A 142,248-nucleotide genomic window follows, 5' to 3' on the forward strand; every position below is an offset into this window, starting at 1 on the left:
GGCCGCATAAATAGTTTTGCGGCTTTGACTGATATGCGGGCCAATAAAACTAATGAGCCAAATAGTTGGCGATGCTTTGTTGTTGTTGGCCGGTTGAATTTGCGGTGGCTTCTTTGCCGATGTCTGTGGCACAGCCATTTGGCAAATTGACTGCGCAAACAAACACACACAAAACAAGAAACAACAACAAAAACAAAAGCAAGCATCTCCGAGCGCAACTCAAATGAATATACGCAAGTCCAATTAAATGGTCATAAGTAATAATAATTCCGCTTTGATTTGTGACTTGCGCTATTCACGGCGATTTTCTATGGCTCCGTTTGCAGCAGGGTGTTCAAATGTCAACCAACCCACCACCCAATCCCTCCCCCATTTGTTGGCCAAATTAGTTAATGAGTACATTGCCAAAAGTGTGTTGCATGAACAGAACAAACAGACAGGGTATAGTATAGTTATTCATAAGACATATTACTTCAATTAGCTGCTGACTTCCATGACATATTTGAACTCTGCACTTAAATTAACTTAAGAATATATTCGATTAATTCAAAGATCTAAAGTTTTTATTTAGGAAGGCAGATAAAACATCAGAAGACTACTGGAGGTAACTGCACATGACGCTGATTCAATTTGAACCACGAACAGGAATTGTTTCTACACAGATTCAATGCTGTCTTGATGAATAGATACATGAGGCATACTCTAGTATAGGGTCTTTTTCGAGCACGGATCGACGAACTCCTTTGGCCATTGCTTGATGAAACCCAAGATAATTCTGGCCTTATTGACCACGTTCGTAACCTGAGAGTCGAAATTTAGTTTGTGATCAAGAATGACACCTAAACCTACCTAAGTTATCAAGGTAAAAAGAAACCAATTTGGGAGGGCCTCTATCGAAAGTCCTTATCTTACATTTAGAACAGTTTTAATTGAATAGGTTGTCCCGATATCTTAAGGGAAACTCCTTGAGTTCCAGATTTTTCCCATTTGTCCCATTTGGTATCTCAATTTCTGCGAGCAAAGCGTATTTTCAATTGTTTTTAGATTATGTGAATTCCTTGGCTCTGGTAAATTCTTGCTGCTCTAGAGTCATTCGCATGGCATATCTCTGCGGCACAGTTGGGTCAGCTGCTGCTCCAACCCCCGAGAGAAAAGGTTCACAGCAGCAGCAGCAGCAGCAGCAAAAAGGCGTGAGCTTATTAAACCTTGGCCGGAACTAGCTGGCTGTGCCATCAAATGATAATAATTCTTGTTGTAGGTGGTCTCAACCCGGGCTAGATTTACGCAGCGTCCACTGTGAGCAGGAGGAGGAGAGATCCTTTTGCTGTTCTAGTTAAGATATTTTATAAGTGTATGACAACGTGGGCTTAAGTCAAAGGCGCCAGCTGACACACACACACATGCCCAAACCCTTGTTGTCTGCTTCTGCATCGGGCGATTATTATTTATTTTCTTAATTACGTCTTAACATCGAGCATAAAGTGGGGCCCAGGGCCGCTGGGCACCTGGCCTGGACGCCGCTTTCCATGTCTGGCTCATGTGCCAGACGATACATGGAAGAGACTTTGCGTGGAAAATTGTGCGTCTACTCATGAGCAGAGGGTTGGGAAGCGGGGCGTACAAGTCGAAAACCCGCACATGCTACCAGCTACCAGCTCTAAGCCTTCCCTTCATGCCAGCACGGCGCACAGCATCTTATCCCGCACACACGCCCCGCACAACTGCGACGTCTGCCCCCGCTGTCAGCTGTCGTTTGTCTTGGGTCGTAATAAAAAGACTTAACAACGCGAGTTGTTTAATTATTATTTATGACACTTGGCGCAGCAGATTATTGCCCAAAAAAAGGAGGAGGAATAGAGGCGCATAGATTGGAAGATGTTTTGATTTAGTATACCTCCTCAGCCAGCTCCAGCTCCAGCTCCAGCTCCTGCTGCTGCTGCTGCGACTATTTAAATCAATTGTAAATTCACATTTCATTTTTGGCTCAATCTCAATTCATTTTCATAAAATCCAAAAACTTTTTACCCCCCTCGCCCGACGTTTTCCATTGCCACGCATAATTTACGATGATAATTATGGCAACTGCGAATTACCCCCAGGGGAGCGCCACGCCCAGCCGGGGCGACTTTTGGCTTAGCTAACGGTTCAAGGTGTGCGTCTTCGCGTCGTTCCCAATGTACCCAATGTCCATTTGCCTGGCCATGTCCTGCCGTGCGGCCAATGTAAAAATGATAATCCCATTGTCAGGCGATAATTCAAAAGTTCCATTAAATATTCACAAGTCGGCTGCTGGTATAAATCTGACTGGGCGCCAGTTAAAATAACCAAGAAATATTGTAATTCTGGCCAAAAAAGATTTATGCAAATTCACGGCCAACATCCAAGAACTGAGTGCGAAAAGAAATTCCAACAGCCAGAAAAATAGACTCAGCCTTGAGGTATGCAATGAATATGCATGCGTATTTAGGCCTGTGTGTATGTGTGCTTGTGTGTGTGTGTGTGTGTGTTGGCCACGAGGACAGGCTGAAGCACATGAATTATGCCAAGTCCTACGCCTGAGTCGCTTAATTGGCAACGCTTTGCCAAAGCTTTTTCTGCTGATGCCGCCGAAGACGCTACCAAAAAAGATTTGCTCATTAAACCGCCAACATTATAATTTAGGATGTGGTTTATGCAGTGCGAGAAATCATGATATTGAAGTCATGAAAAGCTTGCAGATTGTTTACAATTCAGAATATAAGCCAAATCGGTTTGAACCAGTCTTAATTTTTGTATTCACCATGAACCGAACCTTAAACCGGAAAAAATGGATTTATTAATTCACAATAAACTGAATAAGTCATGAAAGCCAAGCTCTCAGTTTAAGGAAACCAGGCTCAAGAACCAAACCTAAGGGAATGGCGACCCGCTGAACTCAATTTAAATCTATGTAAATACTTGCTGGGGCTATAATATATATCACTAAATACTAAAAAACTCATTTCAAACATTCTTGGTTCAACATAGGTGGAGTCCGTTGATTCCAACACTTGCTTCTATATTCGTTGCACTTTAAACATATTTTTAAATAGAAGTGGAGATCAAGATGGATAGATGTAATATCTAAAATTTGTAGCACAAAAGATTCCACGGGCAAAGCCGGGCAATACCCGCTAGTATTGTATTAAGAAAAGAGTGTATACGCTTTTTAAGGGCTCAGCTTCAAATAAAACCTTATCATAAATTGTTACGCATAAACCTAGTAACTGTCGGTTGTAGATGTGTGTAGGTGTGCGTGCAGGTGTGTGTTAGTGTGTGTGTATGGCATTGTACGCCGCAGGTACACATTTCATAAAACTAATACGAATTGATTTATGGCGCTGCGCCTCGGCGAAAGGCTTGCGGCGCAAGCTAAAGACGCCAATGGAGCCGGGAAGCGTGGGAGTTGGGGCTGGGCATGGGAACGGGAAGGGGAAGTCGCGACTTAAAAATGTTAAAATGCCACTCGGCATGCTCGTGCTTAAGACGCTGTGCCCCCGTTTGCATTGCAAAAGGGGTTGTAGGCGGGGGTCGCGGGTGCGCGGGTGCGGGGGGCAGCTAGTACTTTGCTATCAGTGCGAATAACAGTAAATGGCTGGCGTCTTTGTCTAAATCTTTGCCAGGCGGCTGTCAGTTTGTGGCACATTGAGGCGGAGGGGGCGGAAACTTTTCGCGTGGCACGTTAAACGCTGAGAATGCTTAAGGTGCAGCCCTTTTGCCAAGGGGCTGCAGGGTATCAGGCCGGTGAGCGGGTGGGGCGCGGTGCCTGCCTCTTAAGCTTATAATTCATAAAATGTACAAAAATCGAAATTTATTGCTATTTAAGATATTTGTGCTAAGCCGCTTTGATTTCGCCCGAGCTGCGAGCTGCGAGCTGCTCGAGAGAAAGGTTTTCTGTTCACAATTAAAGCACAGTCAGAGCCAAAAATTGTTGTTGGCCTTAAAGTCGCTGGCAGTATGCAAAGCGGGCTGCTTTATCTACTTTTATGTTTATGTGTGTGCCACTTGTGACGTATCGTCTTGCAGATAGAAGTAAATTGTTTTTTTTTGCCAGCCCGCCCTCTGCCCACCTCCGCCCTCTGGCTGCTAACAATAAAAAGCTAATTTGTGGTTGGCATAAAAAATAAAAACGATGTCGTTGGGCGTCCAACTCTGATGACGATTGGCATTGCGGGCCGATTAGAATGTATCATAATGTGGCCTCTAACTTATCTTTATGGCATCGGGTGTGCGTGTGTGTGTGAGTGTCAAATACTTAGCTACATTTCTGTGCTAAGCTATCTGAGGAGCTCTGGACAGGCAGTCAGATAGTCAGAGCAGGAATTGCCAGCTGACTTCCGCTCACCTGAAGCTGGACAGCAACAGGAGACAGAGACGGAGAGGGGCGAGGGCAGTTCACAATTTGCTTTATCGCGAGTTCTGTCACAGCCGCTGGCAGCGATGGGGCGGCTACGGGGCATGACGGGGCGGGGCGGCGCTTATCTCTGGCCACCGCAGCTGTCATTCAAAGACAGACAAAACTTTCTGGCTGCACTTTGGCGGCGAGAGTGCATGGATGGAGGAGGAGCGAGTGGAGGGATTTCGCGCTAAGTGCGGCAATAAAAAAAAACCCAAAAATAAATAAAAAGCACTTCTTTTCTTATTAAAAAGCAGCAAGAAATTGCCCATAAAAAAAGCGAAGCAAGGGCCAAGCGGCAGGAATCAAGAGTCACCCAGATTAGATGAGAGGGAAATTTGAAAATCAATCCATTAACAAAAGCACACAGCAGCAGCAGCAGCAGCGGCAGCAGCAGCGGCAGCAGTCAAGGACCAAGGTTGGCCCATGCGGCATTAACTTGTGATTCCAACTGTGCGAATTCCCAACGTTCTGGCCAAGGACAACGCGCGGCTTTGCATGGCCCGAGCCGCTAATTATCCCGTCGCCAGGCGCCTCATCCCCCACCCAATCAATGCGCTTCATTAAAACGTCAGGACTCTTTCTCTACCTCTCCCTCTCTCTCTCTGCGACCGCTCCTCCCACTCCTGGCCCATTATCTGTGCAGTTATCCGCGAGCGCGTGGCTGCTGCGGCTTCTGCTGCCCGGGCAACCGAATTTGTCGCTTGACGAGCCTGACAGACCGCATTCAATAGTTCAAACTTAACGTGGGCAGGGTTTGAGGGGAGGTGGGCGGGCGTTGAGCTGCCTGGCTACATCCTGTCGGGGCGCGCGCTTATCAGCCCGGCGTTGCGCTGACTTCTGCATTCTACTTCGACGATTTCGTGCTGCTTCTTCTTTGCGCTGATTGCCTTAAAAGCAAAGCGTCAACTTATTTATTGTATTTGGAAACGTTGCTAACGCTTTTCAAAATCATTTTCTCTTCCTTATACACTGACTAAGGGTAGCTCGAATATATTGATTAGTAAATGACGTTAAAGAATTATTAATATTAGATATTAAATTACTGATTCATTTTAGAAAATTCAACCTCAACAGATATTAGTATTAAATATTTCGTTATTGATTCCTTTACAAAATCCAACCTCTAAGTTAAGGTAGATAATATATAAAAATATATGAAAGACATTGGCAATTTCCTACAATATTTATATATATTTTATATAAGTATAGGATATATAATAGTCAACGCGCAATTATGGTATATTCTTTTCACTTGGTCAACAATTTTTCTTCAGTATGTGTATATTTTCATAGGGCATACAATAGTCGAGGCAAGGTTTTACTACAGCGTTTGTCACCTTAGTTTTTTGTGTGTGACATTGCGTCCTTTCCTCCCTTTCCTTTGGCTCTACAACACAAAATATGTTGCTGTCAACACGTCAGTTTGGGTTGTTGCTGTCTCTGTTGTTGTTGTTGTTGTTGTTGTTATTGTTGTGGTAAATGTTGTCGGTTGTCCGGATTTTTATTTGCCAGTGCATCTTTTATCGCTCTGTCTGAGCGAAAGCGTCGTTTCTGTTTTGCGCACGCTTCATTACAATAAATCCGGTTAGAAGGTGTCTGGCAACATTCTGCAGCCACTGTCGCGAGGAGAGAGGAGGAGCAGTTGGCGTGCATCCACAGCTGCCGAGTAAGGGTAATTTTAATGCCCTATCAGTCGGTTGTATATAGAAGTCGTAGCTCCTGCCTCCCATAGTCGCACATTTCGAGTAATTTGCAGTTGCACTTCATCACATGCCAGCCGAAGTCAGTGTTAAGCGAGGACATCGCGACATTTTGCTAAAGCTTACTTATTTTTATTTTACTTATTTATTTTCATTTTTCAAGATTTTGGCGACAAGTGAATGGAGCTTTCTTTTTGAGCATTGAAAAGATTTATGCTTGAATTGTTATTTAGCTGAGTTCGACTGAATTCAATGGTTGTAAAAAAGCTGATGGATGAAATATATATATATAATATATACTAAAGACTGAGAATCGTAACCTCAAGTAAACTCTTTTGCTATATGTGAATGGTTATTAAGGGAATTAATTAGTTAGAAGTGCGAGAATAACTTCTTAATCATTCAAATTGATGAAAACCTCTTTTGGCCTGAAAGTAATTTGATTGAATAACAGTTAGAATTGGGAAATCAACATTTACTCTATTCAATTTCTAATTCAAATTGACGTTAACCTTTTCAGGTCTGAAAGTAATTTTATTGAGATTGAATGTTATGGAAACCAAATAGATATTCTTAATATTTCATATTACACAGCAAATAGTTAATTAATTGTTAGTAAATTTCATGTGATAAGCATTCCAATAAAGGCTCATCAATCAACTATTAAACTTGACCGACATATTTTTGTTAATTTTGGCCAAGCGGTATTTTTTGAGTTGCTTTACAACACACTTGGCAAACGAGAGAGAGAGAGGGAGAGAGAGCTGCAGCCATTGCCCAACACTGTGCGCACACTATCGTTATCAGGGTCTTTATCTTATCACATATGAAACGGTCGCCGTAGCGGCAGGTGAGTAATTTGTTTCATTCAGTCAGTATTAGGCGACATTGGGAAGACATTGCACATAAGAAAGAAAGGAAAAAACGCCCTCAAGCAAGTGTTTGGCAGCCCTATAAAATGTAGACTTTTATTCAGGCCCGCAACTTACTCAAATCACGCGTTTCAGTGTTTCGAAATAGTCGAGAAAAAAATCGCCAATAAAATTCAATAGTATTTTTTTGTATGTGCTGCTCGAGTGCTCCGTGTTTTGGGGTGTTCCAATTTCATATACACGCTTTACCCTACCCCATCCCGAGCATCGATAAGATAAGCTCTGAGCGTTGTGGGATTAGAAAAAGCCATTACAAATTGTTCAAGCAGGTGAATAAATTCGAAGCGTGACGTCATTAATAAGCCAAAACTGCGAATTCGGGCTAAAGCGACGCAATTACCAAATGCCTATAAGCTAAAATCAAATATATGTAAAAAACGCTCGATTGTGCCCGCTTTTTTTGTGATACCCTGTACGCAAAGTGAATAGCCAAAAAGGGGGTATCGTTATTTTGAGTAACGGTTGGAATGAGTTAGAAAACGAACGGACGGTCTATAAGAGCTAAAGCAATTTGATCTGCATACATATATTTTTTTTGCTATATACTCAAACTTGAATAGATCCTCCCAACTCGGTATTTTGTTCAAGGCAGCATATATGTATACTGTATATATGTTGCTAATCAGACGACGAACGGACTGTCTATAAGAGCTAAACAGATTTTTTTGACATTCCCACACTTGAATAGATTCCTTCAAGTCCGAACAATTTCATAGCGATCGCACAATAAATACACAACTTATGGAAGAAGACAATTTTTGTAGCTCAAGATAATGTACATACCATATAATATTTGTGCAGGGCATTTGGCAGTCGAACCCTCTCGCCGATTGGCTACTCGCTCTGATAACGATAAGACCCAAATAAAATGCATGCGCAATAAACAGACTATCAATTGTGGAAGGGGGTGCTCTACAGGCCCACAGCTGATTGCACTACATTTATTTACTTGTTGCTCCTCTCTGGCTTTGCAGGCATGGCGCCCCTTCAAATGCAGCTGCTGTTCCTGCTCCTGCTGATGTTTATGGCGGTTGCTGCCGCCGTGGACTGCCCGTCTGCGTGCAAATGCAACTGGGTGATCGACAGTCTCTATGCGAACTGCTCGCGACGCGGTCTGCGCAACTATCCCGACTTTGATAGTCTGCCCGTCGAGCATTTGGATCTGTCGGGCAACAATTTTGAGGAATTTCCACGACAATATGCCGATATAGATTCGCTGTTGTATCTGGATCTATCGGATAACCATATAGCCAGCCTGGCGGCAGATGCGCTGATCGGTTTCGTATCGCTGCGCACTCTGCTGCTGGCCAACAACTCGATCGTGGCCTGGCAGCAAATCCATCCCCATGAGGCCTTCAAGTATGCGCCGAGTCTGAAGCAGCTCAGCCTGCGGGGCAATCGGCTTGGCAGCTTTGGCGGCGACGATGCCAGCCAACAGCTCAACAGTCAGTCCCTCAACGAACTGGATCTGTCCATGGCGCAAATTAGCTCTGTTGGTGGCGATCTCTTGGTCAATCAGCTGCCCAATCTGCAGCGTCTCTCCCTTGCCAACAATCAGCTTGGTCAGCTGCTGCGTTTGCCGTCGCGCAGCCTGCGGGAGCTGGACATGAGCAACTGCAGCCTGCAGCGCCTGAGCTCGGCCTTTATTGAGGCTCTACCCAGCCTGGAGGTGCTCGATTTGTCGCACAATACCGCCCTGCAGTTTGGCAGCGCGGAGGAAGACCTGATTGTGTCCTTTGAGCTGCGCCGCCTTGATGTCTCCTTCTGTAATCTGGACCAGATCGATCTGAGTGGATTGCCGGCGCTCGTCGAGGTTAGCCTGAGCGGCAATCTGCTGCGAACGGTAGATCAGCAAAGTTTTGCTAACAATACCATGCTGGAACTGGTGGATCTGTCCAAGAATGTGCTGCGCTTGATAGGAAATGAGGCATTTAGTCAGCTAAAGCGGCTAAAGCACCTGAACTTGGCCTACAACGAGATCGCCTACCTCGATCGCAATCTCATCATCGGCAACGATGTGCTCCTCGAGCTGAACCTAAGCCGCAACATCATACAGAAGCTGACGAAGATTGTGTCCAATTCGGTGCGTCTGATCAACATGAGCTGGTGTGAAATAAGCTACATCGAAGGCAACGCGCTCTCCGGCCTGTCGGCCATACAGAAGCTGGACTTATCCCATAATCTGATCAGCGATATACCTAATCTGATGCGCTCGGAAACGCTGCAACAGCTGAATCTAGCCAACTGCAGGTGAGGTTTTCAACAGTGCAAAATGATGTTCTATATTCCGAGTTCTTCTTCCAGGCTATCTACCATACGGAACAGCAGTTTCCGTGGTTTCCCAGAGCTGGCGGACTTGCATTTGAATGGCAATCGACTGACCAATCCCATCCCACCAGTATATTTCCGCTCGAACAAGTTTCTGGATCAGATCTGGCTGGGCGATAATCCCTGGATATGCGAGTGCCAGAATCCTTTGTTTGTCGAGTTCTACGACTTTCTGACAGCCAAACCCGCCAAGGTGAGTGGAACTGAAGTCTAAACCGGCACGCACATCACATCCGTTTCTCTCTGCAGCTCAGGGATCGTCACCAGTTGCGTTGTGCCTCGCCTGCTATGTACTACGGCAACCTGTGGGATTATGCCTGCATGTCCGACTGGACGGTGAGCGCGCGCAGCAGCAGCGGGGAGAAGGTCTGGTCGACCATAATGCTCAGCATTCTGGGCCTGGGCCTGTTGGCACTTTTGTACGGGTGCTTCCAGAAGTTGATGCGTAAGCACAAGCAGCGCCAGAATCGCAGGGAGTACGATGAAAACCACGAAGAGCTGCGACGTATGTAAGTTCTATGCCCAAGGCAAAGTCGAAGATCAACATTTTTATGCACTCAACCCACAGACGTGACATCAACGAGCGCATGCTGCGTGAGGAATCGACGACCACGTTACAGCAGGCGCAGGAGATTAGCTTGTTACCCTCGTATGAGGATGCGCTCCGCATGCCCAAGCTGGAGCGACCGGTCAAGTCCATGTTGGATCTGAGCGTCACGGAGCGCAATCGCAAGCAACTGCGCCGCTCCCAAACCCAGCCAGACGGTGAAATGTCCGCCGGCGACGACGAGGAACTGCAGCTGGATACACGTCAACGATTCCGCAGCGTGGAGATGCTAGCCAATCGCGACAAGGAGCGTCGGGCGCAATACGGACCGCATCGGCGCACCGGCTACATGGAGTACAGCACGCAGTCAGGCAGTCGACGCTTCAGCATTGAAGACTCACGTTTTCCGGCCGCGCATTTAAAGACACAGAATCTGCAGAGCGCCGAGCAAATCGGCAACTTTCAGAGCTACGAGAACAGCCCGTATACGAAGCGGAAGCCCAAAATAGCCGAGATACCGCCCTTTAAGCGTATAAATATGATGGCCGACAGTGTGGAGTTTCTCACCGATCCCGAGTACGAGGATCTGGGCGCCAGCAAGCCGGGCAGCCCCTTTGCCAAACGGAAGCCCAAGCTGCCAGCCAGCGTGCAGGTCAGCACCCAGGTCTACACGCTGGAGCCTAGTCAGGCGACTCAACTGGATCCGGCTGTAGAGGATTACTTTAGCAGTACACAGAAGAGGGCGCCATCCACGTCCACCATTGCCAGCGATTTTCAAGAGCTGGTCGAAGCGGATATCGCTTCCATTGCCGATGACGAGAACCGATCAAATCTGTCCACCTCATGTGCAGAGCTCGACCTGGAGCGCGGCAAGCGCAAGAAGCGCAAGAACTCGGCGAGTCGTCGGGTCAGCGGCAACTTCAGCGCTGCCGCTGCCGCCGGCGACAACTCGTCCAGCTCCGCCAGCGACGGCGAACGCAATGTCCAGGTCCACAAGCCCATGAGAGAGACCCTATTTTAAGCACTGAAAACGACAAAGCATATGCACAAATACTTATTTCTTTCATTTACTAAGCCCAAATCATATGTTTGTATATAACTGTCAAGACTTATTTAAACTTCATATAACAAACGCATCTTAAGTAAATAAATCAATCAATCGATCTACTTAATACGGATTGATGTTTACGCTGTTCACATTTTTCTAGAGCTTGTATCAATTTTTTGAGACGCAGTGTAAGGGAGTACTCTTTAACATATATACATATATAAGCATATTCATAATTATTAATTTCCTATTTTGTGGAAGCAACAACGACAGAAATTCGAAGCAGACACTTTATTTCAGCCAGCACTGTTACAGGCAATGTCTACCAAGTGGCAAGATTGTTTAAACTTCACATAACATAACACGCATCTTAAGTAAAATCAATTTGATCTTTGATTTCTATAGTGTGTATCAATATTTTGGGACGCAGTGTAAGAAAGCACTCTACAATATATATATATATGTATATATATATACGAGCGTATTCATAATTATTAATTTTCAGTATTATGGAAGGAATGTCACACAAGTTTGTGTACAACAGAAATTCGAAGCAGACACATTATTTCAGCCGGCACTGTTACAACCAATGGTTGCGAACTGTGGCAAGGTTGTTGTCTCAGCTGTGTTGCTACAATATTGGCTGAAATAGTGTGTCAGCTGTGAATTTGAATGGAGGCTGCTTTTAATGTGAACACAGGTTTTAAACTTGAATAAACCAATATGAAGAGAGCTTTTTATTGAATGTTTAAACAAATTGTTGAGCTTTTTAAATGTTGTAGTTTTTCTTTTTATTGATAGGCTTATTTTGAATTGAAAAGTCATTCACACGAACAGAGAGTAACACAATATAATTTTACAAGAGAATGCAGCTTAAATATTATAAAAATATATATAAAGAACATATATAAATCGATATATATATATATATATATGTGTATATATATATATATATGCATATGCATGCATAGGTTTGTATAGTAAGTAATCGTGTGTTTGTGTGTGTGTGTGTGTGTCTCATGCAGATGCCAGTAGTAGAAAAATAGTGTTGCAAAGCGTCATCAGCCCAATTCTGATTATCATCTTTTTGTTTATATTTCGCAGCTGCTGGGAAATTTACATTTAAGATATTTTTAAACTTTGGTATTAAACTAGATTTATGCTTAAGTATTAATTAATTTACTTAATGCTAAAACTACAAAACGGTTACCATATATTTAAGAGGGGATGCGGGAGCTTAAAACGAATAGTTGTTGTTTGCTCTTCATTGCAAAGCACCGTTATCGCCTATCGTATATCGATTATCGATTATCGATTGCCACACACTCTGAGCTCAGTTAAAGGCTTTTGTTGTTGTTGTTGTTTTTGTTGTTGTTATCGCTTGGCACTTGTCTCTCACGCCTGACACTTGGAGGTCAGCTAAAGGGGGGAGGGGTCTTTCCAAGGGATCAGCTCAGTGGCCGGCAATGCCGTTGACCTGATGTGTGGGCTCCAAATAGGGCGTGGTTATAATATCGCCAGCATTCGACTTGCTGCGCGTCACCAGCATGGGCGTCTTCGGTTTGGGCGTCTCCGTTAGCTTGATCTTGACGCGTCCGGTCTCTGGCGAATAGACGGGCGAATAGCGGCCGGATTTGGGTGAGGAGGGCAAGTAGGCACCATCCGGTTCATTGTTATTGTTGTTATTGTTGTTGTTGCTGTTGTTGTTGTTCTGCTCGCCGGAGGCCTGGCCCTGTGGATGCTGTGCGTACTTGGAGGCGCGCGGCGACTGCGGTGTGGGATAACGCGGTGTGATGGGATAGTATTCATGTGGTGCCGCCGGGTCAGCGCCGGCAGCGACGGGTTCATTGATGGTGGGCACCTCCTTGGCATCGCCGTTGGCCGTGCCGTTACCATTCAGCAGCGGCTGCTGGCCAGCCCCATCCTTGCTATCGTACGGCTTCTTCCCGTTGCCGTTCACAATCTGTGCCTCGTCCAGCTTGGTCTTCTCGCCTATCAAGGGTGAGTGCTCGTGGCCGTTGCGTGCCAATGGCTTTCCCAGATTGGTCTTGTCCATGTCCAGTAGTTCCGTTTGGCGCTGCGCCTCGGCGTCACGTGCCGCCGCATTGTTGTTGTACTTGCAGCGTTTGATGGCCACAAAGAGTATCAGACCCAGGACAATGAGCGCAATGACGCCCAGCAGGAAGTAGATGGCATTGCTGTCATCCTTTTTGCCTATTTTGGCCGACAGTATGTCCTCAGAGGTCTTGTCCAGATCCAGCGGTCCGTCAGTGACCACATCCGTGGGCGCGTCCACATCCAGCTTGGTCTGCACCACCGGCACAATTACCTCCTCGCTGACTGGATTGCCGCTGGCATCCTCGAAGATGCCGATGTTCTTGAAGATGTCCGCCGAAGGCGTGGCCGGCTGCTCCAGCGGCTTGTTGTCGTAGCTGTCGTCGTCGTCGTTTTCGTTGCTTACCTGTTCGGATCCGGGCGATTCTGGAGGCTCAAAATCATCTGTGTTAATGGGATCGGAATGGATGGCGGGTATTATGAGGGCGCCGCCGCCGCTGCCCGAGCCCTCCTCGTCGGTGTCTTCCTCGTCATGGGCGACTAATTGCTCTGTCTTGGGCTCCTCTGCAATAACGGGCACCGGCTCCGATGCTTGGTGGGCAACCAGTTCCATATTCATTTCGTTCAGATCACCCGATCCCTCTACTTCGCTCTGCACCGGCAGCGGTGGCGGTTCTGGTGCCTTCACGGACTTCTTGCCATCAATAACTAGATAGTCTTTGCCCAGTTCCTGTTCCTCGTCCTCCTGCTCGATAGAATCGGGCACAGGCTGATCGCCCATCATCAGCTCGTTCTCGTCTATGTCCGAGGCATACCAGCCGCGCTGCTCCTTCTCGCAGACCTCGGACTGCTTCAGCTGCAGCCAGGGCTTGCCATGCGCCTCCGTGGGCTGGCTGCAGATGACGGGCTTCTCCATGTAAACGTGACGCTCCTGCAGCCAGTTGCGCACCTCCAAGGTGCTGCACGAGCAATTGATGGCATTGTGGCCCAGCTCCAGCTGCTGCAAGTGCTGCAGATGGGTCAGCTCCATGGGCAGGGACGTGATATCGTTGTGCTGCAAATTGAGAACCTGCAAATGTTGCGGCAGCTTCACCAGCTTGGCGGACGTCAAGCGATTGTGCTTGAGGTTCAGCTTCTTAATGCGCTTGCTCAAATGGCCCAACTCGTGCAGTTCGTTGTGCGACAAGTCCACGGAGGTCAGATTGGGCAGCATGTCCAGCACATGGCCCACACGTGTCAGTCCCAAATACGACAAGTCTATGGAATGTATGGGCACGCCAGCTCGCAGCGGCTGCTCCGACAGCTTCAGTCCTTTGGTGCTGTTGCACTTGGCATGCAGCAGCGGTTTGTGCGTGTGCTGCGACAGCGAACAGCTGCAGTCCTCGGGGCAGTAATACGCGGGCGTTTCAGCTACGGCTGCTGCTGCTGCTGCTGTACAAATGCACAGCAACAGGGCCAGCAAAGCGGGCAACAAGTTTATGCGGCGCTCCATGGCTGACTGGGTTGGTAAGATCTAATTGCTTGGTTCGCGCTTAGCTGCAAAGGAACCAAGAAAAAACAAACTCGAATTAGTAAAACGGAGTCAGGCTGTTGGCGTAGTTCCGAGTACCTTTGGGCAACGACAATGCAATGGAAACTAAATGTGTCTAGTCGATTCCACGAGCTTTGATCGCGAGCTAACAAGAAATCGCAGGTTGCGTCATATTTGCTAACTCTATCTCTCTCCTCTCCCCCACCACCTCTCTCTCTCTCTCTCTCTCTCTCTATCACTCTCTGTCTCTCTTATATGTTCCTCTTTCTATCAATAGTCGCTATCGTGCTTAGATTTCGTTATCGCTTGTCCGTTGGTTAAGCTTGGGCGTTATCTCCGCTTGGGTAATTAATATTGGTTTTTTTTTTGTTTTTTGTCATTTTATTGATAAGTTCTTAAGTTCGACACGATAATTTTGGCGTGGACTGTGACATCAGCAACAACTCAAGCACCTGACACACGCGAGCGCACTGCGGCAAATTATTTCGTGAGTCAGTGTTGAGAACTTGGAAGAGATACGTCAGAATGAGCACGACAAAAGGCAAAAATTCAATTCAAGTGAAATAGTTTAAAAATAGTGTAAAATAACTTTCATTAGAGTGTAGGAGTTCTCGGGGAATGCTCAAAAGAGGGTCTCATTTCGGGTTCTCTTAATAATTATAATATAAAAGTATTCATTGAGTAAAATATTGTTGATGGCCTGTAAAAAACGTACTTATCAGTAAACTATACTCAAGAGAAATTCACTTTCATAAGTTCTGACTAATTTAAAGGTATTCATTCATAATGTACAAATCCGAGAGATTGAATAAATATAATAATGTTTCATTATTTGGAATTGGCTTTTCATTTATATAAAGCAGACCAGATGTTCGGGGTCTCAGAAGGGTCCAATTATATTACTTTAATCTTCCATGAAGCCATGCAAGGAATTTGGCAATAAAAAGTGATGTGCTAAGGGTCGCACGAGCGAACAAACAACTCTCTCTAAAAAAAGTAAAAAACTAGTAAAGCACTTATCAAATCAAATGTTTGTAGGGTATATAAGTTTGCTATGAGTTTTTCTTAGAACGAAAGGTACTGAGCGTAACATGAAGTTCGCACTTATCATTCAACTATTCATGAGTTTCTCAATTATCAGTGAGCTATGACGCAAGCGAATTGTCTATTAATATATAGTTAAACGATTATATTTGGTTTTAACTATTGTTATTAATTTGAGCACTTGAATTTGACAGGCTTTAAGCATCTATCACATGACTTTCACTCTGTTGCCTGGCCCAAACTCTTAATTAAGTAAATCACCTGTCAGCATTTGTCTCTTAAAAAGCTCAACTACCCACACACATACACACACACACACACACGCACACAAACATACTGTTACACACTTACAACAGATTGAGATTAAAAGCGAGCCGCTTGCTAGTTTGACCACGTCGGAGGCAGCTGCCTCACCCGACCTCAACCCCTTAACTCAGCCAGGCGCACACTAAATGGGCTTGATCTTTATCTCCATGTGTGTGTGCGAATATGTGTATCTGTGTGTGTGTGGGCATTTATTAGTTGAGCTACGCAAACTGATTGACGTCTGTCTCGTGGCTGCAATTTAAGTGCAACTCGCGCTCTTCCTCAGCAGCAGCCGCAGTCGCAGCCGCAGCTGCAGCCGCAGTCGTCTGATAAGCCCAATCCGCAGCGTCTTTGACCGCAAAACTCTCGCATAACAATGAACAATAATGCATATAGAGATGCATATACAGATACAGATATAGGTAAACTGATTGTCGCGCTCAGACTAATCGACAAGACAAGTGCAACTGCACAAGCGCATCTTGCATCTGCATGTGGAAGTATCTTGTGGATGCAAAAGTATCTCTAGCTAAAATGGCAACCGCCGACGCCGTCAGCAATTTGCAATTTACAGCGAGGTGCACTTGAATAATTCAAGAATTGACTAATTTCCATGGCCCCTAAAATTGGTCGCCTGCAGCTGACAATTTAGCCGGGCTTGCGATTCAAATTAAAGTGTGGCATCTATATGATTGTGCTTTATGCTCAATTTACCTCAGCTGCAGCTAGAGTTACTTTTCATATATATATATATATATATATATATATATTTATATATATCATGGCCCTAATGTAATTAACAGTAATTATCGGTTGACACTCGCCTGCTTTGCTTGTGCAGCGTCATGCTGATTCATATATCCAGATACGATTTAGCTTTAACCACATTCGCAATTTTAATTGCGAGCAAACAGCAACTAACCAAGATTAAATACATTTGCAGACTCTGGTTAATATGTTTGGAAATCTTTTCTAAAACTAAGTAAGGAGTCGGTAATGCCCGACTGGAAGATATTCAGAAGCCAGCGCAAAGCTTTTCAAATGCATAAAATGTCATTTTTATTTTTGGGATTTTTTGCTTTAGTGAAATTTGTATTTAATTTAAAAAGAATAGAATGAAAATGAATCGTAAATAGCTAAATCCAATGCTAAAAACAGCTAAAAATAGCTGCATCAGCTTGCTGAGCACAAATAGGCAATCAAATATATGCAGGTCTTAAATAAGTGTAAATGAAGGTAACGAGTTCAAATCCATACACTAGCAGAATAGCCAACTGCCGCTTCAAATAAATAGTTGAAATATCTGAATATAGGTGAAGTGATATAGTTTATATTGCATAAAGATAGGTTAACAGTTAGTTGGACAGAGGAACTCAGCTGGCCTTGCTGATCAGGGGTGTGCAATACTTCCTGGCAGAGCAGGGCAAAGCTCTGCCAGCAACCCAAGGCCGCACAGCGGCGCGCCAATATGCGACCAATTTGTTTCTTCCAAAATAAATGCGGCCGCATATGCAGCAGCAGCTGCTGGTGAGAAGGGCCGCAATCGGTGGCACAGACATAATTAAGGCACAATGTGTTGCGGGGCTGAGGCCAGGCAGGCAGAAAATGCCAACTGGAAATGAGGCGGCACACACACAAATGCAAATTGTAAGACTGAGATACAAATGTATCTGAGCGAGTGTCAGGCTCAAGGTCAGGCTGTTAGCCGTAAGCTGCAGCTGCCGTTGCAGATGCTGCTGCTGCTTGACATGTGGAAAAGTGGTCTTAACAAATTGTGTCATTGCGTTTGGTTAAACATGGCCAACAACAGCAACAACAAATCACAAATGTCTTCTTTAAATGGCCTGCTGTTGACAAATTGCTGTTGTGTCTTGGCCAAAAGACTTTCACCCTCTGCAAGCTGCAAGCTTGGTTTGCCGCGGCGGTGGCATATTTATCAAAATCTGTCAATTTGCTGAATTTCAATGGTTTTCGCCATTTTCGTATGCCCACCTGTTTGGCCAGGTTCGCGCAGTTGGCGCTAAATTGCAATTAAATGCGCTTAATTGCATTTAACGAAAGAAGAGAAAAAAAAAAACAAAAAAGGTTTCTTATCATAATTTGATCGTGATTTCACTTAATTGACTGCGTTCTCACACGTGCGCTTGACAAAAAAAAAAAAAAAGCTACAGACAGGAAGCTGAAATTAGCCAGCGGCAGGGCAAGAGGTCGGATTTGAATGCGGGCTGAGAGAAAAACACTTGACTGCCAAGTGGCATTTAATGGCGTTTACAACTTAGAACAAATATTTTTTCGCAAATTGAAAGAAATGAGCGACAGCCACAACAACAACAACAGCAAGAAGAAGAATATTAGCATTAGCATTAAACTTAAACGATGACAAATGCGACTAACCTTGACTCAGTGCGTCCAAAAACCCAAAGAAGAAGCAACCACATTAGCAAAAGAAATACGTAGAATCTTATTTGAAATTATAGACATTTTTATACCCTGTAAGTCAGGTTCTACAGGCTGGGCAGCTGTGCTGCCGATTTAGCTATTTTCCAGCTCAATTTGGTCATTTTCAAAGGTCGTCAGGCAAAAACAGCTAAAACCCAAAACCGCCAATTTGTGCTTAGCAAGCTAATTAAGCTATTTTTAGCTATTTTTAGCATTGGATTTGGCTGCTAGTGTATGGATTCGAACTCATAACCTCAAACTTAATTATTAAAATTAACTAAATTATTCAAATGCAAATTATTGAAGACCTGAATGTATTTTGACTCAAAATTGTGCATAAATATTCAACAATATTATAAAATAGCATAATAAATTTAAGCAGAAATGTGCTTAGTAAATGACTTTCTAAAATTAGCCGCAGCCAAGTTAATCTTTATTATTTTATTTTTTGAATTTATGTGGGCACCAAATTTTTTTTTAACTTAATACAAATTTCATTACGGCAAAAAATCCCAAAATAAAAATGACATTTTATGCAGTTGAACACGAGGGGAACAAAAGAAACTGGTTGTGTGACGACAGGCAACGGATTTATGGAGTAAATATTCTGTACAATTTAATTAGGAAATTTGGATAGAGCTAAAAACAAGCCAATAAATAAAACAATTTGTTTAGTTGAAGAGAAGAGATACAGAGAAATGCGAGTTCTTGTTTTTTCAATATTAGATAAAAGAGAGAGAGAGAGAGAGAGAGAGTGAGAGAGAGAGAGAGAGAGAGAGTGAGAGAGAGAGAGAGAGTGAGAGAGAGAGAGAGGGAGAGAGAGAGAGAGTGTGTGTTCAAAAAGTAATCTAGGTAGGGTCAATCTCTAGGGTATAGTGTTACAGGGTATCAAAGAGGCGCGTTCGGTATTTCCTTTGTTCAACGCAAACGTTTGTCGGTCAATTTTTGATGCTCGCAAAAAAAAAAAAGTTGGACAAAAATGATGATATATAACACAGATTCGTCATTTCTTTTGTTCGGGTCTGTATAGAACATACTCGCACGCACACACACATTGATAGAAGGGTAGGCAAATATATATATATATATATATATATATATTGGGTACTATATGCATATGTATATCATATGGTAAGTGGAATTAAGTGTTGAAAAAACACGAAAAAGAATCGTAAAAAATCAAATCATATAAAGAACGCTTTGCGAAAATTTGCCCCAGTATGCGTGCGTGTGTGTGTGTGTAGCTGTGTTTGTGTATGTGTGTGTGTATTTAAATTTGTGCAAATCTGTTTTTTATAGTCCGATTTAAATCGTGCTCACCGCGCGCCGTTATTATAATATATATAATATAATAAAAAACAATTTTTTTTTGTTTTTTGCAAATTTTATTTATCTAGCGGTTTATAAATAAAACGTTAGCTAGAATTACTCAACCTTAGCTTTATTTGGCGGCTACGCGTATTGCCAATTGCGTATGCAAAAAAAGAAGCTACAGTGAGCGACAAAAGTGCACGTGCCATATATATAGTTAATATTATTCATAAATGGGGCTTAATGTTTATGTGTCTGAACTGTAAATTCAGCGCGTTACTTTTACCGTTAACATTTCGGTTCGGTTTATTGAACTATGGCGTATTCTTCCATTTCGCTGTCATTTACTTTCAAGATACTCATTGAAAACTGGTAAAGAGGGTATGATGGAACTTCTGAAACAATGCCTTCAACATGACTCTTCTTATGCCCCACACTGATCGAATTTATTTCAAGAAACTGCCTAGTTTGCGGATTTACTTATTTGTTTATTCTAATTTTTCGACCTAGGATATCGCCTAGTCGTTCAATCCGGCCTAGAGCACTCTTACTTATTTTCTCTTCACCCTTTTTCTCTCTTTCTCTTGCTATTTGTATTTTTTGTTGTTGTTGTTGTTTCTTCACTTTTGCTTTGCTTTTGACCGCGTTTACGCAGGCGAAATGATGACGCGCAGCAATTAAAACATCAGGTGATTTCGTTGTCTTACCTGCGCGTATATAAAAACACACACAGGCACACACATGTATATGGATTGTAAGACAAACTCGTCGCTTTGTTGCTAAGATGACGTCTAAGCCATGCAGCGAGCGGCGCGTCTCATGACTCAGTCAGCTGGCCAAATGAAGCTAGGCCAAGTCGAGAGCTGTCATTCACAATGCATGAGTTAAAAATAAAAATTGAAAATAAAAAAAATATATATATAAACATATAAGTAAAATCGAAATAAAAGTCGACTAGCACAAAGCGCGGCGGTTCATTCAAGGCGAGGCTGTGAATTTTACACAGTCATGTCGTCATAGAAAACCAGCTGCGAGCAATTCGCGATAGCTTGTGGGCAGGTAGACACACACACACACACACACACACACACACACAAACACACCATACACTCGCGGCACGCTAAAGACAATTAGCATATTCCAATTTTGTTTTGTTCTCGATCTCTAGCCTAGCACTGAGCTCATTACCTCAGGAAAAAACAAAAAAAAAACAAAAAGAAAAAAGTGCTCAACTGCAATCGTCTGGGGGTCTAATGACCCAATTCGTTACGGCAACCTCCCCCCCCCCCTTTCCATTATGAAAATATTATCAATATGCCAATTTGGCAAAGTCGGCTTCAATTTGCCAATTAAGCATATTCGCAGCGAGTCTGCGTAAAGTCTGGCAACGCCAATCGAGTGCAAATGAGCCTTACTTAAAGTAACAAGTTTTTATTAATAAAAAGTAAAGAAAATACAAAGTCACAGCGCAAGTGTTTTATTGATTTCCACGAAAGGTAAGCAGCACATAAATAAATAATAATGAAAAGCAGCAGAAATGTATCTTTAAGATACATTCGTAACTTAAATGTGAGTCGAGCAATGGGGGCAGCTCCACAGCAAAAAGCAAACGGCAAAAAGCAACAAAAAAGCGCAAAGCATAAGCGAAAAAATAATGTGAATTATGCAAAACGTGTTGCTGCCCGCCCAAAAAGCCAAGAAATCTCCACACCAAAAAATATAAAGCGAACCAAAATGAAGAAAACGTGGGCCCCACACCTGAAGTCAATGCACCAACACAAAAAAAAAAAATAATAGCACCAACTGCCCAAAGAGACAGCTGCAGCTCTCACATTACGCATGCGCCCTGTTGCCCGCCCATTTGCTGGACACACGATTTCCATTGAACTTGAACCTCAAAAAGAAATCGAGAGATCGTTGCCGTAATGAAACATAAACTCAACACATTTGAATATCCAAAGTGTGCTCTTTTCAATATTTCATTTCCGATTTGATCGCATAAACTCACATTACGCATACGCCCTGTTGCCGCCAGCCCATTTGTTGGGCAAACATTTCCATTGAACTTGAACCCCACGCGAAATCGCAAGATCGCTGCCAAAATTTATACAAAAATTGAGAAACATTTTCCCTACCATTCGCCTCGCTCTTGCCATTTTGGCCAGCTGCCAGCAGCCGTTCGGCGGGCAAGAAAAGTATATTGACAATTCCCCATAAAACTGAATCATGCCGGATTTTGGCATTTGTAAAATTTCAATCCATAAAAAACCTGTTAACATGGAAATAACGCGATAAGTACAATATATGATTCATATAAAAAAGCACAAATATTTAATTACCAAATGCAGGATTTAAAGACTTATCGAAATGTAAGCGAGAAATAAGAAAAAAACCCAAAACATAATTTCTTATTAGTCGGGAATTAAAAGCAGAGAAAGTCTCGGCCGGCAATTAGAAAGGTAAATGTAAGCGCAAAATGTTTACCCCTCACATTTCACAATTTACATACGCAGCAGAAAAAGAAGAAAAGCTGAATATATTATATATTACTCTGAATAAAAGCTTCTTATTCAAATAAATAAATGAATAAAAGCTAATAAATATGAATAAAAGCTTATTAAATAAATAAATATTGAATCGATTCTTTTATATAAACATCTACGGCTTGACGATTCATCTGGAATATAGTTAACATTTGATCTAGATTGTATATTATTCGCAGGATCTTTTAGGCGATTATTGTAAATAAGCCTTATTATGTAAAATCTTTAATGGGGTTAAGATATTGCTTCAATCAAGTAATATTCCTTAATTTGCCATTTAGAGTTAAATAAACTTCAGAAAAAAACAATTTTGAAAAACAGTCGTGTGCACACTTTTAACAGCCACTGTTAAATGTACTTTGGCCTTGGGCATGAAATCTAGCTGAAAAATATCTCAAGTATTTGCAAACATTTTGCAACATTTTCAACTGCAAATGCAATTCTATTTGCTATTCGACAAAATAAAGGGAAAATATCTGCAAGTGCGACACATTTGAAAAAGCATGTGAAACCTCTCTGGCATGGAGACTGACCACAAGGCACATGCGATACATTTGGATGCAGTGCAGCAGCCAGGAGAAAGGCAACAATTCAATATAAAAACTTTTGAACATTTCTTATTAATTCAGTTTTGACTAAGAGTCCGGTTATGGCCACATCTATGTGTGTGTGTGTGTGTGTGTGCAAATCTCGCGCACGAACGCCCACAACAAAGTTTGGCGACGCCAACGTATCTTATTGTCATTTGTATGCACAGATGATGATGATGATGATGATGATGATGATGATGATGATGATTTGTTTGTAGACAAGAGCACGTTGATTAGCGCCAAATGGGTTTGCACTTTGTCGACACATTTCCCGAGAAATTTGCATTGGGCGCCAACCGGCCAGACTGCCGTCTGATCGCTTGGCTGTTTCGTAATCCCAGCTCCTAAGTAACCCATTGTGTGTGTGACCAACAATTGAATATAGGGTATTAAAACGGCTTAAGTGTAACTAACAGTTCGTTTAATGGCAATCAAATGCTAGAAACTTCTGATCTTAACTGGCATCTAATCTTTTGCCTTTGTTATGTGACATTTTTTTGTATATATATAAAAAAAAAACTAAAAATTCAGCTAGTTTCTGCTGATAAGATTTGAAAGATCTTATCTCAACAATAGAAATATATATAGATCTATTTATTATCATGATAGATAAGATATAATGCATGTGATTAGACATTCAACTAAATATTTATATCTATATATATTATTTTTATTCGTTTGAATATATGCTTAAAGTATCCAACTGACTGTGGATTTGAACCAGCAACCTTACAAACCAGTTGCTATAGCTGCAATTGATAAACACATCATTCAACATTTTCCAGTCGTAACCTCACGTATTGCCCCACATTAAAGGATAAAAACGTACTTATAACTATCTGTTAATTAAAGACTATCATATCGAACTATCTTACAGATTTTCGCTCCAATCATAACTAATTAGATTTATTACCTGGATCAAAGTGCACAGCAATGACAATCAAGTAGCAATTAGCTAGAGACATGTAATCAATAGAAGTATCTATTTGGAGTGTTTGTTCAGTTCCTCAAGGAAGCGCGGCACTGAGCAAATTGACATTTCATTGAACTTGTTGCCGTGTTCATTTAAATCCGAGTTACGTGCCGCAAAGTCAGCGGCTAATCAATGCCATATAATTGTTAACATTTTCAACAAGTTATCGAACCAGACTCGCGCCACGTTCGCGTAATTAGCAAAGGCAGCAAACGAGATATGGAGAAGCAGATACATCAACAGCCACAGTTACAGATACATCTATACAAGCTCAGATACAAGTTCATACTAATAGTTAGGCTAAATTACTAACCGCTGCTGCGTTAATTGACGAACAACGAACGAACAAATGGGCGAATGGACAACAGAATGTGGTTGGATGCGGTTCCGGGGGCTTCCAAGTACGGAATCAATCGCATCGAATTTTGGGCGACAATTTGGAAAAAAAAAAAAAACAACAAATTAATTGAGTAAAACAAAGCTGAACTTTGGCGTGGGTTTTCTCATCATCATCATCTTCTTTGAGCGTGGATCGAGCCGTGCCGTTCGATCTATTGCGTGGCGACTATTTTTAGCGGTTGCCAAGCCAAAAACCTTGTCACGATCCAAAATGATTAACACTTCAACTGCTTCCGATTAAACCCGAACCGGGTCGCAGTAGTTACAGCACGAGGTTAATGCGAATTACGAACTATTTGCATATCATTTCAATGCCCAAAGCGACATTGATTAATTGCATTCGTCGCACAGCAGCCGAATTAAATAATTTCGTTTCGTCTCGTTTTCATTTTCATTTCGATTTCGATTTCAATTTTCAGTCAACAACAACAACAGCAGCAATATAGTTTTCCAACATGCCATAAATAATCGAACTGCAGCGTGAAATTATTCGCCAATTGCACCTGCCAATGCGTTTCGCCATTCCGCCGGACTCGTGTTGTCTGTCGTTAGCCGCATAGATATGTCGATATGTGGCTAAGTATGTGGATAGGTGAGCGCTGGCAATGCTTACACTGCAAAACAAATATTGTGAATAATGCGAGCGGCCGCAATTGTGTAAAACGCGCCAACTTTAGGCATACAGAAAAAGTCGCTTAAAAAAAACCGCCAGCACGCGTCTTTTAGATGGGTTGAATAAAAAAAATTTTGACTCATAATAAATTTCAATTGATTTAAAAACGAAAAAAGAAGGGCATTCTTCGGCATATGTTTAATGACGATAGGGAGGCTATTTCACATAGAAAGAAACGGATAGACAGACGGACGGACGGACAGATATGGCCATATCGACTCGTCTGTCGATACTGATCAGAAATATATATACTTTATGGAGTCGGAGATGTCTCCTTCTACATTTCTTGACGAAATTATAATACCCTCTACAAGGGCATACAAATATTCACATTTTCAGCAAAATTTTGTAGCACAGTGTAGTTGGAGGAAACACGTGCAGACAAAACCGCACGATCGTCCATTGCTGTGGCACACAAGTGGAAGGCCAGCCGGAGGAACAGCCTCACCAGACACACACAGACAGGCACAGACACACACACAGAGGCAACAGGTAAGTGCAGAACCTGGACAAATTAGCCTGCGGTTAGGTTTTGGTAGCATTTTAATAAACTATGCATAAATATATTGTATCTGTATCTGTCGATGGGCACAAAAGCGCTGCAGATCGCCTGAACCGAACGTCTGTTGCGGCTGCTGCGGCTGCCGTGTTGTGCCTCCTCGACTTGCCACTTGGCAGTTGACACGTTAAGAGCACGCACCTTAAGTGGGCAACGTGCTATGGGCAGGGGGGGTGGGCCAACTTCCAGCCGGCGGCAATTGGCAGTGGCTGCCGAACGCTTCAAAGCAAAGGAAAAAAAGCAAAGCAAAGGCCACGAACAAGGCAGCGTCATTTGACAGTTATGACCACTTGTTGCTTTGGCTTTTAGACCAACTTTTGCCGGCCGGCAGCATGGTCGAGGGTGTACGGGGGCGGGCATAACAAAAGGCAATAGCAAAACTTTTAGCTGTCTGGTTTTGGCCAACTGGTTTGCCTGATGATAATTAACCCGATCATCATGATGTTGCAGTTATTATTGTTGTTGTTGTTGTTGTTGTTGCTGCTGTTGGCGAGGCTAACGATGCGTTTTGGAGTCGCCACCAAATTGGCGGAGCTCAAGATTTTATACCCTGCAGTCATTAATAACAGGTTTAAGGGGTATCATGTTTTTGTGCGAATTTATGTAAGAGACGGAAGGAAATAAGTACAAGCTTGTAAACTATTATATATATATGTTCTTGATCAGCGACAACAGCCAGGTCGATTGAACCATGGCTGTCTGTCGATCATGGAATCTATAAGATCCAGATACTCGAAATTTTGAACGGAGGCCTACGTAGATCAAGTTGCTGCCAAAGAATCGATAACTTAACCCGTCTCCACAAAATCGATCACTAAGAAGCACAACTTCCATATAAGCTGCTCAGCTAGAATTTTGGGCTTACATTCGTACAGAGTATTTACTAGTCGGGCTTAAAGCACACTTGTTCGATTTTTTTTTTTTTTGGCGAATTTAGTAAATGCCAATGCCAACAGCTCAATTTGGTGGCTCGAATGTGTTGCTGTTGTTTTATTTCTTTTTTGCATGCTAATGTGCGAGCTGTTTACCTTTTATAAGACATAAATGGACGCCGTTTCCTTCCAGAGCTGCAAAATAAAAGCAAGAAAATCATGTGAATTTCGCATGCACAAATCGAAAGTGTAGTCAGATATATATACCATATACATATATATATATATATATATATAGACACATACAGTGGCATTTGCAAGTCACATGTTGATTTGATTTTCTTACATTTATTTCAACTATTTTTTGTGCTGTGGCTGACTTTGATTTTAATTGTGTATAATTAGCGCTTTAATTGCGAGCGTCTAAATTCATTTTTAACGAACTTTGTCATTGCTGCAGCGTCTACTGCTACTGCTACTGCTACTGCTACTGCTACTGCTGACTGCTGCAGCTGCCTCCCATTATTAATTTAAGCCATTTGCAAAACTCAATTGCTGGCAATCACTTTTGGCAATGAAGTGTGAAAGTTTTGCTGAGCTAATATTACAAATGGGTGAAAATATAAAGAAAACCGACTGTGCGTAAACCCAGTCTAGGTGAAAAGTCTTAGTGATAAATCAAACTGATGAATTGAGCTTTAAATATATACTCAAAAGACAGCTACCAGAAATATTTTGATTTTGCTTATAATTCCCAAGCTGTTAAGGCTACCTTCTGCTTATAATTCGCAAGCAGTTTTAGCGTACATGCTATGACAAGAATTCGAGCAAGCCTAGAATATTGTTGAAAGAACGCACAAACTTCAATACATTCTTGTAATTCCCAAGCGGTTACAGCTGGCACATAATCGAATATTTTAACTTAACTATCAAGGAACTGTTTAAGCAATTTTATTTCAAAGCCTTACTTGCGCTTACGCTTATAATTCTCAAGCGGTTTTAGCACACATGCTATGCCAATTATTATTCGACTTGAACAAATTCTTGTAATTCCCAAGCAATTCTAGCAACAACTTTGCGTGCCAAACTCTTTTCTTATTTGCTGCCGCAATCGCTGCATTGGCAACTGAGAAATCTTAGGCTTATTATATGCGTACAATGCGTGGGCACACACAGAGAATGCAATGCATTTCCCATACAAATCACCGACCTAATGAGCTGCCACAAAGGTTCGCACTAAAAAGCGAGTGTTGAGGCAAAATTTGTTTATCTGCTTGTCTGGCCGTCGATTAATATGCGTCGAACGTGCTGAACATATTGTCACGTAACGCGACACACACAGCCCACCGCCACAGTGGAACAAGCTGCATATTACTCATACGCCACGCGGGCTCCACCGCAGGCAACAACCGCCATGCCATGCAATCGATCCGATCCGAACCGATCGGTTCCGTCGACGGCGACGGCGATGGCGGCACAATTCAGTATCAGGGGGACTGCAGCCAACGCAATCGTAATCCCAGACGAGGTCGCAACGTTACACATTTGATGCCATTTCAAAACAAAAACAAAAAAAATATATTAAAAAATAAACGAAAAACATAACGCGCCTCATTCATGTTTTTGCTCGTGTTTGTGCCTTTGATTTGCCTTTGCCAATTGACCAAATTGTTTGGCGTGGGCTATAAATATCCGCATGCAAATTTATTTCTCATTGATGAACTAATCAAACGATAAAAAACAGATAAAAAAAAGGTGTCCAGCAGCAGCTCAACACTTTTGAGAGCCACCTGTTTTTCCAGATGTAAACTAAGCCCTAGAGCTTCATTTTGAGAATAACAAAAATAAAAAAAAATACGTTCAACAATTTTGCACTTGTTTACACAAAAAAACTAACAAAAAGTAAGAGGAAGAAGAGAGACGCGGCACGTTTAGTTTAAGTATTTTTCAATAGGTAAACAAATATTTTAGTTAGGAAAGTATAGTTCTGTGTAGTACCGTTTTAATACCCTTGCATAAGGTATTATTATTTTGTCACGAAATGTGTAACGCATAGGAGACATCTCCGACCCCATAAAGTATATATATTCTTTATCAGCCGTTTTATATCTTATTTATATATATATGATATATCTTTCGGTGTGCTGACGATAGCCCTTCTTTCTTGTTTATCTTCGTTTGAGATCATAGAGCAATAGTTACCCTATAATATGTTAAAAGGGGCATGAGAGAGGCATAAACTGAGCTTTGTAATCTTGTTTGACCTAAACTGTCCTCAAAGAACTGAGAGACTCTTAGAAGTAGAGTATAAAATTTGGTTTAAATCAAATGAAAACTAAATATAAATACATATGCTGGAAAATCAAAAGAAATAAGTACACAGAACAGTGTATCAGCCAGTCGAGCAGTCACTTTTACAGCGCTTTTACTTGTTTTCCGCTATCAGAGTCGGCGTCTGCTTCGGGTATGCTTATCTTATCGTATTGGGGGAAACGCTCGACATTTGCTAATTATAGATATGCCCGCCAACTCTGGAGAAGTCATGTGTGCACTTGGCGTTAAGCCCGGAATTTTATTTTGTTGCCACCAAATTTGAATGACAAAATGCACTAAAAGTCGCATAAACAGACATTCATGAAAGCCTCTCGAGCTAAAGCATTATTTTTATAGGATTAAGTTCAAATTGTTATTGCGGCTTTTGATGTTGGGCAACTTTGTCATCGCGTTTGCTTTGATTGCGCGCTGATAAGTGCGTGTTGGCTCTTTATCGAAAACATAAAGAGCCCAATCATTTGTTTCTCATCCCAATTTTGGATTCTATCTAATGGGGGCAAGGTTGACATTAGGCCCGAATATAAATGGGCCGCCAGCAAATGCACAAAATACTTGTGTTTACACAATTTCTGTAGTTTTTCGGCTGTTTTTTTTTTTTTTTTGTTAGTTTAATTTCTTTTTAGTTTTGTTTTGTTGCATCGAATACGTTTGCTGTCGGTTTCAGTTGCAAAGACGCAACAGAACACCAGAAACGGCAACTCGGGAAAACCGAAACTCCAGACTCTGGACGCCAGCCAATGCAAATGGACTGTGCGATAATCGGCGGCGCCTTAAATAAGCGATAAATTCAGGCGTGCATTGAGTATACAACTGAATATATACTGACATATATTAAATATATACCTATACATATATATGTGCATACACATATTGAATATCAGTCTACAAAAGAATACACCCAACACCCATCTACATTATTAAATTATGCACATAAGTCCGGTTTTTAATTATTTCATCATTAAATGTATATAACCCATTTTCAGAGCCTTCGATTGATGCGTTATCTGACTGACCCATTTATACAGACAACTGAACATTGAGGTTGCCGGTTCAAGTCCTTGGCCGGTGTATGGATAATCTTAGATCTACTTAGTAAACCTTTAGTTTCATTAAATGTAGATTTTTAATCCTAGCATAGATATTCCAACTTTTACCCTTCTATACTCTGCCTTCATGCTCTCCCTTTCTATACAACCTTCCGGACCTATTGCATCAACATTCTTTGACGACCCAATCGGAAATAATTTACACAAAAACAAAAACAGTTGATAGCAATTTCTTGAAAATTTGATAAGGTATTTTTACTACGAACTCAAATACATACAAACAAGAAATTGAAAGCCTTTTAGGAAATTCAAGACGCAGCTCTACTAGCACATTATTATGTGTAAAATAAGTTAAAACCCCTTTTTACAGATCGCTTCGTGACAGGCACATTAAAAGCGCTTAAAGCAAAAAATAAGGGCCATAAATTAGTCCATTAACAAATGTGCCTCAAGATAAGCGACTTCTGATCTATTTCAACAGTTCTCGAGGTGACGTCAAATCTTGTGAGTTGGTAACCAGTGAAATTTGCACTACCCATAGCATGCGATAATGCAGCGGAAGTAAACGTATTTTTCAACAGTTCTTTTTGTTTTTTGCAAATATCACAAATATGGCCAAGATAAGAGCGCGTTCAGCTTCGGCGTCATCGATACCGTTCTCTTGTGCTTCTTCTTGCTCGCCTTTAGCTGGGAGTTATACACACACGAATATTTTGCGGTTTTTGCGCTGAGTTATTGGCCATAAAAAAGTTTTCGTTGAAATTTGAACGCGCACTCGCACATTTCTGTGAATTATGCGCCACAAATTAGCACCTGTCTTGGCTGCTACGACGAGTATCGAGTCTGTGTTTCACACGCAGACATATATATACCATGTATATATACATGTGTAGTAGACTCGCATGTTCCAGCCAGCGACAACTGTTGCGTAATTTCCGCCTACACCTCCCAGCGACCACGTCACATGTAAAATATATTATCTCGCCTCTCGAATTCTCAATTGGTTTTAACACCAACTGTTACTTGACATACACACTTTTTTTGGTTAAATGATTCAGGGCATATTCTTGAGAATTGGTTAAACTATTTGAAAATAATTTACAGCCAACATAAAAAGTGTAAACAAACAATTTACAAAGTAGCGCCCGATTGTGTAAAGCACATAATTGGTAGTCGGTAAAGTGAGCAGAAATGCAAGAATGTTTGCGCCACACACAACAATAAGATACAGAGATACACAGATACAGAGATAAACAGATACAGAGATACAAATAGATAAATAGCTGTAACTAAGCACCTACAAGTTGTGTGGTTTTTGTTTTTTTCCTAGCTGTGCATGAATGAGTGCATCTGAGTGCAGACACAGGCCACTCTCAAGCAAGTGCGTAGCTGTTAAAGATTTCACATGAACGTTAAATGCGTGCGTCAGTGCGTTTTCACAATATTATTATTCCCTGAATGGGTTAAAAGGCTATGAGGTATAAGGTATAAGGTATAAGGTATAAGGTATAAGGTATAAGGTATAAGGTATAAGGTATAAGGTATAAGGTATAAGGTATAAGGTATAAGGTATAAGGTATAAGGTATAAGGTATAAGGTATAAGGTATAAGGTATAAGGTATAAGGTATAAGGTATAAGGTATAAGGTATAAGGTATAAGGTAAGGTATAAGGTATAAGGTATAAGGTATAAGGTATAAGGTATAAGGTATAAGGTATAAGGTATAAGGTATAAGGTATAAGGTATAAGGTATAAGGTATAAGGTATAAGGTATAAGGTATAAGGTATAAGGTATAAGGTATAAGGTATAAGGTATAAGGTATAAGGTATAAGGTATAAGGTATAAGGTATAAGGTATAAGGTATAAGGTATAAGGTATAATGTATATATGGACTTGATTAGGAAGAAGAGCTGAGTCATTCTAGCTAAGTCCGTCTACGAGAGAGAGAGAGAGAGAGACAGAGAGAGAGAGAGAGAAATTTAATCATTTACTATTCCACTTTTATGATATTCGGAAATAACACAATTCCTTTCCTTCTTTTTAAAAGCCTAACTCTAAAATTAATAAGATGAACCAAGGTTATATATATATATACAGACAAAATATTTATCTTAAGGGTATCTGCTAGTCGCGCGCTCCCGACTGAGACACTCTAACTTGTAATTGCTGCGAGTTCGCCAGGCAAGAAAGGTTTAATTTTTTATTGTTGCCACGGCGCTTAAGTAATTTTAAGTGGCCGCCGCGCTGAACCAAGGGGTTAAAGTAACCACTGTTTTTTTTTTTTATTATTATTAAGGTTTTGGCTGGTCTCGTCTGTCTGTTTCGTGGCTTTTGGCAATTATATAACTATATAACTGTTGCTGTCGCTTGAGAAACAGGGTCAAGTTTGGCCGCAGATCAGCGCCAAACCGCAAAAAGCAGCTCAAATGAAATTATAAAGGTAATAAAAGATACAACTGCAACGGAAAATTGCATAAACGATTGCGTAGTTGTCTTGTCCACTCTTAATGCATTGAATTGCGTCTATATGCATTGTAAATCTTACAAAGCACTCGATTTGTTTGCCTTATCAACGACTCAAAGGCTGCGACGGCATCAGACCTTGATCTTAGATAAGACAGTTTGTGTCAATTTTTAATGCTATTTTTTTCTTTTGCTTTTTTTTTAGTACTCACTGCACACACAAAGTTTAAATAATTTGTATAAATTTTGATATTTTGCACTATTTAGAGAGCTATGTATCTGTCAGATACATTTGTATCTGCAGCGCTGCTGTGCGCCTGCTGATTTATGCACACAGCTTCTAGCTTGTTTATTTATATATAAATATATTTTCTAGAGTATAAATAGTTTTTGTTTTTTATATATATATATGAATATAGTTTATATTGCACCGGCAAAATTTCAATTATCTTTTATTTCTTTGTTGTGTTTTTTTTTTTGGTTTTTTTGGGTTTTTTATTTTTCACAGAAAGTCCTTCAACGCGTTTGTTGGCGCTCTTCAAGTTTGAAGATCTTTCGTGCTGGCTGCCTGCACAACGACTGCGTCTGTCTGCGGCGTTCGCTATCAATTTTCGGTGTCGGAGCAAAAAAAAAAAAAGATACAACAAAAAGAATTTCGAAAACGAGTCTGAAAGAGGCCGAGAAATGTCAACGAGAGCTGAACGCAAATGCGCAGAACGAAAGAAAGAACAAACAAACTAACTGCAGGCAGCACAATAAATTGGCTCAATGTCTTTGATTTTGATATATAGAGCATCTGCAAGATACTTTTGCATCTGCCAGATACTTTCGCACACTTTTCATTTTCATTTCAGCTTTAGCTTTTCGGTTTGCATTTAATTACCTAGCGAACACAGAGCGGGATTGAGGATCTCAACACTTGGGCTTGGGCTGATAAGCGGCCAAATAGATGGTTGGGTGGTTGGGTGGTTGTTCAGCTGCCTCTCACTTGGGCTGTGGTGACACACGCACACTCCACGGCTGGCGGAGCGGCACGACGATCGTAATGCGAATAATCTATATAGAGATTTAATACACCGCGTTCGACTGTCACGGCTGCGTATCGCGGCGAAACTAACTGGCCGTAGCGTAGCGCTGGCACACGCGACCGTCCGTTCGATGGAAAAGCTTAACGCCGAATAAAAACGCACCGCTAAAAACCTAAGCACAAAAGCGGCAACTGAGCAAATCGAAACTGAAACTTCACCACCGGTACGCACACATATAAATACGCTACGCCGGCTGAGCGGTAGCAGACCAGTAGCAGCAGAGAGCGAGAAAAAGAGAGAGAGAGAGAGAGAGAGAGAGAGAGAGAGAGAGAGCAGACACAAAGCTACTGGAGCTGGAGTGAGCTTCGATGAGCGAAAAAATTGTTGATCTCGCCTGCTGAGCGAAAAAATTGGCAGTCGCCGCGTACCTATGCATGCTACTCAATTCGCCGCAACGGAGCACGTGAAAAGCACACGTACACACACACGCACCCAGGCCTGGAGCTGGAGTGAGCTTCGATGAGCGAAAAAATTGTTGATCTCGCCCGCAGAGCAAAAAAATTGGCAGTCGCCGTGTGCCTCAATTCGCCGCAACGGAACACGTGGAAAGCACACACACACACACACAGGCACACAGCTATAGGCTTGCGAAGTTATGAAATTTCAATAGTAGCTCGTGCGCAAATAACTCATTCACAATAGTTCTGCCAAATTTGCAAGAGTGCAAGCGAGAAAAAGCTCGTGCAGGCTTATCACCAAAAAGAGAGCGTGTCAGAAAGAGTTGGAGAGTGGGCGAGTTGCTGTCATTAGCTGAGCTTTTGTCAATAATCTTATCAATTAATTTTTTTTCGGCTTGCAAAACTCTGCTCACTCACACCTTATATAAATACCTGTGTGTGTATTTGGGCATAAAACTTTTGGGTGTTACACCCTATATGATATCTTATCACTGTCATATCTCGCATTGCTGATAATACACGAATGTACTCTAGACATTTCTGTTGCAGTTTTGAGTAAAATTTAATTATACGATTTGCGTGTTCATATTGTCTGGCTTAGACTAGCTTCAAAGCTAGAGACAATAGAACCCCCAAAAAAAAAAAAAAACAAAACACGCAAAATTCTCTGCATGAGCTGCGTGGTTGGCTTTGTTTACGTTTTGCTGGGTTTCTGGGTCAAAGTTAGGGGTCATTTGGAGTTCATACATTGTTCTAGGCACGCACAGATACTTTCCCATATTGAAGGGTAACTCACAGAAATTGTATTTTTTTTTTGTTTTTTTGTTTTTGTCTCGAACTGCGGTTGAGGCAGCTGAGTGGCTTGTGTTAATACCAATGTTAAATATTTGATTTTGAATTTATCTTATCGCCATATCTTGCACACATTTCGAGAGCTCCAACATATACTCGAAATATACTCGATGATATCACCCGAGAATCAGAACCCCAGATACCAAAACTTTCAGTCATAACTTTTGAATTAGTTCTTAGCACTTACCTGCATTTAGACTGGGCTCGCTTTTTTTTAGCTGTTAATCAAATGGATTTTCATTTTAAATTTAATTGAAAATTTGTGTTTAATTTCAGCTCGTTCGCGTTATGTTCGTCTGGCACTTGTGTCTTATCTCATCCACAAAAAATTCGTCTTTTCTTTAATCAGACTTATTATACACTGAAATAGCAGAAGGCATCGCGTTTATTTGCCTTTAACCTTGCATGATTAGAAAAAAATGCCAACAGCAAACGCAAAATAAGATGTAGACAATGCTTTTCTAGAGTAGTCTACTTTGCAATACCCTGTTAAACGTAAAAATGAAGAGAGATTTGTGGAGTTTGAGTGACCTCTTAAATGACCAAATAATAAAACTTGAATAAAAAGTAAAAGCTTGAAAATACTCTTCTAAAATTATAGGAACATTAAGTAAAGTGGAATATTATTGAGTTGTCTTACTCGAACATTCAGATACTAAGCTAACTTCTCGCTGAGAACACAAATACCCCACTTTATGGCATATTCGGGTGTTGCCATTTCGCATAAACGTTCAAGTTCTATACGTACGCATATCTATGTGCTTTGTTTATCTTATTGTTGATACTTACGAAAAGGCCGAAAATGGCCAAAGACGCCTCACCTGCCCCGGGGCAGGTATACGTCAATTGTATCGGAAGTGTCCAATGGCTGGGCAACAAAACGGGCCTGATAAAAAAAACAGAGCAGAGCAGAGACCTGAATGAATTTCATGGAGAAAATCCAAAAATTTTAATTGCAAATTTGCCCAACCTTGAACAACTGACGTCAGAGCCGCAAACAGATCACAGCAGAAAGTTTGCTGATTTCATATAACTCACAAATGTGTGTGTATATGTTTGCGTAGGTGTGTGTGTGTATGTGTGTGTGTGTGTTTGTAGAGGTTGTCGTCATCAAAAATGATGGTGTATACGTGTATTTGAAATAAAAGAAACTGATCAAGTTGATACGATTAATATTTGCAGCGAGTCTTTGGTTAATAAGTTGTTTAAGTGGCAAAGGGGGAATGCAGAAAGGAAGCTGGTTCAAATCTCAAGCGAGTCTGCTTTCAATTGAATGAATATATATATATTGATAACATCGGAGAGATAGAGTTATAAGCGAAGTGTAAGATAGGTAATTTCAGCTCCTGGGCTACTAAGTTGTCCAAGGGGCAAAGGTGGAAGAAAGAAAGGAAGCTGGTTCAAATCTCAGACAGTTGAACAATTCAATTGAATAATCCAATGATATAGAGAGATATATGAGCTAGAGAGATATATAAGAAGTATAAGACACATGTTGCGCACAGTACTTGATTAAAAAGAAAGGAAGCTGGTTCGAATCTTTAGGCTTCAATTGAATAAATAACATTGATAACATCTGAAAAATAGAGAGACATATGCGAATTAAAGGAGTAAAGTGCTCTCGACTATAACGTTTATTTGTCATTGGCATCGTGTATCGAATGATTGTTTGTCTCAAGATATGTGTTTTTTTTTTTTTTTGTATAAGTATTCGACAGCCATATCGGGCCGGTACTTGCGTAACGCCCAGTGCAAATTGTTTGTACTCAGTCAATAAATATAGTGAGATATAACTAAGAAATGGGATACAATTAATAAACACAAACACAAGCTGAAAATTATTTACTGTTTGCTATTCACAACTAATTAAGTAAATAACTTATTTAAACGTATCGAATTGAATTGCATTCGAAAATAGATGCGAGAGTTGCAAACACTTTGCAGATAAGATAGTTGAAATTCAATTTATTTTTATAAGTTTTTTTTTTGTTTTTGTTTTTTCACCAGTTACCAGTTTTAATAATATATCAAGGTCGGAAAAGTTCCCAAAATTTCTATGTACATATTGATTTAGCTGATTTGGCATTTTCGGTACGATTCCTCGATTAGATAGTCATGATATTTATTAATGCCATTAGCTTAACTTAAATGACAAATACATTTCTTGCTTCCTTCAATTATCGGTAATAATATATGTAATCACAGATAATGTGTTATGCAAGTCAACTTGTTTATTTGCCTTCAAGCACAATTCACAAAGGAACTGGTGCACATTTCAAAGAGCTGCTGCCACCATTTGCTCAAGTATCCGTATCCGTATCCGTATCAAGTAGCCATCCGTATCATTTGCCATTCGCCGTACAACAACTGGGCAGACAGTTAAATGTTTTTTCGCCCGAACACATAGTTTTCACTAAATGCATTTACAGGTATATTCTTGCAGGTTTTGCTTTCAACTTAAATTGATTGTGCTCGCTACTTGGGAAATGAGTTGAGGGTATACCCACTGTATACCCTGTACTCACGCCAAAAGCTGCTCACTTTAGGCAGCAGCTTGAAGTTGCTGTTTCACTTTTTCTCGATATTTATCGTCATCGAGAAATATATCGATAATTTTAAAGAACACTAAGAAAAACATACGCTGTAAATGTCACAATTCTGATAGCCTCATTCCAGTATATATGTTACATTTACAAAACATTCTGCGATTCCATAAGCGAGTGTCAGCTGTCGGTAACATTTTAATGGCAAAAATAACGCTTCTTTCAAAAAAAGACAGCTTAAACACGAACTACTCGAGGCGAATACCTTTATTTTCGAATGTAAAGAATGTAGTTTCCTATGGCAACATATTTCACATTCGCAAAAAAATGTAAGAAATGTTGACAGTGGAGTTACGCTATAATTTGCATAGTCTCTGAGTTCGTTGTGTTTACAGGGTATAAGAAACGACCCAACACAATGCTTACTCAAGCTATCTAAGCACATGACTAACATTCTTCAGCGAGTTGCATTTGCTACTTATTCTATTGACACATTTTAGACAATGCGATTATATTTAATTTCAATCAATATTGATATAGTTACCGATATGATATCGGACTGTCCGCATTATCAATTTAAAGCATATGCCAAAGCCAAAAAGAAAGAGAAACAAAACAACGCGAAACCTAATAAAGAACTTTGGCGTATAAATCATGAATAAAAAAAAAACTCATTTGCCTCGTATATTTGCCATTTTATGCACGCATTCTAAGCTGGGATCTCATTAAGGCTAAGCATTTAGCTCAAGATTAGCTGAACTCGTATATTTGCCAGCTCGATGTGCGTCTAGCTTGCAGTTTTTTTTTTCGCGCTTGTGATTTCCGCATCGGGTAGTTAACCTACATAACGAAAACGAATTTTCATTGACTTGCCCGGTTTTCATTTTCATTTTCATTGGCTGTCTGACTGACTGACTGATTGACTGACTGACTGAGTTACATTGAAGTAGCTGCAGTTAGTCAAATGAGCTGCACTGAACCGGAAACTCACAATTAACCGGCAATCCCCTGCCGACCCAGCACCAGGGCCGTAATCGAAAATATTTTGGATATGGTAAGCGCCAAATTGGAGACATACTCGACGTGCGAGGCGTTCCGCCTCATCGCCAGCCGGACAGGCCTTAGCTTAGGCGTAAGACTTCTTCAATACCTTCTCCCACAAACAAAAAAAAATAAATAAATTTCAAAAAACAACAACAATTAATTTAATTGTCTATACGTGTTGTTCTATAAATGCTTGTTCATATCTTTCACTATGAAATTATGATCCAGCCGCGACGTGATACCCAGTTTAGGGTTTACGTTTTTCGGTTTTTGGGCTTGGGCTTGGTTCCCTTTTTTGGGGCGATTACAGTTACCACGTGTCGCTGTCAGCTGACGGGTTCGGGTTCGGGTTCGTCTTACCAAAATGTCATGTTGATAGCTTGTAAAATTAGTAAGTAAAACAGATAACTGTATTTTCACTTTTGGGTCGCGCCAACTGCGCCCAGTTCTTCGAACGGATTGGGTTCGCTCAAATATTATCTATGCATTATGTTATGTGAAAAAACGTGAGCAATGCGCCAATCATTTGGTCTAGAATTTGCCATTTAATCGGTATCGATATATCTATAAACTATTATTGAAGCAGATGAAATGCTTCTGGCAGTATTTTATATTAATATTAACTGATGAAAACTCTACTGTTTGACATTCATTTATTTGCGTCAATATAAGTATATTAAAACTTGTGATTTTTCTTTTTTTATAAATGTTTATTGTATTGAATCAAAAATATCATACATTTTTATTAAATCAAAGTTTGCTTAGGTGGTATTTTGCCAAGCCTGGTTGAGTTCTCAGGCTTTATGAGTTTTATTTTAAAAAATTTAGGTATATTTTATTATTATGCTCGTAGATACCACTATATATACTTTATGGGATGCAGACAATGCTGGCTTAGATATAACTTTTTAGATCTTTAAAAATGAGTCTTAAGCCGATCGGATAAAAGAAGATGGGGATTTTCCGAAACACCTTCTTGATACATAGTGACATTCTTTATACCGTAAATTTGTGTCATAGTTTTAAGATAAGTGATTAAGCAATCCAGCAAAATAATATACTAATCATGCATTTGATTTATACAATCTTGGCTGAAGCATCTGCAACGAGCCGACTCGTTGAATGCAAATGAAATTTGCAGGTGGTCGCTAATCAACGGGCTTTGTACAAACATCGTTAGCCAAACGCTAGAGCTGCACATGCTAACCAGGCCAAGAGTAAATACAAGAGTCAACAGTTCTGAAGGCAATCAGCAGGACAGGCCACCGAACACTGTGTGTGTCCACATGCTGGATTGGCCTCGCCCCTCTGCACCTGGCCTGGCCGGTTTATCTAGTAGGCGACGCGTAATGAACCTGACTTTACAGTTACATTCAATTGCCATTTAGCTGGGTCAAGGTCAAACGGTTTGTTTAGCCGAAGATCGAGTGCCGCATCTCGCTTTCCTTCAAGCGCTGCGTCTGCGTCTGCGTCTATGAGGGCAGAGACAAGGTGCTTAATGGCTGAACGAAACACTCGGCATGCCAGACACACGCAGCAACAACAACAACTGCGAGTAAGAACACTGCAGTCGGCTAGACCTGGCTGCAAAGTACTCTCTTTGCGGCGTAAGAACTGAACGAGGCACTCTTATACACAATTTAATTCTACTCTTCTTTTGGCATGTATAAATACACTTACACACTTATATTCGTATACTCTCTAGAACGCAAAGGCACTTAAACAGTTAACCGTTATTGTATATCTGCTACTCTTCTTTTGGCTTGTATAAGAGAGTGCTCTTGTTCTCTTATACTCGTCTACTCACTGGAGCGCAAATACACTAAAACAGTTAACCGTTATTTATAACTGACTCTCATATGGTGACAATAATATTCATAATTGCGATTTGTGCAGATAAATACAAAACGCTATACATAACTGTTAAAAACTTAAATGTTTCTACTCACCTTACCTCTGTTCATTCGCAAATGCATAAGTGTATGCATGTCTACATACACACATACTTATATATTTACATACATATATGCATATGTATATGCATGTGCATTTCATACATACTTATGCATGCATGTGTGCATGAATTTACTTGTTTTTTTTTTTTTCTTCGATCATTGCATTACAAGAAGATATTTCACCATTTAATTGCTCGCTTTGAAGCTACAGGAACTATTTTGCACTTTGTTATCACTTCAATCACAAAAATCATCACCAAAAAAGAATAGAAAAGAAAATAAAATAACCGGCAACTCTTAGCGCCATTTTTTGCAAATCGTTGCGGCTTTTTTGGCATCAAGCGCACCTTTATATTTCCACTCATATATACATGCAAATCGCTTCTTTCTACACGCTACAGCGACAGCAATTGGTTTGCACTTAAAATTTTCATTTATTAAACACTTTTTATACAACTATCACATTTTTCATTTAACACCGTTCATTTCACCAACTTTTATAAAAACAGCGCTGCCTGACAATCGAAATCGCTAAAATCGTAAGATAAATTGGCAACTCTTATCGATTTCGCATTAGAAAGTCTATGGCAATCTTATCGATTATCATGTCAAAAAGTATCGATATCTATGCGGATAACAAAACAAATTGAATTTTTGGCTTGTTGGATTAGTTGGACAACTAATAAACCCTTTTAAACGCTTCGAACAGGGTATAACAACAACAAGCAAAGGTGCCCACAGCCCAGTCAATTGGCTGGCTGCTGCATTTGGCGCTGGCATTTGACGAGCCGCGTTCCTTTTTGCTTTGATTTTATTCAAGCAAAACATACGTCCAACATGAAGCCGAGATTTTTCACAAGAAATTATCCATGTGCAGGCGAATAAGGCGAAGACAGGCGCTGGCGCAGGCGCAGCCGCAGAGGCAGAGGCAGGCGCTGGCTCATGTTTTGTCAACTGACGTTCGCGTGACAGCAGCGGCAGCGGCAACATCTGGACATTGCATTGACTTTGACCAGTTACCAATTTTGGCAACCAGACTTTCATTTATTGTTATTCGCCAGTTATTGCTGATTGTTCGCAACAAGGCAAAGGGTATCCCAATGCTGTCCTCGGCTGCTGCTCTCCTCGCCCCGAAATCGAGTCGAGCTCAGCTGAAGAGCTGCCTGCAATTAGTAGCCCATAATAACTATATATACTTTCAATTAAATATAAATAATTGTTCTGTTGCAAAAAACATGCAATAACTCACATGATTACTGAAACAGTTTAAGAAAATTAAAATAAACACGATTTTGGAGAAAAAAAACCCATAAAACTAAAAATTCCGTTTTCCAAATACAGGATCAAAAATTCTTAGGCTGCAGCTGTAAATTATGAATCTGATAAGATATATAGCAAGACTTCTGATGGTTAAATTGGAACACCTCAAAGTAGGCTACAAAAATGATAATTAAAGAAATTAACAATGTGGACCTTTGCCTTAGCCTAAAATATATTGATTACCATATGGCCTACGTTTTCCCTATGATTTGTTTGTCAGCATTTTAAGCATAATACAAATTATTTGTTTTCAATACATATATATATGTTTTCAATTTTTTAAGGCAATATGCATGATTTGGTCTTCCGATAACAATAAGAGCAGCCCTGATAATATTGCTACAGCCTCAACATATAGCATAAGCACATCTCTATGTTATCGATGTATCGATAAGGCAATAAACAGATTCTAGGGGCCGGCGATAACCGCCTGGTGCAATTTCGTGAATTTTTTTTTATAATTTCAACAATTGTTATGGACTTAACGCTAAACGATGGCAGCAAGCCTCAGTCGCCGCCCAATCAGCATCCATTGGTAAGCCCAGAATATGCCCTAACCTTGGCAACGACTGTGACAGTGGACGCTCTTTCCAGGCGGATTACCACTTCAGTCCGGAAGAGCTGAAGGCGTTACGTGAATGCAATCAGGAATCGTTTGTGCAGCGTTCGCTGCCCTTTGGCACTGGCCTTGGGCTGCTGGCCTATTTTGGCGTCAAGAATGGCTACTTGCAGGGCAATGGCAAGTACGGAGCCGTGCCCAAGGTTATAATGGGCGTCATCCTGGGCTATTTTGTGGGCAAATTCAGTTATCAGCAGAAGTGCGCTGAGAAAATAATGCGTTTGCCCAACTCACGGCTGGGCGAACTGCTGCGTCAGCGTCGACAAGGCGGCGGTGTCATTAGCACCATAACGCCGGATGAAAATCTGGGGCGTGCGTTTACCCTGGCGCCATTTACGCCCAGCTCGGCGGATGTGTACACCGATGAGGGCTATCAGCCGTCGCGGAATACGGCACTCAATCTGGACACGGACTCGCGACCGAATCTCTCCGGACTGGATGATATATACAGGCCCACGCTGGACTGTGCGTTTGGAAAGAAATGTATTTTGTTTATATTATATAATTGAATGTTGTTTCTGTTTTGAGCAGCAGCCAGCACATTGGTGGACACGGAACTGCCGCTGGAGCCAGCCAAGCCCGGCGAGAGCTACGAGGACTTGCGCAAAAAGAATCGCGAGGAGTACGCAAAGCATCAGCAAAGCGCCTACTCGAGACCCTACGAGGCGCCCATCCAGCCGCAGCAGCAGCGTCCCGTGGCGCCGTCTCAGGATCAGCTCGCCAGTCCGGGTAGAAAGAACAAATACGGCGATTCCTGGACAGATTAGGAAGAGTTCGTGCTTATAAATGCAATTGTTAGTTTATTCGCTTGCTTAAATACAAAGCGCATATATAAAAGTTAAAAAGATTATATAATATGCATATATGTTTAGAATTTAATTTTCATTTATAATATTCGTATAAGCGCACATTTGTGATGTTGCATCGTGATGTCGTGGATTGGATTGGATCCCAGTTCAAATCGTTCGTCTTTACAACTTGCCCACCTCGTGCAAGTAGGCGCCCAGAAGCTTGGTCTGCAAATGGAACACAATTTATAGTCGAATAGGAAAGAGTATATATATATCTATATATAAAACCTACGCCTTCAATATAGTTGTAGATGTCGATCTTCTCGTTTTGCGAGTGTGCCCCATCATCGCAGGCGCCGACAGGCACCAGGATCACATTCTTGCCGGTGGCCTCCTGCAGGGTCAGTGTAACTGGTATGGAGCCGCCCTCGCGTGTCATATCGGGCTCCACATTGAAGACATGCTTAATGGCACGCTTGGCGGCCTCATAATGCGGATGATTGGGATCCTCGGTCCAGGGTTTGCCAGCGGACAGCATCACCACCTGAGATAAAGAAAAGGAGAACATTAGCTATAACCTAGAGCAGACCCGATGCGTAATTTGTCGCTAGCTAAATATAGTCTTGGATCTTTGGAGTTCCATATTTGCATTCAAATCACCTTCAGCTTGTTGGGCGAGCCACGCTCGGCCCATTTGTCATTGATATACTTGACAACGCACTCCTCGATGTGCTTGGGATCCTGATCGGGCACCAGGCGTATGGAGAACTTGCCGATGACTTTCTTTGGTATGACAGTCTTTGCGCCGGGCTCATAGAAGGCGCCCTCAATGCCATGTATGGAGAGACTGGGATAGCGCCATCTGGCCTGGAGCAGGCGGGTCTTGTTGCCATTGTGCGGCAGGTGTTCGACGCCGACGTCTTTTCTATGAGAGCGAGGCAGATTAAGTAATATAGAGCCTGTAATTTATGATGCCAGCCGAGATTAGATTAGGTAACTAACTTGTACTCGGCCACTTCAAAGTCGATATTCTTGTAGATTTCCTCCTCGTTCGGCAATTGCGGAGCCACCTTAAAAAAAGAAAACAAGAACTTAGCAACAATTGGGCCTCGGGCATGGCTGTGAGCTCCACTCACATCACGATCCACGCCAGGTATCAATATCTTTGTATCCTTGTCCACCAGGGTGCTGAGCAGATAGCAAAGATCGGGCATGGCCTCGTGCACGGTGCCGCCAAAGACGCCGCTGTGCAGATCCTTTGAGGCGCACTCGACCTCCACCTGGAAATAGGCGAGACCACGCAGGCCGTAGGTCAGGCAGGGACGCTTCTTGCCCAGCCAATAGTTGTCCGAGATGCACACATAGTCGACATCGGCAAGGAAATCATTTTTGCGCGCCATCAACAGCTCGTCAAGGCCCTCGCTGCCGCTCTCCTCCATGCCCTCGAACACAAACTTCAGATTCAATGGCAGCGGGATGTTCAGCTTCTGATACGCTTCGATGGCATGAATCCAGCACAGGACGGGTCCCTTATCGTCCGTGGCGCCGCGTCCAAAGAGCTTGCCATCGATTTCGGTCAGCTCGAAGGGATTCGTATCCCAGCCGTCCTCCTTGAGGGCGGGCTGCACATCCAAGTGACCGTAGACAAGCACCGTCTTCTTGCTCTTATCCTTGCCCAGTGTGCCCAGCAGAGCCTTCGGCAGTGGAATCTCCTCGCCCGTTGGCAGCTTTTGTTTGCCCAAATCGACCAGCTCGATTTCGGTGCCCAGCGCCTTCAGCTTATCGGCCGTCCAGTTGACCATGCGGTCAATCTCACCGCGCTTCTCCGGCCACGCGGACACCGATTGGATGGCCACGGCGGTTCTCAGGGTCTCAATATAATCGGCCTTCTTGCTATTCACAAACCTGCAAGCGATAAACTAGATTAGACTTGGGTTTCTATAGATTTTCATGTCGTGTGCAATATGCTGATAATATATTCTCTGGTTAAGCCTGCGGTTAGAAAATGTTGATAATCGTCGTAAGCTGACAATCTTATCAGAAAAAGTCGTACTCATTATAGAAGGCACAGTTGGAAAACTGTGAGAAAAGCTTTCCTATATCATTATTTATATGTATAACACAATAATTATAATTACTTTCTGATTCTTAGATTTTTATTTTAATATACTAATATTAAGCTAGGACACAGGGAATTTATGGATCTTCTGGTAATCTTATCAATCTTATCAGAAAAAGTCTTATTCAATATAGAATTGGAATCTTAATTTTAAAAACCGCCTGAAAATCTTTTAATATATATCTTTATATATATGAAACTATAATTATGATTTTTTTTTCTGATTTTGAGATTTTGATCTAAGATCTAAGTAACTTATAGAGCTCCTTGTAAATCGATCAATTATTAAACATCGTCAAATTTTAAATTTCAATTTATACGATTAAATCTAGAAAATGAAATCATCCAAATCATCATTATGATTATTTTCTGATTCCCAGATTATGATTTTTCTCGGTTTTCTCGGTCGGACTAAGGGAATTTATAGATCTTCTGCTAAATCGAGAGTATGAAAACTTTTATCAAACATAGAATTAAATTCTAAATTCAAATTTATACGATCAAAATAAATTCATTCTTTAAAAAATTGCAATTTAAGAAAAAGAAATTAAAAAATTTACCATTCAGGTTCTTAAAATAAATTTCTTGGAAATGAATAATTTTCAAATATATTAGGAATATATTAAATACACTATATATTCGTTATTATTAAGCAGGATTATGAATTCTTCGCTAGAAACTCGGAGAATTTCCATAAAATGTTAAATTTTTGCAGACCATATTTTTATTTTATTCAAAAAATGAATGTAATTATAAAAATAATGATGATATATAATAACTTAATAGATAACAATATTAAGAGTGACAATAATAAGGATTTTAATAAAGATATGAATCATATTCCAAAGAACCACTCAATTCCTTCCATACCCAGTATATAATAAAGGGAATTTGGTCTTCGGCGTGCCGAACAAAGCTGTCAAATCAGATTTTATCTTGTTGGGACATTTCTGATTGGACAACGCAATCGCAGTCGCATATTCTAGTTAATGCAAAATCGTCCGCGGCACACGAATACGTGCATTTTTTTATGGCTATGCAGCGCGCAAATGTTTCGTGCAATTTATTTAGTTGCAATATTCAAATCAAAATTATGGACGTGCACTTTCATTTTTTGAATTTCTTCGACTTGACGTTTGGCAAAAATGAAAAAAAAAACTCTTATCGGCAACAGTTGCTACGGCCCTTATTATCAAGCATAAAGTACGAGAGTACGACAAAAACCATAAACAAACAGATAAGCAGGATATACATATACACAAGCATATGTGGATGCATGTCTGTATGTATGTATGTATATGCAACCGTGGCATCGTCATCCCACACACACACTCACACATACATATATAGATAGCGGCTTTCCTCATACTTACTCGAATAGCTGTTTCATTTCACTGGATAGCTCCGCCATTTTATCAAGTTTTCTTAGAGTGCAACAATATAAATTATTAACAATTCCTTTAGGCTTAATTGATCTGCACCGGAATTTCAAACGTCTTTCCGTTTCGGCTTCTAAAGTGCGAATGAATAGCGAACGTGTAGTGCGAAAGAAAGAAAACTTACGTACATACATTGTTTGTACGTATGTATGTATATGTACGTAGGCTATACGTTGAGAGAGAGAGAATGAGTAGCCTGCTGAGTGTCAACAAGTTTGGCGAGTAAACAAGTGCATGTCAACTTGCCGGCTTTTTTATTGCATTCCGTAAAAACTAATTTTGAGCTGCGCACAATTATTGTTATTATTTACACTTAAATTGGGCATTTTACTCTTGATAACATTATAAATATAACCATATTATTATAATTTATAATTAAAGGCAACCCTAGCATTATGTCGCTTTACGCGGTATCGATACCTGCGATACTCGTACCATACCTAAGCGATCACAGATCGCCCGACCACCACAACCTATCGTTTATCGGCCGTCATTTGCCGCAGTTAAGATAAAAACGCAAACGCTGCAACAGTCGAGGCATTCGCGAGTTAATTGCATTTAAAATTATGTCACAAAGCTGATAAACGCTTCAATAATCATACACAACAGCAACTGCTAGACGAAAGGAGCGCCAGAGGTGTGTGGGTGTTGCTTGTTTATTAATTAATGTGTCCATATGTGCGTGTACCGTTTTCTGTACATACGTGAGCTGCAGTGCTGTCATCCTTGTGTATGTGTGACGTTTGCATTTGTCAAGTACTGTGTGTTCAGCGTGCAAGCGTCTCTATCAGTAAAGTATTTGTGCTAAAATTTGCATAATTTCTGCGAGCCGATGGTATTTTTTTACTCAAAGGACTTGTCCTTTTTGTGTCAGGCATTTGGGCGACCTCGTTGTTTGCGTTTTGTAAACTCATTATAATAAATTTCAGCGACTAAAATAGAACATATTGCGTGCCGCTGCGGTTGTGGCTGTGGCTGTTGACTCCAAATACCAGCGTTCGCTGCTGGCGCTGCCGCTGCCGCTGTCGCTGCCGAGCGGCATAGTCATGTTTTCTGTGACTGTGACTTCTTGCCGTTTAACGTGTCGCTCGGTTTCGCTTTGCTCCCCTTTTGGTGTCTCCGCGCCCGGATTATAAATAGTTGGCGTTTTTGTTGCTGCTGCGCCGGAGTTGGGTGCCTGGGGCGCTGCTGCTGCTGTTGCTGCCAATTATTTGTTTGTGTAATTAGTTCCAAGCTGTGTCATGTTATGGGAATTAGACGTGGAAAAAGAACAAACTGTGTTCAAGATGAACAACAACAGCAACAGCGACAACAACAAAAACACGTTAAGCAACGGCGAAAAGTTAGCAAAGCGGAACTGGAAATGTAGACGTCAGTCGGTGCCGTTAGAGCTGCTCCCAGCTCTTAAGCTGCCGACTGAGCAGCAACAACAAATATGGCGCAGACAAGACCAAAGAAGAGCGACAATAGAAGAAGAAGAAAAAAACCAAGTAAAACAGTTATGCCGAAGGTGAAATACCCTTGCAGACATAGAAATAACCGAATAATTGATTCACTGTGCGACATATGATATTTTAATACATGTGGAACATGGCAAATACGCGGATCTATTACAAGTTTCAATATATATATATATATATATACAAACAAACACTTAATCTGCTTGGAGATGTCTCCTAGGCGTTACACATGTTTTGACAAAGTAATATTAGCTTTTGTTAGGGTATGATAAAACCAATCTCCAATAGCGCGCAGCTCAAAAGCTTTGCGTTGTGGCTGCTGCGCAGCGCTTGCTGTTGTCATTTATTCGCCGTCTGCTTTGGCAGACATTTTTGCAGCGCCACCCACCCGCGCGCGCGCGCCCGCGCATTACTGCACAGTTATTTATTTGTCGCCTTGGCGCTGTCCAAAACGGGCGAACGATCTGCACTCGCATTTTCGCCCCTTCGCCGCAGTTTCCGCTTTGCATAAAAGGCAAAAATATTATAAAAAGCCATCGCCCATTTGGTTTGTTTGCTCAGTTGTTTTGTTGTTGTTTCTTCTTTTTTTTTTCTTTTGCCTTTTCACGATTACAAATCACTGCATTTCTCTTTTGCACGCCATTCCAAGCACACAAACAAATCTAGCTCAGTGGGCGTTCATTTAAAGCGCATTAACCGAGCTTAGAGCCTGTTAGTCGAACTGGCTAGTGTATTGGTTTAGTTATTGTTGTTTTATGTCGAATTTGAACTCGTTTTGATTAACAGAAAACATAGACAAATTAATAGAAAAGTGCACAATAAATAGAAAAAACCAAAAAAAAACAAAAGAAAAAACACAAAAATACTTTCAAATAATTCGTCTCTAGCAGCCGAAAGCTCTTCCCATGGATCGCAGCTTGGATTCCATTGGCAGCTGTTCATTAGATGTTGATGCCGATTCATCCGACATATCAGGTATATCATTCACACACACACACACACACACATGCACGCGCACCTAACCTCAATGTTATTGTGAGCTATCTCTTATTGGATTTTGTTCGTTTTCGTTACTTTTTCGATTTCTTTTTTGTTTATTGTTATATTTATTTTCTTGTGTTTATTGTTTTTGTTAATTTGCATTTAACACACATTTTGCATGCTGAACTCTTGCAGACACAAGCGGCAGCTTAAACTTTCCAACGCCCCTCTCCGTGAAGGACATAACGCGCGAATTTACGGCCAACATTAAGGAACGGTGCACTCTGCGCTCCCCGCTGCAGCCGCAGCCACAGCGTACGCTAACCACAAACTCCACCTACGTCAATCTGGATCAGCGCACGGGCGGTGTGCGCATGGTGCTGTCACCGCCGGACCTAGTCGATGACTCGCAGCAGCCCCACAACAACAGCAGCGGCAGCGGCGGCAGCAGCGGCGACAACGGCAGCCTTGTCCTCGTGGATGCGGGAGAGAAGAAGCCCAGCTATTTGAATTTGGCGTGCTGCGTCAACGGTTACTCGAATCTGACCACCTACGACTCAAAGATCCGGCAGGACATCAACAAGTCGCGCGAGGTATCGCCCATACGACCCTCCACCAGCAGTCTGCAGTATTGCAAGCGGAACAATTCGCTGGCGGCGCCGGTGCTACACACAATGCCGCTCACCCAGCAGCCCGTCAAGGTCAACCAGAAGGCCAACAAGTACACAATGATCATCAACGAGACGAACAACAACAACAATAATAACAACAACACCAGCAAAAACGGTCATCTGGAGAACGGAGATGGACACGGATATTGCAATGGCAGCGCTGCGAGCAAATCTCTGGGTGCTGGGTCAACAACGACAACCGGCAGCTTTATACAGCAGCGCGTGGAGCGTCTGTACGGGCCGGGCGCACTTGCGCAGGGCTTCTACAGTCCCAAAAAGCACAGCTCGTCGCCTGTTGCACGACAGCAGAAGCTGCAGCAGCAGCAACAACAGCAGCAGCTGCAACAATCTCAGCAAGAGTCGCCACAAATCACGGAGCTGTCGCGTAAGTTTAAGCAACTCTCGCCCAGCAAGGATTACGGCGAGTTTCGCAGGAAGCTGCAAACGAATTGCACACAAGCGGCCACGGCGCGTTCGCAATCGGAACAGCCGGCGGCCACACACAACGGCGATGTGGACTTGCCTGTCTTTAGGCATTTGAGCCATGAATTTCGTGCACAGCTGCCCACGGTGTCGCCCAAGCGCAATGTGCAGCGCATTTCGCCGGCGCCTGAGCTGGTTGTGCCGCCGCCGCCCAGCAGCAACGGGCTGCAGCTGGCTGCGGATGTGGTGGATCATGAGTCCATACGCACCGAGGAGGAATACTTGGGCACCACCAAAATCTTGGCGCCCGTCGAACTGGCTGCTGCCAAGGCCGTGCCTGAAGCCAAGGAGACGGCGATTGTCAAGGATGGCAACTATTTCCTGAAAATACTGAAAGACGAACAGGTTCGTCTGCTCGCGCTGGCCGCCGTAGCTGAGAAGTATATCGATGCCTTGTCTGTGAGTAGATTCGACGTAGGACTCCTTTAAATGGTATTTGATTTGCCACATTTGACACTCTTGCAGAACAATCCTGATATCACGGAGGACACATTTGGACTGCTGCGTGCTGCCTCGGGCAAGGCGCGTCTGCTTGCCACACAGAAAATGAAACAGTTCGAGGGTCTGTACCCAACTCCAATTAGCTATATATTTATATATATAAATATCCGTTCCTTTGCAGGTCTCTGTCACAACAATTTGAATCGGTCGCCGGAGGATGCGTTTCCCACCACCCTCGATGATTTGCAGGGCTTCTGGGATATGGTTTATTTGCAGGTGACGCATGTCGATACCATATTCGAGGATATTGAGCAATTAAAGCGCAGCGATTGGCAGGTGAGTCATTTATTTATCACATCTGAAGCTTTTACAAGCCAGGTTTATATTTGTTTTGCAGCGCGCTATTGAGCCCAAGTCAGAGCTGGCGCCCATTAAGACAACAACAAAACCAACTGCAAAGACTGGCAATCTGAAAGCGAAAACAACTGGAGGCGGTGCGTCGAATGCGGTGGCAGCCATGAAGCGGGAGGCGCAGCGTAAACAATTGCTGGAAATGAAGCGTCAGCGTCGCGAGGCTTTGGCCGCCGCTGCCAAAAATCAAACGGCCTGTGATGATATTGTGTCAGATACAGTGAACATTGCCGTGAAGAACAGCAGCTGAATTGTGCTGAATAGCATTTGCAATAAGCGCATACAACAACAACAACAACAACATGCTCTCTAGTTATATACATATATATTAAATTAGCTCTCACACACACACACACACACACACGTAACACACTCATGCACACACAACAAAATACTTAGAAATTCCTAGTTGAATTAATCCTTAACTAGTCCCAACTAAAAAAGATATTTATGTGCGCGCGGTGTGAAGCTTTTAATACCTATTGCATAATTAAATTGGAATTGTGTCACAAGTTGTCACAACAACAATAACAAACATTATCAGCTTGCGCCCCATCAATACTACTATATACAAAATAAACTAAACAAATCTAACAAAAACAAACAAATCTACACAACACACATGAATATTATAAAGAGTTATCAACGTTAACGGCTCGTCGTAATTGTTTATAAAGTTTGCCTTATCTACGTGTTTTTTGCTCGTTAAATCATTTTGCTGTGCACCCAAAAACAAAACAAAACAAACAAACAAGAAACGAGAGTTTGTAGTTTTTTAACCGTGCGTTTTGTTTTTATTACAAAACTCATGCAACATATAAAAAAGACATTTATTTTGGTGTAATTGTATTAGCGACCTAAGTGCAACAAACAAACAAACAAACAAAAACCCACAAATACAAATCAAATTAATATTTTAACGCGACGTAAATGAATCTAAATTTTATATATATATATATGTTTTTTCGGCCCATTAGCTGCATGTATCGAGATTTGTTAATTTGTAAGGAAGACACAACAAACACACACACACACACACACACACACACACAGAAAAGAAAACAATCTCACTCTTAATTAATTTATAATGTTTTGTAATAAATTATTTTTCACTTAACTGGACTTTTTGCAATTGGTTGTATTTAAATGTTAAGAGATCAAAATGCTTGTAGACTCCGATTATATTTGCTTTATGAAGTTAATCCCTTCTGTTTAAGCTTAAGTAGTTGGTCTAAGCAAATGTTGTGCTAATCAGTGTTTAACTTATTATTTGAGGCCTAGTTAAGCCAGAGCTTGAATCAATTAGCTAGCTAAGTCGCTTGATTTAGTCGGAGACTAGCAAATATCTGCTTTTTATACAAATCTATGATCTAGGGACTTCGTCAAAAGATAGGCTCCATAGTTTATTAATATACTTCTTTAAGTGAAACCCCCGAGTTCTTAAAATTCCCAAACTGAGCTGAGCTCTTGCTGGCTTCAGCTTGCTTCTTAGATGTCTATTAAATAATAGGCTTAAATCAATTCGCGTTAATTCACAAATAATTTTTGTTTTTTAATCATTTTTATTTGGCTTCTATGGTACGACTTATGTTTAAACTATTTGTAAGTACAAATTTGTGTTATTCACTTTGCTTCAATTGCATTGCCATTGCTCATCTTGACTTGAATAATTATCAAGTTGCTTTTTACGAAGCAAGTAAATATCCGTAATACTACGACAGATATATATATATATTTATATATATATATAATATAGAGCGCTTCGTTAAACTAAATTCATCTCTAACTATGTAATTCGGGCAATAAATATTAAATTTATATATTAGATTTGTTTATTTAATGCGTATGCTAGATATATATCCATATGCCGGATGCATATCCATATCTGTATATAATATATATGTGTATATATATATAATAAGTATTAACAATATTCTGGTAAGCGCAATATAACTAAGGTTCTAGTACAATATTTACAAATGAACGTTAGAAATAGAAACAACATTTTGGGCCTGTTGGTGCTTTTAGATCTGAACTGAAAAGTGAACCTCGGCGTTCAGAGCTCTGGTCGGATGGAGATCCAGTCTCGAGGCGTTCTGGTCTGAAGTGTTGGGCTAGAGGCAACTACAAAAATACTTAATGCAACCAGCTACAATATGAGGCAGCTCGTCTAACAACATTCTCTGCGCTCTCCTACCCTGAACCCATTGAAATTGCCTAAAACGGGTATATTGGCTTTGTGCAAAGGCATGTAACAGGCAGAAGGTAGCGTCTCCTAGCCCATAGGGCATATAAACTCTTGATTAGGATTAGGAGTTGCTGCCTGAACGCATCGAACTCGGCAGCTCTAGGAGCTGGAGACTTGCTATTTTAAATAAGGGTAGCTAGAAGTTTTTGTTTGGCTAGTTTGGCGCTGGGCTCAGGGCATCTGCTAGTCGTGCACACCCGACTTTGCTGCCTATTTTTTGAGTATTTGCGTACAAGTACAAGCTAATCGTCGCTGCCATTCAACAGGTCCGCCAACGACAGCAGCGCCGGCGAGCAGCGTCCATTGCCGCTCGACTGCAGCAGCTGCAGCTCAATTGCGTAGGCCGCGGCAGCAGCAGCAGCAGCAGCGGCGGCGGCAGCCGTATTGCTGGCGGCATTGTGTTGCTCCCTGTCCCTGAGCAGCTGTTAGTCGAGATTGTGCGGCGGCGTGCTGTTGGAGCCGCCCAGCATAAACGATGTGGGACTGTGCACCGAGATGCTGTCCAGATCCAGTTGGCCGTCGCCCTTCTCCAGCATGCCGCTGCCATCCTGTTTCATCATCATGCGACGCCATTTGGCGCGCGCATTTTGAAACCAAACCTGGACGGGAAATAACAAAACATTTGTGAGTCTCGGCAATTGGGTTTCACGTGCGCGTGCACTCACCTGTAGGACTCTCTTTGGTAAACCCGTTTTCTGTGACAATTGCTTCAGATCCTTGGCATCCGGATTGTGATTGATGGCAAAATAGGATTTCATGGTGCGCAGCTGATGATGCTTGAACGAGGTGCGCATGCGCTTGGTGCGCGACGAGGCGCTCATATGACTGCCACGCCCAAAGTCCACATATTCCGTATTGAGATCTGCAATGGGATGCATATAAATGAGTTCGAATTCTGGCAGAGATTAGGCAGCAACATTCGCCCCTTACTGGAGCTGCGATGCCTTCCCGACAAGTGTCCACTTTCCACTCGAAAGGGAAGTCAGACGACCTGGCTTTGCCTTGCAGCAATGAGTACAAATTCTGGAAGAGATTAGGGAGAGATTTGCCCTCTACTGGGGCTGCGATCCCTCTCCAGACAAGTGTCCACCAGGAGATGCACATAAATGAGTGCAAATTCTGGGAGAGATTAGGAAGCATGACCCAGAGCTGCGATCGCTTCCCGATCCCCCCACTTTCCACTCGAAAGGGAACCTGTCCGATAACCAGTCAGTTGGAACAAGTTCTCTTGCAATTGCTACAAGATGTTCTTGAGTTTTACAACTTTTGGGCCAGGTTTTACGATGGTTTTTATGCACGGGGAACGGGTCGCACATAAAAAAAAAAAGGCCGCTGCACTGGCGCCAGGTCGGAGCCCAGGGGCCATAAAGATGCGGCTTTTATGGGCACTCATGTGGTATTTACAACGCACCTATATTCGCTGTGAACGCCTCGATATCCTTGGGCTTGCGCTTGCGCGGCCTGCCCTTTTGGCGCGCCGGCTGCGGCAGTCCGGTGATGACATGCGATGTGGGCACAAAGATGCCCGTAGGAACAATACTGCGACTGGGATCCGAATGCGGACTCGACGAGTCATTGTGCGGCGAACCAAACTGTGTGCTATACGGATATGTGGCGCTCATGCTTGTCGACGAGGCGGCGTCGCCCTCCCGCGCTATGCTATAGTGAGTTCTGCAGGGGATCACGACAGTTTCATTAGTCAAAGGGATTGATTATGGCGGAGGCGGTGGGGGAGGGGGAGGGTTAGCACTCACCTGCAGTAGATGAGCGCATCGATAATGCCGTACTGATCCCCCTTGGTGAGCGGCGTGTGGCAGACCGTGCAGCAGAAGCAGTTGACATGAAAAACCAGGTTGCGGGCGCGCATTACCAGCTCGTTGGAGCTAATCGACGCCAGGCAGCGGGAACAGCGGCGAGTACCAAAAAAACTGCAATTAAAGTGTTAACAAATAGTATTATTCATTTTATAAACAAAAAACTGCATCAAAATTGCACAGAACCCAGCAAAACGAAATTCTAATTTGAATAGGAGCTTCGCGTAGATATCGATACTTTCTTTGGAAAGTAGTCGAAGAACGAGTAATTAAAGCAAGTATTCTAATTGGCAACACTACAAATTTAACTCAAAATGTGAAAACACGCACTTAACCGATTTGCGAATGGCTTATTATTTATACTTTTATCAATAATTCCATATATTTTACCCATAACTGTTTAATGCTATTATTTAATCGATATAAGATATCTGATTGGCGCCACAATTAGCAAAAAGGCGTTAATAGTTGCCAATCAGTTTTTTAATTGCTTATTGTGGCCACGCTGACTTTGCTCATTTCAACTATCAGGTAACGCTGTCTAGCGAGTGAACGCGAAAAGAAAAGTGTTGAGTGAAATGTGAAAAGTTATTTAAAACGTGTTAAGTGCCAAGTGTAAAGGACAAAATAAGTGCTGCAGTTGCCGAGTGTGATAAAAATCGTCCTGTAGTGCAGTGAGCACTTAAAGTTGACGAAGCCAAAAGAGAGCACTGCAAATGGCGAATTTGGCGCTAGAAGTGCGTACAATTTTTTTTTGTGAATCGCTGTGCGAAATGAAAATGGTCAAGTGAAAAATAAAAAGGGTAAAAAAATAGTGTTAGGTGCGCATAATAGAGAAATGTAATTAAATATATTTGATTTTCAACATTTTTTTTACGATAGAAATTACTGATTGGCGCCACAATTAGCAAAAAGGCGCCAATAGTTGCCAATCAGTTTTTTAATTGCTTATTGTGGCCACGCCGACTTTGGTCATTTCAACTATCAGGTAACGCTGTCTAGCAAAAGAACGCGGAAAGAAAAGTGCTAAGTGCAAATGTGAAAAGTTATTTAAAATGTGTTAAATGCAAAGTTAAAAGTTAAAAGTGCAACATAATTGCTGCAGTGTGATCATTATCTTCTTGTAATGCAGTGAGAATATAAATTTCTAAATGTGCCTGAAGCCAAAAGCCGCCAATGCATATGGCGAATTTTGGCGCTACGTGCGTAATTTTGTTCTTAATTTTTTTTTATGTGAAGTGCTGTGCTAAATGAAAGTGGTTTAGTGAAAAGATAAAAAGTGTAGTAATAAGTGTTAAGTGCGCATAAGAAAAGTGTAACACAATTGCAATAATGCATATAATGGGTGCCAAGGGTCGCCAGCACAAACATATGCGTATTCGCTTCAGAGCAATTGATCATTGGGTAAGTGAGACCTTAAATATTTCTAGTATTTAATGTGCCCAAACATATATTTTGTTGTTGCCCTTTTACATATGTAAATATACCGAAATCTCACAATTGAAGCATTTTTTGCAAACAAAAGGGAATTATGTGTGTAGTATTAAAAGTAACGGTTAACTGGCTATGCTTGTGTGTGTGCGCTGGGCATTATAAGAAGAGACAAAAGAGTATAAGTATGCTCTTATACACACATTGCTTTGTGATATTTCCGCTGCGCTGTTTAACACGGAGGTGGAATATACATACATACAAATATAATGTATGTATGTGTGTTTGTCATTAGAAATAACGGTTAACTGTAAATGCCTCTCTGTGCGCTAGGCAGTATAAGAAGAAATTATACATACAGTTGTGATATTTCCGCTTTGCTCTGTAATGCGTAGGTAGAATATATGTATATACACGCATAAGACCACGCCCATCGGGGGCTGCTTAAATAGTGTGAAGCAATATCTCTCGCAATTTTGGAGCTAAAGCCACCAAATTTGGCAGGTTGATTATTGATGATCCTCTCTCAAGAGCGTATTATTTTTGTCGAGAGTATTTAGCAGTCGGCTTCAGTGAACTACTCTTGCATGAATAGCACATGTAAATGGCAAATGGCCATAGTAAATGCTGCTTCGCATGGAACCGCAAGAATTCTAAACATCTCACAATTATATGGCATGATAATAATAAAAATCGAAAACCTCGATATATGTGAAATATTTGTATAGCTGTTGTTCAGTTGGGCAGCAGGCAATAATCTCTGGCCAGACAAAATTATGGCCTCTCCACTAATAACATGCTTTCCGGCCGCAGGAAGCTGGCCGTGCTACTGTCTGTCCAAAGCAATCATCGCCAGCGGCGGCAAACGAGATCTCTGCAGTCTAGACCCGAACAATGAAGCGGTTAACAGAACGCCCACTCATCGTCAACGTCAACGGCGACGTCGACGTCGATGTCAGCGGCCGATGTCTGAGCATCAGTTTGGAGCCGTTGGCTACTGTTTTCACTTTCGCAAAATGACAGATCAAAGATTACCAGCATCAGTCATAATCATTGAGGCATACACTCAGAGAAAAAATTATATCAATTTATATTGCAACTTGTTGAAAATTCGCTTAAGCTATAAATTTCTTCTTTGGGCACGAGATTCGTATAGAAATATTAAGAATTGATTGAAGTTTTAACTGGAGCTCATATTAGATCTAAAATTATGTATTTCAAAATTTTTCAAAAATGCTATAATACAGAAATGTCAAGAGATACAAAGAATTCATATTCAAATAGAAGTCTTAAATGGAGTTCATATTAGGTCTAAAATAAAATAGATAGTTCGAGAATCTTGAAAAAAGAAATAATACAGAAATGTCAAGAAATATTCCGAATTGATTTCTAAAATAGAGTTCACAATAATTCTGAAATAATATCCATAATATCCAAAAATGTCAAGAGCTTTTCAAAATACTATTCCCTTTCGTACTAGACTTTTTCTGTGAGTGCATAATGCTGCAGTTTCGTGCCAAATAATGATGACCCTGTATAGGCGTTTTCCAGCACTGGCGAGTAGGTGGAGCGGCGCGCAGAAGGGGAGTTCGAACAACCGGAGGAAACATCAAATGCACAAGACACGCGATTTCTTTGACATTAATCAAAATAATTGGCGCATTTCACTTCAACTTCGCTCAACAGACTCATTCTCACATTTTGTTGGGCCAAAATGAAAGACACAACGCAACAACAACTGAAACAATTCCATATAAATTTATCATATTTATATAGCGCACTCTGCTCGGTAGCTCTGCAGCTCTGCAGCTCTTTAGCTTCATTTTCATTTCCCATTCGCATTTCGTTGAAAATTATTTGGGATGTGACGCCGAGATTTTTGTCACATTCACATTTCGCCTGTCAGAGACGCGGTCGCCAGACTCTCACTCGATCTTTCACTGTGTGTGTGTGTGTGTGTGTGTGTGTGTTTGTGGATACCTTGTGTGCCGGGCAAGACGTAAGCCCCATAAATAATATTAAACATGGACGCAGCCAGCGTCAACATCGTGCAACGGCGACGGCGACGCGGTGCCTGGCTACCAGCTCATAAAACTGTTTCAGACAAACAGACCGAGGCGATGCCTTCATTTCGTGCCACTTTATTTTTGTAAGGGAGCCCCGTTTCAACCTGCCACGCCCCCTTTTGCGCCTTTTGCCACCAGCAGCAGCAGCAGCAGCGCAGCAGCGAGAGAGCGAGAGAAAAATGAATTATGATTATTGCCATGTAAAAGAGCAGGCGAAATGTCAAAGTGACAACGCCTAATATATGATTATGTTTTCGAGCGCTCGAAATCTGATACTCTCACACACACACACACGCACACGCACACCCTGGACACGCCGAATTGCTCCCAGCTTCAAACCGCAGCCGGCACAGCCCATAACCACAGCCTCAATGTCATTTCTGTGATGTGTTGTTCTCGTTGTTGTTGTTGTTGTCGTTGTTGTCGTTGTTGTTGTCGTTGTTTCAGCTTCTGGCTGTGGCTGTTGCCCCGGCCGGCCGACTATTTCCCACCGCATAGCGCACATCAATCCCGATCCGAACCAAAAACCGAAGCGATACCAGCAAAACCCAGCTGACTGCCTGGGTTAACCGCATCGTTCAACTGGGTTGTTGCTTCTCTTCTTCTCATTATTGTTGTTGTTGTTGTTGTTGTCCTGCACTTGTTTCGGAGGCGTTGCCCACACTGCGAGAAAAAGGGCAGTACTAAATACTAGAGTGCGACGTTTATAACGTCAAAATGTTGTTAAGTGGACCTCATTCTGAATCAGAAATGATTTAAGAATTCAGAAGGATTAAACTGAATTACAAAATACTATTTACAAGAATTTTCCTATTTGAATTGAGCGTAAGCCCTGCTTAAAGAAATTATTGTTATAAGACTTTTTAGATTGAAATTTTGAATTTGGACTTTATTGAAATGTTTTGTATTCGGAAATGTGGGCAAACGAGCTTAAGCTTAAATATTGATTGCTCTGAGATTAAATATGAATCAGAGTTTACTTGAATGAAGCGCTAGAATTTGTCGACTTGAAATAAGCGTATAATATACTTAAAGAAAGTATTGCCTAACATTTTTAAGATGGATATTCTTAATGCTTTTCTCCGAGTGCACTTGAAGCGTGCGAAGCTGCGACACATGTGAGCATCCACATCAGCAGCAGCATCAGCATCAGCATCAGCAGCTGCTGCAGATGCAGATCTCGCCTGATAGCCATGACTCTGGGTCTGGCTCTGGATCCGTGAGCTTCTGCTTCTATATTTCATTGTTGCCCCTCGCCACAGCAAGAACAGTAAAAAAGTCAAGTTGCTTTTCGGGCCTCTGATTACGCAAATAGATAAGTTCCGGCGCTGGTTTGGGGTGGCTCTGGCTCTGCCTGTGGCTTTGGCTTTTTTCCTCTTTGGCTTTGCAACTCAGACGTGGTTGATAACAGACATCGAAATCGTGGCTAAGTGGCGCGCGCGGCACGGCCACTCGGGCCACTCGCGGCCACTCCATGGCCGATGGGCTGGCAACATACAAAACATCACATCATACAAAAACCTGAATAGGGTCCACGTATGTTTGGTAGGCGGAAACGCATACGGCATACGGCATACGGCATACGGCGAGGTCGAGTACGTAGAGCAGCGCTCTGCACGCTGAAGTGTAAACCGACGTGTGGCAGGGCAGCGGCTGCCGCTGGAAAAGGGGCACCGCGTTTGTTGCACCGTTGCATGAGAGTTGTTGCTGGCTGCTGCTGGCTGCGGCGGCCACGTTTTGTAACGTGAGAGCATTTGTAACGCGCACGGAGGGATATTGCGCCCGGCGCTCAGGTTTTTCAAGTGCCACCCGCTGTGGCCGGCTCTTCCGATTACAGGCCAAGTAATATACATGCAACAGCAACAAGAACAACAACACCAACGACAACAACAACAACAACAACAACAGCAGCAACAACAACAAGTACAACAAGCAACGGATTTCCCAGACGCCACCCCGTTCGCAGTTGCAAAAAAAAAATACAACATATACAACATTTTTGTCCGGATTTCGTGAGAGCGCAAAACCTCCGGCGGACGCCCCATTGCGTTAATTCGATTCTAGGCTCTGCCCAGGGGCTGGGCTCTGCCTCTGCCTAAACATATACAATAATTATTTGCATTTACTTTTTTGTGTGTGTTTTTTTGTTGTTGTTGTTGTTGTGACTGTGACCCTAAAGGAAATGCAGTGCGACAAGTTTTTGTTGATATTTGTTATGCCGCTTGTTTTTTTTGCGAGTTAAATGTGCTGGAAAATTAGTTTGTATTGCTGTCTTTTCGGTTAGATCTGTGCGCGTAATGCATAACCGATTAGCCCTAAGCCGCAGTTCAACATAACCTCTACTACGCGCCAAACATAACCTCAACAAAGCCTGAACTGCGCGTCAAACATAACAGGACTGGACAATTTGTTTGTATTGTTGCCTTTTTGGTTAGATCTTAAGCCTTAAGTCGCAGCTCAACATATCCTCTAATACGCGCCAAACATAACCTCAATCCACAAACATAACCTCAACTACGCGCCAAACGTAACCTTAATCCCCAAACATAACCTCAACTTTGCTGCTAACATAACTCAAACATAACCTCAACTTAGCGTCAAATATACCCTGAACATAAGCTTAACTACGCGCCAAACATAACCTCAATCCGCAAACATAACCTCAACAAGGCGCCAAGCATAACCTCAACATAACCTCAACTACGCGCCACACATAACCTCAACTTACTCTGGCTGTGGCTGATCATTTACCCAAATAGTTTCCATTTAAATTAACATTTACATTTGCATTAACATTTATATTTACATTTAAAATTAAAATGTTTAAACGTTCTTTAATAGGCCTCTTCCGGCTTCCAGGAACCGCATCATGCTCACTGAAATTGCATGTATAATTTTTATAGTCTAGCTGATTAGATTAGCGCCCCATTGTTAGCTGCGTTGTTTTTTGTTTTTATTTTATTTATTTTTTTTTGAATTTTTGGAGTATGATTCCTGTGGCGGCAGTTTCTCTCAAGTGCTGTGGCTTTGGTTGCTGTGAGCGCTCGCATAAATTCGGGGTAAAATGATGTTTTAAGATGCCCATTAAACATTTTAATTCTCGCGCCGCGAGTAGTTTTTTATATTATATTTGTTTACCTACTGACAGGGAGAGAGGGGGAAACTGGGCCCAGAATAAGGTTGAACCAGCGAAGCGAGCGAACCGCGACGCGGCTCGGATGCAGCGTGCAACCACGTCGAACCACCGAAGAGTGGCTCACCGTGGTGTAAATCCAACAAAACACGGTTAAGTGAGTGGTAATAGTTGATTTAATGTGGCCAGAGCAGAAGAGAAATTGTTAACTAAACTGTGTGTCTGCATATTTCCAATGAAAGCAAAGAATTGCCTTTGAAAAAGTTAGATAAGTTCTAATAGTTGATCTTTACTTGGAGATTACTTTGCCGCAGCGCAAGTGGACTTTTGTGTTTCCGCGAATTTAAATACTCAAATAAAATGAAAGAAATCTAAAACGCCTTGAGTGAAAGTTAATAGTTCAAAGCAGGTAGATCGGAGTAAGAAGTAAGAAGAACTTTCTAACGAAAAGCAAGTGTAGTTTATATGTTTAGGGTTTCTTTGAAATTTGCCAAATTTGCTTTAAAGCAACATAAACTTCACTTAAGTCACAATCTGCAATTGTTCTCAATATCTTCGAATAATAACTACTCATTAATTCAAACAGATGGCAGAACTGCGAAAGAACCGAATACTTTATACACAAATAAATTATCTGGAACATAAAACACTTTAAATTAAAGTTGACGGTAAAAATCAGACATGGCCTAATGCTCGAAAGAAGTTCAACTTTTTCGTTTTTGGGTTTCTTCGAAAATTTCTTTAAAAGTACAAACTCTACAAAATCAATTCGTGATTTTAAGGCCTAATAAACTTCACCCACCCAACCGAATGCTGGACTTTTTAGCTAGAACTGCCATAAGGAAAACTAACCTATATTATTTCGGAATTCAAAGCCAGATCTGCTTTGTGCAATTGACGTTGTTAATGGTTTTTAGCTGTGTATATGAAACACAATCAAATGCCTATCAAAATAATAATATTTGTGATTTGCACTCAGAGTACTTCGTTCGAGTTTTCTTATTGTTCCTCGATATGTTATATGATTATATGCTATATCGTATCTATAACATTTTCCACTTAATTTCCCACTTATTAAAATCACATTTGTTGCACTTTTTGTTCTTGTTGTGATGAACAAACACATTAGCTTATCCCTTGATTATAGTTATTTAAGCCAAGCTGATTATTTCTGAACACAAATTTGCCAACTCTCAGCCATTGTCAGTTGGCTCTAGCATATATATATATATGTGTGTGTGTGTGTGTGTGAGTGTGTAGTTGGGTGCTGAGGACGGCGCTACATGGGATCGCTGACAAGTGCTCATAAAAAATAAATACTGCGCTTTTTTCTCAGCCTCTTTGTTGTTGTGCCTCCGCATTGCTCAAGTTTTTGATGACGCCACAGAGTGTGGCTGGGGCAGGGACAGGGGCTGCGGCAGGGGCAGGTACAGGGGCAGGGGCAGGGGCAGGTGGTCACATAAAAAAAGCGTCGTGAGATAGAATCGTTAAACTCTGTTCGGCTGTTTAACTACTCTGGCTTTGTCTCACTTTTTTTCTCCTCACTTTTTCTACTGATTTTTCAATTTCATTTTTCTTGTTGTTGTTGTTGTTGTATTCTCGCCGTTTGCTTAATGAATTCTGTAAGTTTTCTATGATTTTTCGCATGGGATGCGCGGGTTTTTTTTTCAGCTGCGCCCAAGAAATTATTTTATTGCATAACGCGCGATTTGCGGCTGGCCATAAATTTGGTGCTTGAGTATCTCTTGGCCACTCGCTGGCCACAATTAAATGGACGCGCTTCGCTGACTTTCAGCAACTGTAAACATTTTATGCCACAAAAGTTTTTTACCCGTTTTACCCTTTTTACCCTTTTTAACCGAGACTCGCCCTGATTAAGACATTTCGCTGCGCTGCAAAACGCATTTTATTTGATTTTATTTTGTTGTTTTTCTCTTATTTTTTCCGGCTTCTTTTTCTTCGCTATTTTCTTATTGGGCCTCAGCTCTGATAACGAAGCCAATCAGCTATTTTCCTCAAAGGGGGGGCAAGACTTGCGCGCTGTGGCGGGGTGGATACATAAAAATTATGACACCAAGGCGGCCGCAGGCAAGAGTATCTACTGTATATAGCTTGTATATATGGCCGTTGTGTGTGTGTGTGTGTGTGTGTGTGTTGAGATGCTGCGACGATAAAGTCGCAGCTGCAGCGTCTTTTATACCCTGTACCCACTAAAGAGGGTGGCATGTTTTTGTGACAGGCTGAAGGATACATCTTCGACCCTATAGATAATACATGAATGTTCTTGCTTAGAGTCAACAGACGAGTCTAAATGAATGAATTAAGTATGCCCGATCACGTGCTATATATATATATTCTTGATCTGCATTAATAGCCAAGTCAACTTAGCCATTTCCGCCTGTCTATTCATGTGCACAAGCGTGTCGAGCTCGATGCCTACAAGAGCTAGAGATGGGGATATATATCTTGTCGATATCTGCGCCCATTTCCATAGTATCGGAAAATATTGATTTTAAGACCTGATTTTTTAAGCATAATTCGAAACTGATAAGTGCTGAATACATGAAACTTTCTTTAAGGGCTCTCATTTAGTATATATTATTATAATATAATATATATAGGTATATATACCTGAAATATTTAAGGTCACGTCAGATTGACGCTAGGGTATCAGCTAGTCGTGCACTCCCGGGCAGTAGAGCACTCTTACAGTATTTCAAAGGATACATAGGGTATCCATTCAAAGTGTGTGTATGTCAGTATAAAAGGTAAACGCCAGATTGGGGCTGCGCTTAGGGTATCTTCTAGTCGTGCACTCCCTGGCACTCTTGCTTGTTTTTGCTGCTGCTGCTGGCAACAGCTTATCCGCTTTGGCATCAGCAGCAACATCATCATGATAGATAAGAGCCGAGTTCAGCTGGGTTGAGTTGGACTTTTATGACGTTGTCGCGCCGCAGGATGGCCACGAAATATGCAGAAAACGAGGTGACAGCCAGCAATTTTTATTTTTATTTTTATTTTTATTTGTCTTGCTGCTTTTTGCTGCGACTGCAGCCAAACAAGAATTGGCGAGCGAAACAGGTACATTGCCTGATTGTAAAATGTCAACGAGGAGGTGCAACAATGAGAGGAGGTGTGCGGGGGGAGGGCGGGTGCTTCCAATGTAATCCACAACAATCCAATTATTTAGCTTGCATCGGCTTAAAAGCTAAAAACAACAACAAAATTATGACCAGGCCAGAAATATATAACCACACACAAATATACAGTTAACACGGCAACGGTGGCAAACATATGTTTTGATGGTCCGATTAGCACTAAAAAACGGTATATATATATATATATATGTTCAGCTTATATCTGTTGATATATGATGTTTTTGCCATATCTACAAACTGGTCGCGCAGTTTCGGTAGCGACCACCGTTGCCAATGTGACATGTGTTTGCTTTTTATCAGATGCCTTGTTTTCAGTTTATTGCCACCAAATTCATATGCCACAAGCAAATTTGTTAAAGCCCAGCTAAGACTGTGGCCAAGCCAAAGCTAGTCTAGTGAAGGTCGCTGCACAAATTGTAAATTGAGGAAAACATGTGTAGAAATTGTAATACATCCAAATAATGTATCTAAGCTGTATGCGAATGTCTGTATACATAACTGGACTTAAATTTAAATTCTTTTCATTATTATGAAACAAATTATACAACTGCTAGCGGGTGTTGCCCGGACTGAATTTGAACAAAGATCTTTGAAAGTTAGTTTGGTAAAACAGGTGGAATTTCTTGAAAACCCGTCCTTACATACAGCTTCATCACATAAGGTAAATAAAGTAAAGAATTTCAACTTTCCAGCACTTACGGCTTGGGCGTTGATCACCAATCAGTCAGTCGATCAGCCATTCATTCAATCATCCAATCAGTCAGTCAGTTAGTCAGGAAAAACAGTTTTATATGTAGAGATTATATTGGCATATGCAATATCTGATTAAATCTAGTTTGTAAGTTTGTTAAGAAGCAAATGTGAACATGTGCCTTCCTAGCTAACTCGCCCATCGAGTTCATTACAAATCCCCGATAACTTGAAGCGATAAAAATCGATAACAGCATGCTTTTCCTTAGGCATAAATGTTCTAACAGTTTTTGGCACATGAAATGTCGGATTCTATATAGTTTGTGTGTTGTTTTAAAAGAACATTCAACATTTGTCTGCCTCGTTTACTCGAATATCGAGATTATTATACATTATCGATAACTTGAATCGATAAAACCGATAACAACATGCTTTTCCTTAAGCATAAATAAATAATTGTTTTATATAGTTTGTATGTTCTTTTAGAAAAACATTCAACATTTGTCTTCCTCGTTTACTCGAATATCGAGTTTATTATATATTATCGATAACTTGAATCGATAAAAATCGATGTCCGCCTTTTTCGAGCATTTGGCATATGTACTTCTTGTGTGTTTCACTTTTCTAATAGCCATATAGATTTCACACCAAATTGTCAATAATTAAAATCAACGCCTCAACACATGTATGCAATTATCTAATAAAACAATAATTTGAGCATGGCAATAACCTTTTGACCTTTTCAAATGAACAGTTAAACCACTTTTGATACGTCTAGGCGTATTATTAACTGAAACAAATCAGGTTACTTTATTTTCAACTTTTAAATTGAAAACTTTGTTGAGGTCATTTTTGGGGGCGAGGACTATCAGCACAAAGTAGCTTTCAATTGAAATATATACGTGTCGGAGCGCGCGTGTGCTTCTGTATGTGTGTGTGTGTGCGTGTGTGTGTGTGTGTGTTTGTGTGTACTTATTTATCAATAATTACAATTGAACTGCTTTGACCGCACGAATGTAAATTCTATTGAAAAATGCGAAACAAATAAAATTGATGTGGAAATGTTTTTGAAGTCTTCATTTTTGTGCAACATCAATAAATGAACATTGATTCGCATTTGGCAAAAGACTAATTAAAACCAAGTTAATGTTGCGTCTGTCTGAAGTGTATTTAAAATTAGCTACTTTGCAGGCAATTGATGCCACTTAAAGAAAGTTGAGGGCATATTCTTGTTAAGTCCTTGCTGAGGGTATTATGATTTTGTCACGAAATGTGTAACGCCTAGAAGGAGACATCTTCGATCCCATAAAGTATATATATTCTTGATCAGTATCAACAGCCGAGTCGATCAAGATATATCCGTCCGTCCGTCTGTCTGTTTCTATGCGAACTAGTCGCTCAGTTTTAACTTCCAATTCGTCCCTCTTTCTGTGGCACGCAGTACATATGTATATCGGAAGCGACTATATCGGACCACTATATCATATAGCTGCCATAGGAAAGATCGGTCGAAAAGTAGTTTCTTGTAAGAAAAAATGTTTGTTTTTCAAGATAACTTAGCCATACTCGGCATTTACTATTTTCCCTGTGCTTCTTAGATACGAGCGGAGCATTATGAAAAGGTTTGGTCTGAAAGGATATTTAATTTTCTCTTCTTTCTAAACTGTTGCTAAAATATTATCAAAATCTTATCATTTAGCTGCAGTAGAACTAAACGACCTAAAAGTCGGTTTTGTGACTAAGTTTCTATTCAATTTTCTTGGCAGCCCAAAATTTAAATGTTCCGGCTTGTTTTTAAATTCTGAAATGAATTATAACTGTTCGTTTTCGATTTAACAACACATGAATTTATTGCACTGATGCGTTCATGATTTTTCATGTGGAGAAACAAGAGAGAGGGAGGGAGAGAGAGAGAGAGAGAGAGATTGGGAGGGGGGCGAGGCGAGATTCGCGTACACCCACAATATTTCCCCATAGAGTTAACGGTGCGTAGGGCATAAATTGTTGGCCTGCGCCCCCTAAAAAACGCAGTGCGGACGACTTTGCCGACTCGGCGTTGTCATATTTGACATCGGCTCTATAAATCAACAAAGAATGTTCGTTGTCGTTGGAGGGGACAGGGGGGACTGGGGTACGGAGGTGGGGAGGTGGGGAGGTGGGGAGCTTGCTTTCGATTTGATTGATAATGCCCAAAGGCAGGGCGGAGGAATGAAACGAAATGAAACATTACGGCGGAATGGATTGTGGATTGTGGAATTGTGTATGACATGACATGGCGGCCCCCAGACCCGAGACTGTGTGTGTGTGTGTGTGTGTGTGTGTGTATGTGTGTGCGTTGCAAGCGGAGCGAAGCGGTTGCGCTGCTTGCCACGCTGTGGGGGGATCAGCTGCATGCCGCATGCTGCAGCATCATCATCCGACTGCGACTGCGTATTTTGAAATATGGAGCGGTAATAAATGTCACAGGAATCATTTGAGAGGAAATACGAGTGACGAGCGTGACTTGCATTCGATTTATGTTGCAAGTTGGGAAATGCGTGCTGCATGCCGCATGCAGCATGCTGTATGCTAGACGGCTGCTGCTTCTTCTTCAGGCAATGATAAAGTTTTTGATTTACGCAGCAACTGCGGGCAGGTGTAGCAAAAACTTTTGCGCTGGCAGCTTGCAACTTGCAACCTGCCGCAGCTTTAATTGCCGTGCCACAACAAATTGTAGGCGTTACGCTGTGTGTGTGTGTGTGTGTATATGTGTGTGCCTGAGCTGAAATTTGGCATAATTATAACCTGTTTTCATTTTGTTATTGTTGCCGTTGTTGTTGTTGTTGTTGTTGTTGCACTAATCTCGCGTGTTGCTTGCGGCGCGTGAAATCGCGTTGCACGGCGGCAACGTCGGCAGCTTCCTAGCCGAAGCAGCACCCACCCAGGCGCAGAGTTGTCAACCTCAAAAGCAACTGCTGTGCCACTGCAAGTTGCAAGTTGCAAGTGGCAAGCTGCAACTGGAAGGCGGTGTCTAGCGTGTTTTGGCGAGGTGAGCGAGCGTTGAAGTCGCGTTCTTGAGAAACCGAACGCGGAATGGGAATGCAAACAGCAGAACACACGCAGCCCCATGCAGCCAGGCGCAGCTCCGCCAAGCTCTGTACAGGTAAAAGGAAGAGGGGAGAATGGGGGATGGGCTGGTGTGGAGCTGTCTTTCGCTGCGGTCGCGGTCTGCTTGTTGCCGTCACCAAGCCAAGCCAAGCCATGCCAGTGTTGGATAGCCTTCGCACAGTGGTGCAAATGCACAATGCTGGCATGCATATAAATATTTCATTTGCGTGTTTGGCAATCATTTTCTAGTCAATGTCTTGGCATGCAGTTCGAGGCTTTATCTGATTCGTGACCCCAAGCACCGACTGGCTGATTCCCAGCCAACAGCTAAAGCCAACAGCTTGAGCTGTTTCCATCACATTAGAGTCAGTTTTCGGTTCGGGATTCGCACTTAGCCAACTTACCTATAATAATCGTTTTTGCAATAAATGTTGCCGTCACGTGAGTAACATGAGGATTCCCGTTCCAGCGGCTGGCGACATGCATAACACTGCAAGCAGCTGGCGTGCCAGCGTTTTTCCACAGCGGAGAGGTAGAAACGATCCTGCAAAATCACAAAACAAAAACAAAAAACAATTAATGATGGATCTACAAACGCCTCTTAAATTTATGTATACTTTTTTGATGCATTTTTGACATTATATGCAGAATTTTTGACTCGAAAATGCATAAAATTCCTCAATATATTCATTCTGTGCTCATTATAAGAATTATTTCTTAAAGGATTCCCTTTTAAATAAATGTCTTTATTTGTTGTTAACAATATAATTGAGATGCTGCCTCATTTAAATTCGTGTTTTATAACATGTTGATAATTGTAATGAATATAATTATATGCTAATTTATATCCATATATTTTTACAATTATGAGTTGTTGCGGCTCTTTGTTCAAGTAATCAAGTTGTTAGCATAAAAGGAACGAGAAATGATTTTTCAATTCTATTTTTTATAGATTTCAAATGATTGTTCCCATGGAAAATGTTATCGTGAAGCTTATAAGCTAGTTTAGTTGGGATTATATGAAAACAAAACGAAAAGGAAAAGCTGTCTACAGCACGCCGAAGTACGAATACCCTTGCAGACGCTACTTTTTCATGATGCTTTGCTCGTAAGCACAGGGAAAATAGTAAATGCAGTAAATGCAGTAAATGTAGGGTTAAGATATCTAAAAAGTTTTCAAAAAGTTTTTCAAACTCATTTTCGACCGATCGTTCCTATGGCAGCTTTATGATATAGTAGTCCGATCCGCTTCCGACTTATGCAAAGTTTCATGACGATACACTTAAAACTGAGAGACTAGTTGGCATAGAAACAGACGAACAGACGGCCGGACGGATATATCTTGATCGACTCGGCTATTGATGCTGATCAAGAATTTATATATATTCTTAATGGGGTCGGAGATGTCTCCTTCCATGGATTATAAAACAGTATGAAAAACGAACTGCCGTCGGTTTATTTTCATATTGCATTTTCTATACTTTTCTATCGATTGTTCACTTGCGAATTGTGCAATTTTATCTGGATAATATGTTGATTTTAAGCGAGTACAGTTAGGATTATTTGTACAACAAAAAATTCATACTATATAGAACTTGTATGATATAGAAGCCTGATCCTGTTTACAATGTGATTTTCTTTTAAAATTGAAGACTAATCATGCCCTTGAGAAAACCTTAATAGTTTCAGTTGACACGATTTAAGGTAGCTGAAACTTAAGGCAAACTGTAAATAAATTCATAAAAGATACATTGAATAAGCTGCAGCAACTCATAGAATCATGCGCCTAGTTTTACCTACGCACTAAATGGTTTACGTATCCAATCACATTTGGCTAAGCTCACCTGTATTTGTCGGCCGCAGCCGGCGCAATCGTCGGGATTGCGGGTTACTTTGCTATCGTTGGTGGACTCGGGGCTGCTGGGCGGTCCGAAGGGCTCCGTTTTGAATGATATGCCCGACGTGGTCTCGTCGCTGATCTCCGTGCAATCGGTGCGGCTGCGGCTAATCGAGAATTTTGCCGCTGAGTCCTCAAATGTGGCGCGATCGGCGGTTTCATAGCTAAAAACAAAAAAAAGCCGGGTGGATTTCAATTCACGTGTGCCTGTGTGGTGGAAAGGGGGGGGGGGGGGGGGGGGGGATGGAAACTTACCTTCTATATGACTCGCTGCCGTATGCATTGCCAAATGGCTTTGTACTGTGATCACAAATATCGGGACACGAGGATGATGTGGAGCATGTGCGAAACAATGGATGATGATTGTTATTTGCACCTGCAGCACTGCCGCATTGATTGCTCCCTTGATGTGCTACAGGTGGTGTTGGACTTTTCTCCCTTGCGCCGGGCCCAAGAAATCTTGCGCTCTGCTGCTGCAGGGCAAAAAAAAAACAAAACAAGCAAAAAAATGAGAAGAAATACAAAATTTATATGTGTTAAATAAGGCAAACTTTTAGTTAAACGAGCAGGGTTTTCTTTCTCTTGGTTTGCTTTTGAAATGGAGACCGCGTCGCTTGATTTCCGTGTCAGTCAGCTCTGAAATTTTTCACAAATTTCGTAAAATTTCAAAGGATGTGCCCCGAGCAACAAAATGATGCATGAAATTTTCAATGGCGGCGGCAAAAGTTAATTTCAATTAGCCAGCCTCTTTTTCCTTTTTTTTTTTGCGTGACTTTTCCAAGAAAACGTTGCGCGACATTTGAACAAACTTGTGTAGGGGTAACCCAGCGACAGATGATGCCCGGCACCGCCCAGCCACCCCGCCCCTTTCCTTTGGCGCCCTCTCAGCCCTACACTCTCAACCGACAGACATTCATTGAAAAAAAGGAAAAACCCGAGAAGATGCAAACTACGGAGCATATAATATACGTGCCACAATATTATGTTCGAGTACGAAACGGAGCGCAGACATCATGTCGCACATTGCAGCCAGACAAATATATATATATATATATATAAATATGGGAATATATGCATATCTGGCGACTCGCTACGTATCATCGATGCTCCAGTTTACTTATTTTTTGATTAATTAGTCGAAAATAGATTTGTGCTCTGTAACTTAGAAGGATGACAGCTTTTTAACCAGCAGCAAAACTAAATAAATTCGTAAACCAAAAAACTTCTGTTTTACAAACATTTTGTTGTTGTTGTTGTTCGGACTGTGTTTGGGCAGACATCGGTTTTACCTTTGGGGGACGCAACGCAACATTTCTGGCTGCCATTTTAGTATCCAATATTTCACCATTTTCGTCTATCCACACACACACATCTAATACCCAGCCGACATGGCATAACCACATTTTTATGGCAGCTGCCATTTTGTTGTTGTTGTTATTGTTGTTTTTTTGTGCAACATGATGGCTTGATTTGTAGCCTGCGGCATGCCCAAAAAGGTGCAGGCACAAAATAGCAAAACCAAGCAACAGAAAACACGTAATACGCATACATCTATCCTAATATGAAATATTTGTGAAAAGAAATTAATCTTTAATCTTACTTATTGTAGCAGTTTCTAACTCCTCGAGAAGTCAAAAGTATTTAAAACTGAAGCTGTCTAAAAGTAATTAAAGTTTATCTTAACATAAAAGCTACAATTTTTGTTTTAGGCTTGTTGCCTATTAACAGCTTTAAAGTGCCTCTTAACAGTTTTCTGATTGTTATTATTATTATTGTATTTTCATTTAAAATTTGCCCGCTTCTTAGGACTTGTTACTTTAAGATTCGGCCAAAGAGACATAAAAACTTTATGCCATATTGTATTCATCTAATATTTATTGTCGGACTAACAAGCGGTAGGTTGCTGGTTCAAATGCGGCATCTAATTTCATCTTATTTAATCTAATTTTTCATTATTTAGAATATATTTAGTCTAATGAAAAGTCAGCCGGCAACCTGAGAGCCAATGCATTATTTATTGTATCTAAAACGGCAAAAACTCTACACAACCTGTCGAAGGGCTAATTCGGAAAAAATGTCCGGCTTATTTGAACCCTTTGCCCCGTTACATAAAGCAAGTCATGCCGTAAAGTCTGCGCCTAAACCGATTGGGAATTATAAGCGCATATCATGCACAAATTGTTCATGGCCGTCGTCTTTCCGTGCGTTTTGTTGTTTCTATCATGACATTATACATTATGCATGGATAACATTTCATCATTTATTCCATTGCTTGCGGCTCTGTCATAAAGGGTGAACATTTTTTTCTTTCTAGTTTTGTGCAATAACAATGTAATTGAATAGTCTAAAAGGCGCAAATCAAATGAAATCTGAATTAAAATGTGGGCTACAATTAAATATAATTCACATGTCAAGCTGATGCATAAATGTAAAACGTTTGTTTGGCTAGAATAACAATTTTTGCATGCTTAGCATGGCGTATGCTTAATATGGGCAAGTTTGACATTTTGTATGAAATATTTTTAACGTTTTGTATTGAAATATAAGACGATAAATAAAGTGAGCATATAAAACAGATAGCTGCAAGCTCATCCGTACTGATTGTTGGCATCGCTTCAGCTATCGATGCATGACAACAATACACAGAGAACTGAAAGGCAACTCATGATCTCGGTTGCGCGTTGTCTCTGAAACCGAACTGCACAAGGGGGTTTTTCTTATCGCTATCAACAGCTCTGTCTCAGACGCTGGCTCCGGCTGCTCTCGGCTGGGCAGGAGCGTAGCTTTTGGTCTGGCATTGATAACATTTGTAACCCGAGCCCGAGATAAATCACAAATTAATCAGCGCCCATAGACCTGATGCGCCGCTGATGCTGCTGCTGATGCTGACTCAAAAAAACTTGTTCGAGAATGTGAAAAATGAGAAATCCGAAAATGTTTCACACATTTGTCTGGCATGGTTAGGGGTTTTTAGCTACCGATTATTCGATCTATCGAAATTTGATTGAAAATTGATCGATTGAGTAACATATCGATAAGTGGCAAGATTTGCTTGAAGATTTGATGCGTTTATTTAATTTAAAGTTTAGGATCCTCTATTATTGACTATTTATTGATTCCTACAACTTATCAATTCCCAGCGGACTCGATTAAAGGCTTGCAAAGGTCTATTATTAACGATTATTACTTATCAATTCCCAAACTCTATCGATTATACTGTTGGAATCGAATTCTCTTGCATGTTTAGGCTCTTTCGGCTACCGATTATTCGATGCGTTTTCTTATCGGTTGTATTAGTCAATGAACTAAACTATCGAAATTTCATTGAAAATTGATCGCGATACATACGTTAATACAACTTATCGATCAATGAAAAGTTTTACTTGAAGGCTTGATGCGATTTAGTTAGAGATTATTAAACTACTGCCGGGTGTGCGAAGGTCTATTATCGACTAATATAACTTATCGATTCCCGAACTCTATCACTTCTTTTGTGACGAATATCGTTCTATCGAATCTAATGGACTTATCGGCTATCGGTGAATTAAAGCTTTGTATCGATCAAGCGAATTGACTCAAAGTCAATCAGCTTATTAACGGGCTATCGATTTATCTCCAACTTATCGATAACATCATGATATTCGGAGCAAGAGGCAGTTCATTGTGAGTCTATCGACTTATCGAACTTTTGTTAACCTATCGATGCTTACCCAATGCATCACAGGGCGCTCCTCGGTGCAGACGCCCATGTGCGTCTTTTGGAATGACACGAGGTCTATTTCCAACGATGATGATGTCTGTCTGGTGTATGTTTGTTGTTATTATTGCTGTTGTTGTTGTTGCTTTTGATGTTGTTGTTGTTGTTCCTGTTGTTGTTGTTGTTGCTTGTATCCTGATTGTTGTTAGTGCAGCGACTGGGCGCAAGGCAAATGCAAAGGCTTTGGTCCAATAATCCAAATGATATTCAATTGTGTTTATGAAACACTTGACACTGAATCTCTTGCAGTTCTTCTCGTTGTTGTTGTTGTTGTTGTTGTGGTTGCTGTTGTATGCGAAATCTTTTGGCAACAAACAACCGAATTTGTGGGCGAGTTTGTTGTACGGGAAAAACACACTTTGAACATCAATTTAATAGATTGAACATTTCGTGAACGGTTGTCGTCAGCGCAGGCAGCTTTTATTTGTATATAAACATTTATTATTTATTCTCTCACTATATATAATTGGCTTTATTAATTTAAATTTCTTCTGCTTATTCTTGCTCAGCTTCAAGGTAATTTAAGGAACATTTGGGTTTTAGGTGACGCACACAGACACACACACACACGCACAAACACGCACACACACTTGACTTGATGTGGCGGCAGGTAAAGTTGACTTTGAATCGAGGCGCGCGCTCCTGAACCGACACGGACCACGGTTTAACGAGTCTAAGAGACGCCCGACGACGCGGACACCGGTTGCAAATGTCAGTCCCAGAATGTTAAAACCCGAAATTAATTTATGACATTAATTTACGAGACAGCGCGAGAGAATGGCACTCTGTTTAAATTGAGTGGTAGTGGGAAAAGGTCCACTTTGGTCCCGCTCAGCCGGTCAGCCGGTCATTCAGTCAGCCAGTCAGCCAGATAGCCTCTATGTGTGTTCCCTACGGCAGCGCCTAGAGATGCGTGGCTACTGATAAAGGCATTAGAGCTGGCCCAGAGGCGGATGCGCCTGTTCAGTTTTTGTTTCTGTTTATTGCCGATTGTGTATATTTTGTGTGTTGATAACTAAATGAAGACTTTGACTTTGGACGGTCGTCGGCAGCAGCTGCTGTTGTGCAAAAAGAGATCAGGCCAACAAAATATCGACGGAACCGACGGCGTGCGTAATCTGGCGAGGTTAGAGGTTACGCCCGCGGCAAACTCAAACGCGAACGGGAACCGCGCAATATATAATTCAATTCAATATTTGGCTGGCTCTCTATTGTTGTTGTTGTTTCGGTTGCTGTTGTTGTTGTTGCATTAAAAAAACAAACGAAAATGCCGAGCGACGAGCCCGAGCGGTGTCTGTTGTTGTTGGCACGCGTTTTCAAACTGCGGCGACGTCTCGAAACTCGACTGCGATTCGATTTGGAAACATCCGCGCCGACAACCAGTCAGCGTAGCGGCGTATTACTGTGTGCGTTGCGCCTGCAGCGAATTCACAAGCTCAACTCTGAGACGCGCTCTTTACGCTAGCAGCAGCAGCAACAGCAGCAGCAGCAGCAACCACCATCTATTTGTCTTGGCCTCTCGCTTGCACTTGCCAGCTGCGGCAGCTTTAGCGCGCTCTCGCTCTCGCACTCTCTCTGTCGCAGCTCTCTCTCGCCGCAGCAAATGGCGGCGCTCTCAGCTGATTTGTGTTTGTATGGCTTTCTCGCTCGCACGCGTGCGGCAAGTGACGTTTTGAGGGCGTGGTGTTTGTCGTCGTCAGTTGCAGAGTCAGTTATTGACTCGACTGCCCCCGCCAATGTTGGAGAGCTTGAGTTCGGTGTGGCGGAGGAGGGGGCCACGATGGCTGGCTGCCAAACATGAATAATGCAACAGCAGCAGAAGAGGCAGCAGCAGCGGCGGCGGCGACAACCGGCGGTGGCAGCGGTGGCAGCAGCCGCCGATTGTGGCATCACTTGGAGACCCCATGACAGGAATTTTGCGCTCGCTCGCAAAAGATGTTCGCTGCTGGCTGCCTTTGCTACACAAGTAAGAAGACGTCGCTTGTCGTTGTTGTTGTTTTTATTGGGTGCTCCATCTGTGTGTGTGTATGTTGGTGTGTGTGTGTGTGTGTGTGAGTGCGTTTGCCTTGGGTCCTCTATGGCTGCCCTCCTTCATTCGCCGTTGCTGTAAAAGGCAAAGAATACAACAACAACAACAACAACGAAAAAAGTTTGAAGAAAATCGAGCAGGTCTTATTTATTTAGATTTTTTTTATTCTTTGGGCATTTTATGATATATTTTTTTTGCTTCTCTTTTTCATTTATTATAACTTCGTCTTCTTTATTTTTTTTTTGGTGGCTTTTATTTTTTTTGCGCTGCTTTAAAGTTTTTTGTTGCGCTCGCTGTCGATTTCTTTTCTGCTACCTCTTCTGCAGCATTGTTGTTGTTCTTGTTGTTGTTGTTGTTGTATTGCTTTGATGTCTTATAGAACAATTTTGGGATGGGGGGAGCTTAGGGTTTGGTGGGGGCGGGGGCTCTTTTGGCCGTAAGTATCGGATTCGCATTGTCAGCTTTTCTTATTCGGTTGATTTTTCTTCAAAAAATGCGAACATACATATAAATATGTACATACATTGTATTGTACTGTATTGTATATAAGGTAAGGCTCTTTCTGTATTTGACTTCAAGTGAATTCTTTTAAACATTTGGCCAAGTATGCTGTTAAATGTTTTACATAAACACGAGAGTTCTTGCGAAAACTTTACGTAGGTAACGCACAATTAACAAGTTAAATAAACTTTACAGCACATTTTACTACGGCTATAAATTAGAAGAAATTTCCTAAATTTCGGTTATGCAGGAGAGGGAGAGGGCGCAGGGAAGCGAGTCGCATAGCTCATACGCCATGTGGTAAAGTAAAGTATAACGAGCCTGGCACTGAGCCTGGCTTAAATAATGTACTAGGAATCTTGACTTGAAAAAAATCTCTATTTTAATTAAATTATTACTGTAATAGGACACCTGGAATATATAGGGAAGGGTTCACATTCTGGTTAACAGAAACTAAACTAAATATCACGATAAAATAAATAAAATATTTAATATATTTTGTCGAGATTTTTTTTCGTATTCCTTCAGCTTTGGGATGAAATATATTTATAAATTTGTCGTAATTTATAGTTTTACATATCAAATATTTTATAAATAAGTAGCATGAGTTAAATATAAATAGTTAAGTAAAGGAAATGTAACAAGTAACAATGCCCAACTTTAAAGCCTCTCAAAAAAAATATTTTTTGTTTCACTTCGATAGACTTTTTTCTTCAAAAAAAAAAAAAACACCAGTAAAGGCGAACAAAAGAGAATTTGACATAACTAATTAATCAACCGAGTGCTTTTTCTGCTTTTAATTAAGTGCACACTGCAAAAGTCAATGAAATGCAGATAAGTATTTGCAATTTTTGTCAAGCGCCTGTCCAATATTAGAGTCAACCCTCCCACACTGTCCATGCGACCAGAAATGGAAATGTGAAACTTTGCAATTATTCAGGCGGATAGGTGGATAGAAAAAATATGTAGATGTATCTGAATGCACTCGCTATTCATATTTCCATATGACTATATTCGTTTTTTATGCACGGCGTGGTGAAACGAGAGAGAAGAGCTATCTTCGGCATGCCGAAGACTAAATACCCTTGCAGAGCGAGTCGTTTCTTATTGCCAAATTCTCGATCGATCGATATAGTGGCCCGATCTAGTCGGTACCGACATACGTACTGCGGCAAAAAGAAAGAGGTTCGTATGCAAAGTTTCATAGCCTTACAACTGAGAGACTAGTTCGCATAGAAACAGACGGACAGACTCGGACTCGGCTGATTAAGAATATATATACTTTACGTTCTAGGAAATATCTTCTTCTATAGGTTACACATTTCATGACCAAATTGTAATACCCTCTGCAAGCGTATAAAAAGGAGAGAAGGATCAATTAAAAGAATTGATAGATGCTCTCAAGTTGACAATGTGATTTTTATGCCACAATGGCGCTGTGTCTCGGGCGGGCTGCTTCTCTGCGTCTGCCTCTGCTTCTGCCGCTGCTTCAGTTTCTACTGCGAGGATGTGCTGCTGCTGCTGTTGCTGCTGCTGTTGACGTTGTCGTTGGTTGTCGTCGTTTGTTGTTGCTGTCGTTGTCGATGGCTGTCATTGAGTTTCGCATTTCAGAATAAAAATTCAAAAGTGCTGGGCATGTGCAGTCCTCTTCAAAAAGGGGGCAGGCATATACACCTGCTCTGCGCGCGCTTGTGTGTGTGTGTGTGTGTGTGTGTGTGTGTGTGTGGCATGTTTGTACATCAACGCGCATATAACAAATAAACAAACAAAACCAACATATAGTCGAGTGAGCGCCGACTTTTAGCTTGTTGTGTGCGCTTGCAATTGTGAATAACAGCAGCAACAACAACAACAACAGTCACAACAACAACAACAACAAAATCAACAACAACAACAACAACAAGCAGCGTAAAACAACAATGTGCTGCAATCTTTTGCAAGTTGCTGCCGCTCTCTGTTTTTTTTTTCTTTTCTTTTCTTTCAACTGCAACTGCGTTGCCTCGCACTCGTATTTGCTTTTTGCTTTTTATTTATTTTTATTTTGTGTTTTATTTCTTTTATTTATTTATTTTGCAAGCTCTGTAGTACATTTTCTGCTGCTGCTGCTGCTGCTCTTGTTGCTCGAAAGTGTTGAATGTCTGCGGAAAGTTACAAAGGTGGTGTCGTCGTCGTCGGCGGCGTCGCTATGCTCCTCCCCCTCCGGCCCCTTCTATGTGCTCTCCCCCACGCATCCCTGTACTGCATCGGCCAGCCCCATATACACAGCCTCAGTTTCAGCCATGGTTGAGCTGTGTGCTTGGCCCGGGGCATGCTCTTCAACATTTTCTGTGCCGTTTTGCAGTACATGAAGTTTGCATTTTTGTTATACCCTACACAGTTGGCGTAGCCGGGGGTATGCGGCTAAAGGGCCTAGACTGTGAATAGCTATGAATGGGTTGCCATGAAATTGTACTTTAGCTTTAGGAAAATAGTCGAAATAGTCAACATCGCTGCAAGGTACTGAAAGCAATAAAAAAGCCAGTTGTCCTCTTATAATTCCCAAGTAGTTTAAGGGCAAATTGAATACATAATAGTAGTATAATAATATTTAATAGAAGAGATTCAATAGAATCATATTTAATAATATAATTATATGTATAAGGTTGCCATAACCTTGCCTTTGGATTCGGTCGAGCTCAAACCTTGCCATCCTGTTTCTGCCAGGGTATCGCTTAGTCGTGCACTTTCAATCGGAGGCTTATTTTTTTTATTTTATTGTCGTTTCTTGCGAGGCTTCTGGTATTCATAGGCAGCTTCCTGGCACGTTTTGTATTGGGTGTGGCAGGCGCACCCACTCACACACACTACCACGCACGCACACACACACACACACACACACTCCCACGCACACACACACACACACACACACACACACACACACACACACACACACACACACTCCCACGCACACCAAGCCGCACACACACACCTACACGAATACGATTGCCCGCCGAAAAACCGAGACTTGAGTTTTACTTGTCTTTTGCCGTAGAATTTGCCATTTTAACTTTTTGTTTTGAATCAGCTTGGCAGCGTTTTCGTTTTGGGGCACGTTGCATGCTGCACGTGGTATATATATGTGTGTGTGTGTGTATAAAATATATTTTCTAAAAGGATTCGAAACGAGGGTTGTGGTTTTGCGTGCAAAGTTTTTGTAGCTGTCGTGTTTTTTCCCCCCTCCTATCTCTCTCACTCTCTCTCTTTTTGAGTGCAACGCCAAAGCGCAGCACTTGTGTAACAAGCACACACACACACACACACGCCCGCGCTTCGAGAAGTGGAAACGTAATATCGGATTTTCGTATTTACGTAACTGTGGTTCCTGCACACACACACACACACACACACTCACACAGTCGCCTTTGCCGTCGCAGTAGTTTTTGTTGCCCGGCTCTGTGTACTTTTGAAACACCAAAAGGTTGCTTTTATAGGGCATGCCCACTCATACACACACACACACACGCACATACACACACACGTACGCACACACTTTTAGATACTTGGCCTGGGCTGTGATCCTGCCTCGTCCTGGCACAAAGCAGCAGCAACAGCAAACAAAACAGCAGCAAAACGCCGCACACCGCACTCGAAGTGAAACGTAAACTTTGACAACCCTGCCACAAGCCCCAGCTCCAGCCCCCTGCCGATGCCCAGGAGCTGAGCGGAACGGAGCTGTGGCATCAGCTTCAATTCCTTTACGGCAGCCAGCTTTGTGTATGCGTGTGTGTGTGTGTGTGTGTGTGTGCCCAAGTTTCAAAGGGCGAAATGGTTTTTATGTTTCTTTATGTGGGCGCTGGGCAAAAAGGATTTTCAACAGCCGCCATGTTGACTACCCCCACCCCGCCCTCTCCTTTCTTGCCCCTCGCCCCCTCCGCCCTTCGCCATGCAACGCCTCTGCTAACCATAACCATCAAAGTTAAATAGACAGAAAATTGTGTACAATTTCGTGAGCTTCGGATTTTTCAATTCGTTGCCTAGCATCATTGACTACTGAAAGAATCTGCCAGAGAGAAAGACTCGCAAAGCGTGTGTTCCATAGGTTGTTTTTTTCCACTTACTTTTTGCCTCTCTCCTCTCTCCACCTCACTTTGATCCTTGAATGCCGCACAGGCACAAATGGCGACTGCCCGGGGCCACAAAAGGGTATTGGGCGAGGCATGTGCGCATATTAAATGTAAGATGGTGGATTCAATGTGTACTTTCCTTTTTATTTATTTTATTTTTTTTGTGGGAGCTTGGCAGGCCTTTGAAACGCTTGTCGGGGGCGTGTCAAGTGAGTATTATTATTATTGTTTCTACAACGAACTGTTTTTGGTTTTTTTTGTTGTGAAATGTTTCTCACTAGCAAATGTTCTGAAGTCTTTATATTTTACAAGAATAATGTTGCCAGATCAAAAAAGGGGATGAGTTTTGACTGAGTTATGGGGTTGGGAATTTTCGACCTATGTCTATGTAGGATATTTGATGGTACCATTTTCACATGAATTTTGACCAAAAATAAAGTTGTCAGACTTATATGCCAAATTGATATAGAGGTCAAACCATGAACAAAGAGTTAAACCTTATGAAAATCGGTTGAGTTTTGGCCGAGTTATGGGGTTGGGAATTTTCGACCTATGTCTATGTAGGATATTTGATGGTACCATTTTCACATGAATTTCGACCAAAAATAAAGTTGTCAGACTTATATGCCAAATTGATAAAGAGGTCAAACCATGAACAAAAAGTTAAACCTTATGAAAATCGGTTGAGTTTTGGCCGAGTTATGGGGTTGGGAATTTTCGACCTATGTCTATGTAGGATATTTGATGGTACCATTTTCACATGAATTTTGACCAAAAATAAAGTTGTCAGACTTATATGCCAAATTGATATAGAGGTCAAACCATGCACAAAAAGTTAAACCTTATGAAAATCGGTTGAGTTTTGGCCGAGTTATGGGGTTGGGAATTTTCGACCTATGTCTATGTAGGATATTTGATGGTACCATTTTCACATGAATTTTGACCAAAAATAAAGTTGTCAGACTTATATGCCAAATTGATATAGAGGTCAAACCATGAACAAAGAGTTAAACCTTATGAAAATCGGTTGAGTTTTGGCCGAGTTATGGGGTTGGGAATTTTCGACCTATGTCTATGCAAGATTTTTGATGATACCATTTTCACATGAATTTCGACCAAAAATAAAGTTGTCAGACTTATATGCCAAATTGATAAAGAGGTCAAACCATGAACAAAAAGTTAAACCTTATGAAAATCGGTTGAGTTTTGGCCGAGTTATGGGGTTGGGAATTTTCGACCTATGTCTATGTAGGACATTTGATGGTCCCATTTTCACATGAATTTTGACCAAAAATAAAGTTGTCAGACTTATATGCCAAATTGATAAAGAGGTCAAACCATGCACAAAAAGTTAAACCTTATGAAAATCGGTTGAGTTTTGGCCGAGTTATGGGGTTGGGAATTTTCGACCTATGTCTATGTAGGATATTTGATGGTACCATTTTCACATGAATTTTGACCAAAAATAAAGTTGTCAGACTTATATGCCAAATTGATATAGAGGTCAAACCATGAACAAAAAGTTAAACCTTATGAAAATCGGTTAAGTTTTGGCCGAGTTATGGGCTTGGGAATTTTCGACCTATGTCTATGTAGGACATTTGATGGTCCCATTTTCACATGAATTTTGACCAAAAATAAAGTTGTCAGACTTATATGCCAAATTGATATAGAGGTCAAACCATGAACAAAGAGTTAAACCTTATGAAAATCGGTTGAGTTTTGGCCGAGTTATGGGGTTGGGAATTTTCGACCTATGTCTATGCAAGATTTTTGATGATACCATTTTCACATGAATTTCGACCAAAAATAAAGTTGTCAGACTTATATGCCAAATTGATAAAGAGGTCAAACCATGAACAAAAAGTTAAACCTTATGAAAATCGGTTGAGTTTTGGCCGAGTTATGGGGTTGGGAATTTTCGACCTATGTCTATGTAGGATATTTGATGGTACCATTTTCACATGAATTTTGACCAAAAATAAAGTTGTCAGACTTATATGCCAAATTGATATAGAGGTCAAACCATGAACAAAGAGTTAAACCTTATGAAAATCGGTTGAGTTTTGGCCGAGTTATGGGGTTGGGAATTTTCGACCTATGTCTATGCAAGATTTTTGATGATACCATTTTCACATGAATTTCGACCAAAAATAAAGTTGTCAGACTTATATGCCAAATTGATAAAGAGGTCAAACCATGAACAAAAAGTTAAACCTTATGAAAATCGGTTGAGTTTTGGCCGAGTTATGGGGTTGGGAATTTTCGACCTATGTCTATGTAGGATATTTGATGGTACCATTTTCACATGAATTTTGACCAAAAATAAAGTTGTCAGACTTATATGCCAAATTGATATAGAGGTCAAACCATGCACAAAAAGTTAAACCTTATGAAAATCGGTTGAGTTTTGGCCGAGTTATGGGGTTGGGAATTTTCGACCTATGTCTATGTAGGATATTTGATGGTACCATTTTCACATGAATTTTGACCAAAAATAAAGTTGTCAGACTTATATGCCAAATTGATAAAGAGGTCAAACCATGAACAAAAAGTTAAACCTTATGAAAATCGGTTGAGTTTTGGCCGAGTTATGGGGTTGGGAATTTTCGACCTATGTCTATGCAAGATTTTTGATGATACCATTTTCACATGAATTTCGACCAAAAATAAAGTTGTCAGACTTATATGCCAAATTGATAAAGAGGTCAAACCATGAATTTTCGACCTATGTCTATGTAGGACATTTGATGGTCCCATTTTCACATGAATTTTGACCAAAAATAAAGTTGTCAGACTTATATGCCAAATTGATATAGAGGTCAAACCATGCACAAAAAGTTAAACCTTATGAAAATCGGTTGAGTTTTGGCCGAGTTATGGGGTTGGGAATTTTCGACCTATGTCTATGTAGGATATTTGATGGTACCATTTTCACATGAATTTTGACCATAAATAAAGTTGTCAGACTTATATGCCAAATTGATATAGAGGTCAAACCATGCACAAAAAGTTAAACCTTATGAAAATCGGTTGAGTTTTGGCCGAGTTATGGGGTTGGGAATTTTCGACCTATGTCTATGTAGGATATTTGATGGTACCATTTTCACATGAATTTTGACCAAAAATAAAGTTGGCAGACTTATATGCCAAATTGATATAGAGGTCAAACCATGAACAAAGAGTTAAACCTTATGAAAATCGGTTGAGTTTTGGCCGAGTTATGGGGTTGGGAATTTTCGACCTATGTCTATGCAAGATTTTTGATGATACCATTTTCACATGAATTTCGACCAAAAATAAAGTTGTCAGACTTATATGCCAAATTGATAAAGAGGTCAAACCATGAACAAAAAGTTAAACCTTATGAAAATCGGTTGAGTTTTGGCCGAGTTATGGGGTTGGGAATTTTCGACCTATGTCTATGTAGGATATTTGATGGTACCATTTTCACATGAATTTTGACCAAAAATAAAGTTGTCAGATTTATATGGCAAATTGATATAGAGGTCAAACCATGAACAAAAAGTTAAACCTTATGAAAATCGGTTGAGTTTTGGCCGAGTTATGGGGTTGGGAATTTTCGACCTATGTCTATGCAAGATTTTTGATGATACCATTTTCACATGAATTTCGACCAAAAATAAAGTTGTCAGACTTATATGCCAAATTGATAAAGAGGTCAAACCATGAACAAAAAGTTAAACCTTATGAAAATCGGTTGAGTTTTGGCCGAGTTATGGGGTTGGGAATTTTCGACCTATGTCTATGTAGGATATTTGATGGTACCATTTTCACATGAATTTTGACCAAAAATAAAGTTGTCAGACTTATATGCCAAATTGATATAGAGGTCAAACCATGAACAAAAAGTTAAACCTTATGAAAATCGGTTAAGTTTTGGCCGAGTTATGGGCTTGGGAATTTTCGACCTATGTCTATGTAGGACATTTGATGGTCCCATTTTCACATGAATTTTGACCAAAAATAAAGTTGTCAGACTTATATGCCAAATTGATATAGAGGTCAAACCATGCACAAAAAGTTAAACCTTATGAAAATCGGTTGAGTTTTGGCCGAGTTATGGGGTTGGGAATTTTCGACCTATGTCTATGTAGGATATTTGATGGTACCATTTTCACATGAATTTTGACCAAAAATAAAGTTGTCAGACTTATATGCCAAATTGATATAGAGGTCAAACCATGCACAAAAAGTTAAACCTTATGAAAATCGGTTGAGTTTTGGCCGAGTTATGGGGTTGGGAATTTTCGACCTATGTCTATATAGAATAATAACGGGTATACGACGGCTTTGCCCGTGGCACGACTCATTTAGCTTGGGTATGACAAGATTTAAAGTATAGAGGTTGCTAAGAGTCTTGTTGATAACTTGTTGAAGCTTTGCTTAGGTTGTATAATCTTTTCCTCAACAGCTTAAAATCAACACATAAAGTTCAATGTCAGCATTAAATAGAGTCATGATTTATTATGATTCACATAGAACTATAATTAAAAAGCTTTTGGCATATGTTAAACAAGATTAAAAAGCTCGCTCCATAAGCGTTTCCTCTTCAGCTCAAGCAGATACTCGCCTGGCAGCTATCACAATTGTCAGCATATGTATTACGATTCGATTTGAAGGCTTACAATGTTTTTTCCCACCCGGCTTCAATGTGATTATATCAAACAATCAACGCAACAGCTCTCAATGCAAAGAGAGAAAAACGCAAACACACTCGACTCTTACAGCACGCGCTAATTAAATATGATCAAAGAGATTGGCTTATGGGGCATGGCTAAAAGTTAAAACCACACAGTTCTTCGAGCTGCCCCTCCCCCCCACTCTCTCTCTCTCTCTCTCTCTCTCTCTCTCTCTCTCTCTGTCATTGATTATAGCATCTGATAATTGCGATACGCTTACTTATGAGCGTTAAATGCAAATGCTGTGCCCTCTGCCCGCTTCGACATGTGTTGAACAAACCGAAACACAAACAAAAGCGAACGATTATTTATGTCAGGCCGAAGTTTAAATACCCTAATAGACATGTGGAGGGGAAAGGCTTTAATACGTAAGCAAGCTAGTTGCGTGCAATTGTGCTTATAAAAGACATAAATATATTGTATATCATAATAGTCCGATTCGATGGGGCTTTCATACATATATGTTGGGAGGATAGATAGAAGTCGATATATATATACATATATTTCGATCGATTGATATTGATATTGATATTGATAAGACTCTTCCAAACAATAATTGGTAAGTTTTGTCAAGATATTTCGAAGAAAAACTACGTCAACAATCAACCAAACAGATATATGATATAGTGCAACGATCTGGCCGATTTGTTTTCAAGCCTAACTAGATACGGCTCTTGATATATATATATATATATATATATATATATATATATATATATATATATATATATATATATATATATATAAAAGATATGCCCCTCTCTGCAATGCACATTTCATGACAATATTATAATACTCTTTGAAAAGGGTATCGCAACAAAACGACCAACCGACTGTCGACTGTTGACTGCCGCCGCCCACCGCCCACCGCCCACCGCAAAGCTCATTGCAGCATTTGTAGTTGATATCAGACGCACACGCATCCGCAGCCGCATCCGCAGGCGGTGGCCCTTGGCGAGGGGGAGAGGGAGGGGTTTGGTTCCAGTCCTACGTAGCGGTAGCTTAACGAGTACGACACGTGCACGCCTTTAATTTGTTTACAAATCACTTCAGATGCGTTACACGCACGAGTACACGTAGCCGGGCGGAGACGGCGACACGAGACTGGGCGAGGCAGCGAGAGAAAGAGACAAAGAGAGAGGGAGAGGGAAGAGGGAGGAGAGACGGGTTCGCACGCATGCCACGCCCGCTCGTCTGCATTCGCATTGTCTATTAAAGAAGTTCAAGCCAAAATGACCGGCACACGTTCGCTAGCATTCACACACACTTCCCCTTTCCTCTTCCCTTGCCCGATCCCCTTCGCTTCCCCTTGCCCATTGTCATTGACACTGGCATTAATGAGTGCAACTTTAGTGGGCTGTGACTGCAACTGCAACCGTGTTGTGCTTTGTGTGTTATCGCATTGCTTTTGTTGCTCAATGAGCTGCTTACAAGGGCTTAAAAAACAACACACACACACACTCTCGCTAACACACACACTCGCGTTGCCAGGCGCTTATTTGCCAGGTCCTTTGAGTGCGGTTTGTTTGACTGTTTTGAATTCAAATATAGCGCAGATCTTAAGGTTAGATATATATTGAAAAGCACAACCGATTTTAATGAGCTGATAAACGCAGAACATATATGTGTATATATATATATATTAGACTTAAGCCAGCTTTGCCTGGACCAAGTTTTTTGCTTCTTATTTTCCTCATCGGTTTTCCCCCCTGTCCCGTCCGTAAGAAAGAATAATTTGCGTATATTTTAGCCTCTTCATGTACGTATTCCTATAAACATTTAAATTGTTAGCTGTTCCGCCCCTCCGCAGTTGCCGCTCCCCATGCCCATATTGGCTGTGAAATCAATCAAGTTCGAGTTGGCTTTTTATCAAGCAGCTGCTGTCGAGATGCCAAATTAGAATCAAACATTTGTCAAAACAGGCTCTCGGGTTAAACGGAGAGAGTCAGGAATTGCCGTTATGGGCCAAATATGGTTGCCAATTTTTCCAGAGCTGCCATAAAAATGGGCGACACATGCGAGCCATTACACAAATGTGCACAAAGTCTTGGCCCAAGTCCAAGTCCAAGTCAAAGTCGAAGTTTAGCTCCTAGTCTTCGGGTCTATGGTTACAGTTTGAGCGCGCGGCTTTTTAAATAATTTGATCCCCTGGGTCCTAATTTGTGAGTGAAACACGATGTCCAATGCCGATTGGTAATGCTTCTGCTTCTGTTGCTGCTGCAGATTGACTCTTTGTCCTTATGGCACGAGATCCGTGTACAACGCGCAGAACGACAACTTTTATGTGTCCCCAAGGCACATGCCGAGTGTGCCTGGCTGCCATAATTCCTGCGGCGTTGTCATAAAAAATGATTACATGCCGCACACGTAACTCGGGACGGCAGTGCGAAACGCGAAGTTACCGCCGGCGCGGGGTGCTTGCCAGAGCGCGGCGGCGAGGGGAGGGGAGCGGCAGTTAATCGAAATGTTCATAGTTTTAGGTTAAAAGCCATTTAACGGTTTAACATAGGCTAACAAAATTTGCAATGGAGATTTCGATGGATATATATGCATAAGTAAAATAATAAAAACAAGCAGAAACATAGCAAAATGCTCATGAGTTTGAACCGGCGACCTATTGCGCGTTTTTTAGTCAGGCGAACTGACACTAAGTTAAGAAAACTCAAACCGTTTGGCTAACAAAACATAATTATTTGACATTATTAAAATTAACTATCAATGTTGACATTTATTATTAGCCTTTAAATAACATATTTATATATATGTATATATGTATCCGTTCGCCAGCCTGCGATTTGAGCCAGCAACCTTCTTCTTCCCTAGACATTCCAAACGTCAAATTTTTCTCGAACGAAAGAACAAAACTACAATTTCATTAGTTTCAATAATCAAAAGAGAATGCCAAAGTTTTGCTTATCGTAACCAGTGTTGTGTAGAGTTTCAAGAGGCGGGTGACAGAGTTTTGTATATCGTAGTGTAAGTATTATATGAGGCGACATACTTTTATAACTTATCTATCTACAATTTTGTTGGTTTAAATAGTCAAAAGAGGATGCCAGAGATATGTATATCAGCCAGTGTTGTCTAGTTAGTTATATGAGGCTGATGGTTTTGTATATAACAGCTAGTGTTGTCTAGTGTTATATGAGGCGACATATTTATAGATCTAATCTATCTAAAACTACTATTTCGTTTATTTAGTAATTGACAGCCAGTGTTGCCTAGTGTTAAATGAATCGACATTATTACATAACTTATCCACTTAAAATTACAACTTGTTTAGTTTATTCATAATCGCCAGAGTTTTGTATATCGTAGCCAGTGTTGTCTAGTGTTATATGTGGCGTATGGCTTTGTATATCACTCTGCCAGTGCTGCCCAGCATTATATGAGGCGACATATGTTCAAGTATTTGATTTGATTAGCGACATCAACGGGTTGTTGGGCACACAATCTTAATGAAGTGGTCAGTTCTGGTCGTGATTCGCTTTACGCTCTGACTGCCAAGGGGGAGGGGCCGGGGGGCCCAGTGTCAAATTGAGTTATGATTGCGATAATGCGCTCTTAAGCGTGCCAACAACGCCCCGGCAATGGTGCGTGTTCGTTATGGGGGTTGGGTGGGTGGTTTTGGGTGGTTTTTTGGGCAAACAACCCTAATTGAAATTATGCGGCATGTCAGTGCAGCGATTGCTCGTTTAGGCGCGCGCGTATTGCCAGGGGAGCGCTAAAGGATTTCATCGAGTTGGCAAGCGAACCTTTTGCGGCGGAACTGATTAGCAGACAATATGTCAGAAAGCTTGCCATAGCCAGAGGGGAGGGAGACTGTCCTAAGGGACACAGCAAGGAGCAGGGCCGGGTGCCGGGCTACCGAAAGTCATGACAAATAAACGGATACATGTGTCGGCAATAGTTTTGCTCATTGCCGCGATAATAATCGACATGAACAACAATGGCCTTTGTGCTGCGAACCAGCTCTCCCTTTGGGCGTGTGTGTGTGTGTGTTTGTGTGCAGGACATGAAAATTACAGGATCGTTTATGGTACGTGGCAACGGGTACCCGTAGACGCGACCTAAAAACAACCCTAAGGCGATTATCTCAAGTGCGCGACCCTCTGCCCGTAAAGTATGCAATGAGGACATACTCCACCCCTTGACTCTAGATGTGTGTGTGTGTGTGTGTTTGTGTGTGTTGCATTGTTTGTATTTGTATTTGTAGATGCTTATCGATTACACGGAGCGCGATGAAATCATTACTTCGAATTAAATAAACGTCATACGTCGCACTGATGTCTCAATTGAGCCAAAAAAAAGAGGTAAATAAACAAGTAAGAGGTATCTAGACCGACCTTCAGATACCCTGAGTCCGTAAAGTGAAGTGTATTTAGATTTGTCTGCCAATAGAGCTCATATTAAACAAAAGCTTAAAGCATTTTTTTGTTAAAACTATTGAATTTTGCATTTTCTTAGTTTCACATTTTTGTTTAGTTAGTTGGTTGTTTGAGATTTAAGAAGACCTGAACGTTGCCACCATTGGTTAATAAAGAAATAAGTAAAAAAATAAATAAATAAATATATAAATAGATTAATAAATAAATACCATATCCAGCTCTTACACGTTTATGGTTATGCTTAAGAAACAAAGTCTTCAAATTGATTCTTAAGGATATTATCGAATTGAGAGGAGGATACAGTCCTTCCGATCAGAACGATATATATTTTATGGCGTCAATTTGCCTACTTTTGCCTGTTACATACATTTGCTAAAAAACATTATACCCCTTTTACCCGTTTTCAATGAGTTTAATAATGAGTTAGAGGGGTAAGAGTTAGGGTTTGCGGCCGGGCTAGTCCAAATAAATCTATATATATATGTATGTATATATAGATGTGTGCTGTTAATGGCCCGAAAACTCTTGAGCATATTTGTTGGTTTGTTTATAGGTAAACAAGAGCTAATTGTAATTAGCCAGGACTTAAATGAGTTAGCCACAAGCGCCTCTTTTGCGGGCCACGCCCGCTGACTTTTTGAGGCTTTAACCGAAACACAACAAAAAAAAAAAAAAGAAAAAACACTTTCTGGGAGTCCCAACAGCTGGAAACTCTCGCTGTCTGTCAAAAGCACATAAAAAAAATAATTTATTTATTTTATGTGTGTGTGTGTGTTTGTACAATTTTGTTGTGATTACGGCTGATAAAGCAGGCAAAGAAAAAGTCTATCACAATAAACAGCGAGAAAGAAAGTGTGAATAAAGTCGCGCACAATGATTAACAACAATGGACACTAAACAACAATGATATATGCGTATATATGTATATGTATATAGTACACTAAGCACAATAATCAAAAATGAAGAAATCGTAATAATAATTGTGAGCACGTCATGAGCACGTTGCAGCACATAGAAAGAAGTTTTAAGCTATAGAAAGCATACGAGATACCCTGTAATTAAACTTAAATTAGTTGGGAATGATTTTAAACGAATTCAAGAAGTATTTATCTTAGACTTGATCAGAAATTTTTGTCTATTATTCTCCGTCATATCCAATATAGTTTTCTTCAGATAATATCCACAAGTTGTACCCTGTAAATTGACTTTTTATAAGGCTTCGTTTTAGAGCTTTCGGAATGTGTTGCTTTAGCTACAACTATTCGCTTTCAGTCCACAATACTTGCATAGTTCATGTATTGAGCGATAAATAAATAAATCAAAATATGCCCCACCTGAGCCCACATTCAAGTACAGGGTATCTGCAACAATTGCTGTACACTTTCTGGGGCGTCGGTAGTGTAAATTAAGTTACTTTGTTGCCGGCTGACAGGCCTCCTCCTTCCGTTTGCTACTGGTCTTGGGGCACCCAAAAAAACAGAAAACAACCGAAAACAACAACAATATACAAATAAAGAGAGACCGAAACCAGTTGTTCATCAAGGTAGTTGGTAGTTTGGCGGCCTTAAGGCCAGTGTCCAAATTGTCTATAGAGTATCGGATAGTATATGTGGTCTTGGATGCGTCAGCGTTAAATTAAATCGTCAACATTTTATTGATTGTACGTTGAGAATTTTTGCATGATCATTGCCGGCTTTTCGATTTCATGGGCATTTCCTAACCAACTCAACTTGTCGTGGGATTTGTCCCTCTCGCCAGTCGCCAGTCGCCCCCAATGAAATGCCGGCACGTACACACCTGAATGAAACCTGATGAAAACCACGGCAATACTCTGCTGAGCTGAGCCGCTGAGGGCGTCGTAATGACACAATGCGTTTGCCAAATTGCCGGCCAAATTATAGCAATAAGCCGGCCCTCAAATCGATGATGTTGCACAGGAAATGCGAAATTCGGTAGCCGTTTATTAGGGCACAAATATATATGCGACGAGTATATTTCAACAAAAATATTCTCTACATTAAGAAAAAGGTGCTCCTGGCTGTCTACCTGCGTGCGTGGAGAATCTCACATGATCACACGGCACAGGCGCTGCCATAAATTAGATGCTTATCTAAAGTTTTGGCCGGGGTTGACTCTTGACTCGCCGCATAACAAGCGCTAGTCTCCGGGTGGCTGGCAGTCCAATTAAGTGGTAATTTTTATCATCTTTTGGCGTCTCTGGCCCAATTCCTCGATTGGACGATCGGTACGGTTCCCAATGCAAATACGTATATATAACAACGCATAGTTGCTGACAAACGGAAGCGATATGTTCACATTGTTCTGCCGAAAAAATACCTGATATTTGTGGCCTGGGACTGAGAACACACTGCGACGTGGACTTTATTTCAAAGGAAGCCCAAGACACTTGGAGAAAACTAGCAAAAATTAGAACCAAGATCTAGCCTAGAATTCATTAAGATTTCTGTCTGAAATTTGAAGTTATTTTTGTGTTAAAAATACACTAAAATTAGCCTAAAAGTTTCATAGGTAAAGTCTTCATCAGAGTCTTGTACTTGTTGATGTAAGATTTTCGTTCTCAGCTCCTGTTTTCGTTTCTCTCAGTGTGCATTGCGTTGCGTATCGCCCATTTGTTTGCGCCGCGCTTGATTGACTTTTTATTTGACTATGGAGGAGTTCATAAAAAGTATTTAAGATCGCAGCACTAATAGATTGAGCACACAGATCGGCCTCGTTCTTTGTTTATATTGATTATATGCATGCACATATATGTCCGAGCCGAGGCGTAGGTGCGACTTTTGGCCCCCAGTGCCGCGGCTCTGTTTGCCAATGGCGACTCGCTGCCCAGTTTTGGGCCGTCTGCAACGCCAACGCAGCGTGTATTTCGGTGGTCTATGGCCACATGATTGGAGGCGTACTTTTCCCCTTCGATTTATATAGCACATTAGCGAGTCGCGACTCGCGCTTCGGAGCGGGGTGTGAAATGCTTTGATCATTTCTTCAAGCCTGTGAGTAGGTGGAATGTTAAACGATTGGCTTCTTATTTAACCTTTGCATCGATATGTTTTGCTGCAACTGAATGAGGCTGTCTTTGAAAAGTACAAGACCTTATAGCTATAATTTTTCATATAAAACATTAAGCAAAGTTTTCTGTTTGACTAAAAAAAATAAAAAACCCTCCCATTCAATTAAAAAATGAAATCAACTTACAGCACGTGCTTTAGGAAACTCAATCAAGCGCAACTGGCTTGAGGTATATGTATACATATATCTATATAATTGATACTGAACAATATGATACAGCTTCAACTTTATCCACGCCCCCCCTTCAGGCTGCCACGCCCCCTCTATAGCCATTAGGCCAACTGTATTGTATTTAAACAAAATGCTGTAAATTATTGCTACTGAGAATTTGCGTCATTAAAAATAAATATGCTTGCAATTTAGACTGGAACTTGCAAAGGAGAAGGGCAGGGCGTGTATGGACTGAGGATGGGCATTGAAATTGTATTTGGGGGGCGGGCAAACAACGGGCGGTTGGGCTGTTGGGCGGACGTTGTCGTGGTGGCGGTCGGGCGGTCGGACGGACGGGCGGCGGCTGCTGCTGCGGCATTTCAGATTACCCAAGTGGTGTCAAATGACACGGTTTGCGTGCTTTAATCCGTGGAAATACCTGCGGCGGTGCCGGCAACCCCACCGCCAAGGCTATTATACCCGGTCACATGCTGGGTAAGGCCGAGTACGGCCGGGTGGTGGCTGTGTGCGAAAATTTGTAAAAGTCAAAATCTATCTTTTGAGCAAACAGAAGCTGACGCTGACACTGACGCTGAAGCGGACGCTCCTTGCCAGGTGGGGTCTGAGGCCCAGCGGGTTGCCCGGTGGGTGCGGTGTGCGCACAGTACAAAGCATGATATTTTACCCTATGGCTATGGCCATATATATATACGACTGACTGCATGGCATATGTGTGCGTGTGTGTGCCGTGCAGTTGCCGGTGCTTGATTATGTAAAATCCCGTGCACGTGCTCAAAGCAAAGATTTTTCCAATGACGAACAAGCTGCACGTGTTTGACTGCCATCCAAAACCAAAAAAAAAAAAAGAAAGGGAAAATAAAAAACAAAACTGAACAATATGTGTTTATGACTACCGAAGATGGCATACCCTTACCTTATTTTATTACATTTATTCCGATGTGTTGTAAGTTTGATCTATAAAAACTAAGACTTGAGTCTGTCAGTTGAAAATAATGCTCACTTTGCCTTCACGTTGTCCTCTGCCGACTCATTTCTTGCGCCAGAATCTTGATACCCTTTTGGCAGGGCATGGACACCCTTCAGTCTACGCTCTCATCCCACCCACTCAAGCAAACTCGACGGGAGTTTGTTTGCGCCGTGTGGCGTTTATTCTATTACACAAGTTTATTACGACAATCCGCCGTAAGAAACGTGCGCACATCGAGTCAAAGAAAGCCAAGCTGCAGCAGAGCAAATTTTGCTATTAGTCAGTCATTAGAGCAGAAGTGCAGGCGGACAAGTGGGAGGACAAGCGGGCGGACGGGGGGTAACTGAGGCGTTTGGCCTAGCTTACGCTTGGCTTACTCATAACCCGGATGATGATGTTGCTGATGATGACGATGCTGATGATGCTGATGATGAGTACTGCCTGCACTTAGGCTCTCATATGTACACAGGAATACCAGGTACTGGATATACCCCATGCAGCTGCTCCCGTCTCCTTGTCGTCATCGTCGTCGTCGTCGTCTTCGTTGCCGTGTCGAAAGTGTGTAATAAAGCGAAACGCTCCCACAAATTGAGGCACGCTACTTGAACCCTCAATTATGTGGCCATTGCCGACTCGAGCCAGGGCCCAACCGACCTCCCGCTAGCCCACGTCGCCGCCCGCTTTGTGAAATGAGTGCAACATATGTCTGTGTTTGCTTCATGGCTTTTGCTGCCGATTTGCACGCTATAATTGGAGCTGCTTTGGCTTTAGCTTTAGCTTTGGCTCTCTGGCTCTGGTTCTGGTTCTACTCGTCGCGGTGCTTATCATTGCTCTGTTTGGCAGCTGATTAAATTAAAATAAATCATTTAAAAAAAGGGGTCACACATGCAGAGGGCGTGAGAGAGGGCGACAGGAAGGGGGGGGGGGGGGGGGGGACACTTGTGACAGGTGCAGCTGCTGCAGATAACCCTTCAAAAGGCAGCGCCGCATTTTGTTTTTTGCAGCTCGACTTCAATTTATGTTAATGTTAATGCGCACGGCCAACTGAAAAGTGACCTCAGCTGACAGCAACGGGATTATCCGATGTGCAAACAGACCACGTGCTGCTCCCTCTCTCCACCTCGCTCTCTCTCGCTCTCTCTCTCGCTCTCTCTCTCTCTCTCTAGCTAAATGTAAAACGTAATGCAAATCAAAAATGGCCGCCATAGAAAGTCTGGCAACCTGTCGCTTAAGCTTAGCCTGTTTGCTTCTAACTGTTGTTGTTGCTGTTGCTGCTGCTGTTGTTGTTGCCGTTATTCATAGCTGTTACTGTAACAGCCTTTGACAGTTTGACACTAACACCCCCCCGCCCCCTCCCCATCCCTTGCTTTGATTGTTTATTTGTATGCGATTTGTTCGCCCTGAAAAACCATGGCAAATAATGCGAGTTGCCACCCTTTTTGACACAGCTCCCAACTGGCAACAGGCAACTGGCTTTTGCCTTTTGAGCTGCTTAAAACCTAAAAATAAAGCACAACTCGTGCACCCTGCGCTATATATAACATACCAAATGGTACGCTCCAGCCATGGACCCGCGCAAGTGGCGTGAAATCATTTCAAAATATCTCTTTGTTGCCGGGCAGCAGCAGACAAAGGCTGCCACGTTTTGCAATCGCCAGCACAGAGACATACACGGTCCGGCCCACGCAAACGTACAATATGGACACGCAACTGTAGAGAAAAGTCGAAGGATTGCAATTGGGCATTGCGATTGTGCAACAAAGCAAAGCGCAACAGTGGCTAAAACTCAAATGTTAAAACCGAAAATAAATTGAATATTTGTATTTCTACATTTAATTAATATCATTGGTGTTTGGTTCAAGGCAACGCTGCATCCAATCCACTAACTTGACCCGGACTCTCGTTTTTCACTGATTGGTGTAATTTTATTTTGAAATAAATATTATTTGTAAAGAACACAAGCTTGTTTGTTTGTTTATCCTAATAACCATTCGCTGCTTACCTGTTAATCCCTGTTAATAATAAATATGTTGTTCAATTTCATAACATTCAATGTTCCATTCTAATGTTCCACAACAAGTCCCTATATTTAATTAGCCCAAGTTTATAAGCATTTCCTGATAGCGTACTGATCCTTCATAATATCGTTATTGTTATTTGTTATTCAACTTCATATATTGGTGTTCTATTCCGTCGTTTCACGCGCAGCTAACCTTGCTTTTCATTTTATGTTCCATTCCATCGTTCCATGCGCTTGCTGCTTCTCTTAACAACCTTATTTTTCACCTTAACCGAGAATCCGCTTCATTAGTTTAAATATTAATTAATATCTAGGTTACAGCATTTTGCGTTCCATTCCATCGTTTCACGTGCTCGCTACTTCTTTTAGCTAATCTTACTTTCCACCTTAAGTAAGAATCTGTTTCAAGAATTTCAATATTAATAAACATCTAAGTTATATCATTTTTTGTGTTCCATTCCAATGTTCCACGCGCTTGGTAACGTTTTAACTAACCTTTCTTTCCATCTTAGCTGAAAATCCGATTGAATCACCTAAATATTAATAAACATCTAAGTTATAGCATTTTGTGTTCCATTCCATCGTTCGACGTATTTACTACATCTTTTAGCTAACCTTACTTTCCTTGAAGATCTTACTGTATTCAATTACTGCTGACTGTTTCGTCCTCGGCCCTTGCCACATGTGTGACTTTTGTGGCACACTTACCTAATTTTGAGCACATTATTGAGCTTTGGATGCCATTGTGCGGCCCAAAGAAGACATCAGGGACTATCCCAATTATCGCTGGATTCAAGTGCATTTTTGTCCTGCCTCTATAATTTTTTCCCTCTCTCTCTCTCTCTTTGAATGTGCGCGTTTTAAATTTCGCTTTTATTTTACTGTCACGTGAACTTCACAGACAAAACATGGCAATTGCTTAAAGTGCGCACGATATTTAAGTAAATTTGCGTGTGTGTGTGTGTGTGTGTGTGTGTGGGTGCAGGCAGCTGAATTGTTGCCATTGGTTTCATTTACAGTTGTTGGGCGTGCAAAATGGCAGATTTAAAAGGCATCAGCTTAACAAATGTTAAGCCCATTGTCTGCCAAGGCGATTCCTGATTATGTGTGTGTGTGTGTGTGTTTGTGTGTGCCACACGCGGCGTATGCGCAATGCTTCGCATTGATTTTCCACGCGCAACGCTTCGCTGCGGCATTTGCCCCCTATTGAGCTGGCAAAGCCACTGAAGTGGATAATGATAAACATGATGAAGATGTAAGATGATGATGATGATGCTGCTGCTGCTACTGCCAAAGCCAAGCAAACGGAAAATGGCTGCCAAATAGCAGACAAAGAGCCAGCTTCGATGCGAAGACCAAATTGTGACAGCTGTGGGGCACAGACAGGGACAGGGGGCAGGGGCCGGCCGTCTGGTTGCACGCGTGAGCAGTGAGGAAAAACTATGTTTCTGCCTTGAGAAAAAGCTGCTGCTGTTGTTGTTGTTGTTGTCGCTGCGCAAAACGAAACATAAACAGTAACAGCAGCAACATCAAGTGGAGAGACGACGACGACGACGACGACGACAACTTTGTTGCACAGCCAAGCCAGCAGGCAGGCAGCCTTCTGCTGTTGCCGTCGTCGTCGTCGTCGTCGTCACCACGCCCCATTATGCGATTGGTCCTTGCGGCGTGTAGAAAAGAATAAGCATAAGAATTTGCGTGTGAAAAAATGATCGGAATATGAGAGCGAGCATGCGACACCGTTTGGAGCTGATGGCGGGGGGCTGAGGTGGGGGCACACGACGGCGACGTGTGAAGTACGCGTGCGAATGGCAGCCCGTGGGGCAGGAAGCAACGACAACGACAACAACAACGACGACGACGACGACGACGACGACAACGACGAGGACGAGGACGAGGACAACTCGCACACTCGTACAGGGTGTCATGTGCGCTGTGCGCAGTGACAGCTGAAACCAACGGGCGCTGCCGGCGCTTCGGCTAAAAAAGCGAAAAAAAAATTAAAGGGGGCGAAAAAAAAAAATGTAACTAATAGCAAAAGAGCGAAGGTGGCTAGCGTTGGCATCGATTAAAATGCTTGCCCCTTGCAGCAAAAGGACCTTTCGTTTGACAGCACACGGGCGACACAATTGTGCAAGTGTGCTCCCCCCTTGGCCCCTCCACCACACCCGTTGCAAGTTGGCAAATAAAAAAAGAAGAGAATGAAAAAATGTTGTTTATATGCGCCCATTGTTCTTATGTCCAGCTTGAGTTTGGAGGTTCGAAGCTACGTGTGCGCCTTACTTGGAATTTTGTTTATTGCTGGCTCTGCCTCGACCTGCACTTCAATTCCATGAAATCTCAAGTATTTACATTTATTTGAGAGCTTTCCGTTTGGAAAGAACACGATAGGTTCTGGTTTGCCTGGCTGCTTTTCGCTGATTGAAGTGCATTGATTGTAGAATTGAATTATGGCAGGGCCAGATTTACGACTGCCTTTGGCCAGGGAGTCCGTTCAAATTGCGTTTCAGGGAGAATTCGGGCTCCCAGCGATCATATTTGTTCAAATTTCTTCTCAAGCTATTCTAAATTTGTATCTAAATTTCTATTTTGTGCACTATCGAGTGCTGAATTTCCACGAATCCCTAAAATTTTATTTTAGCTGACAGCTCGAATAAGTAAAATCGCGGTTTTTTATATAAATATTTTTAGAATAACAATAATAATAATGATAATAATAATGATAATGATAATGATAATGATAATGATAATGATAATGATAATGATAATGATAATGATAATGATAATGATAATGATAATGATAATGATAATGATAATGATAATGATAATGATAATGATAATGATAATGATAATGATAATGAATAGGATAATGATAATGATAATGATAATGATAATGATAATGATAATGATAATGATAAGGATAATGCTAATGATACTGATAATGATAATGATAATGATAATGCTAATGATAATGATAATGATAATGATAATGATAATGATAATGATAATGATAATGATAATGATAATGATAATGATAATGATAATGATAATGATAATGATAATGATAATGATAAGGATAAAGATAATGATAATGATAATGATAATGATAATGATAATGATAATGATAATGATAATGATAATGATAATGATAATGATAATGATAATGATAATGATAATAATAATAATAATAATAATAATAATAATAATAATAATAATAATAAAATAATAATAATAATAATAATAATAATTATGATTATAATTATAATTATAATTATAATTATAATTATAATTATAATTATAATTATAATTATAATTATAATTATAATTATATTTATAATAATAATAAGAATATATATTTTAATATATAAGCCCCCTCCCAAATTGAACTATTCTTTTAATTGTATTTCTTGCAATCGTAGCATTTTGGCTGGGCTGTGGCTTTCATTATCTTTAACCTAAGACCAATTAGGGGTTTTGTGTAATATAATCTCTAAAAGGATATGAATTCATCAGTTATTTTTTGCTTGCAATTTCTAAAATTGTTAAGCTTTATAAAATACATAACAGCAAAATGATTTGACTAACTAATGTTCGAAAATATAGGGAATCTAGATGTTTGTTTGTTGACATTGAATTAAATTAAATATGACAAAGGTATTATAAATGATTTCGCCATGGCGCTTACGCAATGCAATGCACCTATTCAAACACCTACAAGGCTATAAATATGCATAACAGTAAGTGTTGACAATGCAAATGCACAAACTAAAAAAACTAAAAAAAAAAAACAGTAAAAAAACATGCATATTATAAACGTTGACTGCGTTTCTGGTCGCACAATCGTGCAACGCACGCGATTAAAACGGCGAATGGCGAATGAAAAGCAATTTGCAATGTAAATGAAAATGAATAAACATTTGCGGCGCATGTGCAAGGGCTGGCAGAGAAGAGCAAGGGGAAGCGTAAGGACGAGGGGAGATGTGGAGAGAAGAGAAGCGACTGACTGAGCATTGAGAATTTGGCGCTGCGACACGCTAACCGCCAGACAAGCGCTTGGGTGGAGGTTGGGCTGAGCCTTTTGCTGGGCGCAAGAGAACGCGGCGTAAATCACTCCAATGAATGGGCAATAAGGCGAGCACGCGGCGAAAAGCAAGGGCGCAGGCAATGGGCGGGGGAAAATGCAAACAAATTCATTGCGTTTTACAAGTGTCAACGACAGCGTGCGGCCATATGATAACTAAACGAAACGTAAATTGCGACTAATTGAATTAATCCGGAACCACGTAAACACAGACATACACACACAAGCACACAGACAGCAACTCTTTTGCATAGCAGCTGCGATCGTGGTTAAAATGAATTTGTCGCTGCCAGCACGTTTACAGCACCAAATGAGCTAGAATGGTATTAGTCACAGTCACAGATATAAACAGTTAACTGACCGAACTATGTATATGTTAAATGTATGTTAAATAAATAACACGCACACCCACAACAGACAAAAAATCACAGACTCGCCGAAGGTAAGATCAGTTATTTGCCGCCTGTTAATTACAAACACATGTTTGCGACGGCGACGGCAACTGACCAGCAGCAGCAGCAGCGGCGAGAGCGAGAGCGAGAGCAGGCGAATTGAGAGCTTTGCGTGTATGTGTGTGTTTGTGTTTGCGTTGTCTGCAATTAGCACGCTTTGGGCTCTGTTGCTATTGCTATCCCTGTCGCTGGATCTTTTAAAGCGGCGCGCCTCTGCAATTACATCAACTGACACTTTCGCCTTGCCGCCCAAGTTTAACAGGCAGGCGGGTTCGCAATTATGTTAAAAGTGAAATCTGTACACGCAGCATTTGCGGCCATTGAGCTAATTTGCAGGTTGCAGTCGCCTCGACGTCGGCGTCGGCGTCGTCGTCGTCCAAGTTTAGCTGCTACGAGTTGTTGTTGTAGTTGCGGTCGTCGTGCTGCCGCTGCTGCTGCTGCTGCTGCTGTTTGTTGCTCCATTTTGTTGCATTGTTTGTGTGCTTTTTGTTGTTGTAGTTGTTTTTAATTAATTTTGAATACATTGCCGAAGAAATGCGCATGCCTGTGACCTTGAACAATTAGGCTCGGGCGTTCGGTGTCGGTGTCGCTGTCTGGGTCCAGGTCTGGCGTATGCGTATCCATAAATGTGCCATATACCTACATGCCCTAGTGTGTGTGTGTGTGTGTGTGTGTGTGTCTGTGTGTCTGTGTGTGTGGCAAATGCGAGTAATTAACACTTGAAATTTTCAAGAGCATTAGACGCCGCTCTCGCTTGCTCCAGCTCTCACTAAAGTGCTGTTCGCTCCCTCTCTCTCTCTCTCTGTCTCTCTCGTTGCGTCTGAGTGCTGCACTTGAATGGCACACACACACCCACACACACACAGAGAGAGAGATTTACAAATGCAAAATAGTCAATTGAAAAAAGGCCAAAGACCAGTCCAGAGCTTTGCAGTTCAACGAACTTTTCCGCTGGGGGGCGCTGCGATTTTATCGATCCCGTAAATGTGCGCAAAAAAAAAAATGGCAGAACTTTAAAATGGCCGCCATAATATTTATGGCAAATTGAATATATGAAAATTTTATTCATTATTTTGCAGTTTAACAATGAGAAACAAAAAGAGAAGAAACTGTTGACGTTTTAAGTTTTTATGTTGATTGGATGTTCTTACTGATTGTTGTTGTTGTTGTTGTTATTTTGGGTGCTGTGTATGCAGTTTGTTCGGGGTAAATACATAGTTGTGCACTGGGAATTTACATAAACTTAACTCGGGGCATTCATTGTATGCCAAATATTGCCAAGTTATGAATAAAACATGCGCAAATGGGCAAAATAAATTCCAGCAGGCGAGCAAACAAACGAGACATGAACCAAAAGGAAAATACAAAAGGAATTGCAAATGGAAATGGAAATCACAACAACTGATGCAGCAAAAACCTCAACAACAACAACAACAACAATGTGCCCCAACGCAATCGCAATGGCATATCGAATATGGCCTGCGAATTCGTAAAAAAAAGGCACATAAAAATAATGTTCGCAGCCCAGTTGAACCAGGATAAGCGCAGAATTTACTCCTGAAAATTGAGATTGGATTTTTGTGGAAGAGTTAAATAAGTTTCCTTTTTCATTTTTGCAAATATTATTTGTATATTCTTCTTCATTTGTTGCAGCACGCCTGCCGCATGTGCTTACAAAAGCATGCATGCCGAATGCATGCAAAAAGCACTGCCAAAAGAAGCACAATTGCATGTTATTTAACTTGAATACTAATGTTAAAAGCATGCTAATCTATGCGGCTAAGCAAGGTTATAAATTGCTTATAGCCTGTTTCAGCTGGGTTATGCGTCTGCTTGTGTTTTTTTTTTTGTTGTTGTTGTCTTTTTTGTGCGGTGCGTGGCGGGGATAACAATGGCTGCCCGATGCTGCTGCTGACAGTGGTTGTGCCAGCGGCAACAGCACGACGTCGACAACAACGACAGCAACAACAATACATTGCCAACTCTTGTGCTCCCATGGCGACACACCAGCCCACACACACACACACACACACGCACGCACACGCACACGCACATACACACTCACATAAAGTGACAGATACTTAAACATTTGTGCGCACAGGCGCAGTGCACAAGAAATGGCCGCCAAACGGCAAATAAAAGACAGCATTGTCATCATCATGAACATGGTCATCATTGCGTTTCGGGATCCGCATAAAGTTTTTCCTCAAACATAACTCATGACATTTGGCAGACGAGGCGAACGCAGCTGCCAAAGAAACGAACGCAGCGCAAAAAGCTGAAAGGCTGCCAACAACTAGAAATAAATACATAAATAAATAAATAGAATACGCAGCATGACAGCGCCGCCGACCTGGCCAATGCCCGAGCCTACTTACAGCTATCTGTATCTATGCCCGTAGCTCTATCTGTATCTGTATCTATGCCTGTATCTGTATCTGTATCTGTAGCTGCAATTCAGCTGTATCCGCAGCAAATGTTGAAATGTGCAGACACAAGTCCAGTTTTGGCTGCCAATGCATATCACCGGGACTTCGATACGGCCGGTACGGGGCCCGTAGCATCATTAAAGTCGTAAGCATATTGGAATTGAATGCGGCAACTAACTAAGGAAAGTTTGAATAGAGAAAAGGGGCAGATAATATGCAGAAGATATCCTTAAAGACATGTCTAAGTGAATCAATCACAAGCTATTAAATATTCAATATTGTGTGCGTAAAAGATTTTATAGCTTTCGATCAACCTAAGTACATAGAGAGAAACACGTTGGGCTAAGGTCAATTACAGATTTGTTCTTCATTCAGCTCAAATATAGTTCTTGCATAAAGAACTGCATTTTAAGTTGTCTGAAAATAAGTAAAAGAATTCCTATTCAAATTGTTTTCTGTTTAACTTCTGTTCAAATCGATTCAAACATGTGGCTTATGCTGAACATTATTGTTGGTCAGTTCTAAAATCTTTTCTAAATTCAAGTCGAATAAAATCAATGCTCAATAATGAAATGTCGGATCGCTGTCTTGCTGCCGGGCTCTGTGTGTGTGTGGGCTGCCATAATTGCATTTGCTTCCACAAATGCCGCGCGCACAGATAATTTCCAATTGTTGAGGAAACTTTTCACGAGCTCTTCGGAAAAACTGTGGATTCGTGTTGCGAGCATTTCTTTAGCTGAAATTATGCAAATGCCAGCAAGGAAACGAAATTGAAAATTTGATTATGCAGCTGTTGCTGTTCTGGCTCTTATTCTTGTTGTTGTTGCATGCTAATGCAATGTTGCCGACAATAGCTGCAACAGCAACAGCAACAGCAACAGCGGCAACGTGACTGCAACAACAACAACAACAACAACAACAACAACAACAATGTGAAGACGAGCCAAATCCCCATACAATACGAGCGACTACGTATCCATGTTGGCCAAAATGGTTAAACAGCAGCAGGCTCAGACATAAGCTACACTGTGAGAAAAACTTTGTTGCCTTGCTGTTGCCCTGCTAAGCGGCTTAAGACTTGAACTGAAATTGCGTATACGTCGCGTTGGCTGCACAGACTTGCAAGTTTTTTGCAACTGTCGCTACAGCTTGAGGCATTCCGTGTTCGATTCAAAGAGTCGATTCACATCCACGAGTCGACTCTTTAAAGCCATGTCCATGACGTTCTAATGTAACTTTTCAGACAAATCGTACTACTATTTCGATATATATATATAGCTGACATAGGAGTCTTAGGATCTGTTGTTCTTGCAGGAAACTTTATACTCTTAATATATCTGCGAAATATAATGCACATCATATTCTACTATATGGTATATATATCCATAGGAACAATCTCGCGAAACTTGGCTTCTTTGGCTTGAATAAGGTAGTTTTTTTTTAGTCAAGTTTATTGTATTGGATCACAAATATATAATAATATAAGCCTCTTGTTTATTGCTAACATATCTTGCATATATCTCTGACTTGGGGCAACTATATAATATATCTCCAATAGGAACAATCTCAATAGGAACAATATATTATGCATATCATAGTCTAATATATGCCAAAGTTTTCCCATAGAAACAATCTCGCGAAACTTGCCTTTTTGGGTTTTATTTATACCCTTATAATAAATATGCAAAGGATTTATCATAGTTTACCATATACCATATATAGCTATAGGAACAATCTATTTTTGCTTGAAAAGGGTTTTTGTTTTCCTGGCATATCTTGGCCAAAACTTAGCAAATGAGATATTTTAATGAGTTCAGACATTTCTATTTTATAGTTATTATAGGAACAAAAAACAGGGTATTTGAGCTGCGACAACACTTAGAAAACTTCTTATTTCTTTGCTTATTTTTAAGCTGTTTTTTTTTGTTGTTGTTAAGAATTTCGCAGGAATTGAATTGAAACATTGAACAGAACACAAGCAGCAGCTACAATTCAATACAACAATGCCACCGAGCAACAACAACAACAACAGCAACAACAACAACAACAGCAACAACAGCAACAACCAGTGACAGCAACAGCAGACGTTGCAGATATACCTGTGCATGTGTTTGTGAGTGTGTGATTGTGTGTTTGTGTGTGTTGCCCATTTCCAATGTCCGCTAGTCGATTTGTATGGCATTCGAAATGTTAACTGCCAGCAGCTACTCCAGCAGCAACAGCAACAACAACAACAACAATGGCCAGCAATCGACATCAAAGTACATACGTGAGTCCTACGCAAACGCAGCCAATCTTTAAAGGCAGCCAGAAATGCCTGACAGCTCAGGTAAGGAGCGGAGGAGAGGCGAGAGCTGGGAGCTGGAAGCTGAATATGTGAGGATGTGCAGCGTACCAATTGGATGCCTCGAACAACGACGACGACGACGACGACGACGACGTCTGCAAAAGCCAGCGCAGATATCAAATGTATTGATAAGCAGAAAGCCTTGGCTGTGCATGGCCCCAGCTTGGGTACGAGAGAGATCAGGTCCAAGCAGAGGCCAGTTCAGAGGAGGACCAGGCCCAGGCCAGGCCAGGCCTTTTTCTGATGCCCTGTTCCCTGTGCGAAAGAAGTATATTTGTCCAGTATACATTACATTTAAGGAAAATACAGTACGGTCACTCTTATAGCCTGACTTCACAATGCTCATTCTGCGATTCCATTAGCAAGTGGCCGTTGTCGTTAACATGTAAATGGCAAAAGTACCTAGGCAAAGTTTTCCTTCCAAAGGTCAAATAATACGGGCTCAAAGTAGGGGCCATTTAACATTTGCGGGATTTGGCCATCTTTAAATTTTAAAAACTGTGGGATTCGTAAAATAAAATTTCATTTCTTTAATTATTAACATCAGCTGTTTGCGGGAATCAGACTTTAATATTCGAAATTCGTGAAATTATCGCAAAAAACTCGAATTACTCGGGGCGAACATTTCTTGCAAATGTGAAAAATGTGTTTTCATACAGGCCGCATTTTTAACATTAGTAAAATACGTGACATTCGCAAAAGAATGTATGAAATGTGGACAGTAGAATTAGGCTATTGAAAATGTCAAATTCTTTTAAAATGTGAAAAATGTGTTTTCTTGTGCGAAAACGTTCAGGCCACATATTTGACATTCGCGAAAAATGTGACATTTCACAAAAGAATGTAAAAAATGTTGACAGTTAAATTAGGCTAATGAAAATGCGAAATGTGAAAAATGTGGTTTCGAATGGGAAAACATAGACGAAACATATTTCACATTCGCATGTCATTCAAAATGTCAGAAATGTGGACAGTGGAATTAGGCTAATAGACGAGGCGAGTGGAAATTTAAGTAAATTTCAGTGCGTTTTCGAGCGAACAGAGTATGTCGCAGTCGTTGACCGGCGATTGCAATGTTCTTGGTTGTTTTCCAGCGAAAACGGCAAAACATTGTTGGCCCGTTTGCCTGTTGGGCTGTGCAAGCTGCAGCACACAGTGGCAACTGGGAATGGCAACGGCAGCCCGTTGACGTGCGGTGGCCATTATGTAGCTGCTCCTTTGGGAACCCAAAACAGCAACAACAACAACAACAACCATCTCGATGGACGATTGACGATGGTTGCTGCTCAGGTAGATAAATTCGTAATACAACTGCAAGCTGTCTGCAGCAGCTTCAGCTTCAGATTCAGTTGCGGCTGCCTCTGCGGCTGCGGCTGCGGCTCGTAGCTTGTCCATTGTCCGGCGTGGCACGGTCTGAGGTCTGGACATGGCACATGTTGCAGCCAACTTGTTGTTGCTTTTGTTTTGGCTGCTGCTTTGAAGCATTTTGTATTGTTTTGTGTTTGTGCGGCTTATCCAGCGCTTTCAACGCCTCGCGATCAACCCGGCCACACGGTCCAACACAGTTGCCTTTTCGGCCGCATAATTCATGTTTCACGCCCGCCTTTTTTCTTTTTTTTTTGCTTTGTTTCCTTTACTTGCCACAGACAAATTTCAAAATGGCAGCTGCTGCGCAATTATTGGCAAACGTAGTTTTAATCAAAGGGTTCGCTTTTAGCCAAAAAAAAAAATTACAGACTGTATGCAAAAAAAGAAATTGCCAACTGACATCGATAGTTCGTTGGCATTTCAAACAGATTGCCAGTTGGCAAAGTGATAGAACACGAAATTCGAATCAAAGCCCACTCTGTATGTGTGTGTGTGTGTGCTGTGTGTGTGCTGTGCGTGTTGCAGCTTTGATTGTTGCCAGCTGTCGTGTCAACTTCCGCCTTTGGCTTTCAGTATTTGCTCATTACTTCAAGTGTGTATTGTGTGTGTGTATTGTGTGTGTATGAGTGTGTGTGTTGTGTTTGTTGTGTGTGTGTTTTAGCGGACATTTCCGTCCCTGGCATATTTGTGCAGATCTTGAGTTTATTGAAAAATATTAAATAAATAATAAGCAAGTGCAAGTGTTCAAGTTGGGATTGCACCCAACTAGGGAATATCCCTGATACACATCGAATCGGTTGAGAATATCTTATAGGCGAAAACGCCTAGACATGTATGAGCTATGCGACAAGCTACATATATTCATTTAAGCGTTGCACGTTTTTAAAAAATTTAATATGGAGAAACATATCGATACATCGATATTTATCGATTGCATAGGCAGAAGAATCTGAAACCGATAATTATCGATAAGTGTGGCCAAGTGTTAAAAAATCGATATTTATCGATAGCGTTGGAAGAAGGTTCAATAAACCCCATGTGAGCTTGGTTTATAAGGGATCACATACTGAAACCGATAATTATCGATAAGTCTTGCTCTGAACTGAAAGTTTGCAAGACTTTAATTTAGCTTGTGGGTAAATATTATACATGAAATTAGGGAAGGGAAAAAACGTGAATATTTATCGATTGCTTTGGAACAAGTTTAGGCTTGCGAATTGAAATAAACCTTATCTGAGCTTGGTATAACTTAAATTTATGAAAGGTTGAAATCAACTTCAACTATAATGTTTGGTATACAAGTTGTTGTGACTTACTCTTTTTTGTAGTTATATTTATCGATATTTATCGATTATGTGGAGACAAGTGAGATTGTTAGAAATTATAAATAGCTATTATTTTGCCTCTGGGCTCGAATCGCTTCAACAGACGAGTTGGGAAGTACAGTGAAGACTCTTCCCAACGAGAAGTCTCATTTGACGGACGCCAATCTGGTTCATTGTTCTGCAAAGTGAGTTTTCACTGTAATTGGAATGCAATGCTGCCCTTGTTGAACTCTTTTGCGCCCTTTTTTAACCACTTTTAAAAAGGTCTTAAATAATAAAAAGTAAGCAAGAGGAGAAATCGCAGAAAAGCGCGCAACACAGAGCACATTGTCATATTGCACCTGCAACCTGCAACAACAACAACAACAACAACAACAAACAAACAACAACAAGAAGAACCTTATCGGTTCGCACAATTTTATGGCTGTCAAAATAAGTTGGCAGCAGAAACAGGCAGCAGCAGCAGCAAATGGCCAAAAACAGCAGCCGCGAAATTGTCAAAGTCGATTTGAAATCGTTGTTAGATTGGAATTTCGACCCAATTAGGAAATTGTTCGACTGCTGCCGTTTCCCCCTTTCGGCGGAAAAATGCCAAAAAAAAAAAAAAAAACAAAGAGCCGAGGCTATGGTCAAGGATGCGAAGCGCGGCAAAACAATCGAGCGATACATAAAATATATTGTTATGTCTGCGGTGAGAAAACTAATTGACGATGACAGCAGTCGCAGTCGCAGTCGCTGCCGGCGTCGCTGCCGGCATCGCTGTGGCAACAACCAGGCAGGAGTCAATTTTTTTTTTGTTTCTTTGCCTTGGGGCAGCCATCGATTGCACGCTTTTTGCTGCCTGCCGCACGTATCGCAAGTGGCCTTCGTAGTTTTCTATTTGCCACAAGAAAAGCCCCAAATCGTTTAAATTTATTTATACGTTCGGCTGCTGTGGCGATATAAAAGGCGCCGCCAAAATGCAGCAGCAGCAACAGGAGGCAACAACAAGCGGCAACAACTGCAGCAATCATTTTGTGGCAGTTGCATGAAATTATTGATTTGTTATTTGTGGGCTTGTTAAAATGCTTTTGTGTGCCCCAGACTCGAGTTGTTGCTGTTATTGCCGATTGCTTTAACTAATAATTGTTGTATCTTAATTTTGTTTTATTACCAATTGGCCAATTGCCGTGCGGCATCTGTAAAAAATGTTGCAAGTGTCGATGCTTTAACATGCTTGCCACATATTTTTTGACAGTTGCAGCTCTCAATTGCTGCTTGTCGTGTTGGCAACCGAGCTAATTAATTATCTTCTTCTTCTCTTTGCACTTGATTACATATTAATAAGTATTCGTACATATTTAATATTATTTTCATTTTTCTATTCAATATTATTCATATATATTTTGAATTTTATTTATTTTATATTCCTCAATTGCGATTCAAAGAAAAGTTGATATTATAAATCAAATATTTGCCGCCAAATAAAATGCGATAACAACGCACAAGACAACATGTTATCGTTATCGACAGCCATGCTGGCAACGCTTATGCTTACAGAACACAGTGGCGCCCCTAGGTCTCGTTTGCTTAGTGGTAAATCTGTCCCACTACTGGCTGGCATGCATGCCTTTTGGTGCGAAACTTTTCTGAGATGTGGTGAGCATAATTCATGCCTCGTTGGCTATGCCGGCCTTGTAGTGTGAAACTTTGCTGAGATGTGGTGAGCATGTCTTACGTCTCGTTTGCTGTGCCTGGCTTTTGGTGCGAAACTTTGCTGAGATGTAGCTAGCACAGTTCGTTACCCAATAGCTAGGTTTCACACTAAAATTGTTGAATTTCAATTTGAAAATGCGCGCCATTGAAATTTGGTTCAAAATAGTTTTATATGTTCATAGTAATAGAGAGTTTATATATTTTTACAGTAAGTAACGTCTTTATTTAATTGCATTTGTTCTGCTGTTTTGTCATTTTATAAAATTATATTATAAATACATAAGAACTACAGCATGTCATACAAAAAAAAAAATCAATCAAAACCGGGAACTGTTCATCAATTTGTATTCGATTTAGTTAGAATGTTTAAACTACAGTTTTTGTTCTCTTTTATGTTTTGCATATAGGACTAAATTGTATGCTTATTCATTGGGCCATTAAATATTCGTTATTATTGCTGAAATATTCATTTGTTCTTGTTGTTGTTCTTGTTATCTTGTTTGATTTTTGAAACGACAGTTTGTGAACTTATAAACTAGAGACAAATACAAAGGTTATCACTTGAGTATGTCTAACAAGCTACTCGGTTTCTTAATGTTTCTTCCACTACATTCTATACGCTTTCTATATATATGTATATATGTAAATGTGTGAGTGTATATAGGTATGCTACGCTTTCTTTTTTATTATGGTCTATAACTAGAGTCGGTTGAGTAAATTCAACGATTTGGCAAACAGTTTTCAACTGCCTGAACATATATAGACGCCGCCATATAGTCAGCAGTTCAAGCTGGCAGAGGGGGGGGGATGCTTTGCCTAGAAACTTGAAAACTTAGCACATGTTTTTTTTTCTGTTTAGTTAGTAGCTGAATACCCCTACTAAATATTCGATATACGTGAAAACTACAAACTAATGTTTAAAACTATAAGTTTGCTAAGCCACAAATAACTTTCAACATAATCGTAAACTTACATTTAATTCTATATAATATATATGTATATTTAATGTATTTTAGTTTAGTATCAAAAATGCATGGCACCCATGGGGAACAGAGTTCGTTGAGCAAATGTTCAGAGTTCTAAAAAGACTCGAACACAACACACTACACATATATTATATATAATATATATATATATATATATATATATATATATCTTTAGCTTAGACTACGTAACTAGTACAGACTATGTGACTATGTCTATGCCTTATGCCTTATGCCTAGACTTTGATTACATTTTTAGCATGTTTCATATTTTTCGATTCGTTTCGTTTCGCTTCGTTTCCCATTTCGTTCGCACTCTCTTTTTTTTTTTTAAACATTTTTCAAATAAAAGGCAACTCATGAACATGTTTTGTTTAGTTGTTGTTTTCAACAGCTTTCCCCCCCGACCTAAATCCACAGCGGCCCAATGGTGTCCACTATGATGTCCAGCACATCCTGGCGTCCCATCTCCTTGAGCGTCAGCAGCAGCGACATTATGCTGTTCGCATGCGAAATGCAACTGGAACTGTTACCGTTAGAAATGCCGCCGCCGCCGCCAATTGCGCCCTCTCCTGCGCTGCCGCCCCCACTGTTGGCGCGACACTCCCACAGATTGAGTATCTGTTCGGTGGGCGAGGGTTTGGTGGCAAAGTATGCAATATACCGATCCGTGCTCAACTTCTTGGCCAGCAGCCGCCAGTCGCGCTCGTCCGCACGCGGCGGATCCAAGGCGGCGCATATCAAGCGCTTCGTGGCATGTGGCAGCTGGACAAAGTCCAGGACACAGCTCTCGTTCACATAGTTGCCCTGGCGATCTATCGAGATGGTCGTGTTCGTTGTCGAGGCCAGCTCCTCGGCCGAACCCAGGCCCAGGCCCTGTCCCTGGCCGGGCATGCTGAACGTATAAAAGTCGAACTGCTCACCCTGGCCAAAGTCGACGCACAGCGTCTGCTGCTCCTGGCGCCGCACACTGAACTCGCAGTGCAATATGGAATTGTTGCTCAATATATGCTGGTAGGGTATGGCATGTTCGTAGGGCGCATCTGCCGCATCGCCAGCTCCCAAGTCGGCATCTCGGCAGCGCACGCGTATATTCAGATTGAGGCTGTTCAGCACGAAGCCAAAGACCTGACTCTCGCCCAGATAGCTGCCGCCTAACTTGCACTCGACATTGGCGCATATGTCCCGGCTGTTGGGAAAATCCTTGACCACATAGATGCGCAGGCTGCAGTTGGCGCTGCTGCTGGGCGGCGTGTGCTGGCTAAAGGCGAGCAGCTTCATCTTGATCGCCGGCTGTTGAATGCGCGGCTCGGCCACGACGGCAAAGTGGCCCAGCTGCTCGGTCATAATGTACACGGCCGTCGGCTCCAGCTGCACAAACATTGGCGTATTTATCGTCTCCTCGCCCACGGATACCGCTCGCCGCCAGCCGACATTCAGATCGTCCTGCTCGCTGTCCGCATGGTAGATGTGCACATGCCATTGCTCCGGCGCCAGCAGGCAATGCGGTATCCGGAGTATCACGGGCTTGATGAAGCCATAGTTTCGGGGCGCACAATGCACCACGCTGCTGCACAGTATGGAGCTGTCCGTGGCGCAGGCAATTCGACTGCACTCGTCGCTCAGCAGCATCAGGGAGACGTGCTTCTTCAGATGCTTGCCAATGGCCAGCTCCGGCACAAAGAGCAACAGCTCGCCGCCATACAGACGCAGCTGGCCGCCGTTGCTGCCCAGCAGCTCGTAGCTGCTGCTCTTCGAGGCGTTCAGTATGGAGAGCTTGGCGTTCATGTCGAACGTGGAATTGGCTACGGAAAAGGGAGAGAGTTTTGAGCGAGAGCTGACATTAGGCTAGGCCTGAGGGTTACTTACAGGTGTCCGCTGTGGAGGAGTCGCCCGTTTCGGATAGATAATCCGCGCTCAGGTCATCTATAGGATTCGTGTAGCTGAAGGAGAGAGAAAGGGCAGAGCGAAGAGTTAGTTGAAGGATCCTTGTAAATGTAGAGAGAGCTGATGGAAGTTGTCCAAGGGCTTTGGATCATCTATTCGATTTATGTGCTCAGTATCAAAAGATCTTTAATATTTAGGGTCTATACCAAGACCAAGCGCTCTGGATTCGATTTATGTGCTCAGTATCAAAGGATCTTTAATATTTAGGGTCTATTCCCAAAGTTTCACTTAAGTGACAAGACGTAATTTGAACAAACAAAATTCGTTGATATACTTTTGCTTTCCATCTTTTGCAAATTTGACCAAAGATTTGTTCATCTTCTCCGAAGCCTCTTTGCATACTTAAAGGCACATAAATGTATCCAGCTGTGCATGGCAGCTATTGAATGCAATCCAAGCCCTAGCAATGGTAATCCGCTTTGTGGGATTAAAGTACAAGTTTTGCAACTTACTTGGCCGCCAGGTTGGGCACATCGTAGTGATGTTCCGTGACGCCGCCGCAGCCGACGCCCAGGCCGACGATGTGCTCGCCGGGCAAATAACGATGTCCGGGATTGACATAATCGTATCCCAAATTGGCTGCCTCGATGTGCATGCGCATCTCCTTCTTATCGACAACGCCGGGCATATAATCCGCGTCCATAACTGCAACAAAAACAAAAAAAAAAAAACAAAACGAGGCGAGGGCAACAGGAAACGTGTCAGCACAGATTCAATTGCCGCAGCAGCAAAATGCGAAATCGACTCACCTGAGCGGGCCATGTTGTAGTGCGGATTGTGGCGAATGCCGCGGCGGGCGCAGCAGATGAGCGCGGTGCCGAAGGCAAAGCAAACGGCTGTGATGAAGGCCAGACCCAAGTACAGTGTCCAATCGAAGTCTGTAAGGAGAGAGAAGGCAGAGAAGTTGGGCGGATTGTATAAAACTGCTGATTTTTGGTTTTTAATATGTGTCTTGGCGTGAAAAGCCCCACCCCAAATCCAAATCCAGATTTCGCCTGCATCTGCCAATCTCAATCTTTGTCTTTTGTATTAAAAAGAATGCTCGCCTCCCCACTCCCACCACAAACACACATACGCAAAAGTTGAGTCAACCAAAAACAGAAACCAAACGCGGTCGCATCCAAAAAATGTTGCCATCAATCCAAAGCAGCCATGCGTAGCCGTATATGCCGCTCGGTCGGTCGGTCGGACGGTCGGTCCCTCGGTCGCCCCCTCGGTCGACCGCTCGCTCACTCGGTCTGTCGGTCTGTCTGTCTGTCTGTCGCTCGGTTATTCCTTCTCTCTGTTATGGCCTGTATATGTCTGTATTTAATGTTTTATGTTTGTATGCTCAGACCCCCTTGGTCCATGGAAGCCACAGTTGCTCAATTTCCCCCCCAACAATCCGGCGTCTATTTCGCATTATTGTGCGCTACCCCCTGCTGCCGCCACCCGCACCCGCACCCGCAACGTCACCCATTCCCTTGCCCCAAGCGCCATTGTTGCTCGGCTTGTTTCCGTTGCTGTGATTGTTGTCGTCATTGTTGGTGGCGCTGGCGGTGACTGGTTGGCGCTGTGCCGGGCGCAAAGGAATCGCTGCAGCGCAAGGAATTACTCCACTGTATATGTATATATATTATGATTATTACACACCCACACACACACACACACACACTCAGAACGCATTATACAATGTATGAAATGAGCAATTATATTCGCTGTAAATCAGCGACAGAGCCGCTTGCAGCATCGGAAGCATCCTTCGCTTTGAATGGATCTATCTCCCCCCACTCGAACCAAACTTTAGACTTTTTCTTGCGCTTTCACTTTTCCATTCGTTTTTTTCTGCATTTTGCATGCTGATTTTTTGTAGACTCCTGCCTGGGACATCAAAAGCGTATTTGTCATGCTAAGAGATTAGAGAGGGTATAGTACTTGCCCATCCTACCCCCCGGATTGCCAGTTGCCACAATGGCCACATAATAAAGCCTCAGGACTTTGGCTACAACTGTTGCAGCAGCCCCAGGGATATTAGCCCGGGGTCCAACTGGCGCTCTGAGCCACAGCAAATGTAATAAAATGGAAAATAAGCTAAAGGCTCAAGTCAAAACCAACAAAGTGTCACTCTTCATTCGCAGAAACTTTTCAACAGCAATCAAATAACATGCAGAAAAAACGAGCAGAAATTGTCTAGTCGAAGTTGTTCGACTAGGAGAATATCCTGTATCCCCAAATCCATTCTTAAAAAACTTCCATGCTGAGAGCTTAAAGATGGAAATGTGTTCGAAGTCCGCAGACCTCCCATGTTTGAACAGAAGGCGATGCTTTCATTTGCCCAAGTGTCCATTAAGCCCTTGTTTGTTCACATTCGATGAGCACAGGGTATTAACGAAAAGAAACCCGTAAATGTACCAAAAATGATGTGTTGAATGGTTGCGGAACTTGCCTCTGCTGATCCTTTCAATTACACACTGTGACAGTCGCATAATTGATCCCAATGGACCCTGGCTAACCCCCCCAAAACGAACTATATTTGAGTTGGGTTCAATCGCACATCGCACACGCACTTCTCGCCGCCCTGATTGTAAATCGTAGACCAAACAGCAGCAACAATGACATGTCGAAAGCTTCAAAGTGGTTGGGTATATTGGTTTGGGGATAAGCAGTTTGGCCAGTTGAATGATACTCTGTGCTATCGTCGTCTTTGTCGCTTTGCCTAATTATCTGGCAAAGCGCATAAACATGGGGCGCAGATTCTTAGCTCAGGCGCCCAACGTGGGGTAGCTGCAAATTGGACTGCGATTGATTTGCGACCCTTTTTGGAAAATACTCAACGCAGTGGGGATTGAGTGGCCTTTCTAGTGGCTGGGTGGTTGATTTATTTTACCATTTTTATATTATAGCGGCTGTGGTTGGGGGCGGACATGCACAAACAAAATGCACTTGGTTAATTTCCCATTGTGACAATCAGCGTTGAGTGCTCGGCTTTTGTGTGGTGGCCCGTTCGGGCTATGCTTCTCGTTCCTGGCTGTTGTGTCTGTTGTGCCCACTGTGATTGTTATTGTTGTCTAACTGTCTACTTTGTTGCCGACTGACTGGCAGACCGACCGACCGACCGACCAACTGGCTGTCTGTTGTTGTCATAAACACACTTACCATCCTTGCCAATCTGGCATTGCTCTCCACGGCATTCGGCCGTTTGTATGTCTTTTCCGGCGCACAATGATTTGCCATATCCTGAGCCATCAGCGTCGCCGTCGCCATCGCTGCTTGAGCTGAGTGCTGCGGCGCCCACTCCGCCAGTCAGCAGCAGCAGCTCGCCAGCCTCATCTGCCACATCGGCGGCAACTGTGGCGTGCGTCACACATTTTCTGCGACGCACTTGTATGCATTCCGCGGAGCAGACGCTCCACTCGCTCCACGACGACCACCGAGCAACTAAAAGGAAAAGAGAAAGAGAGAGAGGGAGAGGGAGAGCTGTTTAGAAATCAAAAGTCATATTAACATGATTTAGCACACATTCCCGACAGCGTCAGGCCCCGCAGTCATTTATCAAAAGGCGCCCAACGTGGGAAACTTCAGGATATGCTGCGCTGTGAGTGAGCCTCGCATTACATTTTATGGCATTGCTTTAACTAATAGATGCGTCGCAATTATGGCACCTTTTACCAACTAAATGCAGCGCCCCAGAATTTATGGCACCCATCCAACCCTGGGGAGCTCTTCAGACCAAAAAATGTTCCCAGCATATTTAAGAGCAGCAGCAAACCTCCCTCTTCCAATGTCTCGAGTAAAAGTGATTGTCATTTTAATGCTTTTCTATTTTCGCATTTTGCTTCGTTTATTTCAATTTTTTCTTTGTTTGTCGTGGGGGACCGCCGCCAAGTCCGAAAACTAAACAAAAAGCGCAAAATGTGCATGTTGTGGGTCTTGGCTGTTCGCCTGGCCTGGCTAGATGTATGCCTATGTCAAACTCATATATATATCGGCATTTGCCACTTCCTGTGCCCAAAAACCACCCCCGTCGAAAGGCGAACTGGCAAGTTGTCCTCCTTCCCATCAGCATTTAAATTATGTGTGTGTGTGTGAGTGTGAGTGACATGCCCCACTCCAGCTAACGCATCCTGCTGCTCTCCCCTGCTGCTCTCCCCTGCTGCTCTATCCTGCTGCTTGCTTCAAGGGTCGTCGCCAGACTGTTGCATGAATCAGACAGCGAAAATCGTGGTAAGTGATTTTTAAGTTGCCGTCAACAATGACGTCACTTTTGGCCTAGAGATGGGGGAGACACCCAATAGACAACCCGAACTAAGTCAGTTAGTCCGGCAACAGCTACAGCTTCACAGCTTTGCGATTGAATGAATGAGGCTGAGTGTTTTGAATGAATCGCTGCACGGTTCGTTGGAGCTGGATACGGCGTATCCGGGCCGGGTTATGGATGCTGCCTTTGGCACAGTTTAACACAATTGTCTATTGAATTGTAAAGCGTAACCGCCCGAACGCTCGAGCTCCCAAAAAAAAAAAAAAATAGAAAACTGCAACCCTCTAGACCAATTCCAATTAACAATTTTGAGCTCGGCTCGTTAAGCATTCAACTTTAACACAATGTCATATTGAACTCTAGACCCCCCCCCCCCTCCCCCCACCCCCCTTTTTAAAACCCAGCTCCAATGGGCAGCCCTTTTCTGTTGTTGTTGTTGTTGTTGAGATGCACATTGTCAGGCTTTCGTTTGGAACTTACTGCGCTTACTCGACGAAATGTCAAATCCATCAGCGCTCACAATTTGAGTGTCCTCTGTTGTTGTTGTTGTTGTCGTTGTCAGCATCAGCGTAATCACGGGCGTTGGCAGGCGGCATGGGCGTGGCAACGGTAAGCAGCATCAGCAGCAGATGAAGCGCCATAAGGTTGACACGATTCCATGGGGATGAAAAAGTCATAAGTTGACGATGAAACGAAAAAGGAAAAAAAAAGCGAAACCGAAGCGAAATTTAAAATTAATTTTATGACACACTTTTCATAGAAAAAGCGGCCCAACCACCCTACCAGCCCCCCACCCCCCTCCGAGCCGACCACTTGAAAGTGTATTGCTATTGCTGCTTCAGCAGCTCCTCCACCCCTCCCCCCCTCCTGCTCCGGCTCCATTTGCCCCGCTTGTCTGTCAACAATTGCTCATTGCTGTGCCCGCTGTGCGCCTGCCAGAGTTTCATTCTTTGTGTGTGTGCGTGTGTGTGTGTGTGTGTGTGCACTACAATACAATGTGCAATACAATAAATTTACATGAATAAAAGTGAAGAGTCTCAAACACATGCCGCCCGTGCGTCTGTCACAAAAAGAGCGCGCCCCCAGCTCGGCCGGGTCCTGCAGTCCAATGCCAAAACCGAAATCACATTGTGCAACAATCCCCTGCTCCACCCAACCCCCCTTCTTCGCACTGCCAGCCTGCCTCCACTCTCCCCATCAATGCCTTTGTCACCATTTAGTCAGCGACTGATGACTGGTATGCCGCCAGCAGACGCCCCCGGGTCCAACGGTGCCAACGGTTCCAACGGCGGGGTCGCCCCCTCCTGTGCACGTCCAATCTATCCCATCTATATGTGCGTATATATACAGATATATATCTGGCCGTGCTTGTGAAGATATCTGTCGTCGTTTCAAAAGGCAGCTACTCCACAATAGCAGACGCAGCCGAATGCGTGTTTAAAATGAAATACTCGGCGCTCACTCAAAAATTTATTGGACTCGGCTCCAGAAATGGGTAGCACGAATATCTCGTACGGTTTGTCAACAAATTAACGACGGGTTTTCGACATAATTATATTATTCTCGAAAATCCCTACATTAGATTGCAAGAGATTTGTCTTTGGTAGAATGAACGAAGGGTTGTACTTTGATACTTTCCCATATATGGAATATCTCGCACGGGCATGAATTCAATAAAGAATTATTCATTTATCCTTCTCAGAAATAATATCAAAGTATATAAAACTTGTTCTTGAATCATTTACGCTTTGAGCTTGGCTTAAAAGTGGCAGAAACTTATGTTTTCCCATGATTCACGCTTTGGCAAGGCAATGATATAATTTAAAATTAATTGAGCAAAAGAAGAACTCCTATCCGAAATTCCTTTAACTGTTGTAGAAATTAATCTGGCTTATAATATAAAAGTCCCTTTATATAATTTGATATCTATTTAATGAAAGCAAGAAATCAAACTAATCTCAAATATTTACTTCTTTTACAGGTCAACCTTGAATTAGGTAAGTGTATAACTAACTTCGGTTTTGGCAATTTCTTCGCATTTTCCTGCATTTTGTTGTTTCTTTTTTTGGAACGCCCTCTTGAACTTTTGCGGCGCAGTGCTTTGTGCTTGACTCCCTGCTAGCTCGTTGCCTGGGTGTGAAAAATGTGCGTCGTACGTCGACGGCCTTTATTTGTGTGCTGCCGGAGAGATGGGAGGGGGGCTGGGCTCACAGGGACGCAGGTGGCTGCCAACGCCCACAGGCTGGGCTGAGCTGCCATTTAAATTGACAATTTTCGTTGTTGGCCCTTCAATTACGGTTACACTTTAAAAGTTACCCGGCCCAAAAACGGGCAACGCCCACAAATTTGTGGGTAACCAGAGGAAACGCTTTTGGCATACCTGGACATGCGGCACAGTCCGCCGACTTTTGTACCTGGGGGCCGGCGCATTGGGCGCCCCCATTCAAGGGCATCGGGTTGGTGCAGGTGCGCGTTCGCTTGCGGCCCTGACTCGGTTTACCGCTGCATTTGCACTCGCGCCATGGGCTCCAGGCGCTCCAGCCGCCGTTAACTGTGGTCAGAGAGAGAAGGGGTGGAGAGAGGGGGATTTTGAGTTTAGTAAATATGTCGTAAAAGCCGCAAATATGTGTGTGTGTGTGTGTGTGTGTGTGTGTGCGTGTGTGTACTGACCATAGACAATGAGCACAGCCGAATCGGAGACACGTTTGCCGGCCAAATTCTCGGCGCTGCAGCTGTAGTTGGCCATATGCTGCAGCGCCACCTGGCGAAAGGTGAGCGTACTGCCGCTAACAGTGATACCCGTGTCGCTGTCGCCAGTTATAAGCGCATTGTTCTTGTGCCAGCTGAGCTTCGGCTCCGGAAAGCCGCCGGGCGGCTCGCAATGCAGTTCCGCACGGCTGCCCAGCTCCAGGCGCAACGAGGTGGGCGACTGGCCAAAGGACTTGCGAATGTCTGCAATGGGGTGAAATGCGGTTAAAGTAGGGTATACACAAGTAGGTTGTAGGGTGACGCAGCTGCTGTTGGCGCGCATTTTTATACCCTTGCAGAGGGTATTATATAATTTGGTCTCGCCATGTTTAACGCACAGAAGCAGACATCCCCGACCCCATAAAGTATATATATTCCTGATCAGTGTCTCACTTCTAAATGAAACTTTGCAGATCGGTTGAAAAGTAGGTTCTTGTATGAACAACTTTTTTGTTTATTAAGTTATCTTGACCAAACTCGGAATTTATTAGTTGTACTATGCTCCCTATATATATGCAAAATCCTATCAACATCGGACTACAATATCATATAGCTGCCATAGGAACGATCGGTCGAAAATGAAGTTGTTCTATGGAAAACTTTTTGGTTTTTCAAAATTTCTTAACCAAACTCGGTATTTATAAGTTTCACCATGCTCTCTACATTTATGCAAAGTCCTATCCAGATCGGACTACTATATCATATAGCTGCCATAGGAACGATCGGTCGAAAATGAGGTTGTTGTATGAAAAACTTCTTTGTTTACAAGGTTAACAAGATATCTTAGCTTAACTCTGCATTAAATATTTTCCCTGAGCTTCTTAGATACGAGCAAGGCATTATGAAAAAGGTTCGGTCTGCAAGGGTATTAAATCTTCGGCGTGCCGAAAAGCGCCCTTTTTTATCGTTAAAACTAGGGAAGGACGCGTGCCATTTTTCAACCAAGTTAATTCTTTAAGCACGACAAACGCTCAGCTCTGAGAGCCACCCTCTGAATACTCACATGCAATATGGACCGTGGCCGCTTGACTCTTGACCACGCCGCGCGACGACCACGCCTGGCACTCGCACTTGAAGGGGCCCTTGCCAAAATATTCATCGACAAGATCGCGATGTATGGTGGCTGTGACCTCCTCCATGTGGACGCCCGTGTGCGGATCCACGTGCTTGTCGTGCGTCGAAGGCGGCGGCTGGGAACTGCCGCTGCATTTGAAGTGCAGCTGCAGGGCATGAGATGCCTTGCACTTGAGCACTGCCGGCCGATTCTTGACCACAAAAACGCTCTCCGGCTCGCTGAGGAATATGGGCAGCGTGTTGCTGGCCTCCGCCGGGCTCAGTTTGCCGCCGTTAAACTCCTCCAGCAAAGTGCCGGCGCCCATAACGGAAGCTGTGCCGCCGCCGGCCGCAGCAGCCGGCGCTCGGCCATCCTCGCTGCTGTTGAGTCCAGACTCCAGGTTGAGGCGTTGATGCGGCGCTGTCTGTTCGGTGACCAGCGGCTCGACAAGGTCCACATCCTCCACGGAGGCGGACATGCTGCCGTAATCGCTGCCCAAAGGCAAATCCCGACAGCCGGCCAATTTTAGCCACATTAGCTGCAGGCTGACTAAAACTATAATCACATTTCCGGCTTTGTGCAACGACGACGACGACGACGTCATGCTTCTATCTGTCTTGCGCTTGTCTCGGCTTCTCGTTAATAATTCGTTGTCAGTTTTTATCACTGTTGTCGTTGTTGTTGTCGTTGTTGTCGTTGTTGTCTTGTCCTGCGTTTCCTGTACAGCAACAACTGCACCTGCTGCTGCTGTCGCTTCTTCTCCTGCTGCTGCTGCTGCTGCTGCTGCTGAGGTATGCTGGCATTAGCTGCTTTCGGTTTGGGTTTGGGTTTGGGTTGATGTCGCCACGGCCCGATCTGTAATGTCAGATAAGAAATACATTTAAATGGCTTTTGCTTCACGTACTTCAGTTGCATTCCATCCTCATATGTCAGACCCGAACGACTCCTAAACCACAACAATTTGCCCACTTGGCAAGCAGCGAATGCCGCAGCAGTTTGTCAGAGCCACTGAAAAGTGTCCATGAATGAACTAAAGTGTTCATATCTTAAGCGAAACACACACACACACACACACACACACACACACAAGCACACGCATTAATAATCATTATGCCCAACGTTGAATTTGGTTACAGTCAATGCGACTGGCTAATCACCTACAGGAAATTGTTGCAACAGGAAATTGTGTTTAAAAGAAACCACATTTGAATTAGGATACATATGGCATTGATATCTGTAATGCATAAAAACGTGTATATCCACGTGGAAATAGATTTGGGAAATTTCGAGATACATTGACCCAAACATAGACAAAAATAAAAACAGAACAAGCTGAAACAAAGCGTGTCAACTGTAGAACAATTTCCGGTTTCGAAACTCAGGAATATTATGAATGAATTAAGTTAAGCGAAATCTTTAGGTAAAATACCAGAAAGATTGCATTTATTATATATTATTATATACATATATTATTATATAAACTGAGAAGCAAACGTTTTGAATGGATTTATTCAACTATGCCCTTCGTTTAAGGCAATACTCCGACGTAATCCGGCTCATCATCTACATGTTAAGCATATTTCGCTGTAATACTTCTCAAACTTCCTCTTTCATTAGGTAACAACCTGTTCGCAATACTCAGAACTCAGGCAAGTAATCATAAAAGAAAAGTCGTATGCACTTCAATTAAACTTAAAATAATATTAAACGACATAAATGTGAATATCATGCAACATGATAATAAATATTAATATCATGTTACATAAGTGAGCTACCCCCCACTCCCCACTCCCCTCGTCTCACTCCAATCAAGCTCTGCCTCTGCTTTGTGTACATCCTGCAACAATCACATTTCCGATTACCCATTGATGAAGTCAAGTTTCGTCATCATCAATCAGCCGTTGGGCTATGCCAAGCGTTTGAGGTGTAGGGTATAACTATTGTCTGATTAGTTATGCAAGTCATGTGTCAAGTTCTACGAATCGCTAGTACCAAATCGAAATATTAATAACAGCTATGTATACATATACTTATGGCCAAGACCACGATAGATAGCCAGGCCGAGGCGGAGGCCGACACGGAGGCAGAGACAGAGGCAGGCACTCGGTAGTCATTCAGGACGTGCTGTGTGGGAACCCACAGGCTTTTGTCTTTTGTGTGTGTGTGTGTCTTTTGTCGTCTTTTAAATGTTATTAGTTGTGTGTTGAGTCCGTTGGCTCAGGCATTAAAATGCGGTCCTCAGCCCCAGACCCCCGCCCCCTACACGCTCAGACCTCTTTGAGTAGGAGTTTATGTGTTTGCCTTTGTAATTATGTATTAATCATGCATAAGTTTAAACTGCAGCCTACTGCACGCTCTTAACTACTGTTGGCTGCCCCCCCCCCCATTCCCCTCCCCGCTCTACCCACTTTAATGTCGACAAAGGCAGGCGACATACAGAAAAGTCGATATGTAAATTGTTGCGGAAACGCCGCTTGATGTAAAATTGTGATTATGATTGGGCCAAAAGGCAATCGTGGGCCACGCGTAGCTATAAAATGTCGGATAATAAGGGAATTAAATGGAGAAATAATACATATTGGATAGGCGTCTTTTACCGCTTCCTCTCCCACTTTATCTGCCTCTTTCTCGCCTGGTCATCATCTTCATCGTCACGAGCGTCATTTCTTTTGGTTTAAGCGCCTTTTATGCGTAATTCAATTGGATTTACAGGGTGCTTGTGGACACTTGAGTGTCTGTCAATATATGCGCCTGTACATGTGTGTGTGTGTGTGTGTGCGTGTGTGAGCTGACCAGATTATAATAATAGTATTCCCTCTGGCATAACACACACACACACACACATACACAGACACATTTGTGTTGTTTGTGTGCATTCAATTATAGCCGAATATTGAAGTTGGTTTTGTTTTCGATTTGTCTAGACTCTTGTTTGACGAGGCCTTCAAGCCAGGCCATGTAATGTAATATATATTATATATGTATATATCTGATATTTGCTGGACTGCTTAAATAAATTCGATTTATGCCAGCTCGTTTAAGCGTTATGTAAACAAATCCCTCTCGCATATTAACACTTATCTCATATGATTGATTAAAATTTGTGCAAATTTGGCATGGCAAAAAATGATTATTGTTGCAAATTTTATGAGCATCGATAATTATCGAGGCATCGCTGGCCATTAAAATTGTCGGCAGACTGTAAAGATTAATCAAAGTGTGCCACATGAAATCGTTAAATGCCAGATTCACAATTTGCCCCGCCCTCGAATTGCCGCCTTATCGGGCAGACTTTGGCGCCTTGCTGCAGGCTTGCACATTTTGATACCCTGTAATTGAATGGCAACACTTGAGAAATGGCTGAGCAGTTGCAAGAGCAGGTTTGAACATATATATATATATATTATATATGTATGTATATCTGATGCTACGCGAGTATAAATACATATTCCATCATTGACAGCAGTAAGAAAGTTCAAAAGAGTCCAATTCCTAGGGTAACTGCCAGTCGAGCGCAATGCACATTCACATTCCTCATTGTTTAAATAGATTTTTAATGAACTAAAGTAGGCCAAATGGATTGTGTAAAGCGCTTATCAGCCGCATTTCATTCTCTCTGTGTGCACTTTATAATCGAATGGATTTTATTTATTGGAACCGCAAAAGACATAAAAAAGCGATGAAGTTTGCATTGATTTCGGCAAAGCGGAGCAGGCAGTCGCAGAGACGAAACTGACAGACAGGCTCTGACAGACAGGGTCTTCAGATTTATGGCCAGATTGGAAAGATTCTGCGTGTGCATATAATCAACTTATATTGTGTGTGTGTGTGTGTGTGTGTGTGTGTGTGTGTTGAGCAAGGGATGCTCGCATAGAAGAAGCAGCAGCAGCAGCTTCTTCCGCCTGAACTTTTCATGATTACACTCAACTTTTTTTTTTGGCGGAGGAGTAAGTCGCACAAGAGGCACTTGCTTCCTAGCCCAGGAGGCAGCCGTCATGCATGAATGAATGAATGACTGAATGAATGAATGAATGAAAGATTGCGTGGGATAATCGGCGTCGCATTCAATTTAATTTCACAACTATTGCGGGCTGCCGTCGAAGCCCTTCCTGCGAAATGAAAAGAAAAGAACTTTCAAAAGTTGTGCGTCCCCGCTCCCGCCCTTCAAGACAAAGGGGGCGTGTTGAGTGAGGGAAGGGGGTGGGGGGGGGGGGGGGGGGGCACGCAGACAATGCGCGTAGTACAAGGCAGAAAACAAGTGAGCATTCTATAAAATAATTGATGACTGACTGACTCAGTCGTTGGCAGCAATAATTTTTATGCCTCTGCAGTACTCCAGATACACACAAGAGCACACACACACGCACACACACACGCACACACGCACGCACACACACTCGGGCGCACTAAAATCAAATGCCACTCGAAATTCAGCGGCAGTTGCTGTGCGACGCGCCTGAAGATGAAGCTAAAAGCTGAAGTGTATCTGGCAGATGCCGCTGCTTCAATTGCGTGTGACTTTTGCTGAGTGTGTGTGTGAGTGTATCGCTGTGTGTGTGTGTGTGCTGGAGTGTGTGTAGTTATGTTGTACAATCAGTGAACATCTGTAGCACAAATGAAATCTTCAGAACTCAAGGGACCGTGCTGCTGCTGCTGTGGCAATCGTTGCCGCATGTGGATTTCACATGTTGCGCATTTTGCCCACACACAACACACACAACACACAACACACACGCACAACACTCCGCTGAGCCTGTTCTCTAGATAAAGCGCAGCTATTGTGAGCTCGTTCTGCGCTTGCCTTTTAATTTCCTTTTGCTTTTTCGGGCCAGTCTTGTAATCAAACAATTAAAGATGATTTTAATTAATCTATTTATAAGCGGCACAACTCAGCCCCCTCTTTCCCCGCTCTCCCTCTCTGTTGTCGCAACGCCTTCATAACTGCTCAAAAATTTATGCGACTTGACAGCGAGGGGGGGGGGGGGGGGGGCGAGGGTAGGCGAGAGGGTGGGTTTTGTCAGAGACATGACGACAACAACAAACGGCAGAAAACATCTTTAAATTAATTAAGCGTAATTGTTGTTGAATTTGAAACAAAAGTTTCGCAGCCCGCGTATCTGCTGCTGGCGCATAGATACATATGTATCTACAAGATACAATACAATAGATTAGATGTAGGCCCACGCTCGGACCATATGCATGCAATAAGCAAATTATTTATTATTATGCCGCATCAGTTAAATAAGTGGCACAAACCGAGCAGCTGAGCAACTGATGACTCTTATCATTTGTATCTCATTAGAAAAGTTTCAATCTAGCTCAAAGTTTCCGCTGATGCTGACCAGCAGCCTTTAATTCGAGGGGCGGGAGGGCAGTGCTTGCTGGAGATGTTGAGTAGGGGGGGGGGGGGGGGGTATATAGTGTAAGGGAGAAACTTATTTGGCACACACTTGGACCCGAAGCTAATTTATGATGCCCAACGCCAAACAAATCGATTGGCAAACCAGCTGATGTTGCCTACACTCAATGCCAAGACCTTAACTGTGCCTTACACTAGCCTACAAATGAAATAAACAAAAGCCAAAGGAAAGCCAAACTCGAGTTTAAGAAATAGCATTCAAAGAAAAAGAGGGAATATGCTCTATAAACAGGGGACTAGATCGACTTTCATTAGGCTCAAAATTGCAAGGCTCTAAGTCTTATTGTTGCCTACATATTTCTATCAAAAGAGATCTAGAAACCAATTCGAATAGAGTTTGACTGATATAAATTGATGTGAACATAGCATTCACAGAGAAAAAGGGACTAGATCGATATTGATAGGTTTCATGGAAGCGGGGCTAAAAAATTGCAAGGCTCTAAGCCTTATTGTTCCTACCTATATATATCATTGAGTCTCCCTTGCTTTCTCTTCCATTCTAGAATTCTCTTCACCTACTATTTCCGCATTAGGTCCGCAGATGTAGGTGCTTTATCTTTGGTTACCTTTAACTTTTACTTCGCGTCTATCTAAAAACAACTTTCTACCCTTAATGCGCTTAACTCATGGACAGATAATGCATTAGGTAGCTCACAAATTTATCAACGTTGCATGCTAATGCCCTTTTTCAGATAGTTGTACCAGATACATTTTGTGTAGCCCACAATTTATGATGCGAGGGGCCAACAGCTACCTACTTGCGAGAGACAAAGCCCAGTTACGAACGCATCTATTTCTATGTAGATCTTATGTATTGTGCGTATCGATGATCGACATCTAATCCAATGCTAAGTCGCAGCCGATGAACCCGACTGTCCCCTCGGCCTTTCTTGTAGGTAGCCGTTTTTAGGAGCTCTTCTGTCTTGGGCTTAAATTCATCGATGCCTCGCTGCCTTGCTGCCTGCATTGTAACATGCGTTGTTCTTGGTTCTTTGGGTCTGGAATGACAATTAATCACCGCAGGAGTCAAAGATGTTCGATGGTTCATGTTCGCTCCTCCCGTTCACGTTCCCGTTCACGTTCCCGTTTACATTCCCTCGATTGCCTATCCCATGGAGGTTGTTCCCATGCCAATGGACGCTGGCTTGTCCTTAAAACCAAACCCTTGTTTGTCGAGCTAGAAACACCGAGGAGAACACAGTAGAACAACAGCTGTAAGCTGTAGGTTGCTCAAATTTGTACACAGAAATACAACCCCTAAAATTATGACTCTATATTACGTGCCTGTGTGTGTGTGAGTGTGCGAGTGTGTGTGTGTGTGAGCGTGTGACTTGGAAAGGGTAACAGCTCGCGTAAATTATTAAAAAGAAAGAACCAAGCCAAGTATCAAATACCAAAGTGTGAGTCGCGTTCAAATCATATTCATTGCATTTGTCAAAGCCTGAGAATTATTTTGAATGTCGCTGCTGGTTTTGTCACTCCGTCAGCCAGTCTGTCAGTCTGTCAGTCAGTCATTCTGTCATGCTGTCAGTCCAGTTCTGAAAGGGGATCATTATATGCCAATTGGCGATTGTTTGTTGCCCACTCGTTAGCTCGACTCGTTACACACGAGGGCGGCCGCATGAGTACCCGCTTATTCGGCTAAACATCCCAGGATATATATTATCCAATTGCAATTACTCAAAATGAGTGCAACAATTGCTTAGGGAGCTCCTACTAATTGATTGATTTGTTTGGCACTTAGTTAGCTCATTTATGACAATCCTAATGCAATTTATGTAATATTCTCTACATGCATAGATTATGCAATTCATATATGAAACTGCTTTTGTTTATGTTTAAAGATCTTGTAGTTTAATGAAGACATATTTCAAAATGAAATTAGACTCCAATTTGTTATCAAATAGTTCTTCTTGAACCTTAAGTTTTCTATATATAGTCACTTTTATAATTTTCCTAATCACTTTATTGACTTCCATCTCTAATAATTCTTCTAAAGAACACTCAACCTTAAGTTTTCTATATACATGATTAGGCACTTTTATAATTTTCCTAATCACTTTAATTACTTCCATCTCGAATTACTGTATTAATAATAAAAATGTTCCACAGACAAATGTCAAGTCCCACTGAGTTTTTCAGTGCTCAGTTTTTTTATGATCTCAATTTTATGGCCACCTTATTTGGCCCCAGACGAAGGTGATTCATTGAGAATTTCTTTGATATCTTGGCGTTCAAATGTGGCAGCTTTTGATGCTGGCTGTCATATTCGATGTGTCAGATATTATATATATTTTCCAGGAGTTAACTCTATGCGCAGCCCTCGTTCCTGAGGGGGTTGGTAATTGCAATACGCATTCGAATTTGAATTTGAGAGTTGAGAGTTGAATTTGAATAACGGTTACATGACCAAATTATAACTGTAATTGCGCGAGCGTCGCCTGCGCTTGCGGCATGTAGTACGTGTTGTTGTTGTTGTTGTTGTTGCATCTTTTATCAATGCATTAAGTGCCGCCGCGCACTCATTATGAGGGCCTCCCCCCACCGCACGCCGCGGCGGCCCTCGCGCCGAGAAGAACAACAAAAATATACAACAACAACAACAACAACAACAACAAAATATATATGCAGCAGCGAAATCATAAAATGAAACAAAAAATAAATAAAATCCAGAAAGAACAGACATCTTCAGGTCGCCGAAGACTGCATACCCTTACAAATATATATATATATATATTTTTCAAAATTATTTTAGTAAATTTTTTCAAAATCTTTTTATTTAAAATCTGCCCGTTTTTAAGGCAATAATAAAATTTCTTAATTTTATGTCTAATTAGTTTAGTGAAGAGGAAGCAAAGAGGGGGGAGGGCTGGGCTAGACATCTACCCTTCGGGATAGCTCAAGCACATGTAATAACACAAATTTGGTTCAATCCACACAGTGAGGTGGATTTTCCGAAATGTGTGAAACATGCCTCCAATAAAATGTGACAAAGATCTACAAAAATGTTCTACATTTCCATCTGCCAGCTTCTGTTTTGGCCGCATTAAAAAATGCGAATCTATGCCTAGTTTCCAGATTAACTTCAAACAGACCGACAAACTGTATACTCTTCTCTTTTCGCTCAATTCAAAATACGCATGCTTGGGAGTTCGAAGATCAGCTCATTTCATGCTCTACAAATTTCGAGAAAAAACTCAAATACCCTTGGCAAGTGTATATATATAACTAAAAAAAAAACAACAAAAATAAAAAACAACAAAAATAAATAAAAATGGAAAATACACGCTGGCGTTCAAAAGGGCACGCTTTTCATAATAAACATTAGCGCGGCGACAGAGCGTCAGCCTGTCAGTCGGACGAACGGACGGACGGACGAAGCGATCGGTGCGACTCTGCCTCCTACTCCGCCTACTCTTGGCCTGTTGTAGTTCGCCCTCCCTACCGTCGCCGCTCGCCCCTCGCCCCCAGCTGGTTCTCATGGTTCGCTGGCGTCCGTTCAGCACTTTTGTTTGTTTGTTTGTGAATTGGTCGTCTTTAGTTACACTTGAATACGTTTTGTGTGTCCGACTCTGTGTGTGTGTGTGTGTGTGTGTGTGCATGTGTTAGTGTGTGGGTTATGGCAGTTGCCCGGCAGTCGCATTCGCACTGCACTTCACCCACTTCGCTTGCACTTTGGCGTGCGCTTAAAAATAGAATTGCATACTTAGCGGCGCAGGAAGCGGCCGCTGTCAACGGCTTTGAGACCCCCCTCCCCCCTTCCCCAACAATCTACACTCAGAGAAAGTTTGCTCAAAAAAGTAAAGTTTAAAGAAATAGTATTCATTGGTTCCTCAAATTTTGCAAACATTTCAAATATTTTATAATTAAATATGAGTCTAGTTTCCAAAATTGACAAAAACATCTTTTAAAAAAAGGACTTCAATTAAGCATAAAAATACTTGAAATAAAAAGATGCCCACAAGACATTTCGTTCTTTAAAGTTATTTTCATTAAATATGAATCAAACTAGTTTTTAAACAAAAATATAAAATACTTATTAATTAATACAAAAATATTTAAGAAAAATGTCTACAATTAACTACAAAATACTTTTAATAAGAAGTTGCCTGCTTAAACTTAGCCTTAAGGTGCTCAATGATAGTGCAACATTTCTTAGATTAAGTGTTGTTTTTTACAGGACTGAAAATATTTCTTGAATTATGAATTCTAATAACAAGTTTGAAAGAATCGAATTCGATTTGTTCTGAAAATTTTAAAAACTACTGAAATATTTAATAAAAAGGACTTCAATTGAGTATGAAATCAATTTGAATAGCATAGACATAGGAATAGGATAGGATGACTTAGGATCTTGCTCTTTTTAAGCTCTTAAAATCTGAAATCAATTTGCGACTTGACATTTGACATTTGTGCAATGTTTTTCGCCGAGTGCACAGCTCGGTTGCCTTTTGTCTTGGCCACAAAACTTGCTGTTCCAAGTCCAGGCTGTGGGGCGTCTTATTATAGCTAAGCATGTTGGCTACTTACGCGTTGTTGTTGTCTTTGTTGTTGTTGTTGTTGTTGTTGTTGTTGTTGTTGCTATTTGTTGTCTGCTGCAGTGCGGCAGCGTTGGGCGTGGATGTCAGCAGTGGCTGCTTATGAGTAAACATGTATCCAGTTACAATGTTGTATGCAAGTGTCCTGCGTATCCTTTTTGAAAGGCCTGCCCGAATTGTCCCTCTCTCTCAGCGTGCAAGTGTGTGTGTTTGCTTGGGACATCTGTAACCTTATCGCCTATACACTTTAGTCTCAGTTTTATACACTCGTATATTCGTTTCTTTTTTTTGTTCGCGCTGCGTATCCTGCTTCAATATTTCATATAGTTGCCGCCAGCTGCCTATGTGTGTGTCGTTTTATACACATACACATTTATCTATATACATATTATGCATTAAATTGAACACTTCACATAGTTGTTGCCCGTGGTGCCGCGCACACACACACACACACACACACGCGCTAACAACGCGCGCACGCACACCGTTTCAAATATCCTGCTGGTGCTCTCACAATATCAACATGATAACGGCAACAACAACAACAGCTCAGCATTGCGGCATTGTTATTGTTATTGTTATTGCTGTCGTTGCTGTCGGCAGCGCGACACACACACAAAGACGCAGGCACAGTTACGGCGCGTATTTGGTTCCCGCATAAAACAGTTCGATCTCTTCACGTTTTCGATCTCACGTTCTTTTTCTTACGGTATTTGGCGCGTCGCTGCGTCCGTTTGCTTTGACGTTACGAATCGGAATGAAGTTGCGCTGCTCACTTGTGGCACACCGACAGCAGCAGCAGCAGCAGCCACCACAACGTAACGCGCGCACTCTCTCTCTCTCTCGCACTCTCGTGCGCTCTTTACGTAGCGCTCTCAGCGCTCAGACGTGCAGTTGGCGCAGGCAGCGGCAGCGCCAGCAGCAACAGCAGCAGCATCCCCAGTAACAGCAGCACGTTCTGTTAATGTTGTTGTTGTTATTCTTGTTGGAGCTGGCATATGTGCAGGAAGTGGAAGTGGGGAAGAGCACACGCAGCTCTGTTGCCGTTGCTCTCCCATCGCACTCTTTGGCATTGCTATTTTGTATCTTTTCGCCCGTTTTCCTGTTTCTCCCTATGTTTCTAATTTTACACACGAAATTCCAGAGATGCTTTCATATTTTCGTTTGATGATTTATTGACTGCAGCGGCAATTAAAGGCCTTTTATTTCACTTTTTATCAACTGCATTTCATTGACATTGACGACGAGGGCGCTGCTGCTTGTGTGTTTTATTTATATTTTTGTTGTGCGCGCACCCACAAACGCACACGCACACACACACACACCTACGCCTACAACAGGAGACTTTTTGTCTGCCTTTTCAAGTTTTGGCTTTAACAAATTTTGTTAGCGGCTTTCAGGTTGTCCAAAATGTTGACATTTACTTTGCGAATTGTTATTAATATTCTTTAAATTGTTTAATAACGTTTTTCTTTATGCTTAACACGTTTTTTTTGCTGTTGTTCAAGGAGCGCATTCCAATGCCATCCGTCAGCAGCAGCGACTCCAATCAGAACCTGCTCCTGAAGTTTGCAGCATCCAACTGATACGACACAGAGCCTGCACAGCGTCATCTAGCGGCAGGGCTGGGCAAATACGGTGTCATAGCTGATAGCTTTTTGTGTCGTGCGTTCCGATATTTCGATATGTTTTGTGGCGGTAGTCGATATAGTCGTTAAGTGGGTAAATTTATTGTGGGCACATTTCGTTAAATGTGGCCTGTCGTTAAGTGCGTCACTTAGTGCGTTCATTTAGTTGAGACTTCTACTAACTGTAGCGCAGACAACAACCGCAAACAGTGCTTATCAAAGGCTAAACGCACACTCAAACTGTGCTGTTAATTTTTTATTTAACATTTGAAATACTTTTTCGAGCTAATTTATAAAAACAAAATGGCCGAAGCCCTTTTAAATGGGAGACAATAGTTTTTCCACCTATTTTCCGACTTTCCGCATAAGTGAAATACGCTATCTTTCTTTTTTCATAACGGATTTCCAAATTTGAACTGTTTTTTTCCCACAAAACCTTTGCAAATGCATTTTCCACAAATTGTGGTGGATTAACCGAAAAGTGTGAAACATGTCTCCAATTAAATGTATCAAGATCTTTCCGAATAAAATACTCGGCCGCTTCTTGCTCTCCAATTCCAGTAAAAAGTCATAAAATTTAACATCCAAGACACAAAAAACATATACCGTATATTTGATTTAAATTACATAAAAACTTAAGACACGAATTAACTAATTCTTATACATGTCGCAGAGCACCTTCTCCATGGGCGTGTTCCCAATGGTGCGCTGAAAGAAGATCGACTCGATCTTGTGCGAGTTGATCATCCGGAGCAGCGGCAGCATCAACAGCAGCCGCCCAAAGCGTGCGATTTGCGCCGTGAACTGTGTCTTCGTGTGCTGCGAGAGCATCACCTGGTCGAAAAAAGGGGAAAGCCATTAATGCGGAACAGAAAAGGGGAAATCGCGTTGTGGATCTCACATGCGCCTGATCCTGCAGGTTCTCGATTTGCGCCGGATCCTTGAGGCCGCGCGTTTCGGGTCGGAAGAGCACAATCGCCTTGAGGCACGCAAATTCAGCCGGATCGACCAGGACGGCCTTGTACTTGCAGAAGATCTCGTGCAGCGTTCGCACATCGGCCGCCAGCTGTGGGAATAGCTTCGCCTATTACAGATGCTTCACTGTAGCCCAACCCCAACCCACACTTACCTCCTCCTTGCTGACACAGTTGTCGCCGTTGTTGGCATTGTTCTCCAGATTGTTGCAGTGCTCCGCAACGGAGAAGAGCGCACAGCCCGTGGGATCCAAGGGTATGCACCATTGTATGGCATTCAGCAGAAACAGCTCCGACCAGGACTCCTCCAGCAATATGACCTGATCCCGAAACGATAGCCGGGCAAAGCTGGGCAAGTTCTTGGCCCACTTGACGGCCATGAAGAGCAGCCGGGCGCTCGTCTCGTACACCGTTTCGTGCTGATGCGCATACAGATTGGGCGACATGAACTGCGGCATTATGAAACTGGAGTCCGATCTGCTGCCCGTATTCGCATGCGGCTCCTCGTCGTTGGTCACGTCAATCGAATCATCTGCAAAGGGGTGGAGGAGATTAGATCCTTGGAAATTAGAGAATCCTCTTTGGAAGGATATTACCGCCCGCTTACCATCATTATCATTCTCCGGCGTCGGGCTGGCGGAGCTGATGGAGGATACGCTGCCGCCGGCATTGTTCTTGTCATTCGGTGCATCCGGCGCCGGGGAGCTGGGATCTATGCTGTGATTGCTGCTCGAATTGGTCGAATGGGAGACATTCCCGCTGCTAGCCAGGCCATAGCCGCCCGCCTTCTCCTTGGGCGAATGATGCAGTCCGGCGGCAGCGGCGGCGGCGGCATTGAACATGGGAAACCCGCTCGCATGGTTCATATGATTCGTGGCCAGCTGCATGGACGAGCTGAGATGATTGTGGTGCAGCAGACGTCCCGTCGGCAAGCTGCCCAGCGCTGTGCAGTAAATAAATATCTCATCAGTTTGTTTTTCTCTCACACACACACACAAGCCACACAAGTTAACTTACAGGGCGGCGGCAGCAGGCCGGAGCCGTAGCAGGGCGGTGACAGTAGCACGGGAGGTCTGCAAATTGGAGGATGCTGTGTCTGAGCTATGCAAATGACAGGCCGAGATGGGCAGAGGCAAAGGGGAAAGAGGACTTACCCGAAAACACCGACGGCTACGGCCGCTTCGCGCAGCGCTCGCCCGTGCTCCATCTCCCGCAGCGTCTCCGGCCGTATAGTGGCCGTGTTGCGTGGCTGTCGCTCATTTTGCACAGCTGTAATTGGAAAACAAAATGCAGAAGCGCACATATAAGTAAATCGCCGCACTTCTCTCAAAGCCAAAGGCACCGCCCAAATCCGTAATGAGGAAATGTCACAGTGACAAAATTGCTTGACGCCTCGTTTGAATTTTGCCAGCCAGCCAGCCAGCCAGCCAGCCAGTGTGGCAACACTGTTCGCGCGTGCCGACCTCTCTCTGTGCTTCTCACTCGTTGCACCGAACCACCCCTCCCCCACTCACGCCTTAGCCTGCGGGCGTTCATGGTAAATTGGTTTTGTGGTCACGTGCCGTTCACGCCCACAAATTGTTTTCCCATTTGTTTATGCAATTTTACCGCGACAACTCAATGGGATCGTGTACCACACCCAATCCCACCTATCTGGTAACTGTTGCCATTTTGCATATGCCTAGCATAATTTATGCTTCAATTAGTGTCGGAGGCGGGGCGTAACCATAATGAAGTGCGGCTATTGATTGAACAGTGTTATTAACAAGCGGCTGCGATTGATACGTGCCGTGAGAAAGAGGCCCAAACAATTGGTAGATAAGTTAAATCACAGCTTTAATTCGAGGGAAATTCGTTTAAGGACATGAAGACTTAAGAAAAGGCTTTATCGATAAACCATGTATTCGATAAATATCGATTTTTAGCAAATGTTTCTATATCTCGCAGTTTAAAGCCACACAATTGCCACAACTGATTGCATTATTAAGGTTAAGCAGAAAGTCGGCAATAGAATAATCAAGAGAAACTCTGACAGCTAGTTAGTTACTCTCCGCTGCGCCCATCAGAGCCCGAATGCAAGTACGTTAGATATTTATAAACTTGCCCAAGTCTGATGCGACCAAAAGATGAAATTGTTTATTCAACTGCTGCGAAGCTGCTTAAACAAACTGTCAAAGACAACAGCAGCAGGTAACAAATCAATTGACTGAACAATATGTAAATAAAGTGCAACCCCAACCCCGACAATCCGCAACCCGCAACCCGCAATTCTCGAGCCGCGTCACCCACTTTTGGGAGTTGAACGAGCAACCCCCAAAACGCGGCCTTTCCAAATATTGTGGCTGTTCATTCGCTGCTGTCGGACTGCGTGGGAAAGGGTTAACGGGTAGATAAACTCTATTAGTACAAATAGAGAGAGATATTTGCATTAGGCGCTCTGCACGTGTCGCCAGGTTTTTGAGGTCATGTTAAAGAGCAATTAAATGTGCTTCAGTTCATTAGAGCGCTTGCCAGATTATGCATATCGCTCAGTTGGACTTAATACTAGTGTGTTTATAGGGTATATCCATAAACAACTATTTATTTGCACTGATTGATTGACTGACTGATTGATGCACAGCACAAAAGTGCTAGACAGCTTTTCACAGTAGTCGCTTCTTTCCATTTCTCATCCAAGCAACTAGTATTTTTATAGGGAATATCTATTAAGAGCTCTTTATTTGCACTGATTGATTGACTGACTGATTGATGTACAGCACAAAAGTGCTAAACAGCTCTTCACAGTAGTCGCTTCTTTTCATTTCTCATCCACGCAACTAGAGTGTTTATAGGGTATATCCATTTACAACACTTTATTTGCACTGATTGATTGACTGACTGATTGATGATGTGCGCACAGCACAATATGTAAGCGCTAGGCAGCTGAAATTATTTACAGAAGTCGCTTCATTACATTTCTTATCCAAGCAGCTGGTGTGTTTATAGGGTATATCCATTAACAGCTCTTTATTTGCACAGATTGATTTACTGACTGATTGATGCACAACACAAAAGTGCTAAACAGCTCTTCACAGTAATCGCTTCTTTCTATTTCGCATCCAAGCAACTAGAGTGTTTATATGGTATATCCATTAACAATTCTTTATTTGTACTGATTGATTGACTGACTGATTGATGATGTGCGCACAGCACAAAATGTAAGCGCTAGGCAGCTGAAATTATTCACATTTGTCTCTTATTGTGAAGGAAGACGCTATTTTTGTAACATTCGACCTGCTAATGTGGGAAATTGGTAGAAACCGATAATTAATAATTATTTGCACTGATTGATTGAATGCCTGATTGATGGGCTTCCAGCTCCTAGTAGGGAAAATTGGTGAAAAAGTGTTATATGAAACTTTGATTGTGCCTCAGTCAAACAGCTTAAGTGATTTTCTAGGGTATATTCATGAACAACTCGTTATTTGTACTGACTGATTGACTCATTGATTGACTGACGATGTAACCAAGCTCTTAGCTGAAATCATTCAGTGCTAGTCTCTGTACTTTCAATCTTTTAGGGTATATCCATAAGTAATTATTTATTTAAACTGATTGATTGATGTAATTCCACCTGTTAGAGTGAAAAAAAAGTGAAAAGCTGTGGCATAAAGCTTTGATAGCATGCCGCGCATGAGACAACCTTTATATACTCCTTGAGAATATATATGAAATCAGGATTGACACTTGTTTGTTTGGAAATCAGTAGCATGTTAAAGTTGGCTTAGTTTAACATTTTCTTTAGAGTAAATTAAAAAAAAAACAAATACCAAACTTAAATATTATTAAAATTTAACACAAAATGAATGATCAACTTAACGAATTCGATGCCGTGATGGAGCAGATTGGTAAATAATTTTGCATGCTTCAATTTGATTAGATACGAAAATTGATGTCAGATGCAAACTTGGTCAGGTTTTGGGAAGGTTCATTGTTACGTGATGCTCACGTTGGGCCTGCTGCAAATGTTAACCATACACGAGACCATGGGCATGGGCATCATTGCGACGTCTGCCGTTTGCGATTTACGCATGAATATTGTGCAGGTGTCGGCACTAACGGCGGCAGCATTTTTGGGCATTATCTGCTCGTCCTATTTCTGGGGCTATATCACGGACAAGATGGGTCGTCGCTGGATTCTATTGCACACCATTTCGATTAGTAATATCTGTTCGATAATATCCATGTTTATGGTCAGCTTTACGAGCTTCTTTGTGATGCGCTTTCTGACGGGCATCTTGTGAGTAGAATTTGTCGCATTCCCAATATGTTTTGATTTGATTTGATTTTCCTGCTTGCATGCTCCACATGAAGTGTGGCCGGGCCGAGCTTTGTGGCTGTCACGTATCTGAGCGAGTTTTGCAATAAACAAATTCTGGCCCGTACTGTCACCCACATGTACATGTTTACGGGCTTTGCGATGTTCTATTGCCCGTCGTGGGCTACCCTATTTCTGGCTTCCAATTTTATGGACTTTGAAATCGGTTTCATCGGCAGGCTAACCCTTCGTCCCTGGCGTCTGCTCGGCTGTATGTTTATGCTGCCCGGCTTGATCGCCTTCTTCTTACTCCTACGCATGCCGGAGAGTCCAAAGTTTTTGTTTATGGTCGGAGAAACAAAGCGGGGCATGGCGGTTATGGATTGGATCAGCACCAAGAACACGGGCCATCCGCTCAGTCCCGAGCAGGTTGAGCTGATGCGCAAATTCCAGGAATCCACGGAGGTCATCCGACAAAAACGCTCGAATAACTTTCTGCAGCAAATGATGAGCGATGCCATGCCCCTGTTTCGTAAGCCCTATGTCGGCTTCTACGTGGGCAGCTGTTACGTAATGTTTAGCCTGGGCCTGGTGTAAATTTTCAACGAATTTTCCTCCACACATTTTTACGCCATTTAATGCATGACTTTTGCAGTGCGCACGGCTTCGGCATTTGGTTCACGGCAATGCGAAATCGTTCCAACATGCGTCCCGATAAGAAGGCTGACATGACACTGTGTAAGATACTTTTTAGCAGCGCGGCCAAGATCGAGGACAGCGAGCCCGATCTGATTGTCGTAAGTAGATGGATTCGCTCCGATGTCTCTCTCTCTCGCTCCCTCTCTCTCTCTCTCTCGCTCTCTCTCTCTTTCTCTCCCTCTCTCTCCCTCTCTATAGTAAAAAGTTTTTCTGCAGGCATGCAACGATAGCTTTATTGGCTTTAAGGACTCTGTCGCATTGGGCCTTACTTATATTATTCTGTACAATGTTTGCTGGCTGATGCTTTTCTTTTTGCCGCGCAAGGCATTGTTCATTGCCGCCCTGGTCATCTCCTCCTCGTGCGGCTTTGCCCTGATCTTTGTCACCGGCCGTTGGGTGCAGCTGTTTGCCTTCGTCCTATTCATCGCCTTGCCGGGCGTCGTCATCAGCCTGTTGGGCGGCGCACTCCTTCAGTTTGTGCCCACGCATATGCGAGCCAAGGCCCTTTGCATCAGCCTAATGTGGTGTCGCTGGGGCGCAGTTGTCGGCACAACTATCGTTGGCATCTACATTGAGGAGAGCTGCGAGATGACCATTCTGGTGATTGCCATCTTCCCGATGCGTAGGCTACTCTCATTAATATTCGTATTAAGCCCTAATAGATTTTCGTTTTAGTTTCGGCTAGCATCAAGGGCTTCTTACCTCTCTAGATGGACTATGGCCGTAGCTTCTAAATTATGGTTTTTATTTAAATTGCTTGGATTTGAACTAAATAAAGGCTGGGCAAGCCCAACGACTCGCTGCCTTTAAGCGACAATGTCTGAAGTCTTAAGAGCAGCTGCATTAGCTTTTAGCTAATGTTGTAGACGATAAACGACACACTTTGTTGTTTTAAAAAAGTTAGTTGAACTCGTTTTATTTTTTAATATTTGTTTTTAAAAAAAGACTAGTGAGGGTTTTCGCAATTCCACCTCTTAGGGTGGAAAATTTGTGAGAAATTGTCGTTCGGCACTTTGATAGTTCCCATCCATAAATAAATATTCATTTGCACTAAACTCTTAGCTGAAATCATTCACAGTAGTCTTCTATTGTGATGCAAGTGAGAGTTTTTGCAAATCCACCTAGTGTGAAAAATTCGTAGGAAATTGTCGTATGGAACTTGCGATTTGCACTGATTGATTGATTGATCGTCTGCTCTAACTGTTAGGTAGAATCATTCACATTTGGAAATTCCACCTGCCAAAGTGGAATGTTGGTGAAAAAGTGTTGTGTAAAACATTGATTGGTTCTCAGACAAGCATCGAGTGTTTTAATAGTATATCCATAGCTTAGTATTTATTTGCACTGATTGATTGACTGATTGATTGATGTTCTGCTTAAACTCTTAGCTGAAATCATTCACAGTAGTCTTCTATTGTGATGCAAGTGAGAGTTTTTGCAAATCCACCTAGTGTGAAAAATTCGTAGGAAATTGTCGTATGGAACTTGCGATTTGCACTGATTGATTGATTGATGGTCTGCTCTAACTGTTAGCTAGAATCATTCATATTTGGAAATTCCACCTGCCAAAGTGGAAAATTGGCGAAAAAGTGTTGTGTAAAACATTGATTGGTTCTCAGACAAGCATCGAGTATTTTTACAGGGTATATCCATTAACAACTCTTTATTTGCACTGATTGATTGAATGACTGATTGATGATGTGCGTACAGCACAAAATGTAAGCGCTAGGTAGCTGAAATTATTCACATTTGTCTCTTATTGTGAAGGAAGACGCTATTTTTGTAACATTCGACCTGCTAATGTGGGAAATTGGTAGAAACCGATAATTAATAATTATTTGCACTGATTGATTGAATGCCTGATTGATGGGCTTCCAGCTCCTAGTAGGGAAAATTGGTGAAAAAGTGTTATATGAAACTTTGATTGTGCCTCAGTCAAACAGCTTAAGTGATTTTCTAGGGTATATTCATGAACAACTCGTTATTTGTACTGATTGATTGACTCATTGATTGACTGACGATGTAACCAAGCTCTTAGCTGAAATCATTCAGTGCTAGTCTCTGTACTTTCAATCTTTTAGGGTATATCCATAAGTAATTATTTATTTAAACTGATTGATTGATGTAATTCCACCTGTTAGAGTGAAAAAAAAGTGAAAAGCTGTGGCATAAAGCTTTGATAGCATGCCGCGCATGAGACAACCTTTGTATACTCTTTGAGAATATAATAAATCAGGATTGACACTTGTTTTTTTTTTTTTGGAAACACAGATCAGTAGCATGTTAAAGTTGGCTTAGTCTTTAACATTTTCTTTAGAGTAAATTAAAAAAAAAAAAAAAAAAAAAAATACACAAAATGAATAATCAGCTAAACGAATTCGATGCCGTGATGGAGCAGATCGGTAAATAATTTTGCACGCTTCAATTTGATTAGATACGAAAATTGATGTCAGATGCAAACTTGGTCAGGTTTTGGGAAGGTTCATTGTTACGTGATGCTCACGTTGGGCCTGCTGCAAATGTTAACCATACACGAGACCATGGGCATGGGCATCATTGCGCCGGCTGCCGTGTGCGATTTACGCATGAGTATTGTGCAGGTGTCGACAATAACGGCGGCAGCATTTTTGGGCATTATCTGCTCGTCCTATTTCTGGGGCTATATCACGGACAAGATGGGTCGTCGCTGGATTCTATTGCACACCATTTCGATTAGTAATATCTGTTCGATAATATCCATGTTTATGGTCAGCTTTACGAGCTTCTTTGTGATGCGCTTTCTGACGGGCATCTTGTGAGTAGAATTTGTCGCATTCCCAATATGTTTTGATTTGATTTGATTTTCCTGCTTGCATGCTCCACATGAAGTGTGGCCGGGCCGAGCTTTGTGGCTGTCACGTATCTGAGCGAGTTTTGCAATAAACAAATTCTGGCCCGTACTGTCACCCACATGTACATGTTTACGGGCTTTGCGATGTTCTATTGCCCGTCGTGGGCTACCCTATTTCTGGCTTCCAATTTTATGGACTTTGAAATCGGTTTCATCGGCAGGCTAACCCTTCGTCCCTGGCGTCTGCTCGGCTGTATGTTTATGCTGCCCGGCTTGATCGCCTTCTTCTTACTCCTACGCATGCCGGAGAGTCCAAAGTTTTTGTTTATGGTCGGAGAAACAAAGCGGGGCATGGCGGTTATGGATTGGATCAGCACCAAGAACACGGGCCATCCGCTCAGTCCCGAGCAGGTTGAGCTGATGCGCAAATTCCAGGAATCCACGGAGGTCATCCGACAAAAACGCTCGAATAACTTTCTGCAGCAAATGATGAGCGATGCCATGCCCCTGTTTCGTAAGCCCTATGTCGGCTTCTACGTGGGCAGCTGTTCCGTAATGTTTAGCCTGGGCCTGGTGTAAATTTTCAACGAATTTTCCTTCACACATTTTTACGCGATTTAATGCATGACTTTTGCAGTGCGAACGGCTTTGGCATTTGGTTCACGGCAATGCGAAATCGTTCCAACATGCGTCTCGATAACAAGGCTGACATGACACTGTGTAAGATACTTTTTAGCACCGCGGCCAAGATCGAGGACAGCGAGCCGGACCTGGTTGTCGTAAGTAGATGGATTCGCTCCGATGTCTCTCTCTCTCGCTCTCTCTCTCTCTCTCTCTCTCTCTCTATAGTAAATAGTTTTTCTGCAGGCATGCAACGATGGCTTTTTGGGTTTTAACGACTCTCTCGTATTGGGCCTTACTTATATTATTCTGTACAATGTTTGCTGGCTGATGCTTTTCTTTTTGCCGCGCAAGGCATTGTTCATTGCCGCCCTGGTCATCTCCTCCTCGTGCGGCTTTGCCCTGATCTTTGTCACCGGCCGTTGGGTGCAGCTGTTTGCCTTCGTCCTATTCATCGCCTTGCCGGGCGTCGTCATCAGCCTGTTGGGCGGCGCACTCCTTCAGTTTGTGCCCACGCATATGCGAGCCAAGGCCCTTTGCATCAGCCTAATGTGGTGTCGCTGGGGCGCAGTTGTCGGCACAACTATCGTTGGCATCTACATT

General features: G+C 42.0%; 10 protein-coding genes across 16 annotated transcripts in view; 5 read left to right on the plus strand and 5 right to left on the minus strand.

Moving 5' to 3' along the window:
* The first annotated feature begins 7,019 nt into the window (after window positions 1-7,019).
* LOC115762034 (insulin-like growth factor-binding protein complex acid labile subunit) lies at window positions 7,020-11,093 on the plus strand. Its single transcript, XM_030704100.1, has 5 exons — window positions 7,020-7,318; window positions 8,024-9,299; window positions 9,354-9,570; window positions 9,627-9,886; window positions 9,946-11,093. The coding sequence occupies exons 2-5, from the start codon at window positions 8,026-8,028 to the stop codon at window positions 10,943-10,945; spliced, it is 2,751 nt and encodes a 916-aa protein (XP_030559960.1). The 5' UTR covers window positions 7,020-7,318; window positions 8,024-8,025; the 3' UTR covers window positions 10,946-11,093.
* A 662-nt stretch (window positions 11,094-11,755) lies between these two features.
* LOC115762035 (protein windpipe) lies at window positions 11,756-33,319 on the minus strand. Of its 2 annotated transcripts, XM_030704102.1 has the most exons (3): window positions 32,995-33,319; window positions 26,424-26,462; window positions 11,756-14,563 (listed from the first exon to the last, which is right to left on the minus strand). In XM_030704102.1, exon 3 carries the CDS (start codon window positions 14,517-14,519, stop codon window positions 12,426-12,428), a length of 2,094 nt encoding a protein of 697 aa, XP_030559962.1. In that variant the 5' UTR covers window positions 14,520-14,563; window positions 26,424-26,462; window positions 32,995-33,319; the 3' UTR covers window positions 11,756-12,425. The 2 variants fall into 2 exon arrangements, with proteins under 2 accessions (XP_030559962.1, XP_030559961.1); XM_030704101.1 differs by lacking the exon at window positions 26,424-26,462.
* Window positions 33,320-41,565: 8,246 nt separating this feature from the next.
* On the plus strand, window positions 41,566-42,713 carry LOC115762129 (OCIA domain-containing protein 1). Its single transcript, XM_030704234.1, has 3 exons — window positions 41,566-41,846; window positions 41,906-42,395; window positions 42,462-42,713. Exons 1-3 carry the CDS (start codon window positions 41,787-41,789, stop codon window positions 42,695-42,697), a joined length of 786 nt encoding a protein of 261 aa, XP_030560094.1. The 5' UTR covers window positions 41,566-41,786; the 3' UTR covers window positions 42,698-42,713.
* Window positions 42,714-42,778: 65 nt separating this feature from the next.
* Window positions 42,779-46,434, minus strand: LOC115762128 (cytosolic non-specific dipeptidase). Its single transcript, XM_030704233.1, has 6 exons — window positions 46,214-46,434; window positions 43,858-44,626; window positions 43,724-43,791; window positions 43,382-43,646; window positions 43,014-43,265; window positions 42,779-42,946 (listed from the first exon to the last, which is right to left on the minus strand). Exons 1-6 carry the CDS (start codon window positions 46,411-46,413, stop codon window positions 42,902-42,904), a joined length of 1,599 nt encoding a protein of 532 aa, XP_030560093.1. The 5' UTR covers window positions 46,414-46,434; the 3' UTR covers window positions 42,779-42,901.
* A 2,024-nt stretch (window positions 46,435-48,458) lies between these two features.
* On the plus strand, window positions 48,459-51,808 carry LOC115762061. The gene is made up of 5 exons (XM_030704147.1): window positions 48,459-48,714; window positions 48,916-50,273; window positions 50,340-50,436; window positions 50,497-50,651; window positions 50,713-51,808. Exons 1-5 carry the CDS (start codon window positions 48,645-48,647, stop codon window positions 50,974-50,976), a joined length of 1,944 nt encoding a protein of 647 aa, XP_030560007.1. The 5' UTR covers window positions 48,459-48,644; the 3' UTR covers window positions 50,977-51,808.
* Window positions 51,809-51,869: 61 nt separating this feature from the next.
* LOC115762062 (protein apterous) lies at window positions 51,870-75,332 on the minus strand. Of its 2 annotated transcripts, none has more exons than XM_030704149.1 (8): window positions 73,961-75,332; window positions 70,506-70,720; window positions 70,198-70,414; window positions 68,758-68,897; window positions 54,729-54,902; window positions 54,386-54,645; window positions 53,640-53,836; window positions 51,870-53,573 (listed from the first exon to the last, which is right to left on the minus strand). In XM_030704149.1, exons 1-8 carry the CDS (start codon window positions 73,997-73,999, stop codon window positions 53,400-53,402), a joined length of 1,416 nt encoding a protein of 471 aa, XP_030560009.1. In that variant the 5' UTR covers window positions 74,000-75,332; the 3' UTR covers window positions 51,870-53,399. The 2 variants fall into 2 exon arrangements, with proteins under 2 accessions (XP_030560009.1, XP_030560008.1); XM_030704148.1 differs by having other exon boundaries at window positions 70,506-70,723.
* Window positions 75,333-109,976: 34,644 nt separating this feature from the next.
* LOC115762352 (netrin receptor unc-5) lies at window positions 109,977-121,243 on the minus strand. The gene is made up of 9 exons (XM_030704521.1): window positions 120,589-121,243; window positions 119,508-119,789; window positions 119,218-119,388; window positions 117,318-117,371; window positions 115,736-116,017; window positions 113,350-113,478; window positions 113,053-113,245; window positions 112,523-112,596; window positions 109,977-112,458 (listed from the first exon to the last, which is right to left on the minus strand). Exons 1-9 carry the CDS (start codon window positions 121,241-121,243, stop codon window positions 111,062-111,064), a joined length of 3,237 nt encoding a protein of 1,078 aa, XP_030560381.1. The 3' UTR covers window positions 109,977-111,061.
* Window positions 121,244-132,875: 11,632 nt separating this feature from the next.
* LOC115762353 (photoreceptor-specific nuclear receptor) overlaps window positions 132,876-142,248 on the minus strand; it is a 27,925-nt gene continuing 18,552 nt past the window's right edge. The window contains exons 4-9 of the mRNA XM_030704522.1: window positions 134,353-134,467; window positions 134,216-134,271; window positions 133,806-134,141; window positions 133,354-133,730; window positions 133,126-133,290; window positions 132,876-133,058 (exon numbers count right to left, since the gene is read on the minus strand). Of these exons, the coding sequence (XP_030560382.1) occupies window positions 132,876-133,058; window positions 133,126-133,290; window positions 133,354-133,730; window positions 133,806-134,141; window positions 134,216-134,271; window positions 134,353-134,467 (1,232 nt within the window). The remainder of the gene's footprint in view (window positions 133,059-133,125; window positions 133,291-133,353; window positions 133,731-133,805; window positions 134,142-134,215; window positions 134,272-134,352; window positions 134,468-142,248) is intronic.
* On the plus strand, window positions 136,984-139,071 carry LOC115762262 (synaptic vesicle glycoprotein 2A-like). 3 transcript variants are annotated; one of them, XM_030704421.1, is made up of 6 exons: window positions 136,985-137,085; window positions 137,153-137,477; window positions 137,552-138,088; window positions 138,151-138,292; window positions 138,411-138,816; window positions 138,870-139,071. In XM_030704421.1, the coding sequence occupies exons 1-6, from the start codon at window positions 137,040-137,042 to the stop codon at window positions 138,902-138,904; spliced, it is 1,491 nt and encodes a 496-aa protein (XP_030560281.1). In that variant the 5' UTR covers window positions 136,985-137,039; the 3' UTR covers window positions 138,905-139,071. The 3 variants fall into 3 exon arrangements, with proteins under 3 accessions (XP_030560283.1, XP_030560281.1, XP_030560282.1); XM_030704422.1 differs by having other exon boundaries at window positions 137,014-137,085; window positions 137,137-137,477; XM_030704423.1 differs by lacking the exons at window positions 138,411-138,816; window positions 138,870-139,071 and adding an exon at window positions 138,393-138,410 and having other exon boundaries at window positions 136,984-137,085.
* The window catches only part of LOC115762261 (synaptic vesicle glycoprotein 2A-like), a 2,046-nt gene continuing 304 nt past the window's right edge, over window positions 140,507-142,248 (plus strand). The window contains exons 1-5 of one of the 3 annotated variants that reach the window (XM_030704420.1): window positions 140,507-140,596; window positions 140,664-140,988; window positions 141,063-141,599; window positions 141,662-141,803; window positions 141,874-141,891. In XM_030704420.1, the coding sequence (XP_030560280.1) occupies window positions 140,551-140,596; window positions 140,664-140,988; window positions 141,063-141,599; window positions 141,662-141,803; window positions 141,874-141,876 (1,053 nt within the window). In that variant the 5' untranslated portion in view covers window positions 140,507-140,550 and the 3' untranslated portion in view covers window positions 141,877-141,891. Of the gene's footprint in view, window positions 140,597-140,647; window positions 140,989-141,062; window positions 141,600-141,661; window positions 141,804-141,873 lie in introns of all 3 variants that reach the window. The other 2 variants (XM_030704418.1, XM_030704419.1) reach the window with 2 other exon arrangements.

This window comes from Drosophila novamexicana, unplaced genomic scaffold, assembly GCF_003285875.2.
Source record: "Drosophila novamexicana strain 15010-1031.04,08,12 unplaced genomic scaffold, DnovRS2.1 tig00000564-arrow-pilon, whole genome shotgun sequence".
Lineage (NCBI taxonomy): Eukaryota > Metazoa > Arthropoda > Insecta > Diptera > Drosophilidae > Drosophila > Drosophila novamexicana.

Coding starts and splice junctions, on each gene's coding strand:
- LOC115762034 (XM_030704100.1), top strand. CDS start 8,026: ATGGCGCCCCTTCAAATGCAGCTGCTGTTCCTGCTCCTGCTGATGTTT. Junction 9,571..9,626: donor TGACAGCCAAACCCGCCAAG/GTGAGTGGAACT, acceptor TTCTCTCTGCAG/CTCAGGGATCGTCACCAGTT. Junction 9,887..9,945: donor CACGAAGAGCTGCGACGTAT/GTAAGTTCTATG, acceptor CTCAACCCACAG/ACGTGACATCAACGAGCGCA.
- LOC115762352 (XM_030704521.1), bottom strand. CDS start 121,243: ATGACGTCGTCGTCGTCGTCGTTGCACAAAGCCGGAAATGTGATTATA. Junction 116,018..117,317: donor CATTTCGTCGAGTAAGCGCA/GTAAGTTCCAAA, acceptor TTTTCCTTTTAG/TTGCTCGGTGGTCGTCGTGG. Junction 113,479..115,735: donor ATGCCAGATTGGCAAGGATG/GTAAGTGTGTTT, acceptor CTCTCCTTACAG/ACTTCGATTGGACACTGTAC.
- LOC115762262 (XM_030704421.1), top strand. CDS start 137,040: ATGAATGATCAACTTAACGAATTCGATGCCGTGATGGAGCAGATTG. Junction 137,086..137,152: donor TGCCGTGATGGAGCAGATTG/GTAAATAATTTT, acceptor AAACTTGGTCAG/GTTTTGGGAAGGTTCATTGT. Junction 138,817..138,869: donor GATTGCCATCTTCCCGATGC/GTAGGCTACTCT, acceptor TTTTCGTTTTAG/TTTCGGCTAGCATCAAGGGC.
- LOC115762129 (XM_030704234.1), top strand. CDS start 41,787: ATGGACTTAACGCTAAACGATGGCAGCAAGCCTCAGTCGCCGCCCAAT. Junction 41,847..41,905: donor CGCCCAATCAGCATCCATTG/GTAAGCCCAGAA, acceptor CGCTCTTTCCAG/GCGGATTACCACTTCAGTCC. Junction 42,396..42,461: donor ATACAGGCCCACGCTGGACT/GTGCGTTTGGAA, acceptor TGTTTTGAGCAG/CAGCCAGCACATTGGTGGAC.
- LOC115762061 (XM_030704147.1), top strand. CDS start 48,645: ATGGATCGCAGCTTGGATTCCATTGGCAGCTGTTCATTAGATGTTGAT. Junction 48,715..48,915: donor CGATTCATCCGACATATCAG/GTATATCATTCA, acceptor GAACTCTTGCAG/ACACAAGCGGCAGCTTAAAC. Junction 50,652..50,712: donor TAAAGCGCAGCGATTGGCAG/GTGAGTCATTTA, acceptor TTTGTTTTGCAG/CGCGCTATTGAGCCCAAGTC.
- LOC115762035 (XM_030704101.1), bottom strand. CDS start 14,519: ATGGAGCGCCGCATAAACTTGTTGCCCGCTTTGCTGGCCCTGTTGCTG.
- LOC115762128 (XM_030704233.1), bottom strand. CDS start 46,413: ATGTATGTACGTAAGTTTTCTTTCTTTCGCACTACACGTTCGCTATTC. Junction 44,627..46,213: donor GAAATGAAACAGCTATTCGA/GTAAGTATGAGG, acceptor TATCGCTTGCAG/GTTTGTGAATAGCAAGAAGG. Junction 43,266..43,381: donor GCTCGCCCAACAAGCTGAAG/GTGATTTGAATG, acceptor TCTTTATCTCAG/GTGGTGATGCTGTCCGCTGG.
- LOC115762062 (XM_030704148.1), bottom strand. CDS start 73,999: ATGGGCGTCTGCACCGAGGAGCGCCCTGTGATGCATTGG. Junction 70,415..70,505: donor GGCAGCGAGTCATATAGAAG/GTAAGTTTCCAT, acceptor TTTTGTTTTTAG/CTATGAAACCGCCGATCGCG. Junction 53,574..53,639: donor TACCAAAGAGAGTCCTACAG/GTGAGTGCACGC, acceptor TTTCCCGTCCAG/GTTTGGTTTCAAAATGCGCG.